This window comes from Rana temporaria, chromosome 1 (assembly GCF_905171775.1).
Source record: "Rana temporaria chromosome 1, aRanTem1.1, whole genome shotgun sequence".
Classification (NCBI taxonomy): Eukaryota; Metazoa; Chordata; class Amphibia; order Anura; family Ranidae; genus Rana; species Rana temporaria.
This window is the reverse complement of record NC_053489.1, coordinates 76,574,013-76,718,191: the sequence shown is the minus strand read 5'-3', so window position 1 is coordinate 76,718,191 and position 144,179 is coordinate 76,574,013. Positions and strand designations below refer to the sequence as shown.

Below are 144,179 nucleotides of genomic sequence, written 5' to 3'. Positions count from 1 at the left end.
GTTAGCCCATTTTTTTTTTTTTTGTTTTAATGTGAAAGATGATGTTACGCTGCAAGAATCGTGAAAGAATCGTGATCTATCTTCTAAGCAAAAAAATTGCAATTCTCATTTTAGCAAGAATCGTGCAGCTCTATACCGTGCAACATAAAAAGTGCAAAGACCACCATAGAGTAATTTTCTAGCAAAAAACAAATGATGATTTTTACATGTTTACAAGTGTCAGAATTGGCCTGGGTGGCTAGGGGTTAATTACCATAAATAATATACAAATAATTATTATAAGCGCTGTGATCCTATCAGTTTGCTGCAGTGTGTCAGCTTGTATTTATATTGGCCGCTCTGAATGTAGCTTCTGACAGGCTGTGCAAGCAGGCCTGTATCTCCGGAACCATAAATGATAGCCATCCCATATTTTGACCAGTTGTGGGGTAGGTCTTCCCATGCCTACCCCCCAAATGTGGGGTTTCTGTGACCTCTGGTCGTCGAGCTACAACCCCCCAAAGTCAATCTTTTTTTTTTCTGAATTTTTTTTTTTTTTTTTGGGGCAAATGGGCCTATCTTGAGAAAGGGGCCTGGAGCTGCAGCTCCATCAGCCCCCTTGTTAATCCGGCCCTGGCCAGATTTACATAGAGATAGGACGGTGTATCTCCTGATACGCCGTCGTATCTCAGAGTTGCATCGGTCATATCTATGCGACTGGTTCATAGAATCAGTTACGCATAGATATGGCTAAGATTCGACAGGTGTAACTGTGTTACACCGTCGGATCTTAACTGCAATTTTAAAATGGCCGCTGGGGGCGTTCTCGCTGATTTACGGCGAGAATATGTAAATCAGCGAGATACGCCAATTCACGAACGTACGCGGGCCCGACGCAGTCACTTTACCCTGTTTACGTAAGGGTTTTCCCGGCGTATAGTTACCCCTGCTTCTATGATGCGCAGCCAATGTTAAGTATGGCCGTCGTTCCTGCGTCAAATAATTTTTTTACGTCGTTTGCGTACGTCGATTCACAAAAGCGCTGGACGCAAGTTACGCTCACGCCGAAACCAATGACGTCCTAGCGACGTCATTGGGAGCAATGCACACCGGGAAAATTTGCGGACGACGCATGCGCATTTAAATCGGCGTGGGGACGCGCCTGATTTAAATACTACACTCCCCCTAGCCGCGGAATTTGAATTCCGCCGGGGGATTTACGATCTGCCGCCGCAAGTTTTGAGGTAAGTGTTTTGTGAATTACCCACTTGCCTCAAAAACTTGCGGCGGCGGATCGTAAATCACATAGGTTACGCGGATCTAAAGATCCGCTAACCTATGTGAATCTGGCCCTTTGCCTGCAAATTGCAGCGTTTTGCATGTAATAGACTTCAATGGACCTGCATCCAAAATGCAATTACTGCGTTCTTTATGCGATTTTGCTGCAACTTGCGTTTAGCAAATTGTGTGTTTTTTTTTGGACTTTACATTCACTGTATATAGCTGGTTGCTAAAGACCATTAACAACCGATGAGTCATCAGATGTCAGCGGGCTTCCCCGAAAAGAACCCATAAACAAACAAAGCCCCACCTTACTTACACTATTGGCAGCCCAGTGGACAGGTAAGAAGTGTCATAATCCAAAAATATGGATACACACTGTCAAAATTGAAGCACATTTTGACATTCATAAATTACCTATCAAGATAATTGGAGACAAAAACTTTCAACAGTATAATTTGAAGGTAATCAGGCAGGCCCTTGCACTACATGCTTTGGTGAATTCATCCAGAAATATGACCACAAAGGAGGTATACTGTGTATGGGTTTTGCAAAGTCAGAGGATAGAGTAGTTGTATCGGTTGACTTAGCATTTTGGGGGGGGGGTTACAAATGAGTTTTCGCGCCAAAAAAATGGACTATGCATGAATTTGAGGACAACAATAACATTTGGACACATTTTAGGGGGTGTTTAGGGTAAACGGAAAATTCTAGCTGACAAAAAAACTGTGTGTAGGCCAAAAAAGCAGAAAAAGCTTACAGCATGCATGAGGATAAAGAGGACATTCACAGCATATTACAATAATAGGAATCATGGAATCAAGAAATTATCCCAGAGCCTGGGGGGAGATCCCAGTCGTAAACTTGAGGTCCTGGAGACTTCTCCCCATCGCTAAGTACCGCAAGGTGGCTATGAGCCTTTGCCTGGGAGTAATGGCAAGCATCATGCATGTGTCCTGCTTCTTAATATAGGGGGACAACAATGCCAAGAGACGGTGAAAGCAGCATAGTTGCCAACTGTCCCGGATTGCCCAGGATTTACACCCTTTTCCCGGATTTATTTTGTCCCGGGAAATCAGTTTTTTCCCAATTTTTCGCCGCCGCTAGAGCTCCGCGGCAGGCGGAAGACCAAAACACGGATGGCTAGTACAATAGAAAATTAAGCTGCTGCGGCGCCGCCCACCCCCGCCCCGCTGCACGGGTCCCTCTGTTATGGAAAGGGGCGGGGTGGGTGGTGCCGCAGCTTAATTTCTAGTGCAGCCACGCGGCCGGCTCTGCCTCTACTTTGTTCCCCCTCGGAGAACGGGAAACAGTAATTGCAGCCGAGACATGAGACACCACTACCGATGCAAGGACAGCTCCAATAGGGGGACACCTGACTAAGGGGGGCTCCAATGGGGGGACACCTGACTAAGGGGGGCTCCAATGAGGGGGGACACCCACAGTTAGAACACACCCAGGATACACATTTAACCCCTTCCCCGCCCCCTAGTGGTTAACCCCTTCCCTGCCACTCACATTTATACAGTAATCAATGCATATTTATAGCACTGTTCACTGTATAAATGTGAATGGTCCCAAAAATGTGTCAAAAGTGTCCGATGTGTCCACTATAATGTAGCAGTCCCGAAAAAAAAACGCAGATCCCCGCCATTACTAGTAAAAAAAAAAAAAAAAAAATCATTATGTCCCCTATTTTGTAGGCAATATAACTTGTGCGCAAACCAGGTTATTGCGATTTTTTTTTTTTACCAAAAATATGTAGAAGAATACGTATCAGCCTAAACTGAGAAAAAAATATATATTTTTTAAAAAATGGGATATTTATTATAGCAAAAAGTAAAAAATATTGTGTTTTTTTTTCAAAATTGACGCTCTTTTTTTGTTTATAGCCCAAAAAATAAAAACCGCACAGGTGATCAAATACCACCAAAAGAAAGCTCTATTTGTGGGGAAAAAAAGGACATCAATTTTGATTGGGAGCCACGTCGCATGACCGCGCAATTGTCAGTTAAAGTGACGCAGTGCCGGAGTGGTTAAAAAAATAAATAAATCTAAATTGTGGGTAGTTTTATGTTTATAGCGCAAAAAATTAAAACCGCAGAGGTGATCAAATACCACCAAAAGAATGCTATATTTATGGGGAAAAAGGGCATACATTTTATTTGGGTACAGTGTCACATGAGTTTGCAATTGTCAGTTAAAGTAATGCAGTGCCGTATTGCAAAAAAATGGCCTGGTCATGAAGGGGGGTACATTTCCAGAGATGAAGTGGTTAATTACGTTTGGAGACCCCTGCTATTAGAGCTGCATGATTCTGGCCAAAATGAGAATCAAATTTTTTTTGCTTAGAATAGAGATCACGATTCTCTCATGATTCTCGCAGGGTAAAATCTTTCACATTATACAAAAAAAAAATTTGGGCTAACTTTACTGGTTAATTGTTTTTTTTTATCCATTAAAGACATTTTTTCCCAAAAAATTGCATTTGACAGATCGCTGCGCAAATACAGTGTGACATAAAATATTGCAACAACCACCATTTTATTCTCTAGGCTCTCTACAAAAAAATATATAATGTTTGGAGGTTCTAAGCAATTTTCTAGCAAAAAAAAATAAAAATTATTTTAACTTGAAAACAACAAATGTCAGAAAAAGGTTTAGTGTTTAACCACTTAAGGACCGCCGCATGTACATATACGTCGGCAGAATGGCACGGACAGGCACATCCACGTACCTGTACGTCCCTGTCTAGACGTGGGTCGGGGGTCCGATCGGGACCCCCCCCCCGATACATGCGGCGGTTCCCGTGGCTGTCCGAGCGATCCGGGATGAGGGGGCGGCTGTTCGTTTTTGTCCGCCCCCTCCGGATCGCTCCCAGCCAATCCGCGCGCTCCCCCTGCGTGTCACTTCCTCCTCCTGTGTAAACACAGGAAGAGGGAAGTGATGTAATCTCTCCTCTCGGTGGTATTTTCAACCGCCGCTGAGGAGAGATCACATCACACAGTGAGTCTGCACAACACTACACTGACACCAGGACACGCAGGCACATTAACCCCCCCGATCACCCCCCCCCCCCTGTCACAGTGTCACTGAATGCAGTGATCATATATGTACCGATCACTGCATTTAGTGTCAGTGTGACAGGCAGTTAGTGTTAGGTTCAGGGTAGCCCCCGTACCCCCCCCTAGTAAAGTTTTAACCCCTTGATCACCGCCCTAGTTAACCCTTTCACTCCCTATTGCCAGTGTCACTAAGCGATCATTTTTCTGATCGCTGTATTAGTGTCGCTGTTCCCGCTAGGTAGCTATTTTTTTTCTTATTGCGCAATTTTTTTATTTTGGCCTAAATGTTTGACTAAAATTTAGTTTATTTGATTTTTCTTATAACAAAAAGTAAAAAATATTGATTTTTTTTTAAAAAATGACGCTCTATTTTTGTATATAGCGCAAAAAATAAAAATCGCAGAGGCGATCAAATACCACCAAAAGAAAGCTCTATTTGTGGGAAGAAAAGATGCAAATTTTGTTTGGGAGCCACGTCGCACGACCGCGCAATTGTCTGTTAAAGCGACGCAGTGCCAAATTGTAAAAACCCCTTGGGTCATTTAGCAGCATGTTGGTCCGGTCCTTAAGTGGTTAAAGAGGAAGTAAACCCAGTTTAAAAAAAAAAAAACACCTGCAAGACAAAGGCATAATGAGCTAGTATGCATAGCATACTAGCTCATTATGTAATACTCACCTCCGATCAAAGCCCCCGCAGTCGCCCTTTTCCAACGCTCGGGCAGCCGACATCTTGCCCGGGTGGTTACTTCCGGGTTTTGCGGCTACGGCGGTGTAATTGTCCGGAGCCGCGATGACGTCACTCCCGCGCATGCGTGTGGGAACCGTCAGTGACGGCATGGACTCAATGAGAAATGGCATGGACTCAATGAGGAATGGCACGCTACAGTGTGCATGCGCCACTGTCTACCGCGCATGTGTCGTAGACAGCAGCCCCCGTGATTTTAGTAAATATCTTCTAAACCGTCAAAGTTTAGGATATATTTCAAGCACCTACAGGTAAGCCTTAATCTAGGCTTACCTGTAGGTTAAAGTGGTTGTAAATGGTTTACGTGGTTAAACTCTCCTAATTTACATACAGAAGTATATTCCTTTGATGTAAAAGACAAATTGTTACAATGTTTAGACTTAACATTCCACTGATAAAGAATGTTGTCATACTTGATAGACTGCTCAGATTTTTTCTTCCTTTCTTTTGACAACTGAGAGCAGAGGGCATTCTCTGCATACAAAAGATCGGGAAATACTTTGTCAAGATCAAAAGGAAAAATCTCCTGCGCTTACCTAGTGAATATAAAATGTGTAGATGGGACCAATCAATGCATAAATATATAAATAATTACATGAATGGGGATGGTGCTCAAATCTATTAAGTGTACAAATTTACTAAAAATTCAATGATAAAAAAGGTGATGAGCGCAACCTCTAAATGCAATACCGCCAAATGGACACTTACAAGCGATAATAAAAAAAAGCAGAAATAAAAAACGTAAAACGGACCCGAATCCACGCCATTCCCGGTCACATGAAATGTTTCTAATGTTCCCAACGTAAGTGGCCATTTGGCTTTATTAAACAGCCCCTTTGTTTACACATTTCACGATGAGAGGTTTCTTCTATTTCTATCTTTTCCCATCCACATTGTGAGCCTCCATTTTGTTGAATATCGTTTGCCAGCAATAAAGACATCAGGAAGCGGGTTTAAATACTAAAGTTTACTGCTCAGCAAGCTGATCAAGAGTTATCTTTAGGCTCGGTTTTCTGGTGGTGAGGTAAGCGCTCTGTGAGCCCACATCTAAGGCGGACCATCATCTGAAGCACTTTTAGATCACTATTTGAAGCACTTTACACAAGAGCAAGACTTATTGGACTGTTTTGTTTAGAGTTTTGACATACTTTGTTTACATTTGGTGTGCTTGGGAGTGCTAGCCAGCAGGTTTGGTACCAGTGGCGGTGCGTCCATAGAGGGCGCCGGAGCGCTGCCCCCTTTGGCTCTCTCACCGCCACTGAAATACATAGATTCATGCATTGCATGAATCTATGTATTTTCGCTGCTGCCGCCTACTATTCAGATGGCCGGATGGTGAGCGCCGGCCATCTGAATGGCAGCTGGTTGGCTGTGTGGAAGTGCCTATCAGAGCCACTGGCTCTGATAGGCTTTCCGAGTACAGCCCTCAGGCAGTAGTCAGCTTCCGAATGCTTACCTAAGGGACGTACAGGGGGTGCGTTCCTTGGATAAGGCTGACAGGCGTCTCAGCCAATCAGGTTCACCGGTTCTGGTTACCGGTAACCTGATTGGCTGAAGCGTCATCGAGGGCAGGAGAAGACATCGAGGGACGTGGAAGGAGGATCGCTGACCCCCAGAAAGTTAAATGCCGGGCGGGGGGAGGGGCATTTTACAGGGCACAGCGGCGACAATAGGCACAGTGGCGACAATGGGCACAGTGGCATCAATGGGTACAGTGGCAACAATGGGCACAGTGGCAACAAATAAAGGGCACAGTGGCATCAATTGGCACAGTGGCAACAATTAAAGGGCACAGTGACGACAATTGGCACAGTGGCGACAATTGATGGGCACAGTGGCTGCATTTGATGGCATGGCACAGTGGCTGCATTTGATGGCATGGCACAGTGGTGACAATTGATGGCACAGTGGCTGTGTTTGATGGCATGGCACAGTGGTGACAATTGATGGCACAGTGGCTGTGTTTGATGGCATGGCACAGTGACTGCGTTTGATGGCATGTTACAGTGGTGACAATTGATGGCACAGTGGCTTTGTTTGATGGCATGGCACAGTGACTGCATTTGATGGCATGGCACAGTGGTAACAATTGATGGCACAGTGGCTGCGTTTGATGGCGTGGCACTGTGGCTGCGTCTGATGGCATGGTACAGTGGTGACAATTGATGGCACAGTGGCTGTGTTTGATGACATGGCACAGTGGTGACAATTGATGGCACAGTGGCTGTGTTTGATGGCATGGCACAGTGACTGTGTTTGATGGCATGGCACAGTGGTGACAATTAATGGCACAGTGGCTGCGTTTGATGGCATGGCACAGTGGCTGCGTTTGATGGCATGGCACAGTGGTGACAATTGATGGCACAGTGGCTGCGTTTGATGGCATGGCACAGTGGCTGCATTTGATGGCATGGCACAGTGGTGACAATTGATGGCACAGTGGCTGTGTTTGATGGCATGGCACAGTGGCTGCGTTTGATGGCATGGCACAGTGGCTGTGTTTGATGGCATGGCACAGTGGTGACAATTGATGGCACAGTGGCTGTGTTTGATGGCATGGCACAGTGGCTGCGTTTGATGGCATGGCACAGTGGCTGTGTTTGATGGCATGGCACAGTGGTGACAATTGATGGCACAGTGGCAGCATTTGATGGGCCCAGTGGCTGCATTTGATGGGCACAGTGAGGCTGCAATTGTTTTTTTTTTTTCGTTTGCGCACCAGCCGCCACTGTTTGGTACCTTCACACCATTCTATTAATTTTGTTTTTGTGGTTTTAGGGTCCTGGGACCCCATACACTTTGCACAGCTTTTTGTATTTATTTGCATGTATGCACTTTATATATCTACGGTACATTTTTCTTTTTATCTATTTTCACCTGTTTATAACTTGGAGTTATTCACGGATTCAGTTGAGGTATTGCATTTAGAGGTTGCACTCATCTCCTTTTTTATCACTTTGTCAAGATCGCAATGGGGAAAAAATTGTGATAACGATTCTTGACGATTCATTTGTGCAGCTCTTCCTGCTATAGATAAAAAGGTAGGAAAACAATTTAAAAAGGGGGCAGACTTGATGCACCACTTGTATTTTCTTCTTCTATGTTTCCCACATGAAGTTGCAAGCGCACTGAATTTCTGGAAGGATCAACAGATATTTTTCCATTCTTGCAGAAAATTCATTGTCTAAAAAAAGGAATGCAGCCACCCTCTCTGAGGACTGGTAAACTGCTAAGTTTTAGTTTTTTTTGTTCAGTTTAGATATCTTCTGTGGGGTAACAATAATCTCTAATTTGTAGATTTACAAACCACTGGTTAATTACTACAACATTAATACTTTAGAAATGTAATAAAAAAATATACTTACGTCCATCAAGAAGAGACAGAAGAAATATGACTGATACTTGCAGAGTCAGGAAATGCTTCATTCTCATAATTGTTTAAAACTAAGATTTACTCTGGACCGAGGTGCAGATTTTATTGCGAAGTGGAGTTATCACTTCTAACACCAAAAAATATGTGCTATCTGTAAAATGACGACCCCAAGAAACCACTTCCCTAATTTTATAATTTAACACTAATAGAACGGTGCCCCACTCACACAGAACAAAACAATGGCTTCCATAGGCGTGCGCAGCCTATTGCATTAGGGCAGTGGTTCTCAAACCAAACCTCAAAAACACGTTCATGTGTGTGTGTGTGCCTATATATAGATAGATATACATTCATATTCTCTCTCGTTCTCTCTTTCCCTATCTCGTTCTCTCTCTCGTTCTCTCTCTCTCGTTCTCTCTCTCTCGTTTTCTCTCTCTCTCTCTCGTTCTCTCTCTCTCGTTTTCTCTCTCTCTCTCGTTCTCTCTCTCGTTCTCTCTCTCGTTCTCTCTTTCTCTCGTTCTCTCTCTCTCGCTCTCTCTCGTTCTCTCTCTCGTTCTCTCTCTCGTTCTCTCTCTCTCGTTGTCTCTCTTGTTCTCTCATTCTCTCTCTCGTTCTCTCTCTCGCTCTCTCTCGTTCTCTCTCTCGTTCTCTCTCTCGTTCTCTCTCTCTCGTTGTCTCTCTTGTTCTCTCATTCTCTCTCTCGTTGTCTCGTTCTCTCTCTCTCTGTTCTCTCTCTCTCTGTTCTCTCTCTCTCTGTTCTCTCTCTCTCGTTCTCTCTCTCTCGTTCTCTCTCTCTCGTTCTCTCTCTCTCGCTCTCTCTCTCTCGCTCTCTCTCTCGTTCTCTCTCTCTCGTTCTCTCTCTCGTTGTCTCTCTCGTTGTCTCGTTCTCTCTCTCTCTGTTCTCTCTCTCTCTGTTCTCTCTCTCTCTCTCTGTTCTCTCTCTCTCTCGTTCTCCCTCTCTCACTCTCTCTCTCTCTCTCTGTTCTCTCTCTCTCTCTCGTTCTCTCTCTCTCGCTCTCTCGTTCTCTCTCTCTCGCTCTCTCTCTCTTGCTCTCTCTCGTTCTCTCTCTCTCGTTCTCTCTCTCGTTCTCTCTCTCTCTCTCTCGCTCTCTCTCTCTCGTTGTCTCTCTCGCAACGCGGGCGGTATTAACCCTTTTTCGTCCGCTAGCGGCTGCACGCCTCAATGTGAAAGCAGCCTAAGTGTCATGTTTTAATATCCTGAATTGTATTTACTGCTTTAAATAAATTTGTTAGATTCCCCCAGCAACAATAGATCCCCCAATAACAAGACATCTCCCCAACAACAATAGCTTCACCAGCAACAATAGATCACTCCCATTAACAATAGATCTCCCCCGCAACAATAGATCACCCCACAAGAAAATATCCCCCAGCAACAATAGATCTCCCAGCATCCAGTATCAATATTCTCTCCAGCAGCCAGCAACATAAGTCCCCTCCCTCAACAGTAGTATTCTCCCATCAGCAATTGACCCCCCCCCCCAGAAACAATAGATCCCACCAGCAGTAATAGACTTCCCCAGCATCAATAGATCACCCAGTGACAATAGAGACTCCATCAGCCCACATCTATAGACACTCCAGCAAATCCCGCCACCCCTTGGCATATACATTCAGTGCTCGGTGTATTTTCTGGAAACACCTGATTAGAGCCATAGGCGTCCAAAAAGGTGAAAAGCATTTGTCCACAGACCATCCACAGTGCTGTCTCTCTCACACTTGCTCACCTTGATTAAACAAAACAGGCTGCTTAAAGCCACTCACCTTCCGCTGCCGCTAACCAGGCTACTCCGCTGCCTGCTTCTAATGGAGATGAGTCACAAGGCCGGAGGGTAGGGTGACCACATTTCCAAACTGCCATTCAGGGACACCCCCCACCCCCACAAAAAGATGATTTTTTTTTTTTTTGCCGACTTTTGGGGCAGGGGCGTATTAAATCAGCGGGCCCGTGTGCAAGATTTTGGTGGGACCTTCCTAAAAAAAATGAAATCCTGTGTATCCGGACTAAGGGTCTGTTTATACCAGAATGCTGTGAGGGAATCCTGCGTTTTGTGTGCATTTCAAAATGCACTCCCATAGCGATCTGTAGTGGGTGTCAACTTAACCTCTTTACACTTTGCCTCCTGACGCACACGATCCAAAATCTCCTGATCGATTGCAGCGATTGCAAGCTTTCGCTTAGATGTCAGTAACTGTGAAGGGGTTGCTCAGGGCGTTCACTCTCGGCACAGTGCTACTGATCGCAATTCATTCAAATATGTGACCTCTCTGTGCCAAGGCCCAGGCACAGAGAAGCCGCATATTTGTGTGTGGCCGGTGCTAGGGTTGCCACCTTTTCTTCAAGCCAAACCCGAACACTTTAGCGGCGGCATTTTTTTTTGGGGGGGGGGGTATACACTACAAGTTGTAAAAGACTTGGGACACTTTTGGTGGCCTGAAAGAGTAGTAATGTGGTGCATAGCTCGTCGAAACAAATAGTGTGTGGCTGAATTGTGGGTGTTCTGCACAGAATGCAGGGGTCAGAAATGTCCTGGGGAGAGGGCGAGTGCTAGCAGGGGAGTGGAGAGAGATAGATATGTGCTGGGGGGCAGTGGCGGCCAGTGCACAATTTTTTTTTTGGGGGGGGGGGGTGCAATCAAACTGATTCTGTAAAAAAAACATCATTTGCAGCCACTGTGCCCATCATATGCAGCCACTGTGCCCATCATATGCAGCCACTGTGCCCATCATAATATACAGCCACTGTGCCCACCATCATATGCAGCCACTCTGCCCACCATCATATGCATCCACTCTGCCCACCATCACATGCAGCCACTCTGCCCACCATCATATGCTGCCACTGTGCCCACCATCATATGCAGACACTGTGCCCACCATCATGTGCAGCCACTGTGCCCATGAAATGCAGCCACTGTGCCAATCATATGCAGCCACTGTGCCCACTATCATATGATGCCTCTGTGCCCATCATATTCAGCCACTGTGCCAATCATATGCAGCCACTGTGCCCATCATTATATGCAGCCATTGTGCCCATGAAATGCAGCCACTGTGCCCACCATCATATGATGCCTCTGTGCCCATCATATACAGCCACTGTGCCGGGTGTGCCCATATGTGCTTGAGGTGCTGTGTGAGAGAAGAGGGCCAGTGCAAGGGGGATGGGTAAGGGGTAGGATATGTGCTGGAGGGGTGTTTGGGAAGGAAGAGAGTGGTTGCCAGATTTCAAATCTAATCCACACTTCTAGCCTTGCCACCCCCCTGCCAAAGCGCCCCCCCCCCCAGCACATGTCCTCCTAACCCCTGGATCACTAATATTTTCTACCTTGTCCTCTTTACCAGACACTCTCTCCCCCTCCCTCCTCCATCTACAGAACATAATAAAAACTTTGTGCAAACCTGAGATCAGAGCGTCCCTCCTCCATCATTCAAAAACCGGACTGTCCGGGGGGAAAACCGTACAGGTGGCAACCCTACTTCCACATTTTTTTCTCTTACAGCCCATTAGAATAGGTAGCCAAAGGGCCACATGTGGCCCCCAGAATGGAGTTGGGCATTGGGGTGTTAGAGGAAGGAATGGGCTTCATCTGCTACCCATACAGAAAATGACCTGATATTTTTATTTCTTAGTCCTCAATGGTCTCCTGCCAACCTGAGGAAATGACGCAGTGCCACCTTCAGGTCAGTCAATATACAGCAGCACACACCTGTCCACTAACTGTATAAAATCCCTTTGAATTAAATTCAAGTGAAAAAAGGCCAACTACTGTATATAAAAGCCCAACTTGTAGGCGGAGCCTAACCAGTGTACCCAATAACTGATTACGCACTCATGGATATTTAAACTTTGTCTATATTGTAGAAACGGACTATTCAAAGAAATAAGGCAACTTACCACAATGACACCACATATGTTGCAGGTCATACACTTCTTCAGACAGAAGAGGGCACTCTTTATCCCCAAGGCACTTTCCAATAATAATGTACAGTGGAACCTCAGATTACGAGTATAATCCGTTCCAGGAGAATGCTTGTAATCCAAAGCACTCGCATATCAAAGCGAGTTTCCCCATTAAAGTCAATGGAAACGAAAATAATTTGTTCCACATTGACTTAAATGGGATGCAATACCAAATGCGGCCAGAGGTAGGGGCACCAGAGAGCACCGAAAACGTCCGAAAAGGCCCGAGGACACTTCAGCTCGGGTCCTGCGCCCCCATACCTCAGGCCAAATGAGGTACTGCAGGCCAATGTTCGGCTCCTGCGCCCCCGTACCTCAGGCCAAATGAGGTACTGCGGGCCTATTTTCAGCTCTGCTTGGGTCTTGCGCCCCCATACCTCAGGCCAAATGAGGTACTGCAGGCCAATGTTCGGCTCCTGCGCCCCCGTACCTCAGGCCAAATGAGGTACTGCAGGCCTATTTTTGTCTCTGCTTGGGTCTTGCGCCCCCATACCTCAGGCCAAATGAGGTACTGCAGGCCAATGTTCGGCTCATGCACCCCTTGTACCTCAGGCCAAATTAGGTACTGCAGGCCTATTTTCGGCTCTGCTCGGGTATTGCGCCCCGGTATCTCAGGCCAAATGAGGTACTGCAGACCTATTTTCGGCTCTCCTCGGGTCTTGAGCCCCCGTACCTCAGGCCAAATGAGGTAATGCAGGCCTATTTTTGTCTCTGCTCGGGTCTTCCGCCCCCATACCTCAGGCCAAATGAGGAACTGCAGGCCAATGTTCGGCTCATGCCTCAGGCCAAATTAGGTACTGCAGGCCTATTTTCGACTCTGCTCGGGTCTTGCGCCCCGGTACCTCAGGCCAAATGAGGTACTGCGGGCCTATTTTCAGCTCTGCTTGGGTCTTGCGCCCCCGTACCTCAGGCCAAATGAGGTACTGCAGGCCAATGTTCGGCTCCTGCCCCCCCGTACCTCAGGCCAAATGAGGTACTGCAGGCCTATTCTTGTCTCTGCTCGGGTCTTGCACCCCCATACCTCAGGCCAAATGAGGTACTGCAGGCCAATGTTCGGCTCATGCGCCCCCTGTACCTCAGGCCAAATTAGGTACTGCAGGCCTATTTTCGGCTCTGCTCGGGTCTTGCGCCCCGATATCTCAGGCCAAATGAGGTACTGCAGACCTATTTTCGGCTCTCCTCGGGTCTTGCGCCCCGTACCTCAGGCCAAATGAGGTACTGCAGGACTATTTTCGGCTCTCCTCGGGTCTTGCGCCCCATACCTCAGGCCAAATGAGGTACTGCAGGCCTATTTTCGGCTCTCCTCGGGTCTTGCGCCCCCGTACCTTAGGCCAAATGAGGTCCTGCAGGCCTATAGGTATCTCTCTATAGGACTATTCCTACTCTCTCCCTATGCAGCAGAGCTCTGTCCCTATCTTAGTCCCACATTGCAGACTCACCAAATGACACAGAATAACTTATGTATATAGCTCTGTGTGAAGATGGCCACCCGAATATCGTGGGATTTCAGTATCCAATAAGACAATGTTCCTCAACTCCAGTCCTCAAGTACCCCCAACAGGTCATGTTTTCAGGATTTCCCTCAGATGAAACGGCTGTGATAAATACTAAGGCAGGGAAACTGATCAAATCACCTGTGCAAAATAATTGAAAGCCTGAAAACATGACCTGTTGGGGGTACTTGAGGACTGGAGTTAGGGTTGCCACCTTTTCTTCAAGTCAAACCCGAACACTTTAGCGGCGCACAGCAATTATGTTTTGTAGTATAAACTAGACATATATTTTGCCATTATTTTATTTTTTTATTTTTTTATTTTTTCCCCGTTTCAGACTCTGCTCACACTTGGTAGCGAGACTTGCTCACGGTTCAACCGCCCATAACGTCTCTCTGGTGGCTTCATCATGCATGGGGTTTTTCTTTTTTATAAATATATATTTTTTTTATTGTTATTTTTCTTTTTCTTTTTTTTCTTCAGTTGCAAATTTATCTTTTTTTTTTTTTTTAAGTAATTGTACTTTTCCCCTTTAACCAGTCAACCTACCTACATAATGTCTTGTCCTGGCTTGGGTTTTTTTTTTTTTATCTTCCCTAATCGGCTGTGGTAAAGTGCTCACAAAGTGATTTAGCTGTAAATACTCCCATTCACTCATACATTGATCCCCTTCTCCCATTTTTATATCCTGTCTTGCTTTTATTTTACCCCGTGTAACAATATCCTTTAATTTTTTCTCCCCCAATCGCCTTCCAAACCGTGTTCCATTCCCTGGAGGAAAAAAATTTGTGCCCGCTAAAGGGATTAATGGGGAGTTATATTCCCATTTTTCCCGTCTAACTATTGTGTCCCATATTTTAAAAACATTTTTTGTTATGCTATGTGTATTTGTGTCCAGTTTCCTACTCTTAGGTGGTATCCAAACGTTTCTATTTAGTTGTGTCATACTTAAAGCAGTGGTTCACCCATAAAAACGACTTCCCCCTATTACACTGCCCCCCCGCATTACAATACGAATATGCCATTAATTTTTTTTTGGCTGCTGTACATACCTGGGTACAGCTATTCACCCGTGTCCTCCGGGTTGCGAGTCCCGCGGGAGTGGGCGTTCCTACCATGGCGGTGATTGACGTTTTGACTAAAACATGATCTCCCCCCGTCGCGTAAGCCGCGTCACGACTGGCGAAAGGAGCCGAACTGCGATGCGCAGGCGCAGTATAGCGCCGACTCGCCTTTCGGCTCCTTCTGCCAATCGTGACGCTGCTTACGCGACGGGGGAGCTCGTTTTTTAGTCAAAACGTCAATCACCGCCATGGTAGGAACGCCCACTCCCGCGGGACTCGCAACCCGGAGGACACGGGTGAATAGCTGTACCCAGGTATGTACAGCAGCCAAAAAAAAATTAATGGCATATTCGTATTGTAATGCGGGGGGGCCGTGTAATAGGGGGAAGTCGTTTTTATGGGTGAACCACCGCTTTAATGTGCCTTCCATACGTGCCCATTTTTTTTTTGTATGTGTATTTGTCCATTCTATTAACCTAGCTAAATTTACGGCGAAATAATATCTTTTTATGTCAGGGAGCCCCAACCCGCCTCCTTTTTTTTCCATACTCAACAGTGTATAGCTTACTCTAGCCTTTTTACCTGCCCAAATATATTTCAGAATTACTGTTTTAATTACCTTAAAGAAACTTTGCGGTATTTTTATTGGGAGCATTTGGAGTTTATATGTTATCTTTGGTAGTATCATCATTTTAAACGCATTAATCTTACCCATCCATGAGATGGGTTTTCTTGCGAGATTTTTTAAGTCTTGGTTAATATCGTTTATTAAAGGGATAAAGTTGGCCCAGTAAAGTTTTTCCAATGTTGGTGTAATCTTTATTCCTAAGTATGTTATAGCTTCATTTTCCCATGTAAATGGGAATTCTTTCTGCAGTTCTTCTGCTTCTTTTTTATCTATACCCAAGTTCAGGATTACTGTTTTTATCGGATTTATTTTAAAATTGGAAAGTTCACCGTATCTTTTTATTTCCTTTATAACATTGGGGAGGGAAACTCTAGGTTTGGTCAAGTATAAGAGTATGTCGTCCGCGTACGCCGCCACCTTATGTTCTTCGTCTCCCACTCTCACCCCCCCTATATCCGGGTTTTCCCGGATTTATATTTTGCCATTAAACAACATTTCTAATCATATGAAGTTAATAACAAGAGTCCCCCTTTACATCAGAGTCCACAGAATTCCCCTTTACATCAGAGTCCACAGAGTTCCCCTTTACATCAGAGTTCCCCTTTACATCAGAGTCCACAGAGTTCCTCTTTACATCTGAGTCCACAGAGGGGACTCTGCAGACTCTGGTGTAAGGGAGAACTCTGGGAACTCTAACATAAGGGATGCTCTGGGAACTCTAACATAAGGGATGCTCTGGGAACTCTAACATAAGGGATGCTCTGGGAACTCTAACATAAGGGATGCTCTGGGAAATCTAACATACGGGATGCTCTGGGAACTCTGATTTAGTGGGAGGGGGACTGAGAACCCTGGTGTACAGAGAGGACTCTGCTGTAAGGGGGAACACTGTGGCCTCTGGTGTAAAGGGGAACTCTGATGTAAGGGGTGTTCTGAGAACCCTGATTTACCTTAGTGTACTCACTCATAGGCAGTATAGAGAAGGGGGGAGACTTCAATCACAGACAGGGATGGATGGTGAGCTCACTCACCCCTTTGGCAGTCAGCTCCTCTCATCCAGATGTATCTGAGGCTGCTTTTCTTAAAATTTCTTTAAAATTTCCTTTTCTGAGGCAGAGCCCCGGGAATTGGAGAGTGGGCAGACACAGAGGGGTAGGGGCAGGAGAAGGAGGTGCAGATTGAGCCCTCTCTCCTCTGCTGTCTGTGTGTTTGGGGGGGGGGGTGTAATTGTTAGTGTTGGCTTTGGGCAGCACGAAAGTGCAACAGACACTCTCAGCTTAGACAACTGCAGCCAGCAACCCTGCTGGGAGGCCATAGTCCACTCTGAATAATGTGTCCGGGTTTCAGGCATTCTGAAACCCACACGCATGACTCCAAACCCGAACTGTCCGGGTGAATCCTGGACAGGTGGCAACCCTAACTGGAGTTGAGAAACATTGCAATGAGATATGCTGTCCTCCCCAAGATGGCTACCTGGAGCCCACAGCAGAGGACAATTAGTCTTCAATGATCTCCTGCCAACCTGAAGAAAAGGCCACAGTGCCACCTTCAGGTTAGTGGATACAAATACACTTGCCTCCAAACTATATACAGTTGCAATAAAAAGTATGTGAACCCTTTTGGAATGATATGGATTTCTGCAGAAATTGTTTATAAAATGTGATCTGATCTTCATCTAAGTCACAACAATGGACAATCACAGTCGGCTTAAACTAATAACACACAAAGAAATAAATGTTACCATGTTTTTATTGAACACATCATGTAAACATTCACAATGCAGGTGGAAAAAGTATGTGAACCCCTGAGTGAGCGTAGCCACCCAGACAGAAGGAGTATTATTGGCAGGACCACAAGGTGAAAATAAGGAAAAAGAAAACAAATGCAACCACCACATTAAGGAACTGGTAATCTGTGATATATATATATATATATATATATATATATAACACATTTTTGTTTTTTAGATTTATTTAACTCGTAAAATGAAGACAAGTAATAATGAGCTTCTGTTATCCTGATTAGGCTAGCATCATAGACAGGGAGGAAAAAGATGAAAAATAAAAAAGATCTAATACATTTAAATCCGACCTCCGGCCTCCCCTTCAGTCTTTCACAGGTGTGCCGCCTCCTCTCCTGGACTGAAACGGCTGGCCCCTCCCACCCGCCTGCATTACATAGAGAAGCACTAAGATCCGGTGATGACATCACTGAGTTTTAAATAAGAAAATAATGAAAATGGAAAGCTTTTAATAAAACATTTCATTATCATATTGATGAGGGGGGGGAGGGACCGGACGAACCCGGGAAGGCAATACAGTGGAACCTCGGATTGCAAGTAACGAGCGTTTCGCAATACGAGCGCTGTATTTTGAAAAATTCTAACACGGTTTGCAAATGTTGTCTTGCAAAACGAGTAGGATGCAGGCCAAAGTGGTGCGCAGTACCGTATTTGGCCTGAGGTGGACGCCAGAGCCGAGCGGAGCCAAACGGCGCTGATCGGCGCCATTCAGAGCCGTTGGGAAATGCTCAGAAATATTAAGTTCCCCAGCCTTTCCGGGGTTTGCCGAGGTCAGCCGAGCTGTCCTTGGGCCTTTCTGCCTGTTTCTGAGACTCTCCTGCGCCCCCCACCTCTGGCTGCATGCGGTATTGAATGCCATTGAAGTCAATGCGGAACCAATTATTTTCATTTCCATTGACTTCAATGAGGAAACGAGCATTCTCCTGGAACAGATTATTATTATATTGTAATCCGAGGTTCCACTGTATATAAAACAGATTAAGCACCAGCTTTAATTACTTTGTTTCCCCATAAAATAAAAGGGAAGTTAAACTTGAGGACGTGCAGAGATGGCCAAACAAAAATAACCAAAACCTAGAAATGGTGTAAAATGCTGACTCTGCGCCAAGATAAAGGCTTACATCCGTGAGAATATGTTTTGTAAGATATCCTCAGCAAATTGAGCAACACGGCATCCCATAGTATATATAGAAGATAAGAATTCCGGAGGGGTCTCATCCCAGGAGATAGCCGAACAAGAAAGTCCCCCGGTACATTGTATTAGGTATGGGAACTTCTATTATTATCAGTATGATTATTATTTTTATGATGATGATTATTATTTTTATTATGGTTGTTCTTACTATTATTGTTAATATTATTATTATTTATAAAATTGGGTGCGTTATTTTTATCATTATTATTATTGATAATAATAAAATGAATAATAAATAAAATAATATTATATATATATATATATGTTTTTCAACAATATCATTTCTATTAAAGGGTTACTATAGGAAAAAATAATTAGCATTAAAATAACAAACATGTCATACTGTACTTAAAAAGTGTCCGATTTGTCCGCCATAACGTCGCAGTTACGAAAAAAAAATCGCTGATTGCCGCCGTTAGTATTAAAAAAAAAAAATTATTAATAAAAATGCCATAAAACTATCCCCTATTTTGTAAACGCTATAAATTTTGCGCAAACCAATCGATAAACGCTTATTACGATTTTTTTTTACCAAAAATATGTAGAAGAATACGTATCGGCCTAAACTGAGGAAAAAAAAAGTTTTTTTTTATATCTTTTTTGGGGGGGATATTTATTACAGCAAAAGGTAAAAAATATTGAATTTTTTTCAAAATTGTCACTCTATTTTTGTTTATAGCGCAAAAAATAAAAACCGCAGAGGTGATCAAATACCACCAAAAGGAAGCTCTATTTGTGGGAAAAAAAGGACGCCAATTTTGTTTGGGAGCCGCGTCGCACGACCGCGCAATCGTCAGTTAAAGCGACGCAGTGCCGAATCGCAAAAAAGGGGCAAGGTCCTTTACCTGCATAATGGTCCGGGGCTTAAAGCGGATCTCCACCCTAAAGTGAAGTTGCACTGATCGGCCCCCTCCCCCCCTCCGGTGTCACATTTGACACCTTTCAGGGGGGAGGGGGGTGCAGATACCTGTCTAAAGACAGGTATTTGCACCCACTTCCGGCCACACGTCATGGGCAAAAGACGGGTTTTTCTCTGGCATCCTGTCCGTCCCCCGTTGTGTGCTGGGAACACTCGGCTCCCAGCACACAGCGGGAGCCAATCGGCGGGCGCAGCGCGACTCGCGCATGCGCCGTAGGGAACCGGGCAGTGAAGCCGCAGCGCTTCACTTCCTGGTTCCCTCACCGTGGATGGAGGGGGGAGCAGCAAGGTGACAAGCGATCGCTCGTCCTCTACTGCGGACAGCGCTGGACTCCAGGACAGGTAAGTGTCCTAATATTAAAAGTCAGCAGCTGCAGTATTTGTAGCTGCTGGCTTTTAATATATTTTTTTAGTGGCACATCCGCTTTAAGTGGTTAAAAAATAAAAATGTATAGCCACCACACACAGGGCATTTGCCAAGCTTTATTAATGCTTCAAAAACGCATAAATATATCTTTCAGAAACACGTGAAAAGCTCCTCGATAGTTACATTGTACTGTGACTTTGGTGGGATTTTCTCCAAGCAAACCTTCTGCGTTAATTTGACTGCAAAATCCCTCCATCAGTTCCAAACAACACTAAACTGGCCTTTCTTGATCAGGTAGACGATGTGGATCTCTCTCAGCACCCTCACCCTGTTCCTGATCCTGGAGAGAGGATGCCAGGGTGCCAGCGAGGTGCCAAAGAACCAGGAAGAGGGTAAGAGAGAAAACAATATAAAATGTGCACATGAAGGACCATTACTAAGGAAAGATGAACATTCAGCGGAACTAAAGGGTCCCAGAAAGGGTTTCGTAGACGCCATTTAGAATTCCATCATCAGGTCTCCACACCACAATTGGTGGTTCTTGTGGACAATTCCTCTACCTGTCTCAGACAGGAACGTGAATTTCTCATTGCCCGGCACTGAGGTCGGAATATCTATACTGGGCAGTCCTTCCTCAGTAATGAATCTATCTATTGTCACCGCTTCTGCCCCCTATTTAGGTGTCCGGCCCCTTGTCGGGCGGCGACCATCTGAATTACAGCGGTGGGGGGTGTTTTGGAAGGGCCTGATTACAGCCGACGGCTCTAATAGGCTTCCAAATTGTTAAACAGCGGGCGCACCGCTGTGCGTTCGCTACTTGCACAGTGCTTTCCTAACACTGACCTGGCTCTCAGCCAATCAGGTGCACTGGGTCTGGTTACCTGTCACCTGATTGGCTGAAGCGACAGGCATTGTGATTGGGCACCTATCAAGGGGTCAAATCATAGCAGAAGAGGATGTGAAAAGACATTGAGGACTCGGAGGGAGTGTGGAAGACAGCGCTAACCCGAGACAGGTAAGTGCCAGGCAGGGGGGCACACTGGCAGCATTTGATGGGTCAAACTGGAAAATATGTCCCTTACATTGGTGATCAGTGAGAAGAATGTCCCTTACATTGGTGATCAGTGGGAAGAATGTCCCTTACATTGGTGATCAGTGAGAAGAATGTCCCTTACATTGGTGATCAGTGGGAAGAATAGTCCTTACATTGGTGATCAGTGAGAAGAATGTTCCTTACATTGGTGATCAGTGAGAAGAATGTCCCTTACATTGGTGATCAGAGGGAAGAATGTTCCTTACATTGGTGATCAGTGAGAGGAATGTTCCTTACATTGGTGATCAGTGAGAAGAATGTCCCTTACATTGGTGATCAGTGGGAAGAATGTCCCTTACATTGGTGATCAGTGAGAAGAATGTTCCTTACATTGGTGATCAGTGGGAAGAATGTCCCTTACATTGGTGATCAGTGAGAAGAATGTTCCTTACATTGGTGATCAGTGAGAAGAATGTTCCTTACATTGGCGATCAGTGAGAAGAATGTCCCTTACATTGGCGATCAGTGAGAAGAATGTTCCTTACATTGGCGATCAGTGAGAAGAATGTCCCTTACATTGGTGATCAGTGAGAAGAATGTTCCTTACATTGGTGATCAGTGGGAAGAATGTCCCTTACATTGGTGATCAGTGAGAAGAATGTCCCTTACATTGGTGATCAGTGAGAAGAATGTTCCTTACATTGGCGATCAGTGAGAAGAATGTTCCTTACATTGGTGATCAGTGGGAAGAATGTTCCTTACATTGGTGATCAGTGGGAAGAATGTCCCTTACATTGGTGATCAGTGAGAAGAATGTCCCTTACATTGGTGATCAGTGAGAAGAATGCTCCTTACATTGGTGATCAGTGAGAAGAATGTTCCTTACATTGGTGATCAGTGAGAAGAATGTTCCTTACATTGGTGATCAGTGGGAAGAATGTCCCTTACATTGGTGATCAGTGGGAAGAATGCTCCTTACATTGGTGATCAGTGGGAAGAATGTTCCTTACATTGGTGATCAGTGAGAAGAATGTTCCTTACATTGGTGATCAGTGAGAAGAATGTTCCTTACATTGGCGATCAGTGAGAAGAATGTCCCTTACATTGGTGATCAGTGGGAAGAATGTCCCTTACATTGGCGATCAGTGAGAAGAATGTCCCTTACATTGGTGATCAGTGAGAAGAATGTTCCTTACATTGGTGATCAGTGGGAAGAATGTCCCTTACATTGGTGATCAGTGAGAAGAATGTCCCTTACATTGGTGATCAGTGAGAAGAATGTTCCTTACATTGGCGATCAGTGAGAAGAATGTTCCTTACATTGGTGATCAGTGGGAAGAATGTTCCTTACATTGGTGATCAGTGGGAAGAATGTCCCTTACATTGGTGATCAGTGAGAAGAATGTCCCTTACATTGGTGATCAGTGAGAAGAATGCTCCTTACATTGGTGATCAGTGAGAAGAATGTTCCTTACATTGGTGATCAGTGAGAAGAATGTTCCTTACATTGGTGATCAGTGGGAAGAATGTCCCTTACATTGGTGATCAGTGGGAAGAATGCTCCTTACATTGGTGATCAGTGGGAAGAATGTTCCTTACATTGGTGATCAGTGAGAAGAATGTTCCTTACATTGGTGATCAGTGAGAAGAATGTTCCTTACATTGGCGATCAGTGAGAAGAATGTCCCTTACATTGGTGATCAGTGGGAAGAATGTCCCTTACATTGGCGATCAGTGAGAAGAATGTCCCTTACATTGGTGATCAGTGAGAAGAATGTTCCTTACATTGGTGATCAGTGGGAAGAATGTCCCTTACATTGGTGATCAGTGAGAAGAATGCCCCTTACATTGGTGATCAGTGGGAAGAATGTTCCTTACATTGGTGATCAGTGGGAAGAATGTCCCTTACATTGAGGATCAGTGGGAAGAATGTCCCTTACATTGGTGATCAGTGAGAAGAATGTTCCTTACATTGGCGATCAGTGAGAAGAATGTTCCTTACATTGGTGATCAGTGGGAAGAATGTTCCTTACATTGGTGATCAGTGGGAAGAATGTCCCTTACATTGGTGATCAGTGAGAAGAATGTCCCTTACATTGGTGATCAGTGAGAAGAATGCTCCTTACATTGGTGATCAGTGAGAAGAATGTTCCTTACATTGGTGATCAGTGAGAAGAATGTTCCTTACATTGGTGATCAGTGGGAAGAATGTCCCTTACATTGGTGATCAGTGGGAAGAATGCTCCTTACATTGGTGATCAGTGGGAAGAATGTTCCTTACATTGGTGATCAGTGAGAAGAATGTTCCTTACATTGGTGATCAGTGGGAAGAATGTCCCTTACATTGGTGATCAGTGAGAAGAATGTCCCTTACATTGGTGATCAACGAGAAGAATGTTCCTTACATTGGTGATCAGTGGGAAGAATGTCCCTTACATTGGTGATCAGCGAGAAGAATGTCCCTTACATTGGTGATCAGTGAGAAGAATGTCCCTTACATTGGTGATCAGTGAGAAGAATGCTCCTTACATTGGTGATCAGTGAGAAGAATGTTCCTTACATTGGTGATCAGTGAGAAGAATGTCCTTTACATTGGTGATCAGTGGGAAGAATGTCCCTTACATTGGTGATCAGTGGGAAGAATGCTCCTTACATTGGTGATCAGTGGGAAGAATGTTCCTTACATTGGTGATCAGTGAGAAGAATGTTCCTTACATTGGTGATCAGTGGGAAGAATGTCCCTTACATTGGTGATCAGTGAGAAGAATGTTCCTTACATTGGTGATCAGTGAGAAGAATGCTCCTTACATTGGTGATCAGTGAGAAGAATGTTCCTTACATTGGTGATCAGTGAGAAGAATGTTCCTTACATTGGTGATCAGTGGGAAGAATGTCCCTTACATTGGTGATCAGTGAGAAGAATGTTCCTTACATTGGTGATCATTGGGAAGAATGTCCCTTACATTGGTGGGTATTAGAATGTCCCCTCTTGCAGATTGCAAATGTTGCTCATCACTTCTGGATCCTTTAGCAACCTCTGAAGGGACCCTAGGATTCCACAGAGGCCAGGGAGAGAAATGCTGTAGATAGAAGAAATGTCTATAGAAGACGAGTACCAAGGGATCTGACTTCCCCCCGTTCTCCGTATTTTTAGTTCTGACTTGTTCGGAGACCTGCTACCCTCAGGACTGCGGAGATTTGGCCTCTCAGGGGAAAAAAGCAGATGGAGTTTATCTGATATATCCTGGAGGGAAATCCTCAAATCCCGTCCCTGTATACTGTGACATGTCCACCAAGGATGGCCCCTGGACGGTGAGTACTTGCTAACCTTAACACCAATCACTACTCTTTCACCAATCACTACTCTTTCACCAATCACTACTCTTTCACCAATCACTACTCTTTCACCAATCACTACTCTTTCACCAATCCCTACTCTTTCACCAATCCCTACTCTTTCACCAATCCCTACTCTTTCACCAATCCCTACTCTTTCACCAATCCCTACTCTTCCACCAATCACTACTCCCTTCGGACAAAAATCCACGGAAAAGTTTGTTTGAAGTCCGATCGTGTGTACGAGGCTTTACACTGTCCAATGTGACTCAGCACAAAAGAGATAAGCTGATTGGCTAAGATATTAAGTAATCACTCACTAACTACACTGCCCAGTGCCCATTCGAAAGGACGATACAAGTACACAAATTTACGAACAGACAAAGAAACGGATTTACAAAACACACAAATAAAAATACGAACATACGAATGAAAATACGAACAAAGGATTTAAAATACGGAATGCAAATCGTTCGTTATAGATGTCATTTTCGTTCTCTTGCTGTTTCGGCGTTTCGTATTTTAGTAAGATTGTCCAATCGTACGTTCGTATTTTCGCTTGTTCGTTATTTGGCTTATTCGCAATTCCGTAATTTTCGTATTTTGGTTCTTTCAGCTTTTCGGATGTTCGAATTGATCCGAATGTACGAATACTAACAAATTCGTACGAAAATCCATTTGTTACAAATGGGAACGCACATGTCTTGTCTAGATCACTGTTATAGTAACAACAGAACACCACAAGGATTTAATAAATCAATGACCTAATCTTCTAATTTCAGGTTTTTCAGAAGAGGTTTGATGGACAAGTGAGCTTTTATCGAGGCTGGAAAGAGTACAAAGCCGGGTTCGGAAGAGTGGATGGAGAGTATTGGTTGGGTAAAGGCTTTAGTCTTCTGCTATTTTACCACCCTTTCTTATCATGTTCCTCTTATATTATTCTACAGCAGATTGGTGGTGGTGTTGGGATAAGTGGGGGTGTATATCCAAATTTTTTTTTTTAATTTTATTTTGTTAAAGCGGAGGTTCACCCTAAAACAATTATATACCATTACATCCAGCATACTTCCAACATCTACAGCTGTTTTTTTTGTTGCCGTACATACCGTTTTATTGTCATTTTCCCCCCAGCTTCCGGATTCTGACTCCCGCGGGACTGGGCGTTCCTATTCAGAGGTTAGATGATTGACGTCTGGTGAAAAACTTCCCCTGGCACATAAGGCGCGTCACCAGTTTTCCGTAAGTAGCCGACCTGCAATTCGGCTCTATACGGCGCCTGCGCCCACCGTGTAGAGCTGACTGCGCAGGCGCCATATAGTTCGGCTACTTACGGAAAACTTGTGACGCGCCTTATGCGCCGGGGGGAAAACAACAACAAAACGGTACGTACGGCAAAAAAATAAAAAATAACCCAGCATACTGTAGATGTCGGAAGTATTCTGGATGTAATGGTATATAGATGTTTTTTAGGGTGAACCTCCGCTTTAACGAATTTCTATCTTACCACTTCAGGTTTGCAGAATATCTACCTCTTAACCCTGAAAAAGAGCTATCGTCTCCGAATCACCTTGGTGGATTGGGATGACGTTGAACACTTTGTAACATATGAAGACTTTGCCCTCTCCCGTCTAGCGGTTGACCCCGAAGAAGATGGATACAAACTATACTTGGAGGGGTTTAAAGAGGGCGATCCGACCAAACCTACTGGTAAGCAGGACATTTTTCTTTGAACTTTCTTTTATTAGATCTTCAACTTCCATGGATTTTCTGTATTTATCACACCATTTGGGCAGTGCTGGGATGGCATTTTACCACCATAATGCCATTTGTATGATGTTTCTACAGTTGTGGGTCATAGAGGCCACTGTATCTTTTAATTACTTTTGCTAGGGCAGAGAGCAGACCAACCAGACTGATATTTAACAGAATAGTTTATGGTGGACTGGAAGAACCAGTTGATACAGTTCTTAATTAGGGATGAGCCAGATGTTCGTGTCGAACATAAGTTCCACTCGAACATCGGGTGTTCACCCGTTCGCCGAATAGCGAACAATTTGGTGTGTTCGTGGCAAATTCGAATTCGAAAGCCGCGGAACACCGTTTAAAAGTCTATGGGAGATTAACATGAAAAATCAAAAGTGCTAATTTTAAAGACTTATATGCATGGTATTGTCATAAAAAGTGTTTGGGGACCCCGGGTCCTGCAGGACCGGGGGAAAGGTATCAATGCCAGAAAAAAAGTTTTAAAAACTGCATTTTTTTTCGAGGGTAGTGATTATACTAATGCTTAAAGTGAAACAATAAAAGTGAAATATTCCTTTAAATTTCGTACCTGGGGGGGGTGTCTATAGTATGCCTGTAAAGTAGCGCGTTTTTTCCTGTGTTTAGAACTGTCCCGCAGCAAAATGACATTTCTAAAGGACAAAAAGTCATTTAAAACTGATTGCAGCTGTAATGAATTGTCGGGTCTCGGCAATACAGATAAAAGTCATTGAAAACTCATTGAAAAAAATTGCGCAAAAAAAAAAAAAATGGCGTAGGGGTGGCAAAAATCATTGTACCCCTACCATTTCACCCAAAAAAGTTGAAAAAAACAAAACAAGAGACAGCTTGGGACTTTATTAAAAAATAAAAAAATCCAGCGATGTAAATCCATCTTGCACCGACGATCGAGGAAAAAAAAAAAAGCCAGAGGAGGCTCCCGCCGAATGACGCTTCTCGCACTTTGACAGCTCTTATATAGGGTGGGGCCACCCAGTGATGTACACGGGTGACCCGCCCCCCTGTGACGCCACGGGGGTTTAGCTTAAGAAAAAACAAACAGAGGGGATCAAATACCATACCATACCACCAAAAGAAAACTCTATTTGTGGGGGAAAAAACGCGGTGCAGTATAGCAAAAAATGGCCTGGTCATGAAGGGGGGTAAATCTTCCAGAGCTGAAGTGATTAAAAAAAAATAGATCAATTTCCTTTAGATTTACATTCAACTATGTATAAAATTCCAGTGTATATACCATAGTTTATAGACGCTATAATTTTCACACAAACCAATCAATATACATATACAACTAGTAGGGATGTATTTTAGCATGGGGGTCTATTGCTGCTCTTCTCTGAGAAATAAAGCCCTGTAAGCAGAAGTTGATAAACATAAGTCCTGAACCTGTCAATGAGCTACAGAAGTTTTTTTTATTACTTCTTTTTTGCCCAGCTTTATTATCTTCCATGAGCATCACATGGCTTATATAGATAAAAGGAAATTCTGGATGTCGCTGGACAAACATTTCGGAGTTTCCTACACAGCAGCCAAGGGGAGATCACACTGTAGGTCAATCACAGCCAGGGCTGGGCAGCAGGGCAGGTCTTAGGGGGGCCCCTGGGCTTAATAATTGAAGGGGCCCCCTGGAGCAGAGAAGTGGGGGGTGGGATTTTAACCGCTGACCAATCATAGTTGTTGAGGGGGGGGGGGGGGGGGGTTCTGAATCCGGCTGACCTATCGAAGTTGTTGAGCGGGGGGGGTGCACCGACCGATCATACTTGTTGAGGGGGGAGATCCGCCGGCCGATCGACCGAGCAACCTGGGAAGAGGTTGCGGGGGGAGGCAACCTCTTCCCAGGGCCGCCTTCAGTAATTTTACACAGCTGCAGTGAAGGGGCCTGAAGCATCAAAGTTGTTGAGCGGGGGGGTGCCGAAATTTCCGATAACGGGGGATTGCCGCGATAGCTGCAAAATTGCGGGAGGGGGTAGCCACGAACGGGGGGTTGCTGCAAAATTGCGGGAGGGTATTGCCACGAACGGGAAGGTTGCCGCGATTGGGCCCGGGGCCCCCTACTGGGCAGCGGCCATTGGGTTTGAGCCCAGTCAAGCCCAATGGTAAGTCCGGCCCTGCTGGGCAGGAGGGCACTGTGTTATTATATGAGGTGGGGGGGAACCACGAGGAGATTGGGGGTGGCAGGGGGTAAGAATTGTTCCAGAAGAGTGGGGAGGTGTGCTAGGAGCGGTGATTTAGGGGGGGGGGGGTGAATGAAGGGGATTTGAGCTGGGAGGGATGGGGGCAAATATTTCTGCCAGGAGGGGGGATATCAGCAGGGGGGGTGGATTTTTACTGGGAGGAGTTAATGCTTGTTTTTTTTTTTGAGGGGAGGCTTTTTGCTGACACACAATCATACATCTTGGGGGGGGGGGGCAATTTTGGCATGTTCGCCTTGGGCTCCCTATGACCTTTTCCCGTCACTGATTAAAGCTCGACTAAAAAGTTAGTGAAATAATCCCACCCCAGAGGATCAATATTAGCAGACCCCAAGAATCACCAGTCCCCTTTAATTGGAATGGAGAAGTGTCCTTTCACCGATATCTACTGACATTCACATGACAGGTGATCTTGTTTTTCCTTTCTAACCAATAATTATTCTGCTGTTCCCTGCAGGGAATTCCTTGGTCGGTCACATTGGGATGAATTTCTCCACACATGACAACGATAGAGATATCTATACCGGCGGTAATTGCGCCACGATGTATCATGGCGCATTTTGGTACAACAAATGCCATGGTGCCAACCTGAATGGAAGATATCTAAATGGTACCACTACGGAGTATGCTACTGGTGTGGTTTGGGCCTCTGCCAAAGGAGCCTTCTATTCATTTAAGAAGACGACGATGATGATATCTCCATCTGTTCCGAAAGCCTGAAGATATCATTGGCCCCACCAAATTCCTGAAGACTGGGCCACGTGTCTGCACAGATCACTTATGCATCAATAAAAATACTAAAATATCTATATCTATCTTGAAGGTTGTGGTCCTTGAAAAAGAACTTTCCGTGGAAAGTCATTAAATCCACTTCATTTAGTGTTGAAATTTGAAATCAGCCTTCCAGTGAGAATGGCTCTTCTATTAGCTCATGGGTAGGAGAGGGGTGCAACTTTCGTGGGCTTACAAGGCAGAGAGAGACCTGTAGGGGTCACTATTCAGCCCAAAGGGTAAGCAAGGGGCGGCAGGGTAGATGACCTTGAATTTGAAGTGTGTACAATAATGCCCTGTACACACGATCGGTTCATCCGATGAAAACGGTCCGATGGATTTTTTCATCAGATATCCGATGAAGCGGACTTTCATCAGTCTTGCCTACACACCATCGGTTAAAAATCCGATCGTGTCAGAACGCGGTGACGTAAAACACAACGACGTGCTGAGAAAAATGAAGTTCGATGCTTCCGAGCATGCGTCGACTTGATTCTGAGCATGTGTGGATTTTTGACCGATGGATTTCCCCACAGACGATTTTTTTTTTTCTATCGTTTTTTTAACCATACGAAAAATTTAAAACAGGTTCTGTTTTTTTTCACCGATGGGGAAAAAAAAACGATGGGGCCCACACTCGATTGGTCCGTTTTCATCAGACGAACCGATCGTGTGTACAGGGCATTAGGCTTTAAAAAGAGTTGACACCTTCTCTACTATATGGCCTTGGTGGCCAACAGGGATGGACTGGCCAATTGGGACTACAGGGAGTTTCCCGGTGGGCCGACGGCTCAGTTGGCCGGCTTCAGTGACAGTGGACCGCCGCCCCCCTCCGCTCCTCTGTCTCTCCCTTCCTGCAGCGCTCACCTCATCTCCCTGCCCACAGTGCTCACCTGGGGGGGAACAAAGAAGCAGGGGGAGGACCAGAGGAGCAGGGACGACGACAGAGGAGCATGGGGGGAGGGGACAGACATCTGACTCAACAGCTATGGCCTGGGAGTTTCTCACTTCTGCCTAATCTTGTCCCATAAGGGGGAATAGTAGTGGTAAAAAAAAAGCACTTCTGGATTTTATTAACTTTTTTTTATTTTTTGGTTAATTTGGTTAATTCTCATTAACCACTTAAGGACCGCCTAACGCCGATATACGTCAGGAGAATGGGACAGCTGGGCACATGGATGTGTATATATATATATATATATATATATATATATATATATATATATATATATATATGTGTGTCCTCTTTAACCACTTCCAAACCGCTGTACGACTTTATACGGCCAAACTTTAAAGATGGATATCTTGGTAACGGCAGCAGCTGCTGCCACAACCGAGGTATCCATCTTTAGTGTGAGCGGTTCTGTTAACGATAACGGCGGTCTCCGCGGCGGATTCGCCGTTATCGGCGGCAGGAGAGGGCCCCCTCCCGCCGCTCTCCCGCGCCCTCCGCCGCTTACCGGAGCCGTCGGTAGCGGCGGAGGCGATCGGGTCCGTTCGGCAGCTGTGTGGGGTTGCGAGTGAGGGAAAAATCGCCCCCACCCGTCCCCATAGCATTGCTGGGCGGAAGTGATGTCAAAACGTCAGTCCCGCCCAGCGTCTTATAGAAACATTTTTTTATTTTTTTTGCATTTTACTGTAAATATGAGATGTGACGTCTTTTTGACCCCCGGATCTCATATTTAAGAGGACCTGTCATGCTTTTTTCTATTACAAGGGATGTTTACATTCCTTGTAATAGGAATAAAAGTGATATTTTTTTTTTTTCCCAGTGTAAAAAAATAATAAAATAAATAAAAATAAATAATAATAAAAATTTTTTTTTTTAAAGCGCCCTGTCCCGACGAGCTCGCGCGCAGAAGCGAACGCATATGTGAGTAGCGCCTGCATATGAAAACGGTGTTCAAATCACACAAGTGAGGTATCGCCGTGATCGTTAGAGTGAGAGCAATAATTCTAGCTCTATACCTCCTCTGTACCTCAAAAAATGCAACCTATAGAATTTTTTAAACGTCGCCTATCGAGATTTTTAAGGGTAAAAGTTAGACGCCATGCCACGAGCGGGCGCAATTTGTAAGCGTGACATGTTGGGTATCATTTTACTCGGCGTAACATTATCTTTCACAATATATAAAAAAATTGGGCCAAATTTATTGCTGTCTTATTTTTTAATTCAAAAAAGTGATTTTTTTCCAAAAAAAGTGCGCTTGTAGGACCGTTGCGCAAATATGGTGTGACAAAAAGTATTGCAATGATCGCCATTTTATTCTCTAGGGTATTAGAAAAAAATAAATATATAATGTTTGTGGGTTTTAAGTAATTTTCTAGCAAAAAAAATATTTTAGTCTTGTAAACACCAAATCTGAAAAACACCCAAACTAGAGAAGTGGTTAAGAGCTCAGCCGTGGGTCGTGAGCGCGCCGCACCCGGACCGAAGCTCCATGACTGCGCCCGCGGGACCTGCGGACCCGATCGCCGCCGGTGTCCCGCGATCGGGTCACAGGAGCTGAAGAACAGGGAGAGGCGAGTGTAAACAAACCTTCGCCGTTCTTCTTTGTGGCAGTGTCACTGATCGTCTGTTCCCTGTTATAGGGAACGACGATCAGTGACGTCACACCTACAGCCACGCCCCCCTACAATTAGAATCACTCCCTTAGGGCACACTTAACCCCTTAGTGGTTAACCCCTTCACTGCCATTGTCATTTTCACAGTAATCAGTGCATTTTTATAGCACTTTTCGCTGTATAAATGTGAATGGTCCCAAAAGTGTCCGATGTGTCCGCCATAATGTCGCAGTCACGAAAAAAAATCGCTGATCGCCGCCATTACTAGTAAAAAATAAATTATTAATAAAAATGCCATAAAACTATCCCCTATTTTATAAACGCTATAAATTTTGCGCACACCAATCGATAAACGCTTATTGCGATTTTTTTTTTACCAAAAATAGGTAGAATAATACGTATCGGCCTAAACTGAGGGGGAAAAAAATCTTTTTTATATATTTGTTTGGGATATTTATTATAACAAAAAGTAAGAAATATTGAATTTTTTTCAAAATTGTCGCTTTATTTTTGTTTATAGCGCAAACAACAAAAACCACAGAGGTGATCAAATACCACCAAAAGAAAGCTCTATTTGTATGAAAAAAAGGATGGCAATTTTGTTTGGGAACCACGTTGCATGACCGCTTAATTGTCAGTTAAAGCAACGCAGTGCCGAATCGCAAAAAGGGGCAAGGTCCTTAACCACTTAAGGACCTTGGATGTTTTTCAGATTTGGTGTTTGCAAGACTAAAACAGTTTTTTTTTGCTAGAAAATTACCTAAAACCCCGAAACATTATATATATATTTTTTCTCTTTTTTAAAAAAAGCCCTTGTGGATTTAATTTTTTTTTTTTTTTTTTTTAAGTGTATTTTGTGCGTGTACTCGAGAGAGGAGCAGGACTGCAGGAGTTGGGAGTAGGCAGGCCTCCCCCAGAGGCAATCTGCCACCTTTCTCCATGCCCCGGGTGGCAATGGCGGGTGTGTGAGGGGGTCCTCCCACACAGCCCGCCCTACCTGCTCCGCTTTGAAGCCCAACGGGGCAGAGGGACTCCCTATAAGGGAGTGAGAGGATTTGCCCACTCAACCAGCCCCGTTAGTCCTTCGCCTCTCTTTTTAGAGACCGCGTGGTCAAAGTGCGTGCATGTTAACCCAATTTCGAGTGCAAGTGTGGTGGTTTTTGTGGGGGGGTGGGCATACTAAGCGCAGGCTTACCTCACATAGCACACCCACCGGGAGCTGGGCTGAGACCACCAAACTCAATTCACATGTAGCCGAGACCGGGATCCGAACCCCTGGCTGCAGAGGTGAATGGCTTGTCAGCGCAGTGCCAATCGCATTGAGCCACCGCAGCCCTATATATATTTTTTTCTAACACCATAGAAAATAAAATGGCGGTCGTTGCAATACTTTTTGTCACACCCTATTTGCGCAGCGGTCTTAAAAGTGCACTTTTTTTGGAAAAAAATTACTTTTTTGAATAAAAAAATAAGACAATAAATTTGGCCCAATTTTTTATATATTGTGAAAGATAATGTTACGCCGAGTAAAATGATACCCAACATGTCACGCTTAAAAATTGCGCCCGCTCGTGGAATGGTGTCAAACTTTTACCCTTAAAAATCTCCATAGGTGATGTTTAAAAAATTCTACAGGTTGCATCTTTTGAGCTACAGAGGAGGTTTAGGGCTAGAATTATTGCTCTGATACCTCACTTGTGTAGTTTGAACACCATTTTCATATGCGGGCGCTACTCACGTATGCGTTCGCTTCTGCGCGCAAGCTCGTCAGGACAGGGCGTTTTAAAAAAAAAAATGTGTTTTCTTATTTATTTTTATTTATTTTATTATTTTTAAAAACTGAAAAAAAATATATAATATCCTATTACAAGAAATGTAAACATCCCTTGTAATAGAAAAAAGCATGACAGGTCCTCTTAAATATGAGATCTGGGGTCAAAAAGACGTCACATCTCATATTTACACTAAAATGCAAAAAAAAAAAAAAATGAAAATTTTGCCATTTGAAAAAATGACAACAAAAAAATGTGCCTTTAAGACTTCCCTGCTAGGCTATGTGGACGGGTGGGGGCCATCTTGCCCTCACTTGCATCCCCACACAGCAGGCTGAAGGACCCGATCGCCTCCGCTGCTACCGACGGCTCCGGTAAGCGGCGGAGGGCGTGGGAGGGCGGCGGGAGGGGGGGGTTCTCATGGCGAATCCGCCGCAGAGACCGCCGTTATCGTTTACAGGACCGCTCATGCTAATGATGGATACCTCGGTTGTGGCAGCAGCTGCTACCGTTACCGAGATATCCATCTTTAAAAAAACCAACGTATATGTACATGAGCAGGTTAACCTGCATAATAGTCCAGGTCTTAAGTGGTCAAGGGCCGAGACTGTTTTTCAGACTCTGTTTACGAGTTAAAAACCCCAAATATTATAAAAAAAAATTCTAACACCCCAGAGAATAAAATGACGGTCATTGCAATACCTTTTGTCACATATAGATTGCTGTCCCTATAAGAAATATCTGGAACCTCTCCCTCAACTATGTACTGGACACACACAGTATAGCACAGGTGGTGGCAGGTGCAGTGCTGTTGAAATATACAGAGTCACCTATAGATTGCTGTCCCTATAGGAAATATCTGGAACTTCTCCCTTAACTATGTACTGGACACACACAGTATATCACAGGTGCACAGGTGGTGACAGGTGCAGTGCTGTTGAAATATACAGAGTCACCTATAGATTGCTGTCCCTATAGGAAATAGCTGGAACCTCTCCCTCCACTATGTACTGGACACACACAGTATATCACAGGTGCACAGGTGGTGGCAGGTGCAGTGCTGTTGAAATATACAGAGTCACCTATAGATTGCTGTCCCTATAGGAAATATCTGGAACCTCTCCCTCAACTATGTACTGGACACACACAGTATATCACAGGTGCACAGGTGGTGACAGGTGCAGTGCTGTTGAAATATACAGAGTCACCTATAGATTGCTGTCCCTATAAGAAATATCTGGAACCTCTCCCTCAACTATGTACTGGACACACACAGTATATCACAGGTGCACAGGTGGTGGCAGGTGCAGTGCTGTAGAAATATACAGAGTCACCTATAGATTGCTGTCCCTATAGGAAATATCTGGAACCTCTCCCTCAACTATGTACTGGACACACACAGCATATCACAGGTGCACAGGTGGTGACAGGTGCAGTGCTGTTGAAATATACAGAGTCACCTATAGATTGCTGTCCCTATAGGAAATAGCTGGAACCTCTCCCTCAACTACGTACTGGACACACACAGTATATTATAGGTGCACAGGTCGTGGCAGGTGCAGTGCTGTTGAAATATACAGAGTCACCTATAGATTACTGTCCCTATAAGAAATATCTGGAACCTCTCCCTGAACTATGTACTGGACACACACAGTATATCACAGGTGCACAGGTGGTGGCAGGTGCAGTGCTGTTGAAATATACAGAGTCACCTATAGATTTCTGTCCCTATAGGAAATATCTGGAACCTCTCCCTCAACTATGTACTGGACACACACAGTATATCACAGGTGCACAGGTGGTGGCAGGTGCAGTGCTGTTGAAATATACAGAGTCACCTATAGATTGCTGTCCCTATAGGAAATATCTGGAACCTCTCCCTCAACTATGTACTTGACACACACAGTATATCACAGGTGCAAAGGTGGTGGCAGGTGCAGTGCTGTTGAAATATACAGTCACCTATAGATTGCTGTCCCTATAGGAAATAGCTGGAACCTCTCCCTCAACTATGTACTGGACACACACACAGTATATCACGGGTGCACAGGTGGTGGCAGGTGCAGTGCTGTTGAAATATACAGAGTCACCTATAGATTGCTGTCCCTATAGGAAATATCTGGAACCTCTCCCTCCACTATGTACTGGACACACACAGTATATCACAGGTGCACAGGTGGTGGCAGGTGCAGTGCTGTTGAAATATACAGAGTCACCTATAGATTTCTGTCCCTATAGGAAATATCTGGAACCTCTCCCTCAACTATGTACTGGACACACACAGTATATCACAGGTGCACAGGGGGTGGCAGGTGCAGTGCTGTTGAAATATACAGAGTCACCTATAGATTGCTGTCCCTATAGGAAATATCTGGAACCTCTCCCTCAACTATGTACTGGACACACACACAGTATATCACATGTGCACAGGTGGTGGCAGGTGCAGTGCTGTTGAAATATACAGAGTCACCTATAGATTGCTGTCCCTATAGCTGAACAAAATTCCTAAACTATATGAAGCAGATGTCACAGAAATAAAGAGTGCTTGTTTAGATTTCTGAAGCAGGATACACCTCTCTGACACTGTCCCTCAATAAACAGCAACCTGTCCCTATAGCAAATAGCTGAACAAAATTCCTAAACTATATGAAGCAGATGTCACAGAAATAAAGAATGCTTGTTTAGATTTCTGAAGCAGGATACACCTCTCTGACACTGTCCCTCAATAAACAGGAGCCTGTCCCTACCATAGCTACAGTAGAGTGACGAGCCATAAACCATAAGATGATGCAGATCTCACAGAAATAAAGAGTGCTTGTGTAGATTTCTGAAGCAGGATACACCTCTCTGACACTGTCCCTCAACCAGCAGCAGCCTCTCCCTACACTAGCTAATGCAGAGTGACAACCTGTGCTGTGTGCCTCTATCTAATATAGAGGCTGGTCACATGCTGGGTCACATGCTGCACTGGCCAATCACGGCTCCTTTCGCCAATCGTGACGCGGCTTACGCGACGGGGGGAGCTAGTTTTTTGTCAAAACGTCAATCACCAGCATGTTAGGAACGCCCACTCCCGCGGGACTCGCAACCCGGAAGCCACGGGTGAATAGCTGTACGAAGGTATGTACAGCATCAAAAAAAAACTAATAGGCATAATCGTATTGTAATGTGGGGGGCCAGTGTAATAAGGGAAAGTCGTTTTTAGGGTGAACCTCCCCTTTAAAAAAGCTTGGGAGGGCCTGAACTACCATGCCACCTACTCTACTTATGCTCGTGGGGTCAGCATCCTAGTCTGAAAAACGTTCCAGCTTCTTGAGTTCAGAACTGATAGGGAAGGGAGATTTATCATCTGTAAAGTTGGGGGTTGTTTAGCTAAAGTGTAGCACCCGCTAGCAAGAACAATCCACGCCAGAAATTCAATTTCAGGGCTTGTTGGCCTACTTTTATTAAGAAAACAAAACAAAAATCACAGGTTTTCCCTCACAGGGGGTTTTCACCGTCCGTACAAAATAATAACTTTAGCCTCCTGGCTTATACATACAGCAGTGCTGCTCGGGCCTTCCGCTTCAGGCTCTTGTCTGTCTCCTACAGACTAATCCCCTTTGCCAACAGTGTCTATACAGGTAGCAGCCCCTCACTGCTCTGACCCTCAGACTTGGGTCTCTGACTTTCACTGTGCACACCTGCACTCTCTGGCTTCTCCCTTGCAAGCCTGGTCTCCTCGGGAGGGTGGAGCCCAGAATGCTGGTCCTGACTCTACGCTGCACTGATAGGCACTGATAGGCTGCACTGATGGCCACTGATGAGGTGGCACTGAAAAGCAGCACTGATATACTGCACTGATGGGCACTGATAGGCTGCACTAAAATGCTGCACTGATAATGGCCACTGATAGGCTGCACTGATGTGCTGCACTGATATGCTTCACCAATGGCCACTGATACACTGCACTAATGGCCACTGATACACTGCACTGATGAGCACTGAGGAGGCTGCACTGATGGGCACTGATGAGGCAGCACTGATGGCCACTGATGAGGCAGCAATGATTAGCACTGATGAGGATGCACTGATAAGGCACTGATATGTTGCACTGATGGCCACTGATATGCTGCACTGATGGCCACTGATGAGACAGCACTGGTGGCCTGCACTGATGGCCACTAATGAGGCTGCACTGATGAGGTGGCACTGATAAGCTGCACTGATAAAGCAGCACTGATATACTACACTGATAGGATGCACTGATGGACACTGATAGGCTGCACTGAAATGCTGCACTGATGGCTACTGATATGCTGCACTGATAGGGGCCACTGATAGGCTGCACTGATATGCTTCACTGATGGCTAGTGATACACTGCACTGATGAGCACTGATAAGGCTGCACTGATGGCCACCACTGATGGCCACTGATGAGGATGCACTGATATGCTGCGCTGATGGGCACTGATGGGCACTGATAAGGCAGCACTGATGGCCACCACTGATGAGGCGGCAATGATGAGAATGCACTGATATGCTTCACTAATGAGGTTGCACTGATGGGCACTGTTGGAGAAGCAAATATGGCTTAAAATTATAGGTGTGGACTTTAAAGTCAAATCTTTGTGGCATATCAGAATTTGCATAACAAAAGGGCTAGGACCAGGCCACCTGGTGTGGCTTTAAGCTTCAAAGAGAGGAGAAGGAATGGCTTGGCGTTATCTGATTGGACAGGCAAGTGTGGGTGGCCTTGTGTGAGGGGGAATGATTGTTAAAAGCACACACGAAGAGTAAGCTTCCCTATTTGTCCACCGTTTGGATCCTGCCACATGCTCATGTGAGCTTTAGGCTCCTTGCTGAACCAGCTGATGAAACCATGTGTGATAAGTATCTTTGAATTTCTCTTGTATATATATTCTGCTGTTTAATGTTTGAAGTTGGAATATCCCTATTTCCTTGGGAATAAACGAAAGATGTTCATTTTACCAGCAGCAGTGAGTGTGTCTTAATAGACTAGCTAATTATAGGCGTAGACCGATCAACCCATTTATGCAATAGATAGAGGGAATCTGTAAATATCTTTTGGGATAATAATTTAGTTTATATTTATTAGCCTTGTAAATTGCAGCACGTACTTCAGGCACTGATGGCCTGCACTGATAGCCACTGATGAGGCTGCACTGATGAGGTGGCACTGATGGCCACTGATATGCTGCACTGATGAGGCTGCATTGGAAGGTACTGATATGCTGCACTGATAAGGCTGCACTCATGGGCACTGATATGGTTTATGTTAATATTTTTCAAGTTGTTGTTGTTAATATTTATTTTTGTAACTTAATTCTGCATAAAACATTTAACAGTGTAATTTCATGAGATAATTTAAAAGGGCGTATTTAGGGGTGGAGTTAGGGGTGGGACAGGGTAGGGTCTGGGTGGCGAGCATATATATATCTCCAAAGAGCTGGCACCTCCTGCGTGGATTCCTGTCTTATCCAAAATACATTTTTTTGGAACCCATACCCTGGGCTGATCATTATCAGGAACGTAATAACTCATTGAGGGTTTCAGTTATGATCTTAGGCTGCATTCACACTACAACGCCGCGTACGCGTATTTTGCCGCGATTTGTTAAACTTTTTTTTTTTTAACAAATTATTTCCATTGCTGTCTATGCCGAACGCCGAAAGCCACCTGAAAAAAAGGGTCCGGGACTTGTTTTCAGGCGGCAGGTGTACGGCGTTTCGGCGTTCGGCGTGAGATGTGAACCATCTCATAGACAGCAATGGAAATTCGCCCCTCCAGCGTATCGAGCGTCGCGCTTCAGGCGTTTTGTCGCCTAGGTGTGAATGCATCCTAAAGGTGACCCTACGCATCAGGCTGAAGTCATCTCCAGGTTGTCAAGAAAACAGGGGGCCAGGTCACAATTTAAGCAGTCAGGTTTTATAAAATAATACATTCCAATGAATGTGGCCCTAGGATAGATAGATAAAGAGATAGTTCCAGTTTGCAGATCTGCTGGCATATGCATTTATTTTGTAGGTGTTTGATGTTCTTTTATGTATTTTTTTTTTCAGTGGCATCAATTCACAAACTACTTTCACAGTCTTCTTTCATTTTGTGTTTTCTCACTTACAACTGTCACCTCTGACATCACAAAAGGGGCACACATTGGGGTTGATGTACTAAAATTGGAAAGGTCAAAATCTGGTGCAGCTGTGTATGGTAGCCAATCAGATTATAACTTCAGCTTGTTTAATTAAGCTTTGCCAAAAAAAAATGGAAGCTGATTGATTTCTATGCAGAGCAGATTTTGCACTCTCCAATTTTAGTGAATCAATACAGTATTTAGAATATTCATTGCTACGGAAATATTTCAGAGAATGCAGACTTAATAAAGGAGACTGTGAGAGACTGGATATACTACAGGTGTGGTTAGGATATGTTGTAGGAGACAGTAAAGAGAATGGAGACACATTACATGAGACTGATAGATATCATTACCATTACAACCTCATTAGAAATCAATGCTCCTACTCCTGACTGCTGGGTTCCAATAAGGTAGAATTACTTTTTTTTCTATACAGTAAAACACAGTTTACGAGCGTTTCACAACACAAGCTGTTTTAAAAAAATAAAATCCTGACTCGGTTTGCGAGCGTTGTCTTTGCGAGCAGGATTCAAGCCTCTGGGGTGTGCAGTACTGCATGTGGCCAGAGGTGCAGGGTTGCCGGTGATGCTCTGAGACACTCGGAGATGCTCGGAGACACTCAAAAACACTCAGTTTCCGAGTGTCTTAGACCGTCACTGAGTGTCTCCGAGTGCCTTCGAGTGGTCTCCAAGCGTTTACAAGTGTCTCTGGCGCCCCCCCTACCTCTGGCCACATGCAGCACTGCATAAAATAGCAGTAAAACTGGAACAAATTATCTATGTTTCTATTGATTCCTTTGGGGAAACTCGCTTTGATATACGAGTGCTCTGGATTACAAGCATGATTCTGGAAGGGATTATGCTTGTAATCCAAGGGTACTATTGTATTTGTATGGCAACAAAATGAATTTCAGTTAACGCTAATCAGACCTGAATAAGGTGTAAGATGAATTCTAAGGCCCCTTTCACACGTGCGCACCGTAAGTCCGCTTTTTCATCCATCCGTTTGCGGATGAAAAAGGGACATACATTGGTCCCTATGTGATTGCGGCTGTCAACGGATAAACATCTGCTGACACCAGTAATCTCCCGCCTACGCAAAGATCCGATTTTGCAGACGGACGAAAACCCTATTTTTTCTTCCATCTGTGGATCGGATCGAATGAACATGGACACACGGTCCGTGTTCATCATATCCCCCATAGGGGAGAGCGGAGAAAAGACAGGGCGGTCCCTGCACAGTGTGCAGGGAACGCTCTGTCATCCGCCGGTTCAGCGGGGATCTACGGAGCGATCCCCGCTGAGCTTATGGAGCGCACGGAGGCGGATCATTACTGATCCGCCCCATGTGAAAGGGGCCTAGCTTGCTATATATTGTTTAGCTATTCTTGTTGCTTTTTTAGCTTAGTAAATAGGCAGGTTATTAGGAAAACAATAAAAAAAGAGCATGATTATAAGGTAAAACTTTATTGTTAAGCTAGCATGAGAATTAGTTGCTTTGATTAAATGGACACCTTTCTCTCCACCTGTTTTAGTTACACCTGAGTACATCTAATATCACTAGCAGTAATTGTAAATGAAAAAGCTCCCCAGAGGCAGAGATACAATGTAAAGGCAATAAAATGTCAACATTCCACAAATTACAAACAAACCAAGTACAAAGTCATACAAAATAACCAACAGATGAAACAACAAAAATAACTATAATTTGTGTTCATAGTATAAAGAGTCATCTTGGGTAGAGTTGAGCGGACACCTGGATGTTCGGTTTCGGACCCGAACTCCGAACCCCAGTGAAGTCAATGGGACACGGACTTTTAGTAAAAAAAAAAAATGCGCGGAGGTCCCCCCAAATTCAATAACCAGACCCTTTAGGTCTGGTATGGATATTAAGGGGAACCCCGCCGTCAATTTGAAAAAAAAAATGACGTGGGGTTCCCCCTAAATATCCATAACCAGACCATTCAGGTCTGGTGTGGATTTTAAGGGGAACTCCACCCCAAATTTAAAAAAAAAATGGCGTGGAGTTCCCCCTAAAATCCACACCAGACCCCTTATCCGAGCGCGTTGACCTGGCCGGCCGCAGAAAAGAGGGGGGGACAGAGTGCGCCCCCCCCCTCTCCTGAACCGCACCAGGCCACATGCCCTCAACATTGGGAGGGTGATTGGGGTGTCCCCCAAGCACCTTGTCCCCATGTTGATGGGGACAAGGGTCTCATCCCCACAACCCTTGCCCGGTGGTTGTGGGGATATGCGGGCAGGGGGCTTATCAGAATCTGGAAGACCCCTTTAACAAAGGGGACCCCCAGATCCTGCCCCCCCTGTGTGAAATGGTAATGGGGTACACTGTACCCCTACCATTTCACGAAGGAAGTTTAAATAGTAGTTTTCAGAAAAAAAAACACACACACCGTAGAACAAATTACTTTATTAATTAAGCCAAATAAAAATCCAGCGGTGAAAAAAGACGATCAATGCTGTTTCCTGCTCCAACGTTGTGTCTATCCAGCGCTGGGTGATGTGTCCAGCGATTGGTCCAGCGATAAGAACATCCATCCATTCAGAGCACAGCTCAGCGAATGACGCGCCGATGCTTTGACGTTTCTTTTATAGGGGAGGCGGGCCACGCGCCACGTGACCCCGTCCCCCTCTGACGCGCACTCTGCTATGTCACTGGGACAGCCCTTGCGTCAGAGGGGGACGGGTCACGTGACGCGTGGCCCGCCTCCCCTATAAAAGAAACGTCAAAGCATCGGCGCGTCATTCGCTGAGCTGTGCTCTGAATGGATGGATGTTCTCATCGCTTGACCAATCGCTGGACACATCACCCGGCGCTGGATAGACACAACGTTGGAGCAGGAAACAGCATCGATCGTCTTTTTTCACCGCTGGATTTTTATTTGGTTGAATTAATAAAGTAATTTGTTCTACGGTGTGTGCGTTTTTTTCCCTGAAAACTACTATTTACACTTCCTTTGTGAAATGGTAGGGGGTACAGTGTACCCCATTACCATTTCACACAGGGGGGGGGGCAGGATCTGGGGGTCCCCCTTGTTAAAGGGGTCTTCCAGATTCTGATAAGCCCCCCTGCCCGCATACCCCCACAACCACCGGGCAAGGGTTGTGGGGATGAGACCCTTGTCCCCATCAACATGGGGACAAGGTGCTTTGGGGGGCACCCCAAAGCACCCTCCCAATGTTGAGGGCATGTGGCCTGGTGCGGTTCAGGAGGGGGGGGGGCCGCACTCTGTCCCCCCCTCTTTTCTGCGGCCAACCAGGTCAACGTGCTCGGAGAAGGGGTCTAGTGTGGATTTTAGGGGGAACTCCACGCCATTTTTTTTTACATTTGGGGTGGAGTTCCCCTTAAAATCCACACCAGACCTGAAGGGTCTGGTTATGGATATTTAGGGGGAACCTCACGTCATTTTTTTTTTCAAATTGACAGCGGGGTTCCCCTTAATATCCATACCAGACCTAAAGGGTCTGGTTATTGAATTTGGGGGGACCTCCGCGCATTTTTTTCCCCCGAACTCCGAACCCGGACCCGAACTTTCAGCAATTATTCGGGTTCGGGAAAAACCCAAAGTCCGTACCGAACCCGAATTTTACAGTTCGGGTTCGCTCAACTCTAATCTTGGGTATGTGGTGGGATCAGGATGATAGAAAGAATTATGCATCTGCTGTTTGCTAATATGTAATAATCAGGAGCTCTGAATGCTAAAAATCCCTATTTCAAATTAAGGAGATTTAGAGAACAGAAAATATTGGAAAAGGGGTATTATATTATAGTAAGCAGAGGGGAAAATCAGCTATGGGGACGGAGTTCAGGGAAGAGGAACTAGCAGTATTTTCAGATATAAAAGCACAAGGGCTAGTTAATAGTATTTGTTTTCTTATTTATTTCCTTTTTAATCCATTTGATATAGTCTTTGGTGAGGAATGTGTAGACACCTGGTAGTTTAGGGTTCGCACATGGATCTGGACCAAAAGAAACAATTCCCCGAAACATTTTCTTGCATATTAAAGGTCCTCCAGAATCACCCTGAAATATATAAAGCAAAATAATATAAACAAAAACTACTAGACTAGGAAGACACAATGACCAGTGGCTACACAGAGCCAGATCATCCACAAGGCAACTTAGGCAGGAGCTTGGGGCCAGATCCACAAAAGGGATACGCAGGCGTATCTGCTGATACGCCGTCGTATCCCTGTTTCTATCTATGCGACTGATTCATAGAATCAGTTACGCATAGATATCCCTAAGATCCGACATGTGTAATGGACTTACACTGTCGGATCTTAGGATGCAGTACCGCGGCTGCCGCTGGGGGCATTTCTCGTCGTAATCCAGCGTCGGGTATGCAAATTAGCACTTACGGAGATCCACGAAGCTTTTCCCCTTCGTTAAGTCGCCGTAAGTGTTAGTTTGCCGTCGCAAAATTAGGGCTGCTTTTACAAAGTGTAAACTTAGTACACCATGTAAAAGTATACCCTTCTTTCCCGCTTCGCTGTCAAATTTTTTTAAACATTTTTTTTTTTTTCGCCGCATCTCTTTTTTACACGTCGACTTTCACAAAACTTGGCGCAACGTAATGTAACGCAAAGCACGTCGGGAAAATAGCGTCGGGAGCGTGTGTAGTACGTCCGGCGCGGGAGCGCGCCTAATTTAAATGGGACTTGCCCCATTTGAATTGGCCCGCCTTGCGCCGGACGGATTTTGGATACACCCCCGCAAATTTCAAGGTAAATGCTTTGTGGATCAGGCACTTTGCCCGAAAATTTGCGGCAGTGTAACCTAAATAGGTTACGTTCCGCTGCGCCGCCTGGCTGTGGATCTGGCCCCAAGAGCCTGGTGGATGTGCAGGGGCCCAGCTACAACCTTCATGTTCCTGCAGTAAACCAAGGAGATAGCACTGTTGATCAAAGCTGTGAACTTGCCTGACACTTAGGGTTGCCACCTGTCCAGGATTCACCCAGACAGTTCAGGTTTGGAATCATGTGTCCAGGTTTCTAAACCTGCCTGAGACCCGTACACATTATTTAGACTGGGCTGTGGGCTAGTCACAAACAAATCTGTTGCTGTCAGGAGCTGTCTGGGGGGAGGTTTGCATACCTCCCAATTTTTTGGAGATAGGAAGGAGGGATACCCAATACCAAAAGTATGTAGACATAGGACACACCCCATACCATCCCCCTTGCCACACCCTTAAAGGAGAATTAAATTTCAAACTTAAAAATGCAGCAATTTAGAAATTGGGTGAAAGGTTTAGCCCTGGGAAACACTTTTTGAAAGATAAAAGTACATTTTATATACAACTATGTAGACCAGACCAAAAAGTGGGATAGAGGGACTTTGTTCCACGTCAGGGACAGTCCCTCAAAATCAGAGACAGTTGGGAGCTATGGGTTCGGCATCACTGGGGGGGCCGGACAATGATGTCAGTAAGAGTTGTTTGACCACACCCACTGTTTGCCATAGCGCACATAGTTACTACTCTCTTTGGGGCACCTAAAGGTGTCCGGGGTCTTTTATAATCCTGTATTGGATACTACAGAAAACAAATGTGCCCGGTGCCACTAAAGTGTTTGGGTTTGGCTTGAAGAAAAGGTGGAAAAACTACTGCCACTTCACAAGAGACAATACACTTGGTGCCTATTGCAAACCTTATCACCAGTGGCTGTGTGTCCATAGTGGGCGCAGGAGTGCCGCCCCCTCTCTCCTGCACCGTCACTCAACAAAACATAGATTCACAGTGGCTGCGTTTAATGGCACAGTGGCAACAATTGATGGGCACAGTGAGGCTGCAATTGATGTTTTTTTTTTTTTTCGTTTGTTTGCGCCCCCTAAAAATTTGGAGCACCAGCCTCCAATGCTTATCACTGTCAATCAAGGGGATATGGAAGGGGGAAGGGGGTGGGGCAAGGCCGCTTCCTTGTCTAGGGACCCAATCTGCCTTAATCAGTCTCTGAGGCCCCGTACACACGACAGAGGAACTCGACGTGCTTGGCACGTCGAGTTCCTCATCGAGTTTTGGGATGAAGCCGCCGAGGAGCTCGGCGGGCCGCCTTCTCCCATAGAACAAGGAGGACAACGAGAAAATAGAGAACATGTTCTCTATTTTCTCGTCGAGTTCCTCCGCGGCTCCATCGAGCCAAAACTGTACAGACGACAGAGTTTCTCGGCAGAATCCGGGTTTTGACCGAGTTTCTCGGTGAATTCTGCCGAGAAACTCTGTCGTGTGTACGAGGCCTCAGTATAAGGCTCCATGCACACTGAAGCTGATAAACTGCAGTTTATTGGTGTTTTGGCTTTTTCTTTTAAAGCCCATAAACTAAGCGCTATGTTAGCCTATGTGCCCATGCACACCTGGGCGTTTTTTAGTGTTATTGAGCTTTGGAGTTTATTGGCTTTTCTCTGAACTCCCCAAAATTTGCGTTCAAAGTGCAATTTTTCGTCGGGAAAAACGCAAAATGCTCAATTGCTGGCTCCAGTGTTTTTTAGCGTTTTTTTATCCATTGAGAAAAAAAAAGCTTGACTAGGGCAGCCGGATAACTTACCGCACCAACCAATACAAGCATATACCTCTTAACATTAAACCTTTCCCAATAATCACACTGACACTTGCTGGATTTAAAATGGCCTGGTAGGCCTTTATTAACAAAATACAAAATAACTGTATATATATATATATATATATATATATACACAATCATATACATATATATATCACCCAACTTTAAATATTTAACCTATTCCTCTATTGTTAAACCTTTTAACCATACCTTGGTTGTCAGTCCCCCTGACAACCCCTGATCACTCTTTTGGGCCTGTGGTACCCTCTTAGCTAACGACATGTCCCCAGTCGCGACTACCGACTCGAAGACCTAGCTGACCACAGACCCACCCACTTCTCCCCTGGTGGTCCAGACTGACACCAGACCACCAAGGCAGACACCACCCCTGTAACTATGCCCCCCCACCGTTTTACCGAACCACCGTCTATTTCTACCAAACGGCAGGGGAACCCACCGTCATCCTGTACTGTCAAACCACCTAACTCCTATAATTAGGGCGGGAGGGTGGGACTTCTCTCCTCGCTTCTTTCCCCCGGACTGACGATGCCCCTCCTCCAGCATCGCCTAGCTAGCTGAACTCTCCTCCCCCTCTACTCACCTCCTCCAATAGTTAATTTTCAGGATCCATTAACCACCCCCCTTAACTCTAACCCTTTCTTCACCTAAGTTCCCTACACCCTGTCATGCTGTCCTCCGCCTCCATTATATTTCAGCTACGAACTTGTCTACACTGAAAAACGCTGATTAAAGCTATTGCAAAAACACTAAAACACGTTGAAAGGCTGGCGTTTTTTTATAGCTTTTTTTAGCTTCAGTGTGCATGGAGCCTTAATCTGCCCATACACAGTGGCCCAGATTCAAGAAGCACTTGCGCGGGAGCAAGTGTGATTTGCGCCGCGCAAGTACTGATTTGCTCCCAGGCAAATTTGCGGCTGATTCTGTAAACCAGTTAAGCCTGAAATTCTGCCATTTTCCCGCGCACGCAGCCTCGCTGCTCCGGCGCAATTATTGCGCAATTTTGCGCGGGGTGTAAGTTGCGCCTTCATGGAATTCCCTCAGCGAATATGCAAATTAGGTACTGCCGATGATTCAGAAACATGCGCGTGTGATGCGCATCTTGCGCTGGAAGCGCGCAAGCTTTTTTCCCCGGGCAAACTTGCTCCTGCTAAAAGCAGGGGCAAGTTAGCAAAAGATGGCCAAATGTCATCTGCAGGAGTGCGCAACTTCAGCAGCACCTAGAAAGACGAGCTGAACAAGCAGAGCACCCACATTTTCGGGACCTCACATCTGTGCACCAACATGCCAGGGGCAGCTATGGTTCTTGATATTCTATTGACTGAGCCGACTCGTAGGAGGGCACGGGAGAGGATTTTTCAGAGGGCGCTACAACCTTTTTGAGATGAGTGATAATGAGGTGTATCGCATGTTTCGCTTCAGCCCTGAAGTCATCCTTGAGTTGGTAACAATCCTGCAGGATGACATCAGCAGCCCGACCCATCGGGGACAGGCAGTGCAGCCACTGGTGAAGGTAGTGGCAACCCTTCATTTTTTGGCAAGTGGCTCATTTCAGCGCACAGGTGGAATGGTGGCGGGGATGTCCCAATCCAGCATGAGCAGGTGTGTGCACCAAGTGATCCCTGCAATACTCAGACGCATGGGCACACAATTTATCAAACCAACCACGGCTGACCTGCGGCAGAAGGCAATCAGTGATTTTTATGAAATAGCCAGATTCCCACGCACTGTGGGTGCAATAGATTGTACCCATGTGGCACTACGCCCCCCCCCCCCCCCCCGGCTCCTCGAGCATATCTACTGCAACAGGAAGCATTGGCATTCGATAAATGTGCAGGTGATTGTGGATGCACATGGCCTCATATGGCATGTCCGTGCCAAACACCCAGGGTCAAGCCATGACAGTTTTATTTACCGACACAGCCCCATCCCAACCGAGTTTGACCAGAACATGTATGGAGACAGCTGGCTGATTGGTGAGTGACATGGGTGTCAGGTATGACTGCCCCCCCCCCCCCATGATGCAGACATCACAAGGGGCACATGCACGACTAACATCCTCCTGTCTTTTCCCTTCCAGGTGACTCTGCATATGCCCTGGGACCTCACATGATGACCCCATTTCGTAACCCTCAAACACCAGGAGAGGAAAGATTTAACGAAGCCCATGCACGTACCCGTGCGGTGGTGGAGCGTACATTTGGCATCCTTAAATCTCGATTCAGATGTCTGGATAAATCAGGGGGGACCCTGTTGTATTCACCCAACTTTGTGTGCCAAATCGTCGGGGCATGTTGTATTCTCCACAATTTTGCTGAGAGAAGGGGCATGCACATTGAGCTACGCAATGACCTTACCCCCGAACCACGCAACCCCCCCCCCCCAAAAAACACTACCGGATCTTCTGAGGGAAGAGCAATCCGGAATGGTCTTGTGGAACGTCTCTTTGCACATTAAACACATCCTGATCTTGTCACAAGTATAATGCATGTATGCACACCACTGTAGTCCCTAGCACACACACGACACATGCACCCCAAATTGGATTAGACCCAACAATACCCCATGGTATTAGGGAGCAGCAACGCCGCGTCAAGGCTCCAATTATGTTGCTGTCCATTCATACACCTTTCACATGGCAGAGGGTGACACCCCTTTTCCAGCAGGAGTGCCACCCCCCCCCCATTCACACACCAGTCACACTGTAGTATACACTCCTCACCGTGTGTAGGGACTACAAATAAATATAAAAGTTCATATTCTGAGCATCTAACAAAAAAAATAAAACTCAGATTCTGAGCATATAATAATTGTTCAAATTATATCATTTTTTTTATTTCTTCTTTGGGCCAAGGGTGCCCCGGCTCTGGCTCCTCAATCTCCGTGGTGCGGAGGAGGCATGGGGTGGGGATGGAGGGGGGGGAGGAGCATCAACCCCTACTTCCAGACTCCTCGCAGGTGGTGGCTGCATGCCCTCCATGGCGTTGGCCAGGCGGGCGAGGATGGTGTTGGTCTGGGCCAACATCCGCATTTGGCGGGTGGTGGTGTCCCGCTGATGGCGGCGGGTAACTCTCCCCTCCTCCCGCACTGCAGCGGTGTTGGCCTGCACAGCAGCGGTGTTGGCCTCCACCGCAGCTGCCATCCTGCTTAATAAAGCGGGGGCGTTCTCCTGAGCCACCAAGCAGGTGACTATGGCCTTGGAGTTGCCACTTATTTCAGCCAGGCTCTGTGAGACATGTTTGTCCCGGTCTGCATGCAGGGTGAGGGCATGCTGCACAGAGGTGGAGGTGGATGCCATGCTGTCCACCACATGTCTAACATCTCCCACCATGGCCCCTATATGGCGGGTCTGCAGGGCCTGCTCCTCCAGCAGACCGTCACGGAGGCTGGAGGATATATGCCTGGTTTTGGACAGAGCCTTCCTGGGAGGAGAGGCTCGGGCACGGACAGAGGGAGAAGGGGAGGGGTCCACAATGGAGGGGCTTGCCCTGGAGGGGCTTGCCCTGGAGGGGGATGACGTGCTGGCCGGGGGGGTGGTGGGTTGATCAGGGATGGTGGTATCCTCCTGGAGGGAGCCAGAGTCCTCCTGGATGAGGAAAAAGGAATCCTCCTCCAAAACCACTTCCTCCACCATACTTGGCCCCGGTAGGATCTCCTCCTGGACCAGCATTGCCATAATGTCCATGGGGCCTGACTGGACCCCTGGCTCAGGTATGGATGGCGTGGGTCGCCCCGCAGCCGAAGACGGCCCAGCTTCATCATCCTCATCACCACCTGTGGATGACACCAAAACGAAAGATTTTGCTGGTGCAACACACTGCTCACATGTTCACTTCTACCCCCTCCCATGATGCACAGCAGATATGAATCAAAAATAATAGTTCCATCTTCACTTCTACCCACAAATATGTTCACTTCTACCCCCTCCCATGATGCACAGCAGATATGAATCCAAAATAACTTACCAAGTCCCCAAATTCCCAACAGTGGAGTCGTACCCTGCAAGTCCCTCCACCTGCTCCTGCACAAAAGTTTGGGCAATAAGCTCCTCCTCATGATTTAGGCGGATCTTACATCGTGGTCCACCTCCCGTGCCACCGGTATGTTTTCGGATAAGAGCCAGTTTATCCCGGACCCTGCGCCTCATATCATTCAGTTTTTTCTGGATGTCATCCCAGGAACGATCTTCATTACCCAGGGCATTGATGTCCAGGGCAATGGCTTCAAAGATAGCCCTCCTTTGGGCAACGGTGGTGTTTGCCCGCTGGGCACCATATAGGAGTTCTTTATGTTGCTGGAGTGCAGCAATTAGGATGTCCATCTCCGCAGCCACGAAGTTTGCCTTTCTTTTTTTAGTTCCTTTGGGAGGTGCCATCTCTTCAAAATGGGCTGAATTTCCTTGCTCAGGGGGGGTTGGAAAAAGCAGGATGAAATTCAGCAAAGAACCTGCGCAAGTCTGCTCCTATTTATTTGCTCAGTGCAAGCAGCTGAGCAGGATTTGCCCTGAAAGTATGCTAGGCGCAGTTTGACGCATGCGCAGACGGCAGCGCTCTAACTGCGCATGCGCGCGCCCGACGCAAACCTCTGCTGAGCCGAAAAATCCTCATTTACATAGGGGCACACCCACTTTCACTTGCGCGGCCTTGCGCCCTCAGCTTTGCCTTAAACAGGAGCAAATTAAATGAACAAACGATTCCTGAATCAGGTGGGAATTTGGCAAAATTGCCCCAGCGCAGAGAAATTCAGCTGAGCAGCTCATGTGTAAGTAATGGGCAAATCTACCTGAATCTGGGCCAGTGTTTTTTCTTATTCAGCCAGTGGGCTGAATGGATAAATTTTTATCAGATTCCACCATTTACACAAATGAGGTGTATGGAGGAATCCCCACTACTGGGATATTGTATTCTGACTGCTGCTGGGCTGAATTTTGTTCAGTGTATGACCAGTTTAAGTGACTGAACTATTACATCTATTTTTTTATTTTTACCTTTATTTACTATAAATTATATTTGGAACTCTAGATATGAGAATTCATCCATGGCAAATGTCAGTGGAATGACTATTCCAGGCAAGAGCAATCCATGAACTGTAAATGATGAGATCAGGCAAGACTTTTCCCTACTGTAAGGATAAATTATTAGATGTCTCATTTACATGTTTTGACACTGTCTGTATTAACATTAAAAAGGTTTGAGCTTAGTATGTTTTGTTAACCTTCATAACCCAACATATTCATTGTCATGTGAAGCCTCGTACACACGACCGAGGAACTCGACGGGTGAAACACATCGTTTTCCTCGTCGAGTTCCTTGTTAGGCTGTTAAGGAACTCGACAAGCCAATTTTCTCCATTCCCGTCAATTAAATAGAGAACTTTCTCTCTTTTTGGCTCGTTGAGTTTCTCGACAGTTTCCCCAACGAAAATGTACACACGACCGGTTTCCTCGGCAAAAAAATATCTCCCAGCAAGTTTCTTGCTGGTTTTTGCCGAGAAACTCAGTCGTGTGTACGAGGCCTGATTGTTGGTTGCTTGGGAATAATGATGAAACAAATGTACCTGAGTTTGGAATAAATGAAGCCCATTTCTAAAGTGATTGTAAATTTTTTATTTTTTTATTTCTTTAAATAACAAACATGATATATTTACCTGCTCTGTGCAAGGGTTTTGCACAGAGTGGCCCCGATCTTTCTTTTCCCCCGGCGGCACTCCTGGCTCCTCCTTCTCATCGAGTGCCCCCACGGAGAGCCGCTTTTCATGGGGGCACTCATGCGGGCGCGCTCCCGAGTTCTGCTGCTGCGTCCATTAACACAGACAGCAGGACTCAGCCCTGCCCCCAGCTCGTGTGTCACTGGATTTGATTGACAGCAATGAGAGCCAATGGCTCCTACTGCTATCAATCTGTCCAATGAGGACCTGAGACAGCAGCTGGAGCTGCTGACTTGTTCTTATCGCTGGAACGATCAGGTTCAGGTAAAAAAAAAGGGGGCTTTGGGGGGCTGCTGCAACATTAAGGTGAAAAACCTTGAGACTTTACAACTCCTTTAAGGTTAATAATAAGTGGCGGCTGGGGGCATTTCCCATTCGCTCGCTGTCTGACGGCCGGTCTGGCACTTACCCCAGGTGACAGGTGGTGGGCATTGGCACCTGCATTCTCTCCTCCAGCATGGCGGCTTCCGATCTCCTCCTCCTACGCGCTAGGCATCTAATAGGATTACCTGTCCTTTCAGCCAATCAGGTGACGGGTCTCACAACTGGCTAGGAGGAGAATTAGTGTGAGAATAGCGAATATTCATTTGCTATTCTCACACAACTGGGTAGAGCCCAGAGCCCACCCTTTTTTGAAGCCTATTAGAGCCTCTGACTCTAATCACATGCTTAAAAAAAACACCCATCTCCATTGGAATCCATGGTCCCGCGCCCTGAATGTAGTTTAGGGGGCCGGACGCATGGATAGGGGGGCGGCGCCCATGCTCCCCTAATCACTGGCTAATAGGGAAGGGGTCATCAAACAAGGGGTTTGGGAGCTGACCTGGAAAACATGTACCTATAAGAAATAAAAGTTTCTGGTCATGATCCATACACTTGGATACGCTCTGAAGAGGGTAGAGGGGATAAATGTGAGCTTATGATGACCTCTGATGACCTGGATCTTATCATATGCGATTTACTGTTCAATTCATTAGCCAGCAACTATATTTGGTGAGTGCGTTTTTCTGACATTGGTGGAGGTCACACTGGGTGATTGAAGCACTAGAGGAGGGAGATCTCCTGAATCATATCACTTGATATTTTTTTCATAAGAACTTTTCTATGTGATTCTTTTAAATAGTTTCAATGTTGGACACACTATGATAACACTTCAGGTGTTTTGTGTTTATTGATATTGTGCTGAGTACTGCAATTTTTCTTTGTCATTGTTATCACAGTGTTTTGTATATCTACACTAATTGCTACCAGCTATATACCATTAAGCGCTGACACCATTTTTATTTGTATTAAATGCTGCTCAACAAGGAGCACAGGTCTGTTTCCTGCTGACTTTGTAGGGACAGGACCTGTTAGAGTCCCACTATCCTCTATGGAGAGATCGGATGAAAATAGACAGCCTGTCTGTTTTCATCCGATTACATCTGATCCACCAGACGGATGGTAAATAGGACCACCATCCGTCTGGATTTGGGCGGATCGCAGATGTCAGCGGACTTCCGCCGCTCCATAGGGGCGAATGGATGGTCCGATCAGGTCCGAATGAAAAAAAGGAAAGGTGGGCCTGATCGGACAGCCGGTGTGAAAGGGGTCTAAATCTGCCTGTGAAATGGCACACCTGTATAATATAATCAAGCAAAAGTGACATTTACAAAATAAAAAAAATAACATTTAAATTGCTGGTTAATATATAAAGTTCCCAGACACATGGGGCCAGATTCAGAAAGGACTTACGACTGTCGTAAGTCCAAATGTGCGCCATCGTATCTATACGCTTATTCTGAAAAGCAGATACGCCTGAATTTTTGCAAGATACGACCGACGTAAGTCTCTTACGCCGTCGTAACTTGGGTGCATATTTACGCTGGGTGCTAGGGGCGCTTCCGTAGATTTACTTGTCGAATATGCAAATGACCTAGATATGCCGATTCACGAACGTACTTGCTACGCCGTTTACGTAAGATTACGTCCGGCGTAAAGTTACCCCTGCTATATGAGGCGCAGGTAATGCAAAGTATGGACGACGGAACAAGTGTATATTTTTACGTCTTTTACGTAAGTCGTACGTGAATGGGGCTGGGCGTAGGTTACGTTCACGTCACAGGAATTGAGTCGGCATATCTTAGGGAGTAATTTCTACGTGATTCTGAGCATGCGGGCGCATGCGCCGTTCGTTCGGCCATGCATTTACATTGGGTCACGCTTCATTATAATACAACACGCCCACTGCCTTACTACTTTGAATTACGTGGGCTTACGCCGGCCCATTTACGTTACGCCGGCGCACATATGGGAGCAAGTGTGAATGCAGTAATTGCCTCTCAATGTTACGTCGGCGTAGCGCATATGAGATGCGCTACGCCTAACTAAAGATGCGCTCGTCTCTCTGAATCTGGCCCTTAATTTGTGTTGTAAGGGTCTGGTATGGATTGTAAGAGAGACCCCACCTTAGGCTCCATGCACACTGAAGCTAAAAAAAGCTATAAAAAAACGCCAGTAGCTTTGCAGGGAGCCTTTCAACGTACTAGTAAAAAATCTCAAACAGCTAGAGTTCAGGATGAAACCTACATTGCCCTGAACTTGTACCTCATTCCTACTTGGAAAATGTATCTTAAATGACAATACCTATTCCATACTTACAAGGCATGCATCTTCCTTTCCACTCGCATCAAGAGTGCACATCATGTTTGGGGTGATTCGGTAAGGTTTCCACATTGCAGCACATTTCTTTCTGCTTATTGCTGGAAGACTGACTTCCATCAGCTTGTCTGACAGTTGCAGAGTATTTTTTTTGGTTGAACCCCATCCTGCTGTGTCACATACAGTCCCATCTTTGACATCATCACATTTCTTTGGTAATGGCAAAATCTTCACAGCTTTGTTTAGTTTTGCTTTGCAAGACAGCTGAAAGAGATTTGGAAAGCCACATTCATTTTTTATTCAGGTAATTCAATTCTGAGGTCTCATCTAGTTAGAAAATGAGAATGAGAAGCAAACATAAATAACCCTGAGCTCAGGGCTCAAGTCCTGCGGGAACGCGTGGGAACGGAGTTCCTGCACTTTTTTCACAGCAGGAACTCAGTTCCCTTTGCAGGACTAGAGCAGCCGAGCCGCCCGAGCCAATCCTTCACTAAGCGGCGATGCCCAGCTCGAGTCACTGTCAGGGGCAGGCGAACCAGTAATCCTTTATGTTATGTTATGCTTCCTGTATATGGATTTATCAGGTAGTGTGCGGGTATTTCCTTTTTTATTTTCCCCGTGTTTGTCTAGTTTGTCACTTATTTTTGTTTGGTGTGATTAGTAGGGTGCTGGTCCTCGGGCCTGCCCTGAACGTCTTGGGAGTAGGTGGACATGGCCTTCTGGCTTAGTTCGCCTGCTCTCATGGGGTCTCCCTTCGGGGAAGCCTCACTGTTGGGCTCGTGCTGGCTTCGGCTACATGGGCCTTGATGGGTTCATGTGGCTTCGGCTGCATGGACCACTGATACCTCAGTCCCTGTCAGGAGCCTTGCGCCCCGGGGGATCAGGGTTGGGCCCTTTTCGGAGGGCCAATTGACGTATGCACCCGTCACAGGTTTTTGTTGCACCTCCTTATGTGTGTGCACTTTTTCCCTGCACCGGGTGAAGTTTTTGGGTTGTGTTTTGCACGCCACAAGCTTTTCAATAGAAGTGTGCGGGTATTCCGTCACTTCCTCGATGCCGCAATGTCTCCTGGGAGCTTTTGTCAATGTTCCCAGGAGACATTGCAGAGGTCTGCCGCGAGTTATCGCGGGATTTAGAAAGAACTTGCTTCTAGTAATTAAAACATGCGGTTTAGTAATTATGCATATGAGCGTATTATTATTTATTTTTTTTGGTGGGGGAGTGGATCTTGGGTGGGAGTTCCCATACTTTTTTCCCCAGGATTTCACCACTGCCTGAGCTGATTCGCTGGCTTCCTAGTGTGTGGTTTTCGGACACCTCTAAGTGCCCAAAAACCCCCATCCCCCCCCCCCCACAGCTACTTCAGGCATGTAGAGTAGGGTGACCAGACATCCCCGGTTTCAGGGGAAAGTCCCTGGATTGAGGACACTGTCCCCGGACCAAGTCTGTCCCCAGTTTTGTCCCCGGATTGGATTTGAACAGGGGCTGGGGCAATTTCAAAGACAGTCAGTACAGAATAAAAAATTGCACACCCACCGCTCCTACTAGCATAGGGGGTGTATTTTTTCCATTATCTGTGCCCCTTTCTGATGATCATGTGCTGGTCGGAGTGGAGGGAATATTTCTTCAGTTTCGGGCGTATGCCCATTCAGCTCCGCTCACATGTTCTTCTGCCTTGGCTCAAATCCCAGCCATCCACCTGCCTGCTTATCTGCTTGCCTTGCCTGGCGGAGTGATCTTCCTCTGCTCCCCACCCAGTAGTAGCTGGGGCCTGGAGAGTAAGATTTGACAGGCTGTAAGGCTGGCGACGGGCAGAGAGTCGCTGATTGCCCCCATTACTAGTAAAAAAAAAAAAATATGTCATTCATTCAATCTGGTCACCTTAATGTAGAGATCATATCCATAAGGCCGAGTTCCCACTGGTACATTGGGAGCTCATGTCGCATGACGTGTGAAAATCCCTATGGGAGCCGTCTTAACTGGTCCGACACATGTCGGACCGACTTTGAAAATGCTTCCTGCACTACTTTGGTCCGACTTTGATCCTACTTCAGCCCATTGAATATCTTTGAAGTCGTATCAAAGTCGGAACGCCGTCTTGCATGATCCGACTTTGGAATGCGACTTGTGCTCTGCTGATCTTAAGGGGGAAACCCACGCCAAATTTTAAATAAAAAAACGACATGGGTTCCCCCTCCAAGAGCATACCAGGCCCTTGGGTCTGGTATGGATTTAAAGGGGAACCCCTACGCCGAAAAAATGACATGGGGGTCCCCCCAAAATCCATACCAGATCCTTATGCAAGCACGCAGCCCGGCCGGTCAGGAAAGGGGGTGGGGATGAGCGAGCACCCCACCTCCTGAACCGTACCAGGCCGCATGCCCTCAACATGGGGGGTGGGTGCTTTGGGGCAGGGGGTGCCCTGCGTCCCCCCACCCCAAAGCATCCAGTCCCCATGTTGATGAGGAAAAGGACCTCTTCCCGACAACCCTGGCTGTTGGTTGTCGGGGTCTGCGGGCGGGGGGCTTATTGGAATCCGGGAGCCCCCTTTAATAAAGGGGGCCCCCAGATCCCAGACCCCCACCCTATGTGAATGAGTATGGGGCACATCGTACCCCTACCCATTCACCTGGAGGGGAAAAAAAAAAGTAATTTTAAAGTCATTTATTAGGCATCTCTCGGGGTCTTCTTCCGACTTCGGGGGTCTCTTCCGACTCTCCAGCCTCTTCTCCTGCTCTCCGATGCCTTCTCCACGCTCTCCGGTTCTTCTCCTGCTCTCCGGTGCTTTCTGCCTTCTGCCTGGTTCCTCGGCTATCCTCTTCCAGCTCTTTTACTAGCGATGTACCCCATACTCATTCACATAGGGTGGGGGGCTGGGATCTGGGGGACCCCTTATTAAAGGGGGCTCTCAGATTCCGATAAGCCCCCCGCCTGCAGACCCCGACAACCAACGGCCAGGGTTGTCGGGAAGAGGTCCTTGTCCTCATCAACATGAGGACAGGGTGCTTTGGGGTGGGGGGGGCCGCGGGGCACCCCCTGCCCCAAAGCATCCACCCCCCCCCATGATGAGGGCATGCGGCCTGGTACGGTTCAGGAGGGGGGCGCTCGCTCGTCCCCACCCCCTTTCCTGACTGGCCGGGCAGCGTGCTCGATAAGGGTCTGGTGTGGATTTTGGGGGGGACCCCACGCCATTTTTACGGCATAGGGGTTCCCCTTTAAATCCATACCAGACCCAAGGGCCTGGTATTCTCTTGGAGGGGGAACCCATGCAGTTTTTTTATCTACAATTTGGTGTGGAGTTCCCCCTCATGATTCATACCAACCACAGTGCCTGGTATTGTCAGGGATCCAAGTCGGATCCCCATTCATTGAAAGTCAGACATATGTCGGCTTCAAGTCGCAGGGCAAAGTTGGATCCAAAGTAGGAAGAGTGTCATATGTCGCACTAGTGTGAACCCGGCCTAAGAAGAAAAGTTGGAGGGATTGGATGAAGAGCCTCAGAGATCCTTTTACCTGACAACTGGAGGAGGACACAACAACCGCGTTTGGTGATCGGTATTCCTTGATGCACCATTAGACCCACTGGGGTTTTCCATTAAGGTGAGAGGCTGGTACCACTGGGGGAGGATTGTAGAAGGACATGTGCATTCTCCATTTGTAATTTGGACTCCCATACCTCTTCTTTTCCCCCTCATCCCCATTTGTTTGTCTGAGAAGTGATCCCATTTGGAATAACGACTGAGTTCCTCTGTCTAAAACATCAGATTATTTTGGATGCACTTTACAAATGGACTTTATTTAATATTTGAAAGATATTTTTTATTTCACGAACATATTGCAATACACTTGATTTAATTGTTTTATATATTTCTATATAATTGTTTATTATTATGCACATAAGGATTGTTTATACACTAGCACAGGATTGCTTATTTGTGTTTTATATTGACCACTTAATAACCCGCCCCCATAGATAAAAGACGCGTACAGGACGGAAGTGTCCGTAACCGCCGGGGTCCAGAGGGCCTGGCGCATCACGGATCACGGTAAATGACTGCTGATAGCGGCCGTTTACCACATGATCGCTCCGTCAAATGACAGAGCGATCACTTGTAAACAAACCGGCGTCATGTCTCCGGTTTCTCTCTCCCCTCTCACACTGTACCTATCGGTACAGTGTGAGAGGGGAGAGATCCCATCCATCCCTACAACACTCTGCAATACCCTGCAACACCCTGCCATACCCAGCCATACTCGGCAATACCCAGCTATACTCTGTGATACCCAACCATACTCTGCGATACCCAACCATACTCTGCGATACCCAGCCATACTCTGCGATACCCAACCATACTCTGCGATACCCAACCATACTCTGCGATACCCAGCCATACTCTGCGATACCCAGCCATACTCTGCGATACCCAGCTATACTCTGCGATACCCAGCTATACTCGGTGATACCCAGCCATACTCTGCGATACCCAGCTATACTCTGCGATACCCAGCCATACTCGGTGATACCCAGCCATACTCTGCGATACCCAGCTATACTCTGCGATACCCAGCCATACTCTGCGATACCCAGCCATACTCTGCGATACCCGGCCATACTCTGCGATACCCAGCCATACTTTGTGATACTCGGCCATGCTCAGCCATGCTCGGCTGTACTCGACCTCTATATGTGGCCACGCTGTGAAAGTCTCACACATGTGGTATCGCCGTACTCAGGAGGAGAGGGAGAATCTATTTTGGGGTGTCATTTTTGGCATGTACATGCTATGTGTTAGAAACATTGTATAATTGGCCAACTTTGTGTTAAAAAAAAATGCGTTTTAACCACTTCCCACCCGCCGGCCGTCATATGACGTCCTTGACTTTGTGCGGGGATATCTGAATGATGCCCTACAGCTACAGGCATCATTCAGATATCAGCTTTTTCAGCCGGCGATTCCCCACACCATAAGAATGATCATAGCGGCTGTTCTGCCGCTTAATCGTTCTTACAGGAGGCGAGAGGGGACATCCCCCCCCCCTCCGGTGCTTCTACCGACTCACCGCTACGATCGAAGCCAGGATTGTTTTTTTTTATTTCAGGCTTTCCAGCCTAGAGGTGAGATGTTGGGGTCTTATTGACCCCATTTCTCACTGTAAGGAGGACCTGTCATGCCATATTCCTATTACAAGGGATGTTTACATTGGGTTAGGAATAAAAGTGATCAAAACATTTATTTTTGGGATAAAACGTGTCAAACTAAAATAAATAAAGTAAAATAAACAATACATTTTTTTTTTTTAAAAAGCACCCCTGTCCCTGTGTGCTCGCATACAGAAGCAACGTCCCACCCACATATGAAGACTGTTTACAAACCACATATGTGAGGTATCGCTGCGAACGTTAGAGCGAGAGCAATAATTTTGGCCCTAGACCTCCTCTGTAACTAAAACCACGTAACCAGTAAAAATATTTAAAGCGTCGCCTATGGGGATTTTTAAGTAGTGAAGTTTGATGCCATTCCACGAGCGTGTGCAATTTTGAAGGGTGACATGTTGGGTATCTATTTACTCGGCGTAACTTCATCTTTCACATTATGCAAAAACATTGGGCTAACTTTACTGTTTTCTTTCCAAAAAAAAACGCATTCGAAAAATGGCTGCACAAATACCGTGCGAAATAAAAAGTTGCAATGACCGCCATTGTATTCTCTAGGGTCTTTGCTAAAAAAAATATATAATGTTTTGGGTTTCTATGACATTTTCTAGCAAATAAATTATGATTTTTACATGTAGGAGAGAAATGTCAGAATTGACCTGGGTGCTCCAGAACGCCTGAAGGTGCTCCCTGCATGTTGGGCCTCTGTATGTGGCCACGCTGTGTAAAAGTCTCACATATGCGGAGTAAATAGAGAAGGCAAATTTGTAGGAGTGAGATTTTAAATAGCTCCAATGAGTTAGGAAATCTCCTTTAAATTATCCTGGACCTGTTCTTGTGTTAAAAAAAAATAACCCTTGTGAAAGAAATATTAAATTCTATCTTAAACTGTACTCTAGGGATGTTTGACGCAAACATCGGGTATTCGTTTGCTCGCAAATGAACAGAATATATGGGGCGTCCGCAGGAAATTTGATCTCTGCAAAAAAACGTAATCCACTGCGAGATCGCAGTTCATTGACATCTGATGATTGGCCAAAGCATGCACCTGACTTGCATGCTTTGGCCAATCACAGCACTCTCTGCTGCGAGAGCCATAATTGGCTCAGGAGTCCACGCCCCACACTATATAAGGCTACTTCAATAGAGGCCATGTATAGTGTGTGGATGGAGATAGATTGAGCTAGATTAGGCAGGCAGGCAGGTAGGTTAGTGGTGTGCAGGCCAGGGCCGGCCCTATGATGGGACCGGGTGGTACCATGGGTACCAGGCGGCACATTTAGGGGAGCGGCATTCTCCCGCTCCGCTGCCTGTGAGGAGCATGGCTCCGGGCTGCCGTGAGGACACTCGCAGCGGAAGCAGTCAGCGAGTGAGAAAGGCAGGCGCCGCTGCCTCTCAGGAGCCCGGTGCCGCTGCTGTAGTGGTGACAGGACACAGGAGCGGGCAGGCCGCTTGTCCGGATAAAACACGTGACATGTGCGTGACTGTGGGTGATCGCGATTCGCAGCCCCCTGCCTGGCGCACTGTTTCTTCTGACTGCCTGGGATGAGGTCTGTGTCATCCGCTCTTCCACCTGCCCGTCTGTCAGCCTGCACCCCTCTCTCTGTAAGCCTCCCCTGGCTGTCAGCAACCCCCGTTAGCAACACCCCCCTGTCAGCCCCCTCTCTGTCAGCAACCCCCCCTATCAGCCCCCTCTATTTCAGCAAGCCCCCCCTCTGGCAGCAACCCCCCCATCAGCCCCCCTCCCTGTCAACCCCCCTCTCTGTCAGCAACCCCCCACTGTCAGCCCCCTCCCTGTCATCAACCCCCTTTTCAGTACCCCCCTTCTGTCTGCCTGCCCCTCTCTGTAAGCCATTTCACTCTGTCAGCCCGCCCCTCTCTATAAGCCACCCCCTGTCAGCCCACCCTTCTCTGTAAGCCACCCCCCTCTGTCAGCAACCCCGTCTGTCAGCCCCCTCTCTGTCAGCAACCCCATCAGCCCCCCCCCCTCTGTCAGCAACCCCCGTCAGCCCCCCTCTCTGTCAGCAACTCCCCTGTCAGCCCCCTCTCTGTCAGCAACCCCCCTCCATCAGCCCCTTTCTCTGTCAGCAACCCACCCCTGTCAGCCCACCCTTCTCTATAAGCCACCCCTCTGTAAGCCTGCCCTTCTCTGTAAGCCACTCCCCTCTGTCAGCAACCCCCCTCTCTGCCTCTTTGTCAGCAACCCCCCTGTCAGCCCCCCGCCCTGTCAGCCCCCTCCCTGTCAGCAACCCCCCTGTCAGCCCCCTCTCTGTCAGCAACCCCCCTGTCAGCCCCCTCTCTGTCAGCAACCTCCCTCCATCAGCCCCCTTCTCTGTCAGCAACCCACCCCTGTCAGCCCACCCTTCTCTGTAAGCCACTCCCCTCTGTCAGCAACCCCCCTTTCTGTCAGCTCCCTCTCTGCATCTTTGTCAGCAACCCCCCTGTCAGTCCCCCTCTCTGTCAGCAGCCCCCCTCTCTGTCAGCCCCCCTCTCTGTCAACCCGCCCTTTTCTGTCAACCCGCCCCTCCCCTCTGTCGCCTACCCCTTCCTCTGTCAGCTACCCCACTTCTATCAGCTACCCCCAAACAGCATGCAAACCCCATCTTTCTTCCCCCGCTCCAGAAGGGCTAATGTCCTGCAGCCAGGTCACACTGCACTGTCTGTGCACTCCAGAGACAGTGAATGGAGGGCCACATCTTTGCAGCGGCTCCTGGAAGGTAATGTTTTTTTTGTCTTGCTGTAATGGAGTTCTATATTGGGGGGGGGGGGGGGGGGACAGGCACTGTCTGATATTTAATCTGTTATTTTCTTCTCTATTTGTGGGGTGCTTGTGGATTGCTTTGAATTTTTTGGGCTTTTTTTTTGTAATTAAAAGGTGCTTGAAAGGGTTGTAGAATGCACAGTGGCACTTTGTGAACAGTTTGTATGGGGTTGGGTTCAGGAGAGTTGATTCAGGTTTTTGGATGGAGGTACAATGCTGCTGACACGGTCCACTGCCCTACTGACATGGTCCACTGCCCTACTGACACGGTCCACTGCCCTACTGACACGGTCCACTGCCCTACTGACACCGTCCACTGCCCTACTGACTGACACCGTCCACTGCTCTACTGACTGACACCGTCCACTGCTCTACTGACTGACACCGTCCACTGCTCTACTGACTGACACTGTCCACTGCTCTACTGACTGACACCGTCCACTGACCTACTGACACCGTCCACTGCTCTACTGACACGTCCACTGCCCTACTGACACTGTCCACTGCCCTACTGACGGTTTTTATTGTTTGTGCTATAAACAACAACAAAAACGACAATTAAAAAAATATATATATGCATATTTTACTTTTTGCTATAATAAAAAAACGAATTTCTTCATCAGTTTAGGCCAATATGTATTCTTCTACATATTTTTGGTACCAAAAAAAACACAATTAGCGTACATGGTTAGTTTGCGCAAAAGACATGGTGGCCGCCAGGAATGAACAGGTCCCTTTATACTCCTGGATACATGTATAGAGCCATGACAGGTCCTCTTTATACTCCTATATACATGTATAGAGCCATGACGTGTCCCCTTTAGCTATCATGATATAAAATAATGAATGTGGGGGCCTTTTGGTGGGCGTGATTTATTTGGGGGGGGGCAGCATTTCATTCTTGGTCCCAGGCAGCACGATGTCTTGGGCCGGCACTGGTTTGGCTCTTTACACCACCACAATGTATTTGAAATGAAACAAACAAGATGTGCTTTAACTGCAGACTTTCAGCTTTAATTTGAGGGTATTTAAATCCTAATCAGGTGAACGGTGTAGGAATTACAACAGTTTTTTAAGGGACCAAAAGTAATGGGACAGATTAACAATCAAACTTTCACTTTTTAATACTTGGTTGCAAATCCTTTGTAGTCAATTACAGCCTGAAGTCTGGACCGCATAGCCATCACCAGACGCTGGGTTTCATCCCTGGTGATGCTCTGCCAGGCCTCTACTGCAACTGTCTTAAGTTCCTGCTTGTTCTTGGGGCATTTTCCCTTCAGTTTTGTCTTCAGCAAGTGAAATGCATGCTTAATCGAATTCAGGTCAGGTGATTGACTTGGCTATTGCATAACATTCCACTTCTTTCCCTTAAATAACTCTTTGGTTGCTTTCGCAGTATGCTTCGGGTCATTGTCTATCTGCACTGTGAAGCTCCGTCCAATGAGTTCTGAAGCATTTGGCTGAATATGAGCAGATAATAATGCCCAAAACACTTCAGCATTCATCCTGCTGCTTTTGTCAGCAGTCACATCATCAATAAATACAAGAGAACCAGTTCCATTGGCAGCCATACATGCCCACGCCATGACACTACCACCACCATGTTTTACCGATGAGGTGGTATGCTTTGGATCATGAGCAGTTCCTTTCCTTCTCCATACTCTTCTCCCACGCCATGACACTACCACCACCATGTTTTACCGATGAGGTGGTATGCTTTGGATCATGAGCAGTTCCTTTCCTTCTCCATACTCTTCTCTTCCCATCACTCTGGTACAAGTTGATCTTGGTCTCATCTGTCCATAGGATGTTGTTCCAGAACTGTGAAGGCTTTCTTAGATGTTGTTTGGCAAACTCTAATCTGGCCGTCCTGTTTTTGAGGTTCACCAATGGTTTACATCTTGTGGTGAACCCTCTGTATTCACTCTGGTGACGTCTTCTTTTGATTGTTGACTTTGACACACATACACCTACCTCCTGGAGAGTGTTCTTATTATGGCCAACTGTTGTGAAGGGTGTTTTCTTCACCAGGGAAAGAGTTCTTCGGTCATCCACCACAGTTGTTTTCCGTGGTCTTCCCGGTCTTTAGGTGTTGCTGAGCTCACAGGTGCGTTCTTTCTTCTTAAGGATGTTCCAAACAGTTCATTTCGCCACACCTAATGTTTTTGCTATCTCTCTGATGGGTTTGTTTTGTTTTTTCAGCCTAATGATGGCTTGCTTCACTGATAGTGACAGCTCTTTGGATCTCATATTGAGAGTTGTCAGCAACAGATTCCAAATGCAAATAGCACACTTGAAATGAACTCTGGACCTTTTATCTGCTCCTTGTAAATTGGATAATGAGGGAATAACACACACCTGGTCATGGAACAGCTGAGCAGCCAATTGTCCCATTAATTTTGGTCCCTTAAAAAGTGGGAGACACATATACAAACTGTTGTAATTCCTACACCGTTCACCTGATTTGGATGTAAATACCCTCAAATTAAAGCTGAAAGTATGCAGTTAAAGGACATCTTGTTAATTTCAAATCCATTATGGTGGTGTATAGAGCCAAAAAGATTAGAATTGTGTTGATGTCCCAAAATGTATGGACCTGACAGTGTGTATGTAATATATATATATATATATATATATATATATATATATATATATATATATATATATATATATATATATATATATATATATATTAATATACACACACTCTGCATTCAGTGTAGACTCTACACCCTGTTCCAAATTATTATGCAAATTCTATTTCAGTGTCACAAATAGACAGCGAGCCCAATTAAAGAAAAAACTACTAAAGAAGGGTTTTCCAATACACAATATTAAGCAGAGCATCATTTTCAAGCAATATGGGGAAGAAAAAGGATCTCTCTGCTGCCGAAAAAAGAATGCCTTGGACGAGGTATGAAAACATTAGATATTGCACGAAAAACTTAAGCGTGATCATCGCACTATTAAGAGATTTGTGGCTGATTCAGAGCACAGATGGGTTTCGTACAGATAAAGCCACATTAAGAAAGATTTCTGCCAGATCCATGCATCGGATCAAGAAAGCAGCTGCTAAAAAAACATTACAAAGCAGCAAACAGATATTTGAAGCTGCTGGTGCCTCTGGAGTCACACGGACATCAAGGGGTAGAGTCCTCCCGAGTCTTGCAACTGTGCATAAACCTTCCATTCAGCCACCACTAACCAATGCTCACAAGCAGAAACGGCTGTATTGGGCAGAAAAATACATGAAGACTAATTTTCAAACGGTCCTGTTCACTGATGAGTGCCGTGCAACCCTGGATGTTCCAGATGGATGAAGTAGTGGATGGCTGATGGACGGCCACCCTGTTCCAAGATGGCTGAGACATCAGCAAGGCGGCGGTGGAGTCATGCCTTGGGCCGGAATCATGGGAAGAGAGCTGGTCGGCCTCTTTTAGGGTCCCCGAAGGTGTAAAGATGACCTCTGCAAAGTATGTGGAGTTCCTGATTGACCACTTCCTTCCCTGGTACAGAAGGAAGAACTATGCTTTCCGTAATAAAATAATCTTTATGCATGACAATGCACCATCTCATGATACAAAGAATACCTCTGCATCAATGGCTGCTATGGGGATAAAAGGAGAGAAAGTCATGGTGTGGCCTCTATCCTCCCCTGACCTCAATCCTATTGAGAACCTTTGGAGCATCCTCAAGCAAAGATCTGAGAGTGGGAGGCAGTTTACATCCCAACAGCAGCTCTGGGAGGCTATTCTGACATCTTGCAAACAAATTCAAGCAGAAACTGTCCAAAAACTCACAAGTTCAATGGATGCAAGACTTGTTAAGCTGCTATCAAATAAAGGGTTCTATGTTAAAATGTAACGTGACCTGTTAAAATGTTTAAAAAGTTAAAATGTTTTAAAAGTTTGATTGAAATAGCCTTATATTTTAGTAAATATGCTGCAAACACAACAAATTACAATTTTCAGTTCTTTACAACCTATATAAAGTGTTTTGAAACTTACTGCGTGTAATAATTTGGAACAGTATATTGTAAGTTTTTTATTTTGGAAAAAAAAAAAATGTTATCATTAGGAGGTTTGTTCAATAAAATTTGAATTGTACTCTTAATAGTTTATAACATGAGAATTATGCTGACTGTTGTTTACATCAATTATTTAGGTAAATGAGAAAAATATCATTGGCATAATAATTTGGAACAGTTAGTGCAGGCAGTGTAGTACATACGAAGTGAACAACCTTGCGCCAATGAAACCAGTGTAATGACTATATAGCTGCTGCCCAAAATACTGTAGGAATCCTACCGAGTAATATGAAATAGTGGTGATAGGGGGAACTGTAAAATATATTATAGCAAGTATGTGTATATATAACCATAAATCATGGAATGAAAATGGTGACAATAATAATCTAAGTGTCTTTAAATGTCCATCAATCTTCAGAGAAATATCTTTATAACATTGTAGACGCAAATATTCGTGCAAAAAAACCTCCACCGCTGCATGTAAAATCAATTTACACCCATTGTGCTCAAGTGAAAATGCCTGCTTCCCAGATATCCATGACCTCTTTAATTAAAAAGAAGGTCTGAAATCGCTAGATAGACACTCCTGGAGCCAAAGGATGGATCAGGAACCTTCTATGCTCTCCACCACGGTTTCCCATAGGGATAAAGTACAATTGGGGACCAATAGTGTAATTCTGCTTTTTATTAAAATAAGATAAAACATGCAAATTCTGCTTCCATTTATTAGTGCCTTTGTCCCGCACTAAGGATCACTCGCAGTAGGCGCTTCCTGATGACATAGCAATACGAAATGTACGTTGAGGTGCCTTCCGGACCGGTCACATCATATCCAGGTCCTGGGGGCAGTGGAATGCATACTGATCTCCAGGGGAGACTGTGCATCTTATGGTTTCTACCAGCACACATGCACGTGATCAGGGCCGGACTTACCATTTGGCTTGACTGGCCTCAAGCCCATGGGCCCCTCCCAATAGAGGGCCCCGGATGGCAACCCCCTTTTTTTTAGGGGCCCCGGACGGCAACCCCCCTTTTATTATTAGAGGTCTCCAGGGCCCCCGGATGGCAACCCCCCCCCCTTTTTTTTTTTATAAAAAAATGTACATTTATATATATATATATATATATATATATATTTTTTTTTTTTATTAAAGGGCTCAGAGATCCCCAGGGCCCCATGTGGCAACCCCCCCCCCCTTTTTTTAAAAAAAATTATTTTTGTTTATATTTTTAAATTTTTTATTAAAAGGCCCAGAGGTCCCCAGGGGCCCAGAAATCCCCAGGGCCCCGGATGGCAACCTCCCTTTTTTTATGTATTTTTTTATAAATGTTTATTTTGTTTATATATATATTTTTTTATTAAAGGGCCCAGAGGTTTCTTTTTTCTTTTTATTAAAGGGCCCAGAGGTCCCCAGGACCCCGGATGGCTACCCCCCTTTTTTTATATATATATACAGTATATATATTTTCTTTATTTCTTCTTTTTTGTAAAGGCCCCCCCCGCTTCTCAATTTGCGGGAGCCCCCCCGCTTCTAAATTTCAGGCGACAGCACCCCCCCCCCCCCCGGTTCTTTGCTCCGGGGGGCCCATGTCTTAGGCTGTGTAAGGGGCCCCAAAATTCCTGATGGCTGCCCTGCGCATACCTCCCAACACGCATGGATTCTGCAGGACTTTCCCGCACAGACAGCTTCTTCCCGCAGTCCCGCCAAAGGGTTAATTTTCCCGCACTGCAAGAGGAGGCAGCATGAAAGCAGGACTGTGGCTGCTGAAGGGAAGAAAGCCGACATCTGGGCTAATGACAGTCTGTGGCCCCGGCTGTAGGTACAGGTGAGAGGCACTCCCCCCCCCCGCTCAACTGCAAAAACCCCCAGGAGGAACCAGAGCGGTGTATGGATGTCTGCTGAAGGGAAGAGAGCCCCCCCCGCTCAACAACTTTAATGCGCACCCCCCCTGCTCAACAACTATGACCCCCCCCCCAATTCTCGGCTCCAGGGGGCCCCTTCAACACTCAAGCCCAGGGGCCCCCACCACCCTAAGTCCTGCCCTGCGCGTGATCCTTAAATGCTGGGACAAAGGCACTAATAAATGTAAGCCGAATTTTCATGTTTTATCTTATTTTAATAAAAAGCTAAATTATGCTATTAATAATTTAAAAGTGTCCCGCTATGTCCATCCTTTAATCACAGCGCAGACGGAGGAACAAAGAACATCTCTGGACAGCCGCACTCTGAACAAATTGTAGCCTTTTATTAAAAGAAGGACATAGGCAGGCTAGTTTCTTATTAGGGTCTAAAGAATGGAAATACCTGATAGAAGAGGATGATCATGTGCATTTCTATAGGTTTTGAGTTACAGAAGAGGTCAAGGTCTAGAATTATTGCCCTCACGCCAACAATCACAGCAGTACCTCACATGAAATTCGAATTTCAGAAGATTGTTATATTCCCAAAAGAAATACAGGATCTTCTTTTTGGGCGACAGGTGTCCTGTGATTCTGTTGTCGCCCACCGAATCCTGGTAAAATCGTGCCACAATTTGAGTGCTATTGTAAATCACAGGGAACGCACGGGTGTCCTGCGATTTGCTGCTATTTCGAATTGCAGGGCGTAATAGCGGCAACTCCGCCCACGATTCAGAATGCGGAGATGTGAATGGAGCATTAAAAGAAGCAAGCCTAATGGGAAAAAAAATTATAATGCAGCCACCACATCTAAGAACTGGCAAATTGTAATATATTTGTTTTTCGTTTCTTGGGGTGAAATACACTTTGATTTTTGTAATTTACTTGATGTACTTACCTGTACAAGCTCAATGTCATTATCCATTGTGGTCCCATTATAGTTGTGTCTTATGATTCTCAAGACCTTGAACTTCTGTATATATTTATCTTTTTTTTTTTTTGAGTGGACACCCAGTTTGATTGTAGTTGAAGAATTGCTAAAAATGTAATATGAGCAAAACAAATGTTTTTTCTACTATTAATGTAAATACAATCCCTAGCTGGACAACATTTAATGTTATTTCCATAAAATATTGTTTTTCATTCTTTTTTTTTTCTTTGCATTTCAGCTCATCCTTCTTCAGAAACTTCCTGTCTCGATACACCTGACCTACCATTAGCTGCATCTCATTGTTCTAGATGACCATACTTATAGTGAAAATATAGGGCCGTGCCTACGCAATGTGTGTTAGCATGGCTGCCTGTGGTCTCAACTAGAGGTACATGTGACAGGATGCAAACAGAGACAGTTTTCACCCCATAACAAGTACCTTTATGATAAGATCACTGAGATTTAAAAGGACTGAAAACAGTTTTTGTTACATCAAAATAATAAAGTATATATAAAATCAAAAATGTTTTCTAGTTTTGGATAGAAAGGGAAGACTGGTAAAGAATTGGAACTCATGTGGATTTTTTTTCTGCTATGCGGTGCTAATCTTTACACACTCTATCCAAAACAAAGGAAAAAGTTTTGGTTGCACAAGTTTTGGTTGTATGGCTGGCCATACATTATACAATTTTCTTGTACAACTTTCCTTTATATTTACCAAAACCATATAATATGAGGTCAAACCTAAACACTTTCAATTTGTATGCAGTCAGGCAGGCCCTTGCACTACATAGTTGAAGGTAAATATAAAGGAAATTGAATGAGAAAATGTATATAATGTATGGCCAGCTTAACCACTTCCAGACCTGTGCACGACGATGTACGTCCATTTTTTAAAGATTGATATCTCGGTAACGGCAGCAGCTGCTGCCACAACCGAGGTATCAATCTTTAGTGTGCGCGGTCTGGTAAACGATAACGGCGGTCTCCGCGGCGGATTCGCCGCGAGATCGCCGTTATCGGTGGCGGGAGAGGCCCCCCCCTCCCGCCGCTCTCCCGCACCCTCCGCCGCTTACCGGAGCCGTCGGTAGCGGCGGAGGCGATCGGGACCGTTCGGCAGCTGAGCGGGGACGAGACTGAAGGAAAAATCTCCTTCGCCCGTCCCCATAGCTCTGCTGGGCGGAAGTGACGTCAAAACGTCAGTCCCGCCCAGCCTCTTAAAGAGACAATTTTTTTTTTTGTCATTTGAAAAAATTACATTTCCAAATTTTTTATTTTTTTTTTGCATGAGATGTGAGGTCTTTTTGACCCCAGATCTCATATTTAAGAGGACCTGTCATGCTTTTTTCTATTACAAGGGATGTTTACATTCCTTGTAATAGGAATAAAAGTGATAAAAAAAATTTTTTCAGTGTAAAAAGTAATAAAATAAATAAAAATAAAAATATTTTTTAAAGCGCCCGTCCCGACGAGCTCGCGCGCAGAAACGAACGCATACGCGAGTAGCGCCCGCATATGAAAACGGTGTTCAAATCACACAAGTGAGGTATCGCCGCGATCGTTAGAGACGAGAGCAATAATTCTAGCCCTAGAGCTACTCTGTAGCTCAAAAAATGCAACCTCTAGAATTTTTTAAACATCGCCTATCGAGATTTTTAAGGGTAAAAGTTTGACGCCATGCCACCAGCAGGCGCAATTTTTAAGCGTGACATGTTGGGTATCATTTTACTCGGCGTAACATTATCTTTCACAATATATAAAAAAATTGGGCCAAATTTATTGTTGTCTTATTTTTTAATTCAAAAAAGTGAATTTTTTCCAAAAAAAGTGCGCTTGTAAGACCGCTGCGCAAATACGGTGTGACAAAAAGTATTGCAATGACCACTATTTTATTCTCTAGGGTGTTAGAAAAAAATATATATATATATAATGTTTGGGGGTTCTAAGTAATTTTCTAGCAGAAAAAAATGTTTTAGTCTTGCAAACACCAAATCTGAAAAACACCTAAGGTCTGGAAGTGGTTAAGGATCAACTTGCATTTGTTTGCTTCAAGTAGATTTTTCATTCTGCTACACATCTATGGACATGCAGCACTCATTTCAAGCCGGTCAAATGCACCTGTCAGTAAATTCTGAAAGATCTCAGAAGTGTCTTATACTGATGTCAAACTGATGCCCACTACTAAAGGTAACCTAGCATCAAATTTGCATGACAGGAGAGTGTGACCGGCTCTCAATTTTAAATATTATTATACAGGATTTATATAGGGCCAACAGTTTGCACAGCGCTTTACAATATCAGGGAAGACAGTACAGTCACAATACAATTCAATGCAGGAGGGATCAGAGGGCCCTGCTCGTTAGAGCTTACAGTCTAGAAGGGAGGGTCAAGTGTAACAAAGGGTAGTAGCTGTGGGGGGATGATCAGATGGACAAAATGAAAATACAGTTGTTAGGTGTGGGTAGAATAGGCTTCTCTGAAGAGGAGGGTTTTCAGGGATCCTCTAAAAGATAATAGAGAAGGAAATAGACGGAGAGATTGGGGTAAGGAGTTAGATAGGCTTGGAGAGGCTCTGGAAAAGTCCTGGAGACGAGCATGGGAGCAGGTGATGAGAGAGCTAGAGAGTAGGAGGTCTTGAGAAGAACGAAGAGAACAATTAGGTTGGTATTTAGAGACTAGGTCAGTGATGAAGCTGGGGACAGAGTTGTGGATGGCTTTGTTGTTAGTATTGTTAGTATTGTTAGTTGTCAGTATTTTGAATTTAATTTGTTGGGTGAGCGAGAGCCAGTGGAGGGATTGACAGAGAGGGGAAGCAGAGACAGAGCGGTTGGTAAAGTGGATCAGTCTGGCAGCAGCATTCATGATAGACTGAAGGGGGGATAGAGTATGCAGAGGTAAGCCAATGAGGAGGGAGTTGCAGTAGTCGAGGCGAGAGATGACCAGGGAGTTTTGTTGTGCCATTGGTTAGAAAGGGGCGTATTTTGGAGATGTTACGGTGGTTGAGACGGCAAGATTTGAGCGACTATCTTCTCTGCCCCCCCTGCTCTCACTGGGGGAGGGGGTGGGAGTGGATGGCTCAGGCTCTCGGTGGCTTGCTCAGAGGCTTAAAGGGGTTGTAAAGGTAATTTCTTTTTCCCTAAATAGCTTCCTTTACCTTAGTGCAGTCCTCCTTCACTTACCTCATTCTTGGATTTTGCTTTTAAATGTCCTTATTTCTTCTGAGAAATCCTCACTTCCTGTTCTTCTGTCTGTAACTGCACACCGTAATGCAAGGCTTTCTTCCTGCTGTGGAGAAAGCCTCTTGAGGGGGGAGGGGGCGAGCAGGAGTGTCAGGACGCCCACTAACAAACAGCTCCTTTCTCTATCTGCAAAGTAGAGAGTGTCCTGACTTGCCTGCTCGCCCCCTCCCCCCTCAAGAGGCTTTCTCCACACCAGGGAGAAAGCCTTGCATTACTGTGTGGAGTTACAGACAGTAGAACAGGAAGTGAGGATTTATCAGAAGAAATAAGGGCATTTAAAAGCAAAATGGAAGGATGAAGTTAGTGAAGGAGGACTGCACTAAGGTAAAGGAAGCTATTTAGGGAATATTTTTTTTTACCTTTACAACCCCTTTAACCAGGTGCTGATCCAGGTTTCTGGGTGGATCCCGACCATATGGTTGCGATCTTTCCCCAGCCTGGATCACCTCGGTGACGTCAGCTGAAAGCGGGTCATAGATGTTCAGAACAAACTGCACAAGCTTTGCATGTACTTCTCCTTTAAGATTAGCCACAGTTGGCAAAGTCTAGGGGAAAGGTTTGGGTTTGCTGCTACCATGGGTTTGGGGAGAATTCCCAGGATTTGCAAAGTCCAGTTGAGTTCACAGCAGCCATGTGGTCAGTGTGTGTTGGAACTGACAATTTTGTGTTTTTTTTTTAATTATTTCAGCATTGGTACATGTCCCTCGAGGCAGTGCATGTATTACCATGCCTTTTGTTTGATGATAGCTTGCCTGTTAGCACTACAAAAGGCTAAACCTGAATATTTGCCCTCCCCCATAAATTTCAATGTTTTTCACTGCAAAGGCCCTTCTGATCAAAAGAATTTGCTGTTTAGTATTAAGTCAATAGCAGTTTTTGCCTGAAGCTTCTTATTAAAGTTTTACAAAACCCAGGACCCTGCATTCACAATATCTGGACTCCCACAGTACACAGAACATGGAAATGCAATTATTTTTGTAAATTTAAACTGCTAAATACCTTTTCTCATCAGCAGTATATAGCAGTCTTGTGACTTTTATCAGCTCCTGCTTAAAGTGATTGTAAAGTAGGGTGACCAGACATCCCCGGATTAAGGACACTTAGGTGGATTCAGATAGAGTTAGGCTGGCGTATCACTAGATACGCCGACCTAACTCGGAATCTGCGCCGACCTAAGTTTAAGTGTATTCTCAAACTGAGATACACTTAAACCTATCTAAGATACGACGGCTTGCGCCGTCGTATCTTAGGGTGCAATATTTAGGCTGGCCGCTAGGTGGCACTTCCATTGCGCTCGGCGTAGAATATGTAAATCACTAGATACGCCTATTCACGAACGTACGTGCGCCCGTTGCAGTATAGATACGTCGTTTACGTAAGGCATTTTCAGGCGTAAAGTTATTCCATCAAATAGCTGGACTAGTAATGTTAAGTATGGCCGTCGTTCCCGCGTCGAAATTTTAAATGTTTGCGTAAGTCGTCCGTGAATAGGGCTGGGCGTAATTTACGTCAACGTCGAAACCAATACGTCCTTGCAGCGTACTTTGCCGCAACGCACACTGGGATATGTACACGGACGGCGCATGCGCCGCTCGTAAAAAACGTCAATCACGTCAGGTCACCCCCCATTACCATAAAACACGCCCCCTCAGCCTAATTTGAATTAGGCGCGCTTACACCGTCCGCATTTACGCTATGCCACCGTAACTTAGCAGGCAAGTACTTTGCGAATACAGTACTTGCCTAGCTAACTTACGGCGGCATAGTGTAAATACGATACACTACACTAGATGCGGCGGTCTATTTGAATCCAGCTAACTGTCCCTGAATGAAATCTGTCCCCGGTTTTGTCCCCGCTTTGCACGTCTGGTCACCATACTCTGGGTGTTGGTAAGCCGTCAATCGTGATCGACCCATTAACCATAGATGGCGGCGGCTGAAGCTGCTGAAATTACCCTTTTACATTAACCAGCAGGAGATTGGTTGCCGGGCAGTTCTAGCAACCAATCACCAACTTGTTAATGTAAAAAAGTTGACTCTGTCACATCCCGCCCTATCCACTACTGTGACTTCTCCCCTTCTCTGTTCTGGTATACACCGGTGTAAGGTAGGAAAATACTACCTACACACTGGTGTGAGAGGGAACACAGAGGACACTACAGTTGAGGGGAGGGGAGGGGTGTGTGTGTAGTGGACAGGGGACATAGCATGGGGGGCATAGACACTACAGTGGGGGGGGTTAAAGGGGACAGGGGACATTACATTGGGGGGCAAGTGACCCTACTGCTGGGTGGAGGGCAGTAGAGGACACTATAGTGCGGGGGTGTGATGTGAAGGACACTGCTATGGGGAGGCAGACAACACTATTATATGGGCGGGTCAGGTCCCTACTGTGGAAGGGGACACCATTGTGAGGGGAATAATGTAAAGGGGAGTGGAGGACACTAGTGGGAGTAGATGGGGTGCAGGACACTATTCTGTGTTTTTATTGGGCTCTTAATAGTTTTTTTTTTAAAGGGGGCAAGCGCTGGTGGATTATACAGACCAGGGATCTCCCACTAAGCTGTCTGTCAGACGAAGTCCCGCCTCCTGGGCCAGTGCCTATGATAGGCAGCACACTGGTGATGTCTTCCATAGGAGGCGGGACTTCGTCTGAGGACAGCGGCCACGCAAGGGTAAACATGAGATCCCCACTCTTTATAATCTATCTTCTCTCCTCTCCTCTAGGTAAGGCTGAGCTGCCGGGCGCTAAACAGGCTGAGCTGCCAGGCACTAAACAGGCTGAGCTGCCAGGCACTGAACACAGGCTGAGCTGCTGGACACTAAGCAGGCTGCATTTATGGGCACTGAACAGGCTGAGCTGCCGTGCACTGGACAGGCTGCATTTATGGGCACTGAACAGGCTGAGCTACTGTGCCATGAACAGGCTGTATTAATCGGCAGTGAACAGGCAGAGCTGTTGGGCACTGAACAGGATGCATTTATGGGCACTGAACAGGCTGAGCTGCTGGGCACTGAACAGGCTCGCTCCAGTAATCTAAGGTGCTATGACTTTATCAGGTTCCATGCAGGGACATGAGGATGTTGAGAGACAGTCCAGTCCACTGCTAGAGTGGAGGGGAGGGCTGCAAGGGATCCTTTTTGTTTTCCAGGGTTTAACATTAAGAAACAATTATGTAGCGCCTGTGTACTTTCAGTACAGGTGCTATGTTAAATTTAGAGGGGAGTGAGAGAGTTATTTTGCTCTCATTCATGATGATTTGTTAAATTGGGTTTCTGCCAGGCTGGGCTGTTCTGTGGTTTCATTCTGTGTTCCAAAGATACATTTCCATCTTTGGATAGCAGGTGGCGCCAGAAGGGTCCAGGCAGAGACGCCTTTCTCCAGCAGCCAATCAGAGGAGTGATTCCCTCGCGGGGCATGCAGGGGGAGGGTATTTCTTGGGCGGACGCCATTTTGGGGGGTCTTCGCCCGTTCCTGGTTCCAGGTGCGGCACCCATCTTTAGGGTGTGCGCACATCACGGGCCCCGGCGAGATGGCCTACCAGGCCGGGGCGCACGTGCTACGCGGAGTTCCTAACTCTGGGCCCTCATGGCCTGGAGCAACTAAAGCTGCAAAGGGGCCCCAGTGACTTACTGGGTCCCCACACTTCATGAGGAAGATCCCAAGACAGCTATGCTGTTCGGTGGGGAGTCGGTCTGAGGTGAGCCCGGAGGCAGGTGATCCAACAGGGCATAGACAATCCATCGGGGATCTGGGTGACCGGACACTGAGAAGTTGTATGCTGCAACTTGTCAGTCGGTGACCCCAACCTAAGAAATCTACCTGAGGGAGATTCAGGCAAATTATATTTACCGAGAGGATTCGCCCTATTTTCTTCATTCCTAAGTAGAGGGCCTGTGGCAGTGGTTCCACTCCTAATTCTAAATTACATTAGAGCCAAGTCGGTGGAAGAGACTTGTTTCTTCTCAGAAGTTCTAAGCGATACTCTGGCTGCCAGGTCGGTGTGAGAGGCCTGTCCAGGTACACTTTACCCACCCGGCTGGGGTGGCGACGTGAGTTAAAGTCCCATTGGAGGCAGGACTGCTTCCGTTATCTATAGGCCTGAATATGCAAATTCTCCTTTCACCAACCTTTCTCTGTCTACTTCGAGTTAACTGTTTGCCATGTTGGGCAAGAAATAAATGCACAGAAAACGACATCCTGCTGTTTGGACATTCCGTTACTGCTCATTATCCCTAGACACAACACAGAGGTAACATAATCATGCCGTCCCAATCTAATCAGCGGCTCCTGAGGGGGTAGCGCTAAATTATAACAGTTTTAATAAGTACAGAGCATCTGATATTTACTTACACTTCACAGTGAGCTGCAGTTAACACCCAGTCAGCTTTTATTAATGTCCCAGCACATTGCTCTCCATTTGTATCCAGTAGAGCCATATATGGTCTAGAGTGAGGAGCAGCTTCCCGTCCTCCAATGATGTGACTGCACTCACCTGTACAATAATAGGAACACATTATGAGGAAAATAAAAAACAATCAAAAACATTGTAAATAAATCTGTCAGAAACAGGGTCACCGTCTAAAACATGGTCAGCTCTACTGACCAACAGAGAGGCTCAGAAAGTGATAGGTAGGAAAAGGTCAAACCAGCAACCAGGCAAAGTAGAAAATATTTTGTACTTTTTGAGTCAGAAAAAAATATTAAATACTGTATCTGAATATTTTCTATGTTCATTTTCAGCTGTAGACTCCTTTTCAGATGTTTACCAGATTAGTAGACTTAGCTTCTTTGCTAAAATAAAGTCCATCATTTACAGAACTCAATAGCTCAAGCTAAACTTTCTCTCTTGCACATACTTCATGGTGTCATTCCCTTGGTACAGCCCTCCTGCACATACTACCCTATGTCATACCCTGAGCAGTTCTCTGTTGCACATTCTGCCTGCTGGCATACCCTCTGGGACCCTTTTCTACACAAACTGGCTGCTAACATTCTTTTTTTAGCATTGTTTGTTTTATCCCACACCTTCTCGTTGTGGAACTACCCCAGTAAGAATAATGATGCACATTGCAATGGTCATGGTAAGTTCTCCACAACAGCACTGCTGGTCAGCTCTAAATCTAAAGCGCCTTCTAAATGACTGCCTTACACATTTGATTCAACATTGTATTCCCTATCTACATGAAGTTGGTCAGTATTATATATATATATATATATATATATATATATATATATATATATATATATATATATATTGAAGCATCTAAAGCTTTGTTGGTACAGTTAGAGAGGTATACAGGGGTACAAACACAGTTTCTTTTGGACCTGTGTCAGTTCACGTTTACAAAAAAAATGTAACATTGAACTAACACTGAACAGCTTCCTGACTCTCCCAGTCCCAACTGCACTTACCTCCAGGGTTGCTGAGCTGTCAGCACCCCAGCATCACTCCAGTGGACTTTATGGGGGGTAAGTAAAGCAGGGAACAGGGAGGGAAGGGAAAGAGTGCCCAGTGTTAGTTCACCTTTACATTTTTTCTGTAAAAGTGAACTTTGGAAAATATTTGGAAAATATTTTTTTTAGCATTCAAACAGGATTGTTATTTACAGCTATGTGGAGCTGCGATGGGTTCAAATGCTGCTCTGCCTTACGCAAATGATTTATGACATAGCGAGGGAAAAAATAATTTGATCCCCTGCTGATTTTGCACATTTGCCCACTGACAAAGAAATGATGATCAGTCTATAATTTTAATGGTAGGTTTATTTTAACAGTGAGAGACAAAATAACAACAAAAAAATCCAGAAAAATGCATTACAAAAAAACTATAAATTGATTTGCATTTTCATGAGTGAAATAAGTATTTTACCCCTTCGCAAAACATGACTTGGTACTTGATGACAAAACCCTTGTTGGCAAACATGGCGGTCAGACGTTTTTTGTAGTTGGCCACCAGGTTTCCACATGTAGCGCCCTGCTCCTGATGATCAGGCACTATGTCAAATTTAAAGGGTGTCTGAGCCGATAGTTTGGCTCAGACTTTGTTAATTAAGGCTAAATCAGCCTTTGTTCCAGCTATGGCTGTGCTTGGAGGGATTTCCCTTTGTTTGACTGTGGGTGGCAATACCACCACAGGCCAATGTTGGAACTCAGGCAAGCCATGGTGTATTGGGTGTCTTTCCTCCGGAACAGCCCAGTGGGAGTGGTCTCCCCACTGGGCATGCTGAGGAAGGATACGTAATGGGCAGACGCCATTTTACAGGGCCCTTTTCCAACTCGTGGCCCTCCTGGTGCGAGGTATGTGTCGTGTGATTATTTAGCCTCGGGGCCATGCTGGCCCGAGGCTGCATTTCTGCCGGGAAGGCCCAATTATCCTGAATGGGGCCTACGCTTTGGAGGTGATCCTGTGCTGTCTGTCCTGCGGGAGGAAGCCACTCAATGGAGGAAGCCAGGGGAGGACCTGTCCCAGAAAGGACTGAGCGGAAGGCTGGTACATTGGAAGAGGCCTGGTAACCTTATTGAAGGATGCACCGTAACCTACAATACCTTACAGTGTGATGGGTTGGTGTAAAGGCTCTAGAACTGTAAGACTGTAACTGTAAGACAAAAACCTATGGCAGAGGATTCCGGAATCCCTCATCTGAACTTGTAACCAGTCTGTGGCAGAGACTCAGATTATTCTTGTGCGTGTATTATCCCAGCTGCTAGGCCAGGTGGGAGGGGCCTATCCGAGTGAGCAATACCCACGCGAGAGGAAGTGGTGAGTGTGACTTTGAAGTTTAGCAATTCCCTAGTGATCTGCTTTGTAAGCCTGAACCTTCCCCTGATCCTTCATCCCTCTACTTCTACAAGTGGTTTGAAAATAAAAGCGAAAGAAAAGGAGCTATAACTTGTGGACATTGAACTTTTTCAATGGTCACCAGTCATCTCTATGCCTCCCATCCGGCGCACGCCGATAATCTCTCCGGGCCCCCGATGGCACGGGAGAGCCCGGAGAAGCACCGGATGGCGGCGGGAGGGGGGGAATGTCCCCTCCCGCCGCCTATAAGAACGATCAAGCGGCGTAACCGCCGCTATGATAATTCTTATGGTGCGCAGAATCGCCGCTGGAACAAAATTATATCTGAATGATGCCTCTAGGTGCAGACATCATTCAGATATCACCGCACAAAGTACAGGACGTCATATGACGTCCACCCGGGATAAGAGATCCCCTTTTTGGACGTCATATGACGGCGTGCGCTTTGACGTGGTTAATGGATATTTTTGTTGTTATTCTGTATCTCACTGTCAGGCCCCATACACACGAGAGGATCCATCCGCTGAAAAATCTCAGCGGATCGGTTTCAGCGGATAGATCCCCTGGTGTGTACGTTCCAGCGGATATTTATCCGCGGATATTTCCGATTTCCAGCAGATAAAAATTTGTAGACATACTAACTAGGGCTGTGCGTTAAACGCGATATTAACGGCGTTAACGCAAACCCATGTTAACGCCGTCAATATTTTTATCGCGCGATTAACGCAGGAGCCCTCGGGGTGGACATGCAGAGTGTGCAGCGGCGCGGCGCGGCTTACCTTCTTGCTGGATTCACAGGCAAGTTACTCACCTTGTCCCTGGATCCAGCGATGCCACCCCGCTGTGTGATCGAGCGGGTCCTCCTTGCTTGGCGGGTCCTCCTTGCTTGGCGGGTCCTCCTCGCTCGGCGGGTCCTCCTCGCTCGATTTACAGTGCCTGTGTGCCGCCGAGCTCCGTTCCCTGCGACGTTACGACGCACGGGAGCGGAGAACGGCGCCAAATTTAAAAAAGTAAACAAACACAATACACACAGTATACTGTAATCTTATAGATTACAGTACTGTATGTAAAAAATACACACCCCCCTTGTCCCTAGTGGTCTGCCCAGTGCCCTACATGTTCTTTTATAAAATAAAAACTATTCTTTCTGCCTGAAAAACTGTAGATTGTCCAAAAGTGTCCCTTTATGTCAAAAATGGTTTTAGATCAGCTAGAAAACAGCGATAATAAATTATAATCACTTGCAGAATTGTGCGATATTTGTGGGGAAATTCGTCATAAATTAGAGCGATTAATCGTGAGTTAACTATGACATTAATGCGATTAATCGCGATTAAAAATTTTAATCGTTTGACAGCACTAATACTAACAAATCTATCTGCTGGAATCGGCTCCAGCGGATCGATCCGGTGGTCTGTACAGACTCACCGGATCGATCCGTCCGAACCCATCCCTCGCATGCGTCGTAATGATTCGACGCATGCGTGGATATCCTTATATGACAGCGTCGCGCACGTCGCCGCGTCATAATCGCGGCGACGGCGCGACACGTCACCGCGATGGGAATTCAGCGCGGATTTTGATCCGATGGTGTGTACACTCCATCGGATCAAAATCCTCAGAGGATTTATCCGCGGATACGGTCCGGCGATCAATCCTATCGTGTGTACCAGGCCTCAAAGTAAACCTACCATTAAAATTTATAGACTGATCATTCCTTTGTCAGTGGGCAAACATACAAAATCAGCAGGGGATCAAATGTTTTTTGACCTCACTATAGGTGGAGGAGAAATGTATTTATTCTCAATAATTAGTTCAAGAATATTGCCTGCAGTGGGGTCACTTCATAGACACATTGCCACATGGCATAAGAATGCGTTGTCCCTGGAGTGATTCCATAGTGAGCTAAATAATGGAGGTCTAAAGAGCGGCATACAGTATATACAGTTTTATATTTTTGGTTTTGGGGTTAATGCCACTTTAAGGCCACATTGCAAGGCATAAATATGCAGTTTGTGATAAAAGAATTTAAATACCATTAGTTAGACACTTGATAATGGCCATGCAGTTTTACAGTTAAAGTATTATAATGGCCATTGATCATTTTCCTAAAATAAAATGAGGTGGAGATAGGGAATGTGTATAAAAGGGGAAATAGATTAACCACTTGCTTACTGGGCACTTAAACCCCCTTCCTGCCCAGACCAATTTTTAGCTTTCAGTGCTCTCACACTTTGAATGACAATTGCGTGGTCCTACAATACTGTACCCATATGATTTTTTTTTCCCTCAAATAGATCTTTCATTTGGTGGTATGTTATCACTGCTGTGTTTTTTATTTTTTTGTTGAAAACAAAAACAAAAAAAGACCGCAAGTTAAAAAAAAAGTTTTATATTTTGATATAAAAATTTGCAAACAGGTACTTTTTCTCCTTCATTGATGTACGCTGATGAGCCTGCACTGATGGGATGCACTGATGGGCACTGGTAAGGCGACACTGATGGACACTGATAGGTGGCACTGGTGGGCATTGATAGGTGGCACTGAAGGGTATTCATAGGTGGCACTGATGAGTGGCAGTAATGGGCACTGATGGGTTGCAGTGATGGGCACTGGTAGGTGACACTGATAGGTGGAACTGATGAGGCACTGCTTGGCACCACTGGTGGGCACTGATTGGTAACACTGATATACACTGGTGGGCATTGATATGCACTGGTGGGCACAGATGAGGTGGCTGTGGCTCTTCCTCTTCGGGACCGATGTCACTTTCACAGAAACCGATCTTCTGTTTACATCACGTGATCATCTGTCATTGGCTGACAGCTGATCACGTGGTAAGGGGCCGGGATCGACTCCTTACTCTGATCTGTGATCAGCCGAGTCTCACTGACTTGCTGATCACAAAACGCCCAATGAGCGCTACGCACACCACACGGGGCGAGTAGGCAGCTCATGCATGGGAGGACATCTATTGACGCCCTCCCGGCAATGTAGGCCCGCGTTGTAGCCGTCATTCGGCTATAGCGTGGGCGTGAGGAGGTTAAATGGATACACCAACAAAATACTTTACAACCCTGGATTTCAATCTAAGTTTATTCTTGTAATTTGGATGAATATTGTGATTCATTTTGATATATTATATTATAAATGTTTTGGGTGATAATAATTGATGTCACTTATCTCCCTGCTATCGTCACCTCTGTGATAAAGAAGCAGAGATCAAGAAAATTGCCAGTGAGGTGCTTATATAGCAACTTATTAAATGCATTAAATATAAAAAAATCAGACAAGTGTCATTTAGTAATAATAGATAACTCGTCACTTGTAGAAAGCCACATGTGTCATAAAAAATAACCTCAAATTTAGGTAGATGTTTTACAAAGTAGAAACATTATTTGCTAAACTTACAAAGCAAACATAAGTCTGATTTATTCTAATTTCTCTTTCATAGGTAACTTACCCTTACTACTGTACATAAACCACATCTGAGCTTTAGAAAACCTGAGTGAAAATTGATCTTTTATTGTTTTGGCCAATTGTTTTGTTAAAGGGGTTATAAAGGATTGTGTTTTTTCACCTTAATGCATCCTATGCATTAAGGTGAAAAAACACCTGGCAATTATGGCCCCGCAGCCCCCCCCCCCCGTTTTACTTACATGAGCCCATTCACCTGTTGTGCGCGTATCCGGCGTCCTCTTCTCCACAGAGTCTGGGTGTTGATTGGCTAGATTGGATAGATTGATAGCAGCGCAGCCATTGGCTTGGGGGGCAAGTGATACAGTTGGCGGCTATAGCCGCCGGCTGTATCACGGGAGGATGCCCGCAAGCTAATTGCCTTGGGGGAGCGCTTCCCATGAAGGGGACCCCAGAAGACGAGGATCGGGGCCACTCTGTGCAAAACGAACTGCACAGTGGAGGTAAGTAAGGTATGTTTGTTATTTAAAAAAAAAAAAATACAACCCTTTAACTGTTCCTAATATAATTGTATATTCATTGATGTTATTTTATAAAATGTCTGTATTACCTTGTATATGTATTCTATCTTTATCTTCTTAATAAAAAAAGATATTGTAACTCATAGGTCAAACTTACCATTTGGAAGCAGTAGGGAAGCTAACAAACATGCAGAAATCCAACAGAGCATCTTCTTTTTGTTGTTTCTAAACAGCAAAGCTAGCAACTGGAGTTTTCATCATAGTTATATACACTTTGGGCAGATACCATCTTGTTTGCAGTTTCCTTTTTCTACATATACCAACCAAATCATTATCTTCGCTTCTCCCAAGACCTCCTGCTCTCTAGTTCCCTTGTCACTTCCTCCAATGCACGCCTCCACAACTTCTCTAGAGCCTCTACCACCCTATTGAATTCCCTACCTCGATCTGTCCAAGTATCTCCTACTGTCCACTTTTTGGCGATCCCTGAAAACCTATATTACCTCCACTTAACAACTTTACTTTTATTTTCTCCATCAGCTTCATCCCCACAGTTTCATCCCCCTTTGTATCACTTGACCCTTCCTTTTAGATTGTAAGCTCTAATGAGCAGGGCCCTCTGATTCCTCCTTTATTGAATTGTATTGTAACTGTATTGTCTGCCTCATGTTGTAAAGCACTGTGCAAACTGTTGCTGCTATATAAATCTTGTATAATAATAATAATAGGCACCTAACAAGGTAGTGTATTAAAGGACAACACACCTCACTCAAATCATGTCTACAGTCACTGACCATCTCCTGTGTCATGTCTGCAGTCTCTGACCTTCTCCTCTATCATGTCTGCAGTCTCTGACCATCTCTTGTATCATGTCGGCAGTCTCTGACCATCTCTTGTCTTTTATCATGTCTGAACACTGTGAGGGGGAATCTGGAGAGGAAGCAAAAGTCGCAGTGCTGCCGGGATAGGAATTCCAGGAGGAGTCAGATGTGTGTGTGGACTGTGGAGAGGAGATTATATGATAACATCGAAGCCACCAACCTGGAGCCGCTTCAGAAGACGTGTTACGAAACGTGCGTAAAGCGGTTACACGCACACCCACACACACTTCCGGGTTGATCAGCTGGGACGCTAGTGGAGCGCACGCCGTTCCTCAGCTGTTGCTGACAGACGACCGGACAGCAAGTGTTGTGCTGGGAAGTCTGCTACCCAGCAGACAGTAGTTTTTATCTGTTTTACTCTGAACACAGCCTTGGCTAGTGTTCCTATTTGTTTTTATTTATTTATTTTGTATTTTTCTGCTACTTTTTGCACGCCACACTACAGTGGTCAGTGCTAATAAACAACCGCTTTTAAAAAACATACCACACTATGCGAGCTTGTCTCCCCTTTTTTCCCTGGAGGAACTTGGATCTTTAAAGGCACCTCTACTGCCCGTATGAGAGAACCAGCTCGGGGAGTCTAAGGACGGGAGAGCCGTGCTGAGGAGCAGCTGCAGTACATAAATTCATGCACTTTACCCCTGCAGGGGTGAGTGTCTCTGGTGAGTGGGGACACAGGAGGGGGAGCACCGGAATCACTGCGTTACCACCTGGTTTACTGTGATCACCTACCAAGTCAAGGCACACTTTTTTAATGGACTGATGCTGCCACCTTATTAATTGCACTGCCTTTGAATGGACAAATTGTTATGGTGTTATCCAATTGATTGCATATGGACATCGGCTTTATTTATTGGATACATTTAATTTGAATTGTGCATCTAGATATCTTATTAAGGTTGGGTTCACCTGGACCCCTTCTATTTTTCACTTTATTTGCATTTATTACCACATTATTTATTATTCTACTACTTCACGACCCAGGGGGTCATTTAGGTAGAGGTTTTCATTTAAACCTATTTATTTATTTATTTTTATTTTAAGGTGACATCCATCATTTATTTTTTTCACATTGGATTCTCTTTATATCTTGTGAGGGGTTTGTTGCCCCCCTTATTTTAGGCACCTCCTGCACATATTTGGTTAACACTTTATATCAATATCTTTGGTTTACACAGCAATCAAGTTTGATCAATACCCCCTGGTCCGTCACTTACAGGGAGTGTATAGACAGCGCCACCACCCCCATACTCATTTTTATTTATACCAACCTGGAGTCGTCTGACTGAGCCCTGCACAGTGCACCTGAGAGGAGGTCAGTGACAGCGCCGCCAGGCCAGTCTGAAGTCACTGATGTAAGGGGGGAGTGAATACAATAATTTAAGGGGGCGTTGATATAAAGGTTCTCCCTTGTATTGGTACCCCCCCCCTTACCTTAGTGTATTCACTCTGCGGATGGTGGTTTCTGGTCACCAGAGCCCCCCCCCCACATCAGAGTTCCTGGCATTCCCCTTTACATCAGATTCTGCAGGATTCTCCCTTACAGTGCAAGGGGAAACTCTGTGGCAGACCCTACTGTAAAGGGGAACTCTGATGTAAATGCTTCAGACCCTAATGTAAGCGGGAACTGGCGTATCCATGTGTACAATCCCTATGCCATGTATGACTGATAATTAACACATTGCTGATGATCGATCATAGATGTCCTAATATCCTTTAACCGCTTCCCATCTTCCCATTGCCTACAGACAGCAGACGGGAAGCAGCGATGATGCGGGATAACGTACATGTACAATAACACAACCTGTGCCATAATTACCTTTACATTTATTAAATGGTTTACAGCAGAAGTGTAACTAGAACCTTCTCAGGGCCCCTGGTGCAAGAAACCATGATGGGCCCCCTTTCTATCTGAGCCCTGGGTTTGCAATTTTGGGAGAGTGTCAATGGACATCCTCCCAAAACCGTGTGTCCCACATGCCCCCTGGGATGTGCATCCAGCTCAATCACCATGGCCCTTTACCATGTGATCAGCTGATCACATGTAAACAGACTTGCCGGTTATCCACAGCCCTTTCCTCCCACGCTGTGTCTGTGTTAGCAAAGGACTGCCGTTAACTGTCAAGAATGTCAGTAAATTGTTTACATTGATAATCAGTGCCCCAATCATCAGTGCCATCTATCAGTGCTCATCAATGCTGCCTATCAGTGCCCATCAATTATAACTACAAATGTTACCTATCAGTGAGTGAGTGAGTGAGTGAGAAACTTATATAGCGCAACACATGCAAACTGAATCGCCTCTGGACGCTTGGTATCCATTCCCTGGGCCCTCAGAAGAGATGGGTCTTGATCTTTCTCCTGAAGGCTAGGTGGTTTACCTCCAATCGGATGTTGGTTGGTAGAGCGTTCCATAGTCTGGGTCCTTGGACCGCAAATCTTCGTTCTCCTTTGGACTTGTATCTGGCTTTGGGTATCTGGAGTAGATTTTGGTTGGTGGATTGCAGAATGCGATTGGTGTTGTGAGCTTTTAGTTTCTCGCATAGATATTGGGGGGTGTTTCCCAGAATACACTTATGCGTTAGACAGAGTGCTTTGAAAGTGATTCTGTCTTTTACGGGCAACCAATGAAGGGATCTCAACAAAGGTGAGATTGATTCCCATGTTTTTTTCCCAGTTACAAGTCGAGCGGCCGTATTTTGAACGACTTGCAGACGAGTGATTTGGTATTTTGGGAGTCCAAGATAGAAGGCATTTGCACCACGACTACTATGTCTTTTTTTGGGATAAAGGGGGTGAGTCTGCATAGTAGGCGCAGCAGATGGTGCGATCCGCTGACTACTGACAGTATTTGTGCATCCATTGTCATGTGGGTGTCGAAGATGACTCAGAGACTTTTGACTTTGGTGCTAGGGGTGATGGATTGACCCAGAATGGGCGGGGGCGTCCATGTTGTTGCGGGATGAATCTTCCGATTGGCCTGAAACAGGAGAAGTTCTGTTTTTGAGCCATTGAGTTTAAGGTAACTCTTTGGCCCGGTACACACGGGCAAACATGTACGATGAAACCGGTCCGTCGGACCGTTTTCACCGTACATGTCTGCCAGAGGGCATCTGTACGATGGCTGTACTAACCATCGTACAGAAGTCCGCGTGTAAACAATACGCAGGGCGTGTCCGCGTCGTCGCTGCGACGATGACGCGGCGATGTGGGCGGGCCTGCCATTTAAAGGCTTCCACGCATGCGTCAAAGTCATTCGACGCATGCGAGGGACGGCGGGCGCTCGGACATGTACGGTAGGTCTGTACTGACGACCGTACATGTCCGAGCGGGCAGGATTCCAGCGGACGGTTTTAAAACACGTCCAGGAATATTTGTCTGCTGGGAAAAGGCCCGACGGGCAAATGTTTGCTGGAATTCGGCCCGCTCGCGCCTACACACGACCGAACATGTATGCTGAAACTGGTCCGCGGACCAGTTTCAGCATACATGTTTGGTCGTGTGTACGGGGCCTTAGTCATCCACTTTTCTATCAAAGTAAGGCATTTCTCTAATCCGAGATAATGATCCTTTTTGTTGCAGATGCGAAAATAAAGTTGTGTGTCGTCTGCATAAGAGTGGTAAAGTAACTTCTGGTTGCTGATAATTTCAAAAAGAGGGCGAAGATAGATATTGAAAAGGACAGGTGACAGAGGGGATCCCTGGGGGACTCTGCGTGACACCGTGCGTTTTTCAGAAGTGAAAGGGCCCAATTTCACTATTTGTGATCGGTTTTCCAAGAAGGAGGAGAACCACGATAAATCACATTACGCAACTCCGGCTACTTCGACTAGCCATGTCAGCAATAATTCGTGGTCTACCGTATCAAAAGCTGCGCTTAGGTCCAGCAGTACTAGAAGACAAGATTCTCCTTCGTCTGCGGCCTCTAGAGCGTCATCCCATATTTTGAGCAGTGCTGTTTCTGTCCCGTGACCCGGACTGAAACCGGACTGGAATGGGTCAAGTAATTTATGGGTGTCTAAATGATGTTGTAGCTGTTGTACAACTTCTTTCTCCATTACCTTGGAGAAGACATTCAGGCCTGTTATGGGGCGACGGTGGTTAGGGTCTTTGGGGTCGAGGGTGTTTTTTTTTTTAATTGGTTTGATTATACCTTGTTACAGCAAGGATGGGACAACGCCCTCCTTGAATGACTGGTTTATGAGCTGCATGATAGCTGGAGCCAAAATATCGGCACATTCTTTTAGCAGTTTGGTGGGGATGATATCATTGGGCGCTGTGCTATTTCGCAGAGTCCTGGTGATATTTTTAGTGGCATCGATGGAAATGGGTTTTAGAGTGAAGTTAGGTGATTGTGACGGAATTAAGTGGGTATTAGGTTTGTGATTTAAGGGGGGGTAGATGGAGGTTGTATTTTGCTGAATACTTTCACGGATTCTTTCAATTTTGTTGATGAAATAATCCGATAATTCGTTGCAAAATTCTTGTGAATCAGAATTAGGGGCTTCTAGACAGACTGGGTTCATGGTCTTGGTAACTAGATTGAAGAGTTCACGGGGGCAGTTTAGGGCATTGGTGATAATATTGGAAAAATTATTTATTTTGGCAATAAAGATTTCTTTATGGAATTTTTTGGTTATTATCTTATAAATGGTGTGGTTTTCCTCTGAAGAGCTTATTTTCCAGGCTGCTTCAGCTCTTCTGCGCTCTTGCTTTAGCAACGACAGCTGGTCGTTAAACCAGCTGGAGTTGTTTTTCCGGATGCACGTTGTGCGTTTTGGCACTACTAAGTCGGCTGACTGTAGCAGAGCCTTGTTTATAGCATCAAGAGTTTCTGTGGCTGTTTGATGTAGTTGGATTGTTTTTATTTTGTTCCCTAATGTAGTTTTGAAGAGTTCGGAGTGGAGCTTCTTCTGAGATCTAGTCCAGTGTGTTGTCACCGGTTTTACCGTTTTTTTTGCGGGGGCATTTATGTTGATTGTGAATTTAATGGCATGGTGATCAGTCCATGGTTGCGGCTCATTTTCCAGAATATTGATTTCCAGATCTTGTCTGAAAATGATATCGAGCGTGTGACCTGAAGCATGTGTGGGCCGACATACTAGTTGCTGCAGACCTAATCCTTCCAAGTGGTCAATGCAGGCGTCAGCGACGGGGTCCTGTGAGGAGTTGGCCCAGAGGTTAAAATCCCCGAGCAGCTGGATGTGGTTTGGTGTTTAGGGTATAGGTGGAGATGAACTCCGTCAATGACATGAGCAGGTGCATTTTTGGACCCGGTGGTCTATAGCACAGGAGTATGTGAACAGTGTCCTGGGGATTTCTTTGCAGTTGGAGAGTGAGGGTTTCCAGAAATGGAAGTGAGTACTGAAGGCCTGGTTTAGTGACCAAGAGGTGAGTCTTGTGGATCACCGCCAGGCCTCCTCCTCTTTGCCCCACTCTGTTTTCTGTTAGAATGCGATAATTCTCTGGCACCAATTCTCCTAGAATGGTGTTACAGTCGGCTGTGAGCCAGCTTTCTGTGATAAAAAGGCAGTCTAAATCGTTTTGTAGAATGAAATCATGGATTTCTTGTCGGTGTTTTACTACCGACCTTGTATTGACCAAAGCGCATGATATGTGCTTAGGCTGGGGTAAATGCGTGTAATTTTTGACTGTCGATCGTCGATTGATTCTTAACAGTTGCTCATTCCTTAGAGCTTTTTTGGTGACGGCTGGTAATATTGAGGCGAATGGCTTTAGACCCCAAATGATTTCTGCAGAGTATCTCAGATTAGACATAATCGCAGAAAAACGCCGGGGAAAGTGATAATTGATCGGGGATTTATTCAATGATGATGGGAAGGGCGATTTCCAAATCGCAAATCACTCAGCAAATCTTCCTCCCCGACTAGGCCCGAGCCGGGAGCTGTGCAGCTGGGTGAGGCACAATTGTAGGGAGGAGGGGGCTCTGGGCACCAAGGGGTGATGGTAGAGATACTCCAGGGGCAGGGGTGGTTTAGTGAAGTTTGAGGGGGTTTGTGAGGAGCAAGCGCGGCGCACTGCGGTCGCCGCGGAATTGTTCAGGCCGAGGTGGGATTGAGGAATGGAGGCAGCGGGGATGCCCAATCGCGGCTAGGAGTGTGGGGGATGGAAGATCTATCCGTTATCCCCTTTGTTGGGCCACAGCCGCGGCTTATCCTGAAAAGGACGGTCGCGAATTAGCCCAAGGGGAGGTGGATAGGCTGGCTGGACTACCTAACCTTCCTCTGGCAGCAGGTGCTTCAAACCTCACTGCAAGCAGAACAGAGGGCAAATGACAATTGATTCCTCCTGGTGATGCTACGAGTGAGAGCAGACTCGTGCAGTAGTGGGTGTTCCTTCCTGCTACTTCCAGTGCTCATTAATGCCGCCTATTAGTGCATATCAATTCTGCCTATCAGCACCACCTACCAGTGCTTATTGATGCTGCCTAACAGCGTCCATCAGTGCCATTATCAGTACTCTTCAATGCTGCCCATCAGTGCCGATCAATACTGCCTGAGTTCTGCCTATCAGTGTTCCTCAGTGCAGCCTATGAGTTCTGCCTATCAGTGCTCATCAATGCCCACCAGTGCCACCTAGCAGTGCTCATCAATGCCACCTATCAGTGCACATTAGTGCCTCCTATCAGTGATCATCAATACGGCCTATCAGTGGCAATATTTACCTATTTACCCTTTTTACGTTGTTTGTCACCTATTTGCACAATATTTATTTGACCTCATTAGCAGCGCCACACCCACTCCTATTATTTGCTTTATAATAACGTACCTGTACCTCACCCCACATCGGCGGCTCCTGCACGGCAAACAAAGTGTGCCCCCGGTAGTCCTGGCGATCCGCATGTCACTCGGATACAGCGGATCACAATACCGCTGTGTCCGGATAATTACATGGTGTTTTACCATGTGATTACTGTGTCAATGGATCACAATGGAAGGTAAAAGTAAAGATCGGTTCTCTCGGCTCTCAGTGTAAAAACAGAGAGAATCGATGCTGCAGCCTGTAAGTGTACAACGGACTGTCAGGCTGCCAATACACTCACAGACTGCAATGCCATCCACCCTTGTGTCTCTTCTTGGATGCACATTAAAAATATGTGAGCCTGGATCTTTTTTTTTTTTGTTAGTGGCTATGCTACTGGCATATGTTTTATATGCAGAACCAGGCAAATACAGTAGCGTATAGCAAAGTTCTCAAGTGTATCTATTTCGTTGGAAGTAAGGTAAACACAAGTAAAACATTTTTAATTAATTTAAATAAATGTCTTCAACTGTGATGTGCTCCAGTCGGAAATTTTGCCAGTTCTATTTAACTTTTGTCTACAAAAAACCCCACTAATTAGTAGATAGCAGAGGTGTGCTGTTTTTGGCTGGCTAATGCTGGAAGTTCAAATCTTGCATATAATCGAACTGTACATAATCCAGAGACTTTACCCAGTGATACTTATAAATACCCCACAGATCTGTACATTGCAACTACCAATCTTATCTCAGCAATCCATCTTGCACATCTTGCAACAGTAACACTTTCACAATTATCATGGTTGAATCATTTATAACTGTAAAGTGTACACTAAAAATAATTAGAAAAAATGAGGAACAGAATGTCTATGATAGAATTTGGGTTATTGATATTATCTGTATACCTTTTCTGCAAAGCATTATACAGTAGGGTTTACAGTGAATATATATAGCATCATAAACAGTGTAAAAGGGTATAAAGGACCTGCTTGTTACATCTTATTCACATACACATTAATGCACTGCGATAATGTATGCTAAATGTGGTGCGCTGCAGTGCCATTCATTATGAATGGTACCCCTATGTACTTTTGCAATCCACCTGTGCTGCAGTGCACTATACTAGCCAATCTATGCATTAAGGTGAAAAAACATCTGATGATGCCGGCCCCCCAAGCCCCCGTTTTACTTACTTACCTGACCCGTCGAAAGTGGTAAGAAAGCTGCCGCTCCAGGTGAGCTCACTAGAGTAATTAATGTCCACTCAGAAGCAGATGGGTGCTGGCAATGCACTGGATGTGCAAAAAACGACAAGGATATGGACAGCCGCACTCCAGTAACTTGAAAAAGACGTGCCCTATATTGGGTACAGGAAAACATACACTACAGGTATCAGCACACAGTGGGATAAACAGCTGACGCGTTTCGCATTGAGTGTCAATGCTTAAAGCGGTGGTTCACCCTAAAATCCACTTTCTGTCACTAGATCCAGCATACTGCTGACATCTGCAGTATGCTGGATTTTTTTTTCTTTTTTTTGTACTTATCGTTTTATCCGTATGTCTGCTCCGGCTCGAGCGGGGAATCCGTTGGGGAATGGGCGTTCCTAAGTAAAGCGCAGTTGATTGACGGGCTTGGATAGCACGTCACACCTTCCGGAAATAGCCGACGTGACTCTCGGCTGCTTACGGCGCTATACGGCGCCTGCGCCTGCCGTGTAGAGCTGACTGCGCAGGCGCCGTAAATTGCAGAGAGTCACGTCGGCTATTTCCGGAAGGTGTGACGCGCTATCCAAGCCCGTCAATCAACTGCGCTTTACTTAGGAACGCCTATACCCGGAAGGATACGCCGCTCGGAGCCGGAGCACACATATGGATAAAACGATAAGTACAAAAAAATTAAAAATAAATCCAGCATACTGCAGATGTCAGCAGTATGCTGGATCTAGTGACAGAAAGTGGATTTTAGGGTGAACCACCGCTTTAATCAAAGCTATTCCTGTAGTGTATTTTATCCTGTACCCAATAAAGGGCATGTCTTTTTCAAGTTACTGGAGTGCGGCTGTCCATATCCTTGTCGTTTTTTGCATGACCCGTCGAAAGTCCCACGCTCGGTCCCGAGATCCTCTTCTTCCCTCAGCCTGGCCGCTGATTGGCTAGAGCGGATGGATATAGAGCAGCGCAGCCATTGGCTGGCGCTGCTGTCAATCACATCCAGTGACGCGGCACGCCGAGGGGCGGGGCCGAGTGATGCAGTGAGCGGCTATGGCCGCTCGCTGTATCACGGGAGCACGCCCGCAAGGACTCATCACCATGCGAGCTCTCTCGCATGAATGTGGTGAGTTCTTGTGGTGAGGACCAGAGACAGCTGCCGAGGGACCCCAGAAGACCAGGATCGGGGCCACTCTGTGCAAAACGAACTGCACAGTGGAGGTAAGAATAACATGTTTGTTATTTTAAAGACATTTTTTTTTTCCTTTAGTAACCCTTTAAAGGAGTTGTAAAGGCAGAAGGTTTTTTAACTAAATTATTCTATGTATTAAGATAAAAAAAAACTGTGTGTAGCAGCCACCCTAATTACTTACCTGAGCCCCTTCTCTCTGCAGCGATGTAAGCTTGCTATATTGTTTAGCTATGCAAGTTGCTTTTTTAGCTTAGTAAATAGGCAGGTTATTAGGAAAACAATAAAAAAAGAGCATGATTATGAGGTAAAACTTTATTGTTAAGCCAGCATGAGAATTGGTTGCTTTGATTAAATGGACACATTTCTCTCCACCTGTTTTAGTTACACCTGAGTACATCTAATATCACTAGCAGTAATTGTAAATGAAAAAGCTCCCCAGGGGCAGAGATACAACGTAAAGTCAATAAAATGTCAACATTCCACAAATTACAAACAAACCAAGTACAGAGTCATACAAAATAACCAACAGATGAAACAACAAAAATAACTATAATTTGTGTTCATAGTATAAAGAGTCATCTTGGGTATGTGGTAGGATTAGGATGATAGAAAGAATTATGCATCTGCTGTTTGCTAATATGTAATAATTAGGAACTCTGAATGCTAGAAATCCCTATTTCAAATTAAGGAGATTTAGAGAATTTTGAAAATAGAAAATATTGGAAAAGGGGTATTATATTATAGTAAGCAGAGAGGAAAAATGCTATGGGGACGGAGTTCAGGGAAGAGGAACTAGCAGTATTTTTAGATATAAAAGCACAAGGGCTAGTTAATAGTATTTGTTTTCTTATTTATTTCCTTTTTAATCCATTTGATATAGTCTTTGGTGAGGAATGTGTAGACACCTGGTAGTTCAGGGTTCGCACATGGTTTTGGACCAAAAGAAACAATTCCCCGAAACATTTTCTTGCATATTAAAGGTCCTCCAGAATCACCCTGAAATATATAAAACAAAATAATATCAACAAAAACTACTAGACTAGGAAGACACGATGACCAGTGGCTACACAGAGCCAGATCATCCACAAGGCAACTTAGGCAGGAGCATAGATAGGTAGATTCAGAAAGAGTTAGGCCGGCTTATCTACAGATAAGCCAACCTAACTCTGAATCTGCACGACCTATGTTTAAGTGTATTCTCTAACAGAGATACACTTAAACATATCTAAGATAGGACGGCTTGCGCCGTCCTATCTTAGATTGCAATGTTTTGGCTGACCGCTAGGTGGCGCTTCCATTGCGGCCGGCGTAGATTATGTAAATGAGCTTGTACGCCGATTCACGAACGTACGCGCGGCCGCCGCAGTCGAATTACGTCGTTTCCGTAAGAGATAGGCTGCCTAAAGTTAGAGCTATGCTCTAGTGGACTAGTAATGTTAAGTATGGCCGCCGTTCCCGCCGCGAAATTTCGAAATTTTTACATCGTTTGCGTAAGTCGTCCGCGAATCGGGATTTACATCGTTTACGTCCACGTCGAAATCAATAGGCCCGTACAGCGTACTTAGCCGCAATGCGCACTGGGAAATGTAGTCGGCCAGCGCATGTGCAGTGTAAAAAAAGTCAAAAACGTGAGGTCAAGCCTCATTACCATGATACACGCCCCCTCCAAGTCATTTGAATTAGGCGCCCTTACGCCCGCTCGTTTGAGGCTACGCCGCCGTAGATTAGCAGGTAAGTAGATTGAAAATCACTACTAGCCTAGTTAATTTACGGCGGTGTAGCCTAAACAGGCTAGGCTAGGCCGCCCTAAAGTTAATCCAATCTCTATTAATCTACCTAAGAGCCTGGTGGATGTGTAGGGGCCCAGCTACAACCTTCATGTTCCTGCAGTAAACCAAGGAAATAGCACTGTTGATCCAAGCCGTGAACTTGCCTTAGGGTTGCCACCTGTCCAGGATTCACCCAGACAGTTAAGGTTTTGACTGGGCTGTGGGCTAGTCACACACAATTCTGTTGCTGTCCAGGATTCACCTGGACAGTTCAGGTTTGGAATCATGTGTCCAGGTTTCAGTCTGCCTGAAACCCGGACACCTTATTAAAACTGGGCTGTGGGCTAGTCACACACAAATCTGTTGTTGTTCGGGAGCTGCGGTTGTCTGGGGGCAGGTTTGCATACCTCCCAACTTTTTGGAGATAGGAATGAGGGACACCTATTAGCAAAAGTATGTAGACATAGGACACACCCCATGCCATGCCCCTGCCACGCCCTCTTAAAGGAGAATTACACAGAAAAATGATTGGTTAAATCCACACATATGCTTTTTTTACCACTACTATTCCTTTATATTGGCTTTTCAAATTTACAAATGCAGCAATTTAGAAACTGGATGAAAGGTTTAGCACTGGGAAACACCTTTTGAAAGATAAAAAGTGCATTTTATATACAAATATGTAGATCAGACCAAAAAGAGGGACAGAGGGACTTTGTTCTAAATCAGGGACAGTCCCTCGAAATCAGAGACAATTGGGAGCTATGGGTTCGCCATCACTGGGGGGCCGGACAATGATGTCAGCAAGAGTAGTTTGGCCACACCCAGTGTTTGCCATAGCGCACATAGTTGGGGCACCTAAAGTTGTCCTGGGTCTTTTATAATCCTGTAGGGTATACTACAGAAACAAATGTGCCCGGCGCCACTAAAGTGTTTGGGTTTGGGTTGAAGAAAAGGTGGCAAACCTACTGCCACTTCACAAGAGACAATACACTTGTAAGCACTTGGGGCCTAATCCACAGCCAGCGGGTGTAACTTAAATATTCGGATTTAAGTTACACCGCCGGAAAGTTTCTACCTAAGTGCCCGATCCACAAAGCACTTACCTAGAAATTTTCTGCGGTGTAACTTAAATCCGTCCGGCGGAAGGCGTTCCAAATTTAATGGGGCGAGTCCCATTTAAATTAGGCGCGCATGCTCCCTACGTCATTTTCCCGACGTGCTTTGCACGGTTTTTGAGAATCGCGACGGGCGTAAAAAAAAAAATGAGTTGCGGCGGGAAAAAAAAAAATGTTAAAAAAAAAAAGACAGCGACGCGGGATAGAAGGGTCTACTTTTACAAGGTGTAAACAGTTTAGGCCTTGTAAAAGCAGCCCTAATATTGCGACGGCAAACTAATACTTACGGAGAAAAAACGAAGCTTAAAAGCTTTGTGGATCTCCGTAAGTGCTAATTTGCATACCCGAAACGGCATTTCGACGAGAAATGCCCCCAGCGGCGGATGCGGTACTGCATCCTAAGATCCGACAGTGTAAGTCCCTTACACACGTCGGATCTTCTGCCTATCTATGTGAAACTGATTCTGTGGATCAGTTCCATAGATAGAAACAGGGATACGACGGCGTATCAGTAGATACGCAGGCGTATCCCTTTTGTGGATTACCCCCTTGGTGCCTATTGCAAACCTTATCACTGTCAATCAAAGGAATATGGAATATGGAAGGGGGAAGGGGGTGGAGAAAAGCTCTACCTTGTCTAGGGACCCAATCTGCCTTAATCAGTCTCTGAGTATAAATCTGCCCATACTCAGTGTTTTTTTATTCAGCCAGTGGGCTGAATGGAAAAAAAATGATCAGATTCCTCCATTCACACAAATGAGGTGTATGGAGGAATCCCCACTACTGGGACATTGTATTCTGACTGCTGCTGGGCTAAATTTTGTTCAGTGTATGACCAGTTTAAGTGACTGAACTATTACATTTATTTTAGATTTGTACCTTTATTTACTATAAATTATATTTGGAACTTCAGATATGAGAATTCATCCATGGCAAATGTCAGTGGAATGACTATTCCAGGCAAGAGCAATCCATGAACTGTAAATGATGAGATCAGGCAAGACTTTTCCCTACTGTAAGTGTAGCACTACCCCCGCAGGAGCTGCTGGTTTATGTTTGGGTGGCACGTTACTTCTATTCTCGCTGTCCAGGGTGAAAGGAGAGTCCAAGGAATTTCAATGTCCACACACAATGTACCTCTTTCTCTTTGGGTTTATTTTGGAGAACTTCGGTAGAAAAGAGGAGTAAGGGGTGGAAGGGTAGGTACGTTCAGGTGCATAGTAACAAAGTAAGAAAACACTCCTGTTTCCAGCAAACAGTTCTTGTCGCCACTCTAGCCAGAGTGGGTATTGCTCACCTGGATAGGTCCCTCTCACTGGCCTAGCAGCTGGAATGGCACACGGTAAATGGTAAAGTACAGTCTCTGCCACAGACCTTCCTTTCTCAGTGAGATGTTTTGGTCCGGAATCCTCTGCCACAGGATTCAGCACCCGGATCTCTTTAGCTTTTCTCACTAGAACCTTTAGACCCGACAGGCGACACTGTCAAGCCTCTCAGTGTACAGTGCATCCTTAAATGAAGCTTTCAGGCCTTCTCTTAAGGTACCAGCCTCTTGCATGGTCCTTACTAGGATAGGTCCTCCCCTGGTCTCCTTCATCCAGTGGCTTCCAGGATGGACAGCACAGGATCACCTCTGCGGTACAGGCCCCAGACAGACAACTGGGCCCAGCGAACAAAGCCGCAGCCAGGTCGGCTCGGCTGCGCAAGATCACATAATATTATGTCATCTCGCGAATCAGCCAATAGGGGCGTGTGCGCGCCGCCGGAGGAGTGCGCGCACGCCCCTGGTCCCAATCACTGCCGGGGACCCGCGATCGCTCGTCACAGAGCGGGAAGGGGGAGCTGTGTGTGTAAACACACAGCTCCCGGTCCTGTCAGGGGGAGAAATGCCTGATTGTCTGTTCATACCCCTTCATTTCCCCTAGTCAGTCCACCCCCCTTCAGTTAGACACACACAGGGAACATACTTAACCCCTTCCCCGCCCCCTAGTGTTAACCCCTTCCCTGCCAATTGTAATTAATGCATTTTTATAGCACTGATCGCAATAAAAATGCCAATGGTCCCAAAAATGTGTCAAAAGTGTCCAAAGTGTTCGCCATAAGGTCGCAGTACCGATTAAAAATCGCTGATCGCCGCCATTACTAGTAAAAAAATAATATTAATAAAAATGCCATAAAACTATGTCCTATTTTGTAGACGCTATAACTTATGTGCAAACCAATCAATAAACGCTTATTGCGATTTATTTTTTTTGCGAAAAATATGCAGAAGAATATGTATCGGCCTAAACTGAGGAAAAAAATATTTTTTTTATATATTTTTGGGGATATTTATTACAGCAAAAGGTAAAAAATATAATCTTTCTAAATTTCTAAAGGAAAAAAAGTAATTTAAAACTACTCTACGGCTATAATGAATTTTCCGGGTCCCTGCAATACAGATCAAAGTCATTGAAAAAAAAATGTGTGGGGTCCCCCTAAATTCCATTACCAGGCCCTTCAGGTCTGGTATGGATATTAATGTGAACCATGCACCAAATAAAAAAAATGGCGTGGGGTTCCCCCAAAAAAAATCCATACCAGACCCTTATCCAAGCACACAACCTGGCAGACCGCAGGAAAAGAGGGGGAACGAGAGAGCCCCCCTCCTGAACCATATCAGGCCACATGCCCTCGACATGGGGAGGATGTCACCATGTTGATGGGGACAAGGGCCTTATCCCTACAACCCTTGCCCGGCGGTTGTGGGGGTCTGCGGGCAGGGGGGTTAATGGAATCTGGAAGCCCCCTTTAACAAATGGGAACTCCAGATCCCGCCCCCCTATGTGAATTGGTAACGGGGTAAAAAAAAGTGTCAAAATGTTAAAAAAACAAACACACCAAGTTGGAACAAGTCCTTTAAAAAAAAAAAAAAAAAAAATCCAGCGCCGTTACCAATTCACATAGGGGGCGGTATCTGGGGGTCCCCATGTTGAGGGCATGTGGCCTGGTACAGTTCAGAAGGGGGGGCGCTCTCTTGTCCCCCCTCTTTTCCTTCGGCCTGCAAGGTTGCGTGTTTGGATAAGGGTCTGGTATTGATTTTTAGGGGGAACCCCACGCCATTTTTTTTACATTTGGCGCAGGGTTCTCCTTAATATCCATACCAGACCTGAACAGCCTGGTAATGGAATTCGGGGGGCCCCCCACGCATTTTTGTTTTTATCTTTAATTGACTTTCAATAACTTTTATCTGTATTGCCGGGACCTGACAATTCATTATAGCCGCGGGTAGTTTTAAATGCTTTTTTTTTCCTTTAGAAATTTCATTTTTTGCAGAGACTGTTATAAACACGGGAAACATGCACTACTTTACAGGCATAATATAGACACCCCCAGGCACAATATTTAAAGCAATATTTCACTTTTATTGTTTCACTTGAAGCATTATTAAAATCACTGCTCCCGAAAAAACTGCAGTTTTTAAAACTTGTTTTGCATTGCTACATGTCCCCAGGGGCAGGACCCAGGTCCCCAAACACTTTTTATGACAATAACTTGCATATTAACACTAGATTTCTCCCATAGACTTTTAAAGGGTGTTCCGCGGCTTTTTATCCATCCATTTACAGATGAAAAATGGACATACATTGATCCCAATGAGATTGCGGGTGTCAGCGGATGAATATCCGCTGACACCCAATCTCATCCGGGTCCGCAATCATCCGATTCTGCAGAAAATGGAAAATCCTATTTTTCCATCCGTCTGCGGATTGGATCGGGTGAACACGAACAGAGGGTCCTTGTTCATCCGGCCCCCCCATAGGGGAGAACGGAGATCTGACAGGGCGGTCCCTGCACAGTCTGCGGGGACCGCCCTGTCTTCCAGCGGCTCAGCGGGGATCAGCGGAGCGATCCCCGCTGAGCAAGCAGAGATTCATGGGGCAGATCATCACTGATCCGTCCCGTGTGAAAGAGCCCTATTCTATGTTTCATTATTTTTAATGGTTTCAATGTTGAAATCACTATCATAACTTCAGGTGTTTTGTGTTTTTTGATATTGTGCCGAGTGCTGCAATTTTTCTTTGTTATTGTTATCACAGTGTTTTGCATATCTACACTAATTACTAGCAGCTATATACCATTAAAGGGGTTGTAAAGGTTTGTTTTTTATTTTCTAAATAGGTTCCTTTCAGCTAGTGCATTGTTGGTTCACTTATCTTTTCCTTCAATTTCTCTTCTAAATGTTTTTTTTCTTTGTCTGAATTTCTCACTTCCTGTTCCTCCTCAGTAAAGTGTTTAGTAAGCTGTTCTAAATGACTTTCCACCGCTCGGATGATGGTGGAAAGCTTACTGAGGAGAAACAAGAAGTGAGAAATTCAAACAAAGAAAAAAAACATTTAGAAGGGAAATCAAAGGAAAAGGTAAGTGAACCAACAATGCACTAGCTTAAAGGAACCAATTTAGAAAATAAAAGATGAACCTTTACAACCCCTTTAAGTGCTGACATCATTTTTATATATATAGATATATATAAAAAAAATGCTGTTCAACAGGGAGCAGCATTTTCATATAGGCTTAAAAGATGCACAATTATTTCAAATAACAAGCTTGGGGGATATTCTATCCATTTGATCCCCGCTGAGCAGGCGGATGACAGGTCCATCTCTGCTCACTGAGCTGATACGGACATGTCAGAGTCCCGCTCTCATCTATGGGGAAATTGGATAAAAATGGACCGCCTGTCCGTTTTCATCCGATCCGCCAGGCGGATAGTAAATAGGTCCACTATCCATCTGGATTTGGCAGATCGGATATCAGCATATGTCAGCAGATACATGAATGGATGGTCTGATCAGATCCACCTGAAAAAGAGACAGGTGGACCTGATCGGATAGCTTGTGTGAAAGGGACCTAAAGCTGCCTGTGAAATGGTATACCTGTATAATATATTAAAGCAAAAGTGACATTTAAAAAAAAAAAATTATTGCTGGTTAATATATGAAGTTCACAGGCACTGTATTCTGGTTGTAAACAGCCAACATGAGATTCCTTTCAAGATCTATCCAGGATAAGGGTCCGGTATGGATTGTAAGGGGGAACCCATCTTAAAAAACGAACAGCATAGGGACCCCCAAATTCATACCAGACCTGTATCCAAGCATCCAGACTTGATGGCCAGGAAAGGGGGGGAGGGGGTATCAGCAAGCAATGTGCTCTCTTCCTAAACCATTTCAGGGAGATGAGAAATGCTGGATCTGCTCTGCCTTTTCCCACCCTTCTCCCTCTGTGTTCCTACACACTGTGTGAAGTCTGTACAGTGAAGGAGCCGTGTGGGCGGGAAATTATGAACAGAGCAGCGGGCACATACAAGGTGAATACGATATCTGAGTGATGAGCCTCAAGGGACCATCCAAGTGTGAGCATGGTGACTGGACTCTCACCTCCCTTCTCTCCCCCTCCCCATATTTTTTTAGTTATTTCCTCCAGCTGTTTTTACTGCAGCCAAAGAGTTTAGAATTGTGTTATCAGCCTATGGTAGTACTTGGTACTTTGTGCTTTTAAGTGGGTTCACACTGGTTTGCTATGTTTTGGCCCATTGCTGGTGTATTTGTAGAATCTACAGAAAAACACAAAATAAAAGAGAGCAAAGCTGCCCTAGTGTAACTCGGCTTTAATATGGTAAAGTTAAAAACACTACAGTGGTCAAACTCACATTGTGTGAAGATAGATACAGCATAAGGATTCCACTGTGGCCGTACTCTTATGACCATCTCAAAATCCTGACAGAGGAAGGGGGAGCCGTGGACGTTCAACCTAGCTTCAACCTAGCTGCCCGGATCCTGGCAGCACATTCATGGCTATCCACCACCACGCTCAACATGCAGATCCTAATGCACCCGGTCCAGTCAGCACTGCTCTTTAAGAACACACAAACCCACACAACCAGAATACAGGGGGAAGAGAGTATAAACATCATACAGCTGCCATGACAATGCGTTTCAGAGGCATGGCCTCCTTCCTCAGATCATGCCCACTAAATTGCTGGTAACTCGCCAATTTAAAAGGGGAAGAGAGATGCGCTCACGGTGACGCCTCCCCTGTCTCGGATTTGTGTGTATTTTTTCTTTTGTGTGTATTAGAATTTACAGTGCTGAGCAGGAAGCTGTCGTTCATTGATGGAGGTAGTACTAGTTCTACTAATGAATGACTTCCTGCACAGCTGGAGGTTTGATGCAGCCATGCTGGATCAACAAACAGGCAAAGCGCAGTGACGTACAACACGTACGGCGGCACTATAAAGGGGAAGTTCCATTCGCCTTTGGGCTGCTTTAGCTGATTCCATGTTAGTAAAAGACGATTCGCGCTTTTTTGTCTGTTACAGCGTGATGAATGTGCTTACTCCATTATGAATGGTAGTTTTACCAAAACGAGCGCTCCCGTCTCATAACTTGCTTCTGAGCATGCGCGGATTTTTAACGTCGTTTTAGCCCACGCGCGATCATTTTTTACAACCTGAAAAACGACATAGTTTAAAACGATGTTAAGAAATGCAGCATGTTTCGAAAAAATTTTTTTTTCGTTTTTCAGAACCTGAAAAATGACGTGAAGCCCACATACGATCATTTTAAATTAAATTTTTTAAAAACAACGTTTTTTTCATGCTGAAAAATGATCGTGTGTGTACGCGGCACTAGAGTTCAGGATGAAACCTACATTGCTCTGAACTTGTACTTCATCCCTACTTGGAAAATGTATCTTAAATGACAATACCTATTCCATACTTACAAGGCATGCATCTTCCTTTCCACTCGCATCAAGAGTGCACATCATGTTTGGCGTGATTTGGTAAGGTTGCCACATTGCAGCACATTTCTTTCTGCTTATTGCTGTAAGGCTGACTTCCATCAGCTTGTCTGACAGTTGCAGAGTATTTTTTTCGGTTGAACCCCATCCTGCTGTGTCACACACAGTCCCATCTTTGACATCATTAAATTTTTTTGGTAATCGCAGAATCTTCACAGCTTTGTTTAGTTTTACTTTGGAAGACAGCTGAAACAAATTTGGAAAGTCACATTAATTTTTTTATTCAGATAATTATGCTGGGTTCAAACTGATGCCAATGCGGCTCGCAACAGGAGTCTGGTGCATCCCTGTTCTTCGTTTCAGGGACAAATCAGGGCTGAATTTTTCTGTGAAATCGGCCCTGAAGCAGAGCCAAAGACGCACAGAATTCCTGTGAAAGCCGCTCCACAGCTGCCACGAAGATGTGTGAACCGGCTCCATAGAAACCCAGTCACAATCTCCGGGTATGCAAATTGGATATGGGGAAACCGCATCCAATTTGCACTAGTGTGAACCCAGCCTTGAGTTCTGAGGTCTCATCTGCGTGGAAAATGAGCATGAGAAGCAAACATAAATCATATTTAGAGCTGAACAACATTGGTGAGAGTTTATTTTGCCAAAAATTGGGACATTTTGCCAAAATGTCACTATTTTGGTGAAATACAGCAGAGTAAATAGAGAAGGCAAATTTAAAGGAGTGTGATGGGTTTTAACTAGCTCCAATGAGTTAGGGATGAATCTCCTTTAAATTATATTGGACCTGTTCTTGTGTTAAACAACCCTAACCCTTGTGAAAAAAATATTAAATTCTATATCAAACTGTAATCCATTTTGTATGCTTTGCTTATGTTTTGTACACTGCACTCATATTCTGCACACGGCACTAATAACATATTGCAAATGCTCATCCTATTCTTTCAGGTATTTCCATTCCTTAGACTCTAATAAGAAACTAGCCTGCCTATGTACTTCTTCAGTTACACCCCTTGTTGTCTTAAGTAAATATGTGTATGTGTTTAAGTACAATTATCATATTATTGTGATACCTATGTAAGAATGGTTATAAAATAAATGCATGGAATAAACAGAACAGGTATTTGTAATGATGATGGGTGTATTTTTTTTCCGTCTGTTCCTACTGAAGAAGTTATTGTCAATTTAGAACCACTGATCAATATTGAGATAGGAGCAGTGGCGGCCCGTCCATAGGGGGTCCCCCTATACATACACATATACATACCATAATAGGTTGCTCCCAAGGCAGACAGAAAAATAGAACACTGGAATACAGCCAGACCTCAAACAATCGAGCAGTCTGAAAGGTGAAACTATTTATCTTCATATTTTCTTTAGGGATATTGTTCAGAAATATTAATGTCCCAAGTGAAAGAGCCCCTTCACTCTTTGAGCACAAACCGCACATATAGAATCCAGGACAACAGGGGTAAAAGGAAATGCTGAGTCCTGTGTGGTTGTATGGTAAGTCTGATTAGTGCAGAACAGACTAGGGGTTCAAGGTCACCTTGTGCCCCTAATAGACATAGGGTGGCTTTTACATAGGAGGGGCCGTGGGAGCTGGACAAGGAGTTTCCAGAGCTCTCAAAGGTAAGCTAGGTTCCACAAGCCCCCCACCCAAAGTGACTCCCGTCACACATGTCACGGACCCCCGTACTCTCGAAAAGTCTGCCTGCCGTAAAATCTTCCTTTGTCCGGTATCAAGGTCCCTTAGCCAGTACAACTACTGTTAGTAACTACTACAAGATTTTTTTTTTTTTAAAAGCCTATGGCGTGTGAACCCAAAAAACTCCACCCGGTGCAGAAAAAATGTGCACACACATAAAGAGTGTTCACAAAAACGTGCAGACGGGTGCAACGTCAAGTGGTCCTCCTGTGAAGAGGGACCCAAACCCTGATTCCCCGGGGCGTTAGGCTCCAGACGGGGACTGAGGTACTGTGGTCCGAGCAACCGAAGCCGACACGGACCCAACTTCCTCAGAGGGACTGCCGAAACAGAACCCTCCCAGTACTAGGTGGGGCTCCCCCGAAGGGAGACCCCATGAGAGCAGGCGAACTAAGCCAGAAGGCCATGTCCACCCACTCCCAAGACGTTCAGGGCTGGCCCGAGGACCCGCACCCTACTAATCACACAGTGACAAAACGTGCACAACAAAAAAAAGACAAAAAAGTGACAAACACAGGCTTAAATAAAATAAAGTGGGGGAAGGGATAGTGGAGAGAAGAGTGAAAGAAGTGGCCATTGTGGTGAAACAATGACCAGGCCCTCCGGCCCTAGCCAAAAGGCCCGGCCCAGGAGGCAGGTGCTAAAAAAAGCGTGTATCTGGTGCAGTGACCGTGGTATCCTAAATCAATGTGTCCCTCACACACAGTGATCTTCAGATACCCCTGGACTGCCACTCCAGGGGCACATGCACCATAGGCTTTTCGTTCCATATCCGACCCCCCGACCGGCCAGTGCAGCCCTCCACCCCTGCCAGCCAACCCGGCGGATTTTCATGGTCCTACCCCGTCGTATCCCAGGGCATTACCAGCTCCTCCTACCGGATCGCTGACAGAGATAGCACTTACACCAGCCAGCCAGAAGGCCAGACTAGAACTCGGCAAAAAGACCAAGACCAAGACCAAGACCAAGCACAGCACCCATCCTCACCAGGAGCACCCTTCCGCTGACAACTGATAAGGACAGATACCACACCCAGTCCCAGCCAAAAGGCCGAGAAGCGGCAGGGAAGACAACCACGGCTTAGAGTGTGCAATAGCCGTGCCTCGCCCTGGGAGAACCACCTTCATGATCATGGTGTCTCCCCTGCCAGGTAAGTACTACTACAAGATTGTTTTTTTTTTTTTTCTGTTGAAAAGCCTGTGGCGTGCAAAACACAACCCAAAAACTCCACCCGGTGCAGGGAAAAATGTGCACACACATAAAGAGTGACATCACAAAAAACTGCGACGGGTGCATACGTCAGTGGTCCTCCGAAGAGGACCCGTCTCTGATCCCCCGGGGCGTTAGGCTCCTGACAGGGACTAGAGTTACTGTGGTCCATACAGCCGAAGCCATATGGACCCATCTTGGACCAAGTAGCCGAAGCCACAAGGACCCAACATCCTCGGAGGGACTGCCGAAACAGAACCCTCCTCGGTGAGGCTCCCCCGAAGGGAGACCCCATGAGAGCCGGTGAACCTAACCAGAAGGCCGAGTCCACCAACTCCCAAGACTTTCAGAGACCGGCCCGAGGACCAGCACCCTACTCGCCACACATAAAGTGCAAGCACCAAAACAAAAAGAGTGACAAAACAAACAAACACGGGGAAAAATAATAAAAGAAAGTGGGGAAAAGGAAGATGGGAGAGTGAGGAAAGTGACCAATGTGAAATACATTGGCCGGCCCTCCGGCCAGGAAACAAAAATTCCACTGGTCCTAGCCATAAGGCCCGGCCCAAGCGGCAGGTGTGAAAAGTGTGTTGTGGAGATCAGTGACCTGAAGGTGCCACACGATGAGTGCCCCTCAAACACTCGTGCAATGTATGGCACCCCTGGACTGCCACTCCAGGGGCACAATCTCCACGGGCTTTTCAAAGGTCCCTAGCCCCCGGTCCGGACCAGCAGCACCCTTTCCAGCCAGGAAGGTGGGAGAAGAGGTCGGGGAGAACCCACCTAAGCAGGCTCTACCCACAACCCCTATCTCTCCCACCTAATCACATTCTGGAAGTACTACCCGCTCCTTCCCGGTTAAAGGAGAAGCAAGGGTTCCCTCCAGAACAACTGACTGGGGCAGATACCACCAAATCCAGGCCAACGGCCAGGGACCGGGCTCTTGGCTTCGACCTCATGCCTCTCTGTCCCGATCAGAAGGCTTCCACCTCCACGCCAACAGGCTTAGCGTCCGCCGACTGCCATCCCTTTCCCCCTGCCACAGGGTACCGCTTAGCACCACCTATTGGCAACTGATAAGAACAGATACTACACTTGATCTTAGCCAAAAGGCCGAGAAGCGGCAGGGAAGACAACCACCATCAGCACTGCCTAGAGTGTGCAATGGCCGAGCCTCGCCCTGGGAGAACCACCTTCATGATCATGGTGTCTCCCCTGCCAGGTAAGTATTACCTACTACAAGATTGTTGCCATAGGAAACAGCGGTCCTACCTATACAGAAATGCTGCCTGGCTGGAGGCCTTCACCTATATAGCTGTCTGCCTCTAGAAGTCACGGAGTCTGACAAATTATCATTGCATCTTTCTAAGGGTGTCCTGGCCCTAACCCCCGGAGCCTTGGATGACTGGACCATCAGACGTTGCAATCTGCAAGCTGACTCAATAGTAGCAGAGGAGTGTCGGGAGAGCAGAATCGAGCGAGCACAGGTCTCGTCACACCCTCCCTCCCACAATTCTGTTCAAGAGACAATACATCTATTTGCATTCAAAAAGTGTCTGGCGCCAGGGCCGCCATCAGGGGGGTACAGGCAGTACACCTGTAAGGGGCCCGGAGGCCCACAGGGCCCCAGATGGCAACCCCCCCTTTTTTTTATATAAAAAAATAATAATAATAATAATAATTTTTTAATATATTTAAATTTCATTTTTTATTAAAGGGACAATTTTTTTTTTTTTTTTTTTAGGGGTCCGGAGGTCCCCAGGGCCCCGGAGATCCCCAGGGACCCGGATGACAACCCCCTTTTTAAAAAAAAAAATATATTATTTTATTTATTTTTAGTTCTTTTTTTTATATTTATATATATTTTTATTAAAGGGCTCAGAGGTCCCCAGGGCTCCATGTGGCAAACCCCCTTTGTGTAAGGGGCCCCATAATTCCTGATGGTGGCCCTGTCTGGCGCCCACCATTTTATCCTGCATTACACCCACCATGCCTTGTAACCCACTCTACACAGAAGGATGTCAGCTGTCCCTGCCCATTAGACCTCAGGTGACCCAGGACTTTGCTACATTTATATTCCCCAAAAAAGTACCAGAGCTTCTTTTGGGCGACAGGTGTCCTGTGATTTTGTTTGCATGGTTTTACCGTGTAGCACTACCCCCGGAGGAGCTGCGGGTTGTTTTTGGGTCTACGCTCTGTGATTAACCCCTTAAAGTGTCTCAAAACCCTCCCGTGACACACCTGGTAACAAGGGAGTTGTGGACCTCAGTAGTTTGTGAGGAATCACAATATCCCGTTACACTACAACAGATTATGCAAATAAAAGGGGTTACCTTAAATGAAGGGATCTTGCAGTATGAAAGATAGGCTGCACACATACTTCAATATCCAAAGTACTGCTTTACTTAAAGGGGAGTTCCAGCCAATTTGTATGTTTATTAAAAGTCAGCAGCTACAAAAAGTGTAGCTGCTGGCTTTTAATAAACAGACACTTACCTGCTCCAGCGCTCCAGCGACGCGCCGGCCGGGGCTCCGCTCCTCTCCCCCCCTCCCCGGCCGGCGTCTTCATTCTCAGTGTGGGCACCCGGCCGTGACAGCTTTCGGCTTCACGGCCGGGCACCCACTGCGCATGCGCGAGCGGCACTGCGCATGCGCGAGCGGCGCGGCCCGGCGCTGCGCAATTGGCCAGGAGATCGCCTAGGACCTGTGACGTGTCCTAGGCGATCGCCTACAGCAGCCCCTTCCTGTAGGCGATTAAGCTTAGTCGCCTACAGGAAGGAGGAAGTGGGACAGGAAGTCCCACTCTTCCTGAAGCCCCCACTCCCCCCCCAAAAAAATTACATGCCAAATGTGGCATGTAAGGGGGTGAGGAGTGTGATAAGCGGAAGTTCAAATTTGGGTGAAACTCCTCTTTAAAGAAGAAACAAAGGAACATGAGTAAACAATGGTACTCGCATGGTATTTGCAGATCCCTGCAGTATCAATAACAATAATAAAGCTTAAGTATGAGTTGAACTACAATGTCATGTAGACCTGTGTGAGCACACAGCAAGAGGGAACCTTTCAACAAAACATATACATTGAAATGCCCTCTTGCCAAACCTCACCCAGCTCTCTGCCTCTCTACAATACTATGCAAAGTAAAAGAATAGATTACTCGGTCAACGCGCAATGCAATGAATATAGTCAATGTACAACACTAAAGAGATAACCCTTAAGTACTATATCTATAGCTAATCAGAACGACCTGGCGTCCCAGGCCAAACTTCAATACAGTCTCCTGCTAAAAGTTCGTTGCACTTGTGCGTTGGCATGCGTTGGCGCGCAAAAAAAACAATTTATAATCCAAAAAGGGTAATAGTAAACTGCTAGAAGTTTCCTGAATAGTCAAACCACAAAGATGGATATCCACAATGCGCCCTTCAGCAAGACAATCAGTACTTTCGGGCAAGTGGCCATCTCACCCAATCAGTTCAGGCCTTGTCCTTCTACAGCACACAGTCTGGTCGATCGACAGTCTCCGGTCCTCAGACAGGTCGCAGGGTTACTGGGATCTTGTCGGATGACTCCGGCAGAAACTCCATCTCCTCCCGTGCATATGTAGGCCTCAGCTGCGACCTACTCTCCGTGGAGACACTCCTGACAGTCTCCTCCTGGGTTGAAGAGGCGGTCCCGAGAGAGCGCGCCAAACACGCCCTCTCCCTTAAATTCCCCCCCCTCCCCCCCAGCAGGCAGTGTGGAAGGCAAAGCATCTTGTGGTGGCACAGCTGCTCTCTGGGTAATGTAGTTTATTACAGGCCAGGGCAAATGGAGTCTCTTCTCCTTCTGCACTCAATTCCCCAACATTCACTGCGGTACCCGAATGAAATGTAAACAACAGGTGGCTATAACCCAACTCGGCCACAGGAGGGAGCTGAGATCCTTCACGATCAGCAATGTTAGTCTTTTGTATCACATCAGAAAGGGCGATAATCCGCTACAACCGCTATTGTCGAATCATGGTAAAATCACGCCGCGATTGGCGTCCTGCAGTTTGCTGCTATTTTGAATCGTGGGCGTAATAGAGACAACTCCGCTCGCAATTCAGAACGCGGAGATTGTGTGCATGGACACATAGGATAACATTAAATGTGTTCAGGGGCAGTTGAAAAAAATGCCCAAATGCCTCTGAACTCGAGTTTAGCAGCGTCTCGTGTGCATGGGGCCTAAAAGAAGCAAGCCTAATGAAAAAAAAAAACATAATGCAGCCACCACATCTAAGAACTGCAAATTGCAATATACTTGTTTTTCTTTTCATGGGGTGAAATACACTTTGATTTTTGTTATTTACTTGATGTACCTACCTGTACAAGCTCAATGTCATTATCCATTGTTGTCTCATTATAGTTGTGTCTTATGCTTCTTAAGAGCTTGAACTCCTGTATATATTTATTTTTTGCTTTTATTGAGTGGACACCCAGTTTGATTGTAGTTGAAGAATTGCTAAAAATGTAATATGAGCAAAACAAATGTTTGTTCTACTATTAACGTAAATACAAACCCTAGATAATTAGTAATTATTACATAAAATATTGTTTTTCATTCATTTTCTTTGCATTTCAGCTCTGCCGATCTCATCCTTTTTCAGCAACTCCCTGTCTCGATACATCTGACCTACCATTAGCTGCATCTCATTGTTCTAGATGACCATATTTATAGTGACAATATAGGGTCGTGCCTATGCAATGTGTGTTAGCATGACGACCTGTGGTCTCAACTGGAGGTACATGTGACAGGGTGCAAACAGAGACACAGACAGTTGTCATCCCATAACCATTACTTTTATGATAAGATCACTAAGACTTGAAAAGACTGAAAACAATTTATATTAAATCAAAAATCTTTCTAGTTTTGGATAGATAGGGAAGACTGGTTAAGGATTAGAACTCATGTTGATTTTTTTCTGCTATGAGGTGCTAATCCTTACACACTCTATCCAAAACTAAAGAAAAAGTTTTGAGGGCACAAAAACGTTAAGGTTGGCCATACATTATACAATTTTCTTGTACGACTTTCCTTTAGATTTACCAAAACCATAAAATATGAGGTCAAACCTAAACACTTTCAATTTGTATGCAGTCATGCAGGCCCTTGCACTACATAGGTAAATCTAAAGAAAATTGAATGAGAAAATATAGTGTATGGCCAGCTTAAGTCAACTCGCATTTGTTTCCTTTAGTAGGTTTTGCATTCTGCTATGCACCCATTTGAAGCAGGTCAAAATCACCTGTCCGTAAATCCTGAAAGATTTAAGAAGTGTCCTAAACTGATGTCAAACTGATGCCATTGACACAGGCCCACTACTAAAGGTTACCCCGCATCCAATTTGCATGACAGGAGAGTGTGACCGTCTCTCAATGAAGCTGCTTCACACAGCTTCACGGCGGCTGCGGTCTGCACTGGAAAAGGGTCCTGTACGTATTTGGCTCCGTTTCAGGTACAAGTTCAGGCAAAAATTCACACCTGATTCACACCTGATTCGGTGTACAGGAAGGCCTGCGGCCACATCACTGTGAGCCCTGCCTAAAAGAGAAGTTTGTTTTCTCATTTTTTTTTTTTAAATCATACTTACCTATGTGGCTGCATCATCGGTCCCCCGCCAGCTCTAAGACTGAGAACTGAGTGATCAAATACCACTGGTTGCTCAATGCTCAGGTCTCCATGAGCAGAGGGATAGTGACTGTCTGCCCTGCCCCCCTGCGCTCACTGGAGTAGGGAGTGGGAGTGGATGGCTCAGGCTCTTGGGGGCTTGTTGAGAGGCTGAGCCAGGTGCCTATCCAGGTTTCTGGGTGGATCCCAGCCATATGGTTGTGATCTTTCCCCAGCCTGGACCACCTCTGTGACGTCAGCTGAAAACGGGTCACATTAGTGCAGAATCAAATGCATGAGATTTCCCTGTACTTCTTTAAGATTAGCCACAGTTGGAAAAGTCTATGGGTAAGGTTTTGGGTGAATTCCCAGGATTTGCAAGGTTCAGTTGAGCTCACAGCAGCCATGTGGTCAGTGTGTGTTGGAACTAACAATGCTGACAATTCTGTGTTTTTTTTGTTTTTTGTCCCTAGAGGCAGTGCATGTCTTACCATGCCTTCTGTTTGATGATAGCTTGCCTATTAGCCTTACAAAATGCTAAACCTGAATATTGGCCCTGTGCTAATCACATGCACTCTCCCAAGAACAAAAAAAAAAATCTCTAGCAATACACACCAAACTGAGCATGTGCAGCCTGACGCCAAAGGCTCTGTCTTATCCGGACCTGTTCTGGAGTCAGTGGAAGATGGGAAGGATCAGAAAAGACAGGATCAAACAGCCTTTTTACACAATACAGAAGATTAATCCCTAAGGTTCCACAGTGAGTATAAGAAGCATGTTACCCCTCTGTTCGGTTCGCACCAGAACTCTATGGGACACGAACAAGGGGACATGTATCAATGCAAAAAAAAGTTTTAAAAACTGCAGTTTTTTCGAGAGCAGTGATTTTAATAATTCTTAAAGTGAAACAATTAAAGTGAAATATTCCTTTACATTTCGTACCCAGGGGGTGTCTATAGTATGCCTGTAAAGTGACGCATTTTTCCTGTGTTTAGAACAGTCCCTGCAGCAAAATTACATTTCTAAAGGAAAAAAGTAATTTAGAACAACTTGCGGCTATAATGAATTGTTAGGTCCCGACTGAAAAAAATGGCATGGGTTCCCCCCCCCCCAGTCCATTACCAGGCCCTTTGGGTCTGGTATGAATGTTAAGGGGAACCCCGAACCAAAATTAAAAAAAGAATTGCATGAGGTTCCCCCCAAATTCCATACCAGGCCTTTCAGGATATAAAGGTGAACCCTGCACCTTTTTTTTTTTAATGGCATAGGGGTCCCCCTCAAAATCCATACCAGACCCTTCAGGTCTGTTATAGATTTAAAGGGGAATCCCACGCCAAAGCAAAAAAAATGGCCGTGGAGGTCCCCCCAAAAATCCATACCAGACCCTTATTCGAGCACGCAACCTTGGCAGGCTGCAGGAAAAGAGGGGGGAACAAGAGAGCGCCCCCCCCACCTGAACCGTATCAGGCCACATGCCCTCAGCATGGGGGGGTGCTTCAGAGTCACCCCCAAAGCACCGTGTCCCCATGTTGATGGGGACAAGGGCCTCATCCCCACAACCCTTGCCTGGTAGTTGTGGGGGTCTGCGGGCGGGGGGCTTATCGTAATCTGGAAGATCCCTTTAACAATTAACTGTGGGTATATGGGACTGTATGATATTATTTTATTTTATTTTTTTATGGTTGAACTGGATGGACTTGTGTATTTTTTCAACCTGACTAACTATGTGACTATGGAGGCAGTAGCAGCAGTTTTTTTTTGGTAACGTCGGGTCAAGAATGGATTACATCGCTGGACTTTTTTATTTTTTAATAGAAAGGACTTGTCCCAAGCTGTCTCTTTTACACTTTTTTTGGTGAAATGGTAGGGGTACAATGTACCCCGTTACCAATTCACATGGTGGGCTGGGATCTGGGGGTCCCCTTGCTAAAGGGGGCTTCCAGATTCTGATAAGCCCCCCGCCCGCAGATCCCCACAACCACCGGGCAAGAGTTGTAGGGATGAGGCCCTTGACCCCATCAACATGGGGAAAGGTTGCTTTGGGGGTGACTCCGAAGCACCCCCCCATGTTGAGGGCATGTGGCCTGGTACGGTTCAGGTGGGGGTATGGTTCTCTTGACCCCCCTCTTTTCCTGTGGCCTGCCAGGTTGCATGCTCAGATAAGGGTCTGGTATGGATTTTTGGGGGGACATTTCCCCTTAACATTCACATGTTAAGGTAACGGTAATGGACTGAGGGGGGAACTCATGCAGTTTTTTTCAATAACTTTTATCTGTATTGCAGGACCCGACAATTCATTATAGACGCAAGCAGTTTTAAAATACTTTTTTTCCTTTAGAAAAGTCATTTTGCTGCAGGGACTGTTCTAAACACAGGAAAAATGTGCCACTTTACAGGCATACTATAGACACCCCCCAGGTACGAAATTTATTGTTTCACTTTAAGCATTATTAAAATCACTGCTCTCGAAAAAAATGCAGTTTTTAAAACTTTTTTATTCATTGATACATGTCCCCTGGGGCAGGACCCAGGTCCCCAAACACTTTTATAAATCTTTAAAATTAGCACTTTTGATTTCTCCCACGGCTCCCGCGGCTTTCGAATTTGCCACGAACACCGCAAATTGTTCGCTATTCAGCGAACACCCGATGTTCCTGAACATCGGACTCATCCCTACAAGCATGCTTTACTGCATACAGTGCCTTGCAAAAGTATTCACCCCCCTTGGCATTTTTTGTGTTTTCTTGCCTCACAAACTGGACTGTTTGAGGATTTGCATCATTTAATTTACAGAACATGTCCACAACTTTTTTTTTTAATTGTGAAGCAAGACATAGCATTTTCTTTGATGGTCAAAAAGTTACATTTGTGTATCATCAGACCACAGAACCTTCCTGCATACATTTTGGGAGTCTCCCACATGCCTTTTCAGAAACTCAAAATGTGCCATTTTGTTTTTTGCTGAAAGTAATGGCTTTCTTCTGGCCAGGGCCGGATTAACAATGGGGCTGATGGAGCTGCAGCTCCAGGCCCCTTTCTTAAGATAGGCCCATTTGCCCAAAAAAAAAAAAAAAAAAAAATATATATATATTTTTTTTTTTTAAGATTTTTTTTTTTTCAAAGATCAAATTTGGGGGGTTGTAGCTCGATGACCAGAGGTCACAGAAACCCCACATTTGGGGGTAGGCATGGGAAGAGCTACCCCACAACTGGTTAAATTATGGGACGGCTATCATTTATGGTTCCGGAGATACGGGCCTGCTTGCACAGCCTGTCAGAAGCTACATTCAGAGTGGCCAATATAAATACAAGCTGACACACTACAGCAGACTGATAGGATCACAGTGCTTATAATAATTATTTGTATATTACTCATGGTAATTAACCCCTTGCCACCCAGGCCAATTCTGACACTTCTCTACTACATGTAAAAATCATCATTTTGTTTTTTTGCTAGAAAATTACTCTATGGTGGTCTTTGCACTTTTTATGTTGCACGGTATAGAGCTGCACGATTCTGGCTAAAATGAGAATTGCAATTTTTTTGCTTAGAAGATAGATCACGATTCTCTCACGATTGTTGCGGCGTAACATCATCTTTCACATAAAAAAAAAAAAAAATGGGCTAACTTCACTGTTTTGTTTTTATGGTTTTTATTATTCATTGAAATGGGCAAATGCAGTGTGACATAAAATAATCCAGCAATTGCCATTTTATTCTCTAGAGTGTCTGCTAAAATATATATAATGTTTGGCAGTTCCAAGTAATTTTCTAGCAAATAATATTGCTTTCTAACTTAAGAAACAAGTGTTGGACTTTAAGTGGTTACATTTAGTTACAATGTTAGTTAGTTACAATGTTTCATTTTGTTTACAAACTTCGCAGACTGCCCAGATTTTTTTCTTTACACACAGAAGTGTATCCCTTTGATCTAAGAAGGAAGTGTCAGTTACAATGTTTCCTGTTAAAAACTTGGCAGACTGCCCAGATATTTTCTTTTGACAGCTGAAAGTCTCTCCACTTGTTATATGAAAGAATCAGCAAACTCTGCATTGAAGATCGTCAGGGGGGTTGAATCGAGATCACGATTTTTTTAACGATTAATTGTGCAGCTCTAGCACGGTATTTGCGCAGCAATTTTTCAAACATGTTTTTTTGGAAAAAAATGTTTCATTCATTAAAAAAACAGTTAGTTAGTTAAGTTAGCACAATTTTTTTTGGTATCCTAAGCGATGCTTTACATTTTTTAGGTTACACGTTTAGAGTTACAGAGGAGGTCTAGTACTAGAATTATTGTTCTCGCTCTAACGATCGTGGCGTATGTAACCTGTGTGTATCTGGCTCTGATACTACCAGTGCCTACCCAGCCACTGACTAACAGGATATGCAAAAAGGAAATCAAGGATGCAAAAATTCAAAACGAACGACAGATTGCAAAAGATAGTAGGACAAACCCCAAAAAATTCTTTAAATATATTAATAGTAAAAAGGTGAAGTCTGAGCATGTAGGCCCCTTACAAAATAATCTAGAGTGGGTGACTGGGGACAAAGAGAATGCAAATTTATTAAATGTTTTCTTCAGCTCTGTGTATACAATGGAGCATGGGGGAGCTCATGTCCAAAATGGGGGTGGGAGTGACACAGCCCCAAATCCACAATGGCTCAAAAGTGATAAGGTCCAGAAATATTTAGACAGAATAAAGGTGGATAAAGCACCTGGACCTGATGGCATCCATCCACGGATCCTAGGTGAGTTGAGCTCTGTCATTTCAAAGCCACTGTATCTAATATTTAGGGACTCATTAAAGACAGGAATAGTACCACTGGATTGGCGCAGGGCCAATGTGGTGCCCATATTTAAAAAGGGAACAAAGTCTTTACCAAGTAACTATAGACCTGTTAGTTTAACTTCTATAGTTGGGAAGATACTGGAACGTTTAATAAAAGACCACATGGATGAGTTCTTGCTGGAAAAAAACTATTTAAGCAGCAGACAACATGGATTCATGAAAGACAGAAGTTGTCAGACAAACCTGATTTCCTTTTATGAAGAGGTAAGTAAAACCCTGGACAGAGGCGTGGCTGTGGACGTGATATATTTGGATTTTGCAAAAGCGTTCGATACAGTTCCGCACACACGGCTCATGTGTAAGGTAAGGTCTACAGGATTGGATATATCAGTTTGTAAATGGATAGAAAACTGGCTGAAAGACAGAATTCAGAGAGTCGTGGTTAATGATTCTTACTCTGAATGGTCCAATGTTATGAGTGGTGTACCCCAAGGTTCAGTGCTGGGACCCTTACTTTTCAATATATTTATAAATGATATTGGGTCTGAGATCAAAAGTAACATTTCTGTCTTTGCAGATGACACCAAGCTATGCAGTGGAATAACGTCCTTACAGGATGTCTCCAATTTACAAGCCGACCTCAATGCTCTGTCTGATTGGGCGACTAAGTGGCAGATGAGGTTTAATGTAGATAAATGTAAAGCTATGCACTTGGGGGCTAAGAATATGCATGCATCATACATACTAGGGGGAGTACAACTGGGGGGGTCTGTAGTGGAGAAGGATCTGGGGGTTTTAGTTGATCATAAGCTCAATAATGGCATGCAATGCCAAGCTGCGGTTTCCAAAGCGAGCAAAGTCCTTTCTTGTATTAAGAGAGGTATGGACTCCAGAGACAGAGATATAATTTTGCCCCTGTACAAATCATTAGTAAGACCTCATCTGGAATATGCAGTTCAGTTTTGGGCACCAGTTCTCAAAAAGGATATAGGAGAACTGGAGAAAGTGCAGAGAAGAGCAACCAAACTGATAAGAGGCATGGAGGAGCTCAGCTATGAGGAAAGATTAGAGGAACTAAATTTATTCACTCTTGAGAAGAGGAGAATAAGGGGGGATATGATCAACATGTACAAATATATAAGAGGTCCATACAGTGAACTTGGTGTTGAGTTATTCACTTTACGGTCATCACTGAGGACAAGGGGGCACTCTTTACGTCTAGAGGAAAAGAGATTTCACCTCCAAATACGGAAAGGTTTTTTCACAGTAAGAGCTGTGAAAATGTGGAACAGACTCCCTCCAGAGGTGGTTCTGGCCAGCTCAGTAGATTGCTTTAAGAAAGGTCTGGATTATTTCCTAAATGTACAGAATATAACTGAGTACTAAGATTTTTAGGTATAGTTGATCCAGGGTAAATCCGATTGCCTCTCGGGGGATCAGGAAGGAATTTTTTCCCCTGCTGTAGCACATTGGATCATGCTCCGCTGGGGTTTTTTGCCTTCCTCTGGATCAACTGTGGGTATGGAGTTGGGTGTATAGGATTTTACTGTGTTTTTTTATTTTGTTTTTTGTGGTTGAACTGGATGGACTTGTGTCTTTTTTCAACCTGACTAACTATGTAACTATGTAGTATCTCTCCCCAGCCTGTCCCCACACACCCTCTCACCTGCTGACCTGTGGATGGGGGAATCACTCCTGCAGTGTTATTGTGTTCTGCCAGTGAGTACAATGATCAGTGTTGCTAACTATAGCTGGCAGCACTGATTGTTTTAAGAAAAAAAAACAGGCTGGTTGTACTGAAGTTGATTAATAGATTGACTTGTGTAAAACCAGCTAGCCCATGCATAGATTGACTATGGCTGGTCTCTGCATAATTGGCGTAATTTCAATCCATGTATGACCCGCTTAACCACTACTCAGTCCCTAAATATCCTTCCACTCCTGTACATAGTGCTCACTGTCATACTCTCCACACTCCTCTCCTGTACAAAGTGCCCACTGTCATACTCTCCACACTTCTCTCCTATACATAGTACCCACTGTCATACCCTCCACACTCCTCTCCTATACATAGCGCCCACTGTCATACCCTTCACACTCCTCTCCTGTACATAGTGCCTGCTGTCATACACTTCTCTCCTGTACTTAGTGCCCACTGTCGCACCCTCCACACTCCTCTCCTGTACATACTGCTCACTGTCATACCCTCCACACTCCTCTCCTATGCATAGTGCCCACTGTCATACCCTCCACACTCCTCTCCTATACATAGTGTTCACTGTCATACCCTCCAAGCTCCTCTCCTATACATAGAGCCCACTATCATACCGTCTACATTCCTCTCCTGTACATACTGCCCACTGTCATACCCTCCACACTCCTCTCCTATACATAGAGCCCACTATCATACCCTCCACACTCCTCTCCTGTACATACTGCCCCATCATACCCTCCACACTTCTCTCTGGTACGTACTACCCTCTGTCATACCCCCTCACTCTTCCTGTACATACTGCCCATTGTCATACCCTTCACACTCCTCTCCTGTACATAGTGCTTTTTTCCGTACCCTTTGTACTCCTCTCCTGTACATAGTGCCCACTGTTAGACCCTCCACATTCCTCTCCCTCACCTGCACATACTTCCCACTTATATACCGTCCATACTCCTCCCCTATGTCGCTTACCCACAAAAACAGTTCTTTAAAATTATACTGAATACCCTCAATGTTACCAGCTCTAGAATGGACACACTTTTGTTAGTTCAACTAAAGGAAATATCAGTTCTCATATTTGTTCTGCCCCATTATTAGTACTCCTTTAATTTTGTGATTACTACTATGATGTATAGAGGAACATCGGGGATCTCAGCTACTCTAAATATAGCACTTATATAAAATAGTGGACCTGAAAATATTTTTTAAATGTTGGCAACTGTGCACTTAGGCACTGCCCAAGGGCCACCGTCCACCGGGTCAGTAGGGGGCCCCATGAGAGGCTCCTGGGATCCTGTGATAATAAAGCGGTAGTAAACTTTCCTGACATTACTACTTTTTAGAGGCCCTGGGGTAGGTTATGCCACAACGTACAAGTATGCACAGCATATTAGCACATTAGTGTACACTTCAATTTTCAGACTGAGCCCTCCAGTGCTGCGATGAATCAGGCGGAGCCGGGCACTTCCATCTTCACCAGGTCTTCCTTCTGGGTTCTGTGCCTTTGGTCACTTGCCTTGGCTGGGCTGCGTTCATGTCATTCCTACGCATTTATTTATTATTTATTACACCCCATTCACACCTCCGCGACAAAACGCCAGACGCCGGCCGCTCGTGCCACTGGAGGGGAGAATTCCCATTGCTGTCTATGAGATGGTTCACATCTCATAGACGCCGTACACCTGCGGCATGAAAAAAAGTCCCGGACACTTTTTTTCAGGCGGCATTGGCGTTCGGCCATACAAAGCAATAGGAAGGATTTGTAAAAAAAAAGTTACACTATTCGCGGCAAAATACGCCGCGTACGCGGCGTTACTTGTCGCGGAGGTGTGAATGCAGCCTAAAAGGCCCCACCAAAATCCTCAGCACCAGGCCCATGATGTTCTTAATCTGGCCCTGCTTCTGGCCACAAAGCCCAACTCTATGGAGCATACAGCTTATTGTCGTCCTATGTACAGATACTCCAGTCTCTGCTGTGGAACTCTGCAGCTCCTCCAAGGTTACCTTAGGTCTCTGTGCTGCCTCTATGATTAAAGCAGAGGTTCACCCTAAAATACAACTTTCCCTGAATTAAACCACTACCCATCAACTATACCCAATCCGTTTTTTTTTTTAAATCGGCATCTTTACCTTTGTAATCCAGCAATTAGTCTTCTGTCAATCAACGTTTCCCCGCGGGAGTGGGCGTGTATTAGATTTTCCCCCGACAAGCGCTATGTCTCCTGGGAGTGAGTGATGAGAATCCCAGGAGACGCGCTGTGCTGTAATCCCGCGATATCTCGCAGGTCACTTGACTCGGCGGTGTATGTCTTTACAACGGGACGTGACCTGCTCAGTACGCCGGCCGTTGTGATGGCAACAGTGCAGTGTTGACGGCGACGCTCGCCGTCAACACTGCACATGCGCGGGATAGAGCGGTGAATGCTGGAACGTCAGCATTCACCGTATCCCGGAAGAACATCCTGCTGGGCTTCACAGTGCCCACAATGAAATGGAAACGTCCATCTCGGAATTTTATAAAATATCGTTTTCCGGCCAAAACAAATGCTGGCGGGTAGGGGATTGGGACACACGAGTTGCTGTTTGAGCAAGGTAAGAGCGGCAGAAGAATATATAAAAAAAAAAACGAAAACCCACGGAACCCCCGCTTTAATGCCCTCCTTGCTCCCTCCATGAGTTTTGGTGTGCGGCCGTCTCTTGGCAGGTTTGCTGTTGTGCCGTGTTCTTTCCATGTGGTTATAATATATTTGATTGTGCTCCTAGGGATCATCAAAGATTTGGATATTTTTTTTATAACCTAACCCTGACTTGTATTCCTTAAAAACATTGTCCCTTACTTTTTTGGAGAGTTCCTTGGTCTTCATGGCAGTGTTTGCTTAGGTGTTGCAGCCTCTGGGGCCTTTCAAAAAGGTGTTTATATGTAATGACAGATCATGTGACACTTAGATTGTACACAGGTGAACGTAATTTCACTAATGATGTGACTTCTGAAGGTAATTGGTTGCACCAGAACTTTTTATGGGCTTCATAACAAAGGGGGTGAATACATATGCACATGCCAATTATAATTTTTTTATTTCTGAAAAATTGTTTTATGTATATATTTTTCTAATTTTACTTCACCAACTTAGACTATTATGTTCTGATCCATCACATATATTTCAGATTAAAATAACATTGAACTAAAGGCTGTAATGTAACAAAATAGGTAAAAAGCCAGGGGGGTGAATACTTTTGCAAGGCACTGTATACAGACAATACATATTAATCTCTGTTTCTTTTCTATTTAATCTAGTGACACCTAATGGAATAACCATGTACACACATCATCAACTGCATCAGATAACAATGAGGTCACCAACCTGTTGTACTGTCTGGCAGAGAATCGGTTGGACTACATTACAAACCTTGCCGCTTACAACTAGCAACACTGCATATGCTTAAATTGTTTCACATTTATTATATAAAAAATGTTAAAATACATATAACAATCATAACCTAATTCCCAGTTAGAATACATATCTTGCTCACGCAGGCTCCTCCCTGATGCTAGACCAGTCCCTGCAGCTTCTCCCCTGCACTCCAGTGCTCTAAGGTGCTTGGACTTCATCAGGTTCCATGCAGGGACATGAGGATGTCGAGGGACAGCCCGGTCCACTGCCAGAGTGGAGGGGAGAGAAGGGATGCAGGATTTTTTTTTGTTTTCCAGGGTTCAAATTTAAGAAACAATTATAACAGTTTTAATAAGCACAGAGCATCTGATATTTACTTACACTTCACAGTGAGCTGCAGTTAACACCCAGTCAGCTTTTATTAATGTCCCAGCACATTGCTCTCCATTTGTATCCAGTAGAGCCATATATGGTCTAGAGTGAGGAGCAGCTTCCCGTCCTCCAATGATGTGACTGCACTCACCTGTACAATAATAGGAACACATTATGAAGAAAACAAAAAAACAATCAAAAACATTGTAAATAAGTCTGTCAGAAACATGGTCACTTTAAAACATGGTCAGCTCTACTGACCAACAGAGAGGCTCAGAAAGTGGTAGGTAGGAAAAGGTCAAACCAGCAACCAGGCAAAGTAGAAAATATTTTGTACTTTTTGAGTCAGAAAAGAATATTAAATACTATATCTGAATATTTTCTTTGTTCATTTTCAGCTGTAGGCTCCTTTTCAGATGTTTACCAGATTAGTAGACTTAGCTTCTTTGCTAAAAATAAAGTCCATCGTTTACAGAACTCAATAGCTCAAGCTAAACTTTCTCTCCTGCACATACTTCATGGTGTCATTTCCTTGGTACAGCCCTCCTGCACATACTACCCTATGTCATACCCTGAGCAGTTCTCTGTTGCACATTCTGCCTGCTGGCATACCCTCTGGGATCCTTTTCTACACAAACTGGCTGCTAACACTTTTTTTTTTAGCATTGTTTGTTTTATCCCACACCTTCTCGTTCTGGAACTACCCCAGTAATAATAATGATGCACATTGCAATGGTCATGGTAAGTTCTCCACAACAGCAGTGCTGGTCAGCTCTAAATCTAAACCGCCTTTTAAAGTATTGCCTTACACATTTGATTCAACATTATGGGCCGGATTCAGATACATTGGAGTATCTTTCGTCGCGGCGTAACGTATCTCAGATACGGTACGCCGCCGTAACTTAGGGCGCAAGTTCCGTATGGAGAAAGAACTTACGCCCTAAGTTACGGCGGCGTAACGTCTGTGATCCGTCGTAAGCCCGCCTAATTCAAATGGGGATGATGTGGACGTGTTTTATTTAAATGAATGGTGACCCCGCGTACTTTGCATGCGCCGTTCGTGAAAAAATCCCAGTGCGCATGCTCGAAATTACGCTGCAAATCGTCATTGCTTTAGACGTGAACGTAACTTACTTACAGCACTATTCGCAAACGACTTACGCAAACGACGTAAACTTTTCAAAACTCGATGCGGGAACGACGTCCATACTTAAAATAGGATACCCCTCATATAGCAGGGGTAACTTTACGCCGGAAAACGCCTAACGTAAACTACGTAAAAAAATGCGCCGGGCGGACGTACGTTTCTGAATCGGCGTATCTATCTAATTAGCATATTCATCGCGTAAATATACGGAAACGCCACCTAGCGGCCAGCGTAAATATGCAGCTTAAGATACGACGGTGTAAGACACTTACGCCGGTCGGATCTTAGGGAAATTCTGTTGTATCTAGCTTTCTGAATACAGAAAAAAGATACGCTGGCGCTTCGTAGCACTTACGCGGCGTATTAATAGATACGCCGGCGTAAAGGCTATCTGAATCCGGACCTATATTCCTTATTTACTTGAAGCTGTTCAGTATAATATATATATATATATATATATATATATATATATATATATATATATATATATATATATATTATATATAATGAAGCATCTAAAGCTTTGTTGGTATAGTCAGAGAGGTATACAGGGGTACAAATACAGTTTCTATTGGACCTATGTTAGTTCATGTATACGGAAAAAATGTAGAAGTGAACTAACACTGGATACCCTCCTGACTCTCCCAGTCCCCACTGTACTTACCTCCAGGGTTGCTGAGCTTTCAGCCTTTCAGCAGGGAACTGGGAGGGAAAGAGGAGACTGTCCGGTGTTAGTCCACCTTTACATTTTTTCTGTAAAAGTGAACTAACCCTTTAAGGATCACTTTCGCAAAAACATTTTTTTCATTCAAACAGGATTATTATTTACAGCCATGTGGAGCTGCAATAGGTTCAATTGCTGCTCTGCCTTATGCAAATTATTTATGACATATAGTGAGGGGGAAAAGTGTTTGATCCCCTGCTGATTTTGTACGTTTGCCCACTGGCAAAGAAATGATCAGTCTATAATTTTAATGGTAGGTTTATTTTAACAGTGAGATAACAAAAAAATACAGAAAAACACATTACAAAAAAGTTATAAATTGATTTGCATTTTAATGAGTAAAATAAGTATTTGATCCCTTTTGCAAAACATGACTTGGTACTTGGTGGCAAGTAAAAAAATTTAATAAAATAACAAACATGTCATACTTACCTCCTCTGTGCCTGAGGTCCCTAGGGCGGCGCTCCTGGCTCCTCCCTGCATTGAGAGCCCCAATGGAGATGCTTTCCCTGGGGGCACTCGTGCAGACGCACTCTCATGACACAGACAGCAGGACTCGGCCCCCGCCCCAGGCTCTCACATCATTGGATTTGATTGACAATCTATCAAATGAGGACCAGAGACACCGACTGGAGCTGGTGTGCTCACCCCGTCGCTTGAACCATCGGGCCTAGGTAAGTAAGCTGTTATATAGCTGAGGGCGGGACCACCTGGTGACGCAAACAGGTGACCCCGCCCCCTATAACGTCACATGACGTTAAAAGGGGGCTGTGACCCATTACATCACTGGGTGGCCCGCCCTTGCCTATATAACAGCTGTCAAAGCAAAAATACAGCAGTCGCGGGTACGCCTCCCATGGAGGCGGAGTATTCCCGTTTTTTTTCTCAGGAACGTTGGATGCTGTAATTGAAGATGAATGGACATCGCGGGACACTTTCTTTTTTTAATAAAAGACTTCAAAAGTGTCTCATGTCCTTTTTACTTTTTTGACACTTTTTTGGGTGAATGAGTTGGGGTACAATGTACCCGATACCCATTCACATAGGGGGGGCTGCGATCTGGGGGCCCCCTTGTTAAAGGGGGCTTCCAGATTCCGATAAGTCCCCCGCCTGCAGACCCTCACGACCGCCGGGCAAGGGTTGTGGGGAAAAGCCCTTGTCCCCAACAACATGGGAACTAAGGTGTTTTGGGGGGGCATGTGGCCTGGTACGGTTCAGGAGGGGGGCTCTCTCTCTTCCCTCCCTTTTCCTGCAGTTTGCCATGTTGTGTGCTCAGATTTTTTTTATCTTGGCACAGTGTTCCCCTTAAAATCCATACCAGGCTTGAAGGGCCTGGTATGGATTTTGGGGGGACCCCCATGCCAGTGTGCATGCTCACAATCACATCAGAACAACTGCCTAAGATACGCTGGATCACTGCCTACGGCGTGAACGTAACCTACGCCTAGTCATATTCATGTCCAACGTAAAATACGTAAAATACGCGGGCTTGAGTTCCCTGGTGCAGACCTTTCCATGTCTGCTGCTGAGTTACACCTCCTTTATGGGGCTTAACTTTACGCCGGACGTACAACTTACGCGCACCAGTCGTAACCTGCGTCGGGCGCAGGTACGATCGTGAATCGGCGTATCTCCCTCATTTGCATATTTGAATAGAAAATTTATGGGAGCGCCAAATGCGTCCAGCGTAAATATATGCCCACTCTATGCCTGCGTAGGCAAGTTACGTCGAACGGATAAAGCCTGTTTTTAGGCGTATCTTAGTTTGTGGGTACGGCGCACAGATACGACGGCGCATATTTGCACTTACGCGGCGTATCTCGAGATACGTCGGCGCAAGTGCTTTGTGAATCCAGGCCTATCTCTCTTTTTTTTTGGCCACACGACAAACTATTGCTAAGGCCTGGAGAACTCCATCCCTGAATGTAAGAGAATTATGGGCACCATGGTTCATGAAAAATGAACATCTATCCTACTTGATAACCATTCAAACTTTTCACAAATCTGGTCTCCATCGCTTGACTTTACCAACACACTTAATATTGAGAATTCTTTACTTTCTCTCTAAAATGATACATCCACCATTCATATTAAATCCTGCATATCTTAATCCACCTCTTCCTTCCTTTTTTTCCTTCCTTTCTTGTTTTTATTTTTAAATGTTTTTTGTTGTTAACTTTAACTATTCCCAATATATTTAATTGTATATTCATTGATGTTATTGTATAACATTTGTGTATTACCTTGTATATGTATTCTATCTTAATCTTCTTAATAAAAAAATGTTAGTAACTCATAGGTCAAACTTACCATTTGGAAGCAGTAGGGAAGCTAACAAACATGCTGAAATCCAACAAAGCATCTTCTTTTTGGTGTTTCTAAACAGCAAAGTTAGCAACTGGAGTTTTCATTGTCATTATATACACTGTGGGCAGACACCACTTTGTTTGCAGTTTCCTCTTACTATACAAATTATTCTCTTTGTTCCTCCCAAGACCTCCTGCTCTCTAGTTTCCTTGTCACATCCTCCCATGCTCGCCTCCAGGACTTCTCTAGAGCCTCTCCCACCCTATGGAATTCCCTACCCCAATCTGTTCGACTATCTCCTACTCTATCCACTTTTAGGCTGGATTCACACCTATGCATTTTTTGTGCTTTTTGCATTTTGCAGATTTGCACTACAGAACGTGTTCCATAGGAAACCATGGTGAATGGACTGTAGTACAAATCTGCAAAATGAAAAAAGCACTAAAAAGGCATAGGTGTGAATCCAGCCTTAGGCAATCCCTGAAAACCTATCTTGCCTCCACCTAACAACTGTACTTTTATTTTCTCCATCAGCTCATCCCCCACAGTTATTACCTTTTGTATCACTTGACCCTCCCTTTAAGATTGTAGCTCTAATGAGCAGGACCCTCTGATTCCTCCTATATTGAATTGTATTGTAACTGTGCATTTTTTTAATTAGGGACTAACACTGTGCAACATCTAGGTATACTTTTAAAAAAAGCAGGCCATTCCATGGGGAGCTATAGATCTACCACTTTGTTGGATTCCTCTTTTCTATCAGCCAGCTGGCACAGTGCTGCACCTGCACTAATCTGATTCATAAACCTCTATGGGCAGCTCATCCATCAACCACAAGCAGCCCATAGAATACTGCAGGTTCACAGCTGTTAAAGCCCGCTTTAAAAAAAAAATAGTTTTATTTCTTTTACTCTGTCCTTTAAAAAAAAAAAAATGGGTCACTTTTATTCCTATTACAAGGAATGTAAACATCCCTTGTAATAGAAAAAAGCATGACAGGTCCTCTTTAATGTGAGATCTGGGGTCACATTTACACTAAAATGCAAAAAATAAATAAACAAATTCCCCTTTTAGACCTTTGGGTGGAATTGACGATTGACGTTGTTTTCATCATCAAATGTTATGGAGCCAAGTGGGGGCCATCTTTCCCTCACTCGGCTCCATGTAGCTTCGGTAACTGGTGGAGGGGGCTGAAGAACAGCGGGAGGGGGGCCCTCTCCCGCCCACGATAAAAGTGATCTTTCATCGAATCTTCCATGAGATTGGAAAGAGGACTGCCCACCGTTTAAGAATATATTGTGGTTATGGCAGCTATATGCTGCCATAACCCTGGTATTCTACGTCAATGTACCCCCGTATAATGACGGTGGGTGGTCCATTGTAAATTAAATTATTTATTATTTATTTATTTATTTTCAGCTTTAACCACTTAAGGACCCGCTCATGTACATATACGTTGGTACTAAAAGACAATAAATCTTTTTTTGCATTCTAAAAGTGGCGCCCATCTGTTCATCTTGCATTACACCCACCATGCCTTGCAACCCATTCTACACAGAAGGATGTCAGCTGTTATTAACTTGAAGGTCACCATTTGGCTTCAGGGGCCCTTGGACTTTGCTACATTTACATTTATTAAATGGTTTATGGAATTACGCTATGGAGGCTTTTTATTATCCCTACATAATAACCTAGTACGCTGAGCATGTACGCTCAAATTCTTTGGTCGACCATGCTGAGGCCTGTTCTGAGTGAAACCTGTCCTGTTGAACCGCTGCATGGTCTTGGCCACTGTGCTGCAGTTTCAGGGTCTTGGCAATCTTCTTATAGCCTAGGCCATCTTTATGTAGAGCACCAATTCTTTTTTTCAGATCCCCTGAGAGTTCTTTGCCATGAGGTGCCATGTTGAACTTCCAATGACCAGTATGAGAGAGTGAGAGTGATAACACCTAATTTAACACACCTGCTCCCCATTCACACCTGAAACCTTGTTACTCTAACGAGTCACATGACACCAGTGAGGTAAAATGTCTAATTTGGCCCAATTTGGACATTTTCACTTAGAGGCGTACTCACTTTTGTTGCCAGTGGTTTAGACATTAATGGCTGTGTGTTGAGTTATTTTGAGGGGACAGCAAATTTACACTGCTATACAAGCTGTACACTCACTACTTTTACATTGTAGCAAAATGTAATTTCTACAGTGATAATAAAATATTTACAAAAATGTGAGGGGGGGGGGACTCACTTTTGTGAGATACTGTGTATATATATAATTTTTTTTAATTATGACTACACTTAAGCTTTAAAGCACCAACCATGTGTGAAATGTAATATTGTGGAACAGACATAAATGACACTGTATCTGTACAGTAAGTGATGCACTCCGTGTAGATAGCTAATTTTAAGATTACATTGTTGAACATCCTCATTTTAGTATTAGGCTCCATGCACACTGAAGCTAAAAAAATGGATAACCCGCTGGCGCCGGAGTTTTTGAGCGTTTTTTAACGTTTTTTCCCCACAAAAAACGGCACTTTGAACTTAAATTTCGGGCGTTCAGAAAAAAAACAATAAACTCCAAAGCTCATTAACACTAAAAAAACGCCCACGTGTGCATGGGCACATAGGCCAACATAGAGTTCAAAACGCCAATAAACTGCAATTTATCAGCTTCAGTGTGCATGGAGCCTAATGCCGTGTACACACGGACGTTTTTTGTGATGAATTAAAACAACGTTTTTAAAAACGTCATTTAAAATGATCGTGTGTGCGCTTCACATCGTTTTTTGTCTTCTAAAAAACGAGCAAAAAAAAAATTCGAACGTGCTTCAATTTTTTATGCCGTTTTTCAAAATGTCGCTTTTATGTGTCATAAAAAATTATCGTGTGTGGGCTATTAAACGACGTTTTAAACCCGCGCATGCTCAGAAGCAAGTTATGAGACGGGAGCTTGAATGGAACAGAGTGCCGTCGTACGTGTTGTACGTAACCGCGCTTTGCTAGAGCATTTTCAGAAAACGATGGTGCGTGGGCAACGTCGTTTTTTATGATGAAGATAGAAAAACGTTGTTTTTTATGATGAAGTTAGAAAAACTTCGTTTTTTTTTCATGATGAAAACCATTGTTTTATTTCATCACAAAAAACGACCGTGTGTACGCGGCATAAGAATGGAAAATGCCACTGTGTGGAAATTTTATTTACATTTTTTTCTGTAACAGAGGAATATTTTTCATTCTTGCTAGAATGTCTGTATTATACTTTATAAGATTTATGCATTAGAACTCAATGTGCCTTTTTGGTGTTTGATATTTAAAAGATATCATGTTCTATTTTATTTTTTTCTGTATATGCTTATATGTTTTTGGTGTTTAAAACCAATAAAAAAATTGTATTTAGTAATTGTCTAAATTAATAATGAGCTATGTGATGTTAAAGCCTAACTGAACTCTCTCGATCAACATTAACTATTTTTAATTCTTATACTATTCACATTATTAAATAGATAGTAAGGTATATTAACCACTTCCGGACCGCCCACCGTCATTGTACGTGATGTGTTTGAAGAGGAATGCAATTGTTATGGTAGCAGCTAGCTACCATAACCCCGGTATCATCTTCTTCAGTGGGTGGTCCCAGTGCCGGCCCAAGACATTGTGCTGCCTGGTACCAAGAATGAAATGCTGCCCCCCCCAAAAAAAAATTAAGCCCACCAAAATGCCCCCACATCCATTATTATATATCAGGGGAGGGCTGGCAGCCTTAAGCCTGGGGGGCAAGTCGAGTCGGGTGGCCCATTGTGCCACTGAATCATATCACCACATGCCCTCCGGGTTTTATAACGGATATTGATGTTATGAAGCAAGACAAATATGACACAGCAATGACAGCATGACCCTGATCTTGGTAAATAGCCGATGACGCTGCTCTTTACCCATGTGATTGGCTGTGTCCAATAACAGCCAATCACATGTAAATGACAGCCTGTGAGGAGAGACGATTAGGGGCATCTCCTCACAGGGGACACTGTACAAATAATTAGGGCACTGATTACAGTGCAGCCCCAACAGTGCCCAGCAAATGACACCAATCTGTTCTGCTTTTTAGTGCCACCCATTAATACCCATCATTGCTACCCATCAGTGCCCAACAGTACCGCCTATCTGTGCCCCCCATCAGTGAACTTCAGTGAAGGAGAAAAAATACTTACAGTGCCCTGAAAAAGTATTTATACCCCTTGAAATTTCCCACATTTTGTCATGTTACAACCAGAAAAGTAAATGTATTTTATTGGGCTCTAATGAATACTTTTTCAAGGCACTGTATTTACAAAAAAAAACATTAAAAAAATTGTATTTTTTCATGTTTTATCAAAAAATAAAAAACCCAATTGTTATTAAATACCACCAAAACAAAAACTCCATTTGTGTGAAAAAAAAGAACAATGTAATATGGTAAAGCGGTGAATCACTGCAGAGCCCATCCCATTGAAAACGTTATCCTATAACGAAACGCGTCTGGGTCGACGGCGTGCAGTGACGTCACCGCGTTCGTACAAGGAGGAAGGGCTCCTATCTATGCCGGCCGGCAAACTGCTTTTATGTGCCTATATTCATTCATTTTGATGTAAGTAGGTTTTTACTCTTTTAATAAAATTATTTTTTGGACGTATTACGCTATGTGCGGCTTTCTCTCTGCATGATATGCCACTGTTTCCTGCTACGGTCCAAGAGTTCTGTCAGTACGAGTTTACCATATCCCTCCGTGGAGTTACCAGTGAAGGATACATGCTGTACATCCACTGACCCTGTGTTGTGATCATACTCCTTGGAGATCCCGCTGCAATCTTTAAATAACGCTGTTATTTATATGTGTTCTGGTAAGCCCCAGTCCATGTGGTGGCGGCTCACTTAATCATTTGTGCACTGGGTGTTGTTTGTCCCAAGAAAACTTCAAAGTTATTTGGACTTTTAATATATTTCACTACTATGTTCATTTCATCAAGGATCTGAATGTCTCTCACACATGCCAGTGTGGCATATCTCACATGTTACAGGGACATTATTTCTCTTTTTTGGACATTTATTCACTACACTAATTGTGTTGTCACATAGGTTTGAATATTTTTCATAGATTGGCGCGATTTTTCTTTTTCCTATGTAATATGGTACAGTGTTGCTTGACTGCACAATTGTCATTCAGAGCCCAGGTTCACACTGACATCGGGAATGAAATCGTGTGAGTTCAGCTGAACAATTGAACGATTTCATACTCGCATTTCAGTCCCGACTTTGGGGTGCGATTTCAGAGACATCTGTGTGGGTTTCTGTACAAATGTCTATTGAAATCGCACCCCGAAGTTGCCAAAAGTAGTACAGAAACTACTTTTGGGAATCGGTGCAACACCACAAATGGAATCGATGCAACTTGCCACATGACCTAACTTCAGTGCCGATCCTGACCTCCCTGGGGCCCTAAGCAAAATTCTGCTAAGGGGCCCTTTACCTGACCCGTGATGCCGTGCACTATGGCTAGGCTAGTGGCCAGCAGGTCAGTGGCCAGCAGGACTCACAGGTCAGTGGCCAGCAGGACTCACAGGTCAGTGGCCAGCAGGACTCACAGGTCAGTGGCCAGCAGGACTCACAGGTCAGTGGCCAGATCCCAGCAGGACCAACAAGCTGCAGACGTGTGGGTCCTGCTGGCCACTGACGTGTGGGTCCTGCTGGGAGCTGGCCACTAACCAGTGGGTCCTGCTGTACACTGACCTGTGGGTCCTGCTGGGAGCTGGCTGTGGACCTGTGGGTCCTGCTGGCCACGTACCTATGGGTCCTGCTGGGAATAGACAATAGCCTATGGGACCTGCTGGGAGCCGAACATACATTTGGGTCCTCCTGGCAGCGGTGCGCCCAGCCACGTCACGTACCCCAGGACTTATGGAAGGTAATAAAACACAGTATCCCAAGACTGGTAGAAGGTTAAAAAAAAGGTAGAAGGTGAAAAAAAATCAAAAAAATAAAAGTACCCCCTGGGAAATACAGAAGGTAAATGACCTGCCAAAGGTAATAAAAAAAAAAGTACCCTAGGACCTGTGAAATAATAAAAAAAAAGGAAAACAGTTCCCCAGGATGGCAGGACCAGAATAACCATACAAATTATAATCTGAGCACAATCTACTTTAGACCTTCTAACAACTATATAGATCTATATAGGGCATGTTTGATTGGATACAGATTGATTGGTTCATTTACGTAGGCCCTCATAATTACATAGTTTTGATCAATCTAAACTTGTATAAAAACAGTACCGTCGAATTGCAAAAATGTATGGAGCATCCTATCAAAGAAATATATTACTTGGATAGGATGCTCCATACATTTTTGTAATCCAACTGTACTTTATTAAATAAACCAATAGTGGGGATTGGGGTGGAGAAGGAGGCTGCTGTGACCAGGAAGGAGAAAAGTGCACTAATATTCAGGGATCCTGGAGGCTGCATTACTGGACAAAAGAACAGAAATGTCCAGTATCAGTTTTTTTTTGTAGTTTACCCACTCTTGCCACACTATTTGCCGAGTAAAACTCCTTTATTTCTCGTTTCACCTACCGTTCTTTCCTGTGGCAGAGGCAGGCAAAATATCCGACCACGGCGATGGGACTGAGTTGTAGCACGTAGGCTGGCTCTGCTCTGCTGCGCTCTTCTCTTCAGAATCAGACTGACGTCTCCACCCCCCGGGAGCATGGAGCTTGAGCACGCCGCCGCGGACTACAACTCCCATAAACAACCGCGGCGGCGTCCGTCACGGACTCACGCGACGTCATGGGACTGACAGTAGCGAGTGGGCGTAGTCGGCGGCCAGCGGAGGCAACGGCCGCTGCAGTGTCATTGTTTCAGGTTTTAAGAAAAAAAATGAGGGGGAGGCGGGGTCAGCGTATAGGGCGGATCGGCCCTGCCTAACTTTCCTACAACTCCCACAATGCAGCGCGGCAGCAGCCAGCCAGCCAATCGGCGGCCGCCGCTGACGATTTTTAGCAAAAAAAAAACAGCGCTGCGGACCGCGGCCCTTTTTAAATATAATGGTAGCGGCCTGGGGGGCAATCTCCTCTTTTCCACCTGGGCCAGTCCGCCCCTGTTATATATCATGATAACTAAAGTGGACCTATCATGGCTCTATACATGTATATAGGAGTATACAAAGGACCTGTTATGGCTCTATTCATGCAATTAACCCCACAGTAGAGAGGAGAGCGGAACGGGAGGAGCGGTCGGGCGTCAATTAGCCCCACAGTGGAGTGGCGAGTGGAGCTGGCGGAATGGGATAGCGTGCAGGCAGGAAATTTGCTGCCCCCCTGAAAGTGTTGCCTGGTACAATAGTACCATCGGGTCCCATGGTAGGGCCGGCCCTGGGTGGTCCTCTACAAGATAAAAGCGACGGATATGCCGCAAGATCACGTTTATCGGTGCCAGAAGAGGGCCCCCCTCCCACCGGTCTCTGGTGCCCTCTGTTGCTTACCGGAACCGCCAGGAGCAGTGGAGGCGATCGGGTCATTTTCCTTGCTGTGCATGGAGACGAGTGAGGGGAATATGTCCCCCACCCGTCTCCATATCACTGCAGGGCGAAAGCAGCGTCAAATCGTCACTTCCACCCATATGTCTTAAAGCGGAGCTCCACACTAAAGTGTAACTCCCGCTGATCGGAACCCTCCCCCCCTCCGGTGTCACATTTGACACCTTTCAGGGGGAGGGGGGTGCAGATACCTGTCTAAAGACAGGTATTTGCACCCAGTACCGGCCACACAGTTTCGGGCAGACTGCGGGCATTATGTCACCCCCCCCCCCCCCCGTTGTGTGCTGGGAACACTCGGCTAGTGTTGCTCACGAATATTCGCATTGCGAATATTCGACTCGAATATAGCATATTCGAGAAATCGCGCTATATTTCGAATTTCGCGGTGAATATTCGCAATTCCGAATATTCGCATTTTTTCAATTTGATTTTTAAAACAGATCACATCCTATCGACGTCTAAAAGCATTGCTGGTATGATTAGAGACCCTGGGCCGAGTAGCTAAGCTGAGGCGATCCTATTATGTTGCCAAATTGAAAAAAAAAAAATTGCGATTTTTCGCTATTGCGAATGCGAAAATGATTGCGAATTTTCGATAACTGTGGTAGGAGAACTCTGATTGTCTCTGATGCAAAAGGGGGGGGCTTTGTGTATGTGTATGTGTATGTTATGAATATTTGTATGTTTGATATTATTATTTTTTGTAAGAAGGAAAAAATTGCGCATACCTTAAAAAAGGGGAGAATACAGCAGCAACTCAAAAATGTTATACAACATAAATTAATACAAGACAGAAAATGGAGTCGCTCTACAAGAATAAAAAATATGTCTAGTGACAAGACATGTGGGCAAATTATAAAATAAGCAAGCGCAAATAACTTGTGAAATACACAGTGAAACAAATATATAAAGAAATATAGTCCCAATAATAGAAAAATAATCTTTCATAAAAATGTCTTTGATATGTGAAGTGAAAAAAAGTCCAAAGCATGCAGCATGAACGTGTTCAATCTTTAAGGTGTTTGATTGACAAACGGCTGTGACAGATGGATAGAGTAAAGAATCACCACCAATGCAAAACACTTTTTATTTTCTATTGTAAAATATCAAGAATATTCTGAGCCAATCAGAGTGCTCCTTCCGCATTTGCCGAATATTCGCAATTATTTTGTATTGTAAAATATCAAGAATATTCTGAGCCAATCAGAGTGCTCCTTCTGCATTTGCCGAATATTCGCAATTATTTTGTATTGTAAAATATCAAGAATATTCTGAGCCAATCAGAGTGCTCCTTCTGCATTTGCCGAATATTCGCAATTATTTTGTATTGTAAAATATCAAGAATATTCTGAGCCAATCAGAGTGCTCCTTCCGCATTTGCCGAATATTCGCAATTATTTTGTATTGTAAAATATCACGAATATTCTGAGCCAATCAGAGTGCTCCTACAGCATTTCTCGAAATTGCGCAATAAATATCGCATTCGCATGTTGCGATATTTCGATAAAATATCACGAATATTCTGAGCCAATCAGAGCGCTCCTCCAGCATTTCTCGAAATTGCGCAATAAATATCGCATTCGCATGTTGCGATATTTCGATAAAATATCACGAATATTCTGAGCCAATCAGAGTGCTCCTACCGCAGTTATCAAAAAATCGCAATTATTTTCGCATTCGCAATAGCGAAAAATCGCAATCATTTACTTTCGATAAAATATCACGAATATTCGAATTTAGCGAATATATCTCGAATATTCGAATATATATTCGAGATATATCGCGAAATCGAATATGGCATATTCTGCTCAACACTACACTCGGCTCCCAGTACACAGGACTTTTTATTGCATTTAAGTCCAAATATGAGATCTGAGGTCTTTTTGACCCCAGATCTCATATTTAAGAGAACCTGTTATGCTGTTTTCTATTACAAGGGATGTTTACATTCCTTGTAATAGGAATAAAAGTGACCCTTTTTTTTTTTTTTAAAACAGTGTTAAAATAAAAAAAAGTAAAATAAAAAAGATTTTTTTTTTTTTTTAAAGCAAGCGCCCCGTCCCGACGAGCTCACACGCAGAAGCGAACACATGCGTGAGTAGCGCCCGCATATGAAAATGGTGTTCAAACCACACGTGAGGTATCGCAGCGATCGTTAGAACGAGAGCAATTATTCTATCCCTAGACCTTCTCTGTAACTCAAAACATACAACCTGTAGAATTCTTTAAACGTTGCCTATGGAGATTTTTATGGGTAAACGTTTGATGCCATTCCACGAGCAGATGCAATTTCGAAGCGTAACATGTTGGGTATCAATTTACTCTGCGCAACATTATCTTTAACAATATAAAAAAAAAATTGGGCTAATTTTACTGTTGTCTTATTTTCCAACTAATAAAAGTGCGCTTGTAAGACCGCTGTGCAAATATGGTGTGACAAAAAGTCAATGACTGCCATTTTATTCTCTAGGGTGTTAGAAAAAAATGTATAATGTTTGGGGGTTCTAAGTAATTTTCTGGCAAAAAAAAATGTTTTTAACTTGTAAACACTGATGCCCCGTACACACCATCACTTTATGTGATGAAAAAAAATGACGTTTTTAAAAACGTCACTTTAATTGACCGTGTGTGGGGGAAAACGTTGTTTTATGTCTTGTAAAAAACGACCAAAAAAAATTGAAGCATGCTTCAATTTTATGTGTCGTTTTTCAAAAGTGCACTTTTTACTTCACAGAAATTGACCGTGTGTAGCAAAAAACGTCGTTTTCTAAGACGTTTTTTCATCCACGCATGTCCAGAAGCTAGCTTCAATGGTAAAACGTGGTGGAACGTAACCTCACTTTGCTAGAACATTGTGAGAAAAACGATGGTGTGTAGGCAACTTCGTCTTTGAAAATTGAAGTTTCAAAAACGTCATTTTTTACTTCACAGAAAGTGTAGTTTTTTTTCATCACATAAAGTGATGGTGTGTATGCGGCATTATGCCGCGTACACACCATCGTTTTCTGCGATGGAAAAAAACGTCATTTTCAAAAACGTCAATTTAATTGACCGTGTGTGGGCAAAAACGTCGTTTTATGTCTTCTAAAAAACGACAGAAAAAAATTGAAGCATGCTTCAATTTTATGTGTCGTTTTTGGCCGACGTCGTTTTCTGTGTTCTAAACATTGACCGTGTGTACGTAAAAACGTCGATTTAAGCCCGCGCATGCTCAGAAGCAAGTTAGGAGACGGCAGCGCTCATTCATGTAAAACGACTGTTCAGAATGGAATCAGCACATTCGTTAAGGTGTTTTTCAGCTTATAGACAAGAAAACGAAATTTAAAGCACAGTCACTGAAAATCACGAATCGTATCTCACCAAACTTTTACTAACACGCAGCAACACGATATCAGCAAAAGAGGCCGTCTTCCGCATGGAAACGACCCTTTATAGTGACGTCGTGCGTGATTGACGGAACTGCGCTGTGCTAGAGCGTTGTGAAAAAGCGATGGTGTGTATGCTACGTCGTTGTTCAAATTGAAGTTTGAAAAATGACGTTTTTTTAAAGCACATAAAGCGTCGCATTTTTCCATCGCAGAAAACGATGGTGTGTACGCGGCATTAGTCTGAAAAACAGGCTCGTTCCTTAACCACTTAAGGACCCCTTCACGCCGATATACGTCGGCAGAAGGGCACATTGCCTTTAAGAGCCCAGTAGTGAGGTCGCAAGCGCGCTGCCGGTGTCCCACGATCAGTCACAGGAGCTGAAGAACAGGGAGAGAGGTGTGTGTACACCTTCCCCATTCTTCTGTGTGGCAGTGACACTGATCGTCTGTTCCTTGATATAGGGAACGACGATCAGTGATGTCACGCTTACAGCCACGCCCCCCTACAGTAAGAATCACTCTCTTAGGGCACACTTAACCCCTTAGAGACCCTAGTGGTTAACCCCTTCCCTGCCATTGTCATTTTCACAGTAATCAGTGCATTTGTATAGCACTTTTCGCTGTGAAAATGACAATGGTCCCAAAAATGTGTCAAAAGTGTCCGTTGTGTCCGCCATAATGTCACAGTCATGAAAAAAAATTGCTGATTGCCGCCATTACTAGTAAAAAAAAAAATATTAATAAAAATGCCATAAAACTATCCTCTATTTTGTAAACGCTATAAATTTTGCGCAAACCAATCGTTAAACGCTTATTGCAATTTTTTTTACCACAAATGGTTAGAAGATTATGTATCGGCCTAAACTGAGGAAAACAATTTTTTTTTTTTAGATATTTTTGGGGGATATTTATTATAGCAAAAAGTAAAAAATATTGCACCAAAATAAATCTCTATTTGTGGGAAAAAAAGGATGCCAATTTTGTTTGGGAGCCACGTCGCATGACCGCGCAATTGTCAGTTAAAGTGACGCAGTGCAGAATCGCAAAAAGGGGCAAGGTCCTTAACCTGCATATTGGTCCGGGTCTTAAGTGGTTAAAATGTACTTGTTTTATACTTTTTTTTTTTTAACATGTGTCCAGTTGGTTTCTGGCCTAGGCTAAAATTATGTACATACTGTACATCCCAGGAGTCTTCAGGGCCATTTTTTCTTTGTTCTGGAGGGAAGATACAGGGGTTTCTCAGCTAAGCATACCCTCCTGTCTGCACGTCTGACCTAAGGGTGGATGGGGTCCAGGAAGTACAATGCTACATGAACTATCTGCCATTACTCAAGATGACCAAGGCTAGAACTGCTAGGGGGTGTTTTTGAATTAGGTCAAGTGGTTTATCAACAGAATAAAGCATGGAGACATGGATGAATAGGTGAGTTTGCTTTGAAAACAAAAATGTATTAAACAGCATTTTCAGTTTGTGATGCTCAGATGCAGTTAATTTTCTCGATATGATAGCCTACACCAAATGTGTTAAAATCTTCACCAGTGCAGAGTTATTTTTGTTTTTATATTTCTCATGAATTGTGCCATGTCGTGTGGTTTTTACATGATTTGTGTTTACACTTCAACTGTGATGTCGACTAAAGATGAGAAGAGATTGTATCAGTATTGAGGAACTTACAAAAAATGTACAGATATGCAGTAAGCAGGAACATTATTTTTGGCAATATACTGTATGTCCCACTAATCTCCCCAATCTTAGATCGATGGTAGATATAGAATATGCTGGTCAGTTAGCAATGAAAAGGAGCAGGAAATGCATAAGGAAGAATTTCAACCTATACCATGTTTTATTTCAAATAATATGAAAGCACCAAATCCCTTATATTAGAATGTTTTTGAACCTATATGTTAGACCCTCACACCAAGAGATTATTTGCTCATCAATTATCATGACATCCCCAGCCAGAGGCCTAAATATTCAGAATAAATGAATGTTCACACACAGCTGCATCTAAACATTTGACTGCAACTTCATATCTTCACTTTATGGGGGGTTAGACATTCTGTAGCAGTCACTTCAGTGCAGAGCACAAGTACACATCGTTTAGTTAAGCCATCTTCCATCTCGCCCTTGAGAGTACCATAGTATTTGGACCACTTCCCTACATATACTAAGTCCAAAGCTTCAAGCTTCTTTAACCAAGTCACAGGACCCACAACTGAGGATCAAGGGGAACAAGATACTTTAGTTAGTTTACGGTTAGTAAACCAGTCTATTTTCAAATGTCATATCTCAGGTTACATCATCCAAAATGAAAAACACATGTTTGCCTTTAGTTTAAGGCTAAACTTCAGGTACATAGGGGCCAGATTCACATACTTTTGCGGCCGTGTAACATAACCCGTTAACGTTACACCGCCGCAAGTTTCCAGTTTTAGTGCCCGAACCACAAAGCACTTACCTGGAAACTTGCGGCGGTGTATCGTAAATACGTCCGGCGCAAGGCGTTCCTATTCGAATGGGCGGGTACAATTTAAATTAGGCGCGCTCCAGCGCCGGACCTACTGCGCATGCTCCGTTTCCTAACTCCCGTCGTGCTTTGCGCGAAGTGACGTCATTTTTTCGAACGGCGACGCGCGTAGCGTACTTCCGTATTCCCGGAAGTGTTACGCAAACGACGTGAAATTTAACATTTCGACGCGGGAACGACGGCCATCTTTAGACAGCAATACGTTTGCTGACTAAAGTTAGGGCACCCAAAGCGACGACTAACTTTGCGACGGGAAACTAGACTAGCGGCGACGTAGCGAACGCGAAAATCCACTGTGGATCGCCGTAACTGCTAATTTGCATACCCGACGCTGGTTTACGACGCAAACTCCCCCCAGCGGCGGCCGCGGTACTGCACCCTAAGATCTGACAGTGTAAAACAATTACACCTGTCGGATCTTAGGGATATCTATGCGTAACTGATTCTATGAATCAGTCGCATAGATACTCTGAGAGATACGACGGAGTATCTGAGATACTCCGTCGTATCTCGACTGTGAATCTGGCCCATAGAAACTATAAACTAAACAAAACCAGAGCTGCGCTTATACGATATAAGACATTATTATATGTAAACCAATGACAGAAATAAAGTCCTGGTGAATGAGTAAAGTGGGTGAAAGAATCTTCTTTAGCAATTCATTCCAAGAAATTCAACACCAAACAACAGTAAACCTCTGTAGTGTGAAACCTCCACCTCTAATATAGGGAGCACTTACCGCATATTATGGACCTTCTATCTCTAGAAAGGTCACATCAAAGTCATTAAAGGTCTCATAGGTAATGATCAGAGTCCTCAGAGGGGTTCTTCAGATGTTAATATTGACCAGCTCCTATAAGGATTACACCACTGGTTCTCTTCCCAGCAAGGCTCCAAATTAGCCGTGGACAAGAGAATAGAAGGAAAAAATGCTCCAATAGTATAAAATCTTTGGGTTGATTTATTTAAAAAATGTAATTACACTTACATATGTATGCTAGAAATATACAATATCTCACTGGCATTCAACTCAGACCTGCACTTCCAGGATCGGTAGGGATGATGTCAGCACATAGCACTGCCCTACATGTTTTGTCATAAATGACTTCTTACGGAGTGAGAAAAACCATAAATTGATGTCCTTATTTGAAAAAAAAAATTGTAAGTGCAACTAAAGAAAGCCCCAGAGCAAAGGGAACCTAAGTGCAGGGGCCACATGACTGGGGGGGACACTGTGAAGGGTGCACATAGGAAGTGATGTTAGCCAATAGTTAATTTCTCTGCACAGGGGGGCGGGGCTAGCCGGCCCACCCTGTGTTTGTTATTTAAGCTGCAGGGGGCGGAGCTAGCCATTCAGGCACAAACAGCAGAAGGAATAGCACACAGTTAGCTTTGTCTGTGTTGCTGCCTCTTACATGGATCAATTAGACGGCCTGCTTGAGCGGTTGCGCTCTGCAGCCATGGAGCAGGGCCCAGGATGGTTTACAGAGCAGCTGTCAGAGATGCTGCCGGGACCGGGGGAAGGTAGGTCGACCGATCCCCCCCGCACCCACCTCACAGCGCGCCAGGCGGTTGCGGCCTCCAGCTCACTTCAGCCCTGAGGTGTCTGTGAGGGCCAGCCGCCGCTTAGGGAGCCCAATTGTGGACCCTCCGGCACCCCAGGCTAAACGCCCAGCCACGGCCGCTGGGGGGGTGGCCGGGAGGAATCCTTTGCCGAGACGGGACACGGCCAGGAGGTGGTCATCACCTTCTCCCTCGCGGCCTGCGTCAGGAGTCACCTGGCGTGGGAGGCCTTCCAGAACGGCTGCGGGAACCTCCACCAGAGCGACTGTGGCCATCGGGGACAGAAGCGGAGGTCCTGCGGGGGGAGACGGCACCGGGTCCAGAGCGGGCTTTGGCTAGACCAGGAGGCAAGCAAATGGGTTTTTCACGGGAGGAGGCCTTGGTCAGGTGGATCGGGATCCCAGGCATGCTCTGGGCTAGGGTTATGCCGGAGGTCCAGCGTTATACACGTTTGGTTTGGCCCCCCGATGTGCTGTTACTGCATGTTGGGGGCAATGACCTTTGTCTTCAGGCTTCCCGGGATCTTATCCGGGATGTCAAATGGGATTTCCTCCGCCTCAGAGTAGTTTTCCCGTGGGCCATCTTAGTATGATCGGATATTGTTGGGAGGCTGGTTGTTCACCATTGTGAGCAGGAAGGGGAGTTTGGCCTTTATTTACGGGGTGATGGAGTTCATCTGTCTGAGGTGGGCACGGATATGTGGGTTCTGGGGCTCCAGGACGGCCTGCAACAAGCCATAAGTGTCATGATCTGTGTCATGACTCTGGTCACCTGCTGGTGGCACTGTTCCCTCCAGTAACAGGGGTGCAGTTCTGGTGGCCACCAGCAGGTGTCTCCCAATTTGTATTTGCACAGGTATTTAAGCCCGCCCTAAACTGGAGTTCAGGGCTTCAGTATTTTGCTTGTCAGCCTGTTCCCTGCCTGATCTGATAGCTGTAGCCAACCTGTTCCTGATTTGCTCCCTGCCATGGACTCTGGTTCCCTCCTTGTCGCTTATTGACCCCGGCTTGTACTTTTGGACTTTGCTGCTCTCTCCTATCCTTGACCCCCGGCTTGAACCTTGGACTTGCTTGTGTCTCATCCCTGCATTACCTGCTTGGTGGTTTATGGTTTGCTGTGTCATGCTTGCTCATCTTGGGGGTTTTCTATGATTGTTTTACACGTGTGCTTAACCTTTAATAGAAAATATATTTTTCACTATCTTGGTGCCTGTTTCCGTTAGTGCAGCCCATTGACCTGTTACCCAGTACTCGGATGCCTGCGTGGGCATCCCCTGACAATAAGGCTGTGGAGGGCCGCCCACCAGTAAGGTGTCACAGGTGGGCATTTGGCAGGGGTCTATGGTTCCTGAGGGTCGGATGGTGGTTGATATATACATATTTATATGGATATATTATAAATGGTTGGTATGGGTTGGGGCCTGTAGCGGTATAGGCACCTTCCCTATCTGGGTAAATGGGCTATTAGTCATCAGGCTGTATGGAGAAAGTAGGATCGAGTCATTCGTCTCTGAGCTAGTGGGAGCACGGCTAGAGGCCAGAATACGATGGCGATGATGGACAGCCAATGATATAGCATTTGTTCTTACCTTCTCTAAGGAACCTCTGACACAGCAGAAAAAAAATATTTTGTTTGGGTTAAAATGTTTATCTCTTAATATATATATTATTAAAATGGTTATTTTATAAGATATTTTTAAAACTTTTGGACTTAACAAAGGGGCCTTTGTTGGCCATTTAATCCAGGAAGCATTGTGTGTTTAATCTAGATAGCAATATATGCAAGGGGTAGTAAGGTGGTTAGGCCAGCAACCAAGCTAGCAGTACACCAGTCATGTGTTGGGGGTACATTGTTATGAGCCAGTTAGGCTTTGCTGTATGCCCATCACATAATATTAATGACATTCAGCAATGCCACCTGGTGTTCAGTATAGTATGTTACAAGTCTTAAAATATTACAGCCTTAATAAAAAAAGTCAGTACAAGTAAGTGAAAAGTCCAAAAGATTTATTGTTGCCCAGTTCCAGAATAGGCAAAGCTGCTGGAAAGCATAAAGTGAAGATAATCTGTATATGATTACACAGGATGAAAAGGAATTACAGAAGTGTGACATTTTATCATTTCTAGGATAACTAATTACGCTAAACATATACAAGAAAAGAGGTTGCACTGTTTTTATCATGTGACAAGGATTTAAAGTAGTACTAAATGCTATTCTTTTTAGCTTAAAGCAATTCCCCTCTGGGTTATCTATGTACATTACAAGGATTTTAACAAACATTGTTCCATATTCCTACCTTTTGTTATTCTGAAGAAATCCCTGTATATTTGTCTGTGTCCATGTGGTAAATTAATCTAATGGGAGTGGTTTCATAATAACCAATCAGCTGCTGTACCTGCACGTCTCTAATGAGGAAAATTGCAGGGTCTGCATCCCCTTAACCACTTCATTACTGGGCACTTAAACCCCCTTCCTGCCCAGACCAATATTCAGCTTTCAGTGCTGACGCATTTTGAATGACAAATGCGCGATCATACAACATTGTACCCAAATTATATTTTTATCATTTTTTTCCCACAAATAGAGCTTTCTTTTGGTGGTATTTGATCATCTCTGCGATTTTTATTTTTTGCGCTATAAACAAAAAAAGACAGAAAATTTGGGAAAAAAACACAATATTTTTTCCTTTTTTTCCCCCCTCGATTTAGGCCAGATACGTATTCTTATTCTATTCTTATAGGGAGCTGCGGTGGCTCAACGCGATTGGCACTGCGCTGACAAGCCATTCACCTCTGCAGCTAGGGGTTCGGGTCCCGGTCTCGGCTACATGTGAATTGAGTTTGGTGGTCTCAGCCCGGCTCCCGGTGGGTGTGCTATGCGAGGTAAGCCTGCGCTTAGTATGCCCACCCCCCTCCCACAAAAAACACCACACTTACACACACTCAAAATTGGGTTAACATGCACGCACTTTGACCACGCGGTCTCTAAAAAGAGAGGCGAAGGACTAACAGGGCTGGTTGAGCGGGCTAGATCCTCTCACTCCCTTATAGGGAGTCCCTCTGCCCCGTTGGGCTTCAAAGCAGAGCAGGTAGGGCGGGCTGTGTGGGAGGACCCCCTCACACACCCACCATTGCCCCCCGGGGCATGGAGAAAGGTGGCAGATTGCCTCTGGGGGAGGCCTGCCTACTCCCAACTCCTGCAGTCCGGCTCCTCTCTCGAGTACACGCACAAAATACACTTTAAAAAAAAAAAAAGAAGAAGA

The 144,179-nt window shown here is 45.0% G+C and overlaps 3 protein-coding genes and 2 pseudogenes across 4 annotated transcripts; 1 reads left to right on the top strand and 4 right to left on the bottom strand.

The window, feature by feature from the left end:
* The first annotated feature begins 18,563 nt into the window (after window positions 1-18,563).
* On the top strand, window positions 18,564-29,050 carry LOC120928299 (microfibril-associated glycoprotein 4-like). Of its 2 annotated transcripts, none has more exons than XM_040339401.1 (6): window positions 18,564-18,678; window positions 20,190-20,287; window positions 24,083-24,240; window positions 25,047-25,143; window positions 25,777-25,971; window positions 28,693-29,050. In XM_040339401.1, the coding sequence occupies exons 2-6, from the start codon at window positions 20,197-20,199 to the stop codon at window positions 28,953-28,955; spliced, it is 804 nt and encodes a 267-aa protein (XP_040195335.1). In that variant the 5' UTR covers window positions 18,564-18,678; window positions 20,190-20,196; the 3' UTR covers window positions 28,956-29,050. The 2 variants fall into 2 exon arrangements, with proteins under 2 accessions (XP_040195335.1, XP_040195333.1); XM_040339399.1 differs by having other exon boundaries at window positions 20,050-20,287.
* A 13,995-nt stretch (window positions 29,051-43,045) lies between these two features.
* Window positions 43,046-83,459, bottom strand: LOC120928297 (granzyme A-like). Its single transcript, XM_040339397.1, has 5 exons — window positions 83,331-83,459; window positions 76,786-76,927; window positions 69,160-69,298; window positions 54,419-54,682; window positions 43,046-43,520 (listed from the first exon to the last, which is right to left on the bottom strand). Exons 1-5 carry the CDS (start codon window positions 83,380-83,382, stop codon window positions 43,350-43,352), a joined length of 768 nt encoding a protein of 255 aa, XP_040195331.1. The 5' UTR covers window positions 83,383-83,459; the 3' UTR covers window positions 43,046-43,349.
* A 10,056-nt stretch (window positions 83,460-93,515) lies between these two features.
* LOC120928294 (granzyme A-like) lies at window positions 93,516-126,016 on the bottom strand. The gene is made up of 5 exons (XM_040339392.1): window positions 125,896-126,016; window positions 121,724-121,865; window positions 110,161-110,299; window positions 102,871-103,134; window positions 93,516-94,214 (listed from the first exon to the last, which is right to left on the bottom strand). Exons 1-5 carry the CDS (start codon window positions 125,945-125,947, stop codon window positions 94,044-94,046), a joined length of 768 nt encoding a protein of 255 aa, XP_040195326.1. The 5' UTR covers window positions 125,948-126,016; the 3' UTR covers window positions 93,516-94,043.
* LOC120925712 lies at window positions 105,617-105,766 on the bottom strand (annotated as a pseudogene).
* LOC120925703 lies at window positions 106,894-107,047 on the bottom strand (annotated as a pseudogene).
* Window positions 126,017-144,179: the final 18,163 nt, after the last annotated feature.

What these genes read in the sequence shown, in the direction of transcription:
- LOC120928299 (XM_040339401.1), top strand. Translation starts at nt 20,197, where the DNA reads ATGTGGATCTCTCTCAGCACCCTCACCCTGTTCCTGATCCTGGAGAGA. An exon ending in CCAAGGATGGCCCCTGGACG is followed by an intron (nt 24,241 to 25,046) that starts GTGAGTACTTGC and finishes TTCTAATTTCAG; the next exon opens with GTTTTTCAGAAGAGGTTTGA. An exon ending in CGATCCGACCAAACCTACTG is followed by an intron (nt 25,972 to 28,692) that starts GTAAGCAGGACA and finishes TGTTCCCTGCAG; the next exon opens with GGAATTCCTTGGTCGGTCAC.
- LOC120928297 (XM_040339397.1), bottom strand. Translation starts at nt 83,382, where the DNA reads ATGCTCTGTTGGATTTCTGCATGTTTGTTAGCTTCCCTACTGCTTCCA. An exon ending in ACTGCAGCTCACTGTGAAGT is followed by an intron (nt 69,299 to 76,785) that starts GTAAGTAAATAT and finishes TTACATTTTTAG; the next exon opens with CAATTCTTCAACTACAATCA. An exon ending in GAAAGGAAGATGCATGCCTT is followed by an intron (nt 43,521 to 54,418) that starts GTAAGTATGGAA and finishes TATATATTTCAG; the next exon opens with GGTGATTCTGGAGGACCTTT.
- LOC120928294 (XM_040339392.1), bottom strand. Translation starts at nt 125,947, where the DNA reads ATGCTTTGTTGGATTTCAGCATGTTTGTTAGCTTCCCTACTGCTTCCA. An exon ending in TTCCCTACTGCTTCCAAATG is followed by an intron (nt 121,866 to 125,895) that starts GTAAGTTTGACC and finishes ATTATTGTACAG; the next exon opens with GTGAGTGCAGTCACATCATT. An exon ending in GAAAGGAAGATGCATGCCTT is followed by an intron (nt 94,215 to 102,870) that starts GTAAGTATGGAA and finishes TATATATTTCAG; the next exon opens with GGTGATTCTGGAGGACCTTT.